The sequence below is a fragment of the Homalodisca vitripennis genome, chromosome 1, assembly GCF_021130785.1.
Source record: "Homalodisca vitripennis isolate AUS2020 chromosome 1, UT_GWSS_2.1, whole genome shotgun sequence".
Taxonomy (NCBI): domain Eukaryota; kingdom Metazoa; phylum Arthropoda; class Insecta; order Hemiptera; family Cicadellidae; genus Homalodisca; species Homalodisca vitripennis.
The window spans coordinates 45,494,370-45,638,548 of record NC_060207.1 but is presented as its reverse complement, the minus strand read 5'-3'; the positions used below and the strand labels follow the sequence as shown (position 1 = coordinate 45,638,548).

The 144,179-nt window shown below is 33.5% G+C and overlaps 3 protein-coding genes across 3 annotated transcripts; all 3 read left to right on the top strand.

Annotated features, from left to right (window-relative positions):
- Positions 1-45,249: 45,249 nt before the first annotated feature.
- LOC124361360 (cylicin-2-like) lies at positions 45,250-53,304 on the top strand. Its single transcript, XM_046815441.1, has 3 exons — positions 45,250-45,365; positions 52,050-53,034; positions 53,067-53,304. The coding sequence occupies exons 1-3, from the start codon at positions 45,360-45,362 to the stop codon at positions 53,276-53,278; spliced, it is 1,203 nt and encodes a 400-aa protein (XP_046671397.1). The 5' UTR covers positions 45,250-45,359; the 3' UTR covers positions 53,279-53,304.
- A 15,023-nt stretch (positions 53,305-68,327) lies between these two features.
- Positions 68,328-142,127, top strand: LOC124360104. The gene is made up of 7 exons (XM_046813462.1): positions 68,328-68,600; positions 106,333-106,460; positions 112,148-112,326; positions 112,457-112,593; positions 118,451-118,635; positions 119,531-119,702; positions 141,876-142,127. The coding sequence occupies exons 2-7, from the start codon at positions 106,336-106,338 to the stop codon at positions 142,125-142,127; spliced, it is 1,050 nt and encodes a 349-aa protein (XP_046669418.1). The 5' UTR covers positions 68,328-68,600; positions 106,333-106,335.
- Positions 91,315-92,398, top strand: LOC124360618 (kallikrein-7-like). The gene has a single exon (XM_046814385.1). It carries the CDS (start codon positions 91,364-91,366, stop codon positions 92,381-92,383), a length of 1,020 nt encoding a protein of 339 aa, XP_046670341.1. The 5' UTR covers positions 91,315-91,363; the 3' UTR covers positions 92,384-92,398.
- Positions 142,128-144,179: the final 2,052 nt, after the last annotated feature.

Sequence of the window (144,179 nt, the reverse complement as noted above, 5' to 3'; positions counted from 1 at the left end):
AAATTAAATCTAATATTTTAAAAGCTTTCATCCTTAAATCTTGAATCTAAAGATTTTTCCACGGCTACATGCAATGACCTCTTTACCTTTAAGTCTATTACGTACTGACAAGAAAAGCTTCCGTATTATAACTAGACCTACAATATCATGACATATGTTGTTGTCGTAACCTTTGGTATTCCTCCTTGCTTAAGTAATAAATTAAATTTCTTAAATGTAATCTTAAACTAGACATTCGGCAAGGAGTTTTGCAAGTACACTTTAAACGTCTTGTCGTTCTTCCTTAATATAGTGCGGTTATATGAGTGAGTTTGGCCTGACTGACATCTTGGCTGAACGGAATCTCCGAAACATAGAGATTCTCGTGTAGATTTCAAAAACTCAATGGATGTGAAACCCAAATGGGCGCATATGTTTAGTTATTGAGACACACATTTACACATTTTATGTCATAATATAAACTACCGTTTTTTTACCAAGAGCGTAGGTATAAATTTATATTTGTGCTTTTACGTATAAGTGTATGATATAGACTATGAGTCCTTCTGCAAATAACGTACTCATTTTAGTATAATAGTTTTATATTCCAAGTGGACGTATATTAGTTTTAATATATGAATGTGTTAATCTGGTCATTTGTTAATTAAATTGAAAATGTATGATAAATATTGTACAAGGTATAAGTACGCCACACCACGTGTCGCGCAACATGCTTCCCTAAGGAACAATGGAAAATCTACATATAATTTCACTATTTGCAGATAGAATAACAGACAATCAAATGGAAAATAAATTTTGTACATCCCCCCGAACATAAAAGAGAAATTATGTCAGCATACGTTTCGTGCAAAATCTACGGATGAAACCTTTCTGTAGATTTTTATCTTACCACATGATACATTCGCATTGCTGTTCATGAAATCAGTTTTTAAATAATAACATTCTAACACCGTAATTATAAAATTATGTTGAACGTGTTGAATAGTTAGGTTACTTGTGCTAATAAGTCATATGTTAAAATTTCTCACGAGAGTGCTGATTTATTCATTTTCCAATTTTTTTCGTAACCAACGTGGTTATCCATTAAACAGATGTAAAGATGCACAGCCAAATCTCAAGCGGTGACATGCACCATGATCTAACTCTGTGTTCCTCATCTAGATATCGGTTGCACGTCACGTTTACGAGGTACCGTGTGAACAGACAAATAGATATGCAGGCAGAAAGACAGAAATGTTATTTCTCCAGCCCCTCTAGAGATGCGAAATTGAACGCATATGTTGAAACACAATTGATGTTTATAATTGAAAATAGTATAAATCTGTAATAATTTATTTTATATTTGGATTTATTCTGCTAACGTACGATTAGTTTGGACTGTCTATGATTCTCTGTATTTTTAAAATTACCAATAAACTTATATTACTCATTAAACTTAACTTTAATATTATAAATGAGATGCTAAATTTGTTTAGTTCATTTTAGTTTCCCAAATGAGATGGTGAAGTTGTCTTCTAACTTAACGAGACAGTCAGAACAAGAAATTAACAGATGGCATTTACCAGTCGTGGCACACAGGCACTGAGAAGGGCTGTGACAGGAAGGGTAGGAGATGCTAATTAACCCTTGTCCTACGTCTCACTGTGAAGGTGGCTGTACTTACACAGTCTGTCACATGGAACCTGGCTTACAGGATAATAATTCAGTACTAAATTTAGACTCTCACTAGTGAAAATATCAAGAAATGTACTGTTAAGAGTAAAAAGTACAAACGAGCTGCTTCAAAGGATTTATTTGGATTGTTCAATGAACATAAAAATGCACTCTTTACAATATAATTACGTTTTAAATGAGGAATTTAATATTACAGTCCGAAATATTTCCAAAACATTTAGTTTCTTATACGTTTCTTCCCTCTTTGAACGATTTAACATTTTATTATGTATATTTGTAAATTAAAATTAAATAAATTGTATTAATACGTATGAATGCCATGTCTCTTTTCACTTTTCGTCATGAACCACTGTCAAAATCTTCTGGTTGTTCAAACATTACTAATTATCGGCTAAGTGATAGCAATCCTCTTCTGTGGTTTCTTTAGAAAGCTCAATTCCTATTCCTTCCCATGTCTTTTTGATAACGATTTGAGCATCAATGATGAATGTTGGCAGAGGAAATACACCCAAATTGTTTCCGAGACGCTAGACCTATAGAGGCTTTTCCTGAAGCCGAGAATCGCTAACTTGACTGAAACAAAATTTCTAAAAAATTAATATACTATCTTTGACTTTCTTACATATTTATTCAGAATTTACCTAGAGCAACATATTTGAAGTGATTTTAGGTGACCTCATGATGTAGTAAATAATACAAGGCGCAATAATATAATGAGTTTATTCTTTACATAAATTATTGAAAAGGACCTACCAGCAGACTACATTCGACTTACCACTATGAGAACAGCAGAGTACAAAAGGGCTTATATAATTTAAAAAAATTTTGAACTACGTTGTAATTTTTGGAGATAATCTTGAGAATTGTGATTTTTAATTCACCGAAATCCTTTTGGAAAGTGTACTAAAGGTTGGTCAGTTTTAAAAAAATCCTAAAACCAGCGAGGAAAGAGACACTCGGTTTGAATCTGAATACACATTTATTATTTACTTCATTGAACGGTATACCATTTCATTGCCTCCAAGGTAGCGCCAGTACGGAGTCTTAAGGAATTAAAGTGGGGAGTTTTCTGAATGTAAAATATAAAGTCTCACCCGACCTTGTCCACCTAATTTCCTAGCATCTGGAAAGTCATACTTTGCACACACGTAAAATGTATTCCGAAAAATATTTAAAACGCTCATGAAAAGAGTTCGGTCTGTAAAATGTTGCGTTTTAAATTGCTTGTTGGTTTAAGTGCAAAAAATAATTAAAACCTTTTTATTTTCCTCAGTTATAAGTTACCAAAACCAATGTACAAATTTACTAGATCATAATATTAATTTTATATCCTTAAATTTATGTTATTTGCAATTTTGAATTCTTAATATATTACCTATGACACTGATACAGTAAATTGCACATAATTAATCTACCATATCTTGTAATTAGTATCTTATTTGATTATTTTATTCAGCTGCGGACAGTATTTTTAATATAAGATAGATTCACTAACGTATTCGAGTCAGAATGCTTAATCTTTTTTTGTTGGATCCATCCGCACCTTGCCTGCTACATTATTTTCACATTGAAATAAGGTTTCATAAGAACTAGAAAGAGAAAAGAAGAAAACAAGTAAAAAGATGAGTAATTTTCTTGTAAAATAGATCAAGTCTGAACAATAAACTGGAAAGATGTCAAGGATCTGAGGGATCGACGAGACTGTATTCAATATCAAATAAACATTTAGTGGAGTAACAAGGAAACTTTACTAAACTTAAACTCTCAAATTTCAGAACACTTTTGTTGAGGTGCCAAGGCAGCACAAGGCTGGAGGAAGGAGTTAACGTTGGAGGTAGCTGCAACGATGAGCGCAAAAACCTACAACCGCTCAGTAACTAACTGTAATTCCGTCAGTCACATAGTAAATTCCTCACCACCCAATTCGACGGAATTGATTCCAGAGCTATTCAAATTCACTTCATACTAAAAGTTCCCTTCGGGAACGTCATAAGGGCGCGTCCGGAAATTAAATGTCAGAGAAGATGTTTCGTCTGAGAGCACACTCACGTGTTACCTTGTCTGATACAAACAGCTGATGTACAGCTTTACATTATCTGTGATACTGTAAATATTCAGTAGGTTATTAAATTAACTTAATAATACCTTATCAGCTAGATTATTTTACGATTTTCATTTCATTTTATATTATATAGTTTAGTTGCAGTACGAATATTTTGACAGTTCAAATTACACAATTCACATTATTATTTCTAAACATTTAAAAATATTTTGCCACAGTCAATGTGTTAAGGTGATATCTCTACGGTGATATCTAGAAATGCTAGAATTTAAGACAGCCTTAAAACGTATACATGAAATAATTGTGTGAATAAATTCTTATTACTTGAGCACTTAATTTAAAAAAGTTAATTTTAAAAATACTCATTTCATCGAACGAAGATGAAAAGTCAAGAAGATAATCAAGAAGAACAAGATCAATAAAATTAGGAAATTACTCATAGACATTAATTGCTAAGCTGAGAAAATAATGAATTTAATTTATCTTAATTTTCACCTTTCGACAATCGTCTTCGGAATCTGGTAAAGAAGATAATACAATAAATGACATCCACTTAACCCAGGACCAAAAACAAATTTCCAAATAATTTATCGTAGTTAGTTACAAATGAATAATTAGTTTATACACACTGTAATTGGAACAAATAGAGAATTAATATAGGCTATTGGAACATTTTCTACTGGAAATAATCGCAGATAATTCTTCAGCGGCTTACTCCTTTGGCTAGGTGTGGAGAGGTAACGCTCTCGTGCTTCACGTATGAACGTGGATAGATTCGAGTTACCGACTATGTGCATTAAACATACAATAAAATTATAATGTATACATCGTAAGTATTTGAGAACATATTCAGAAACATGATGTTAATATAGGAACTGTTTATTTTAATAAATCTGTCAATATAGTCCTTCTAATAGTAAAAATCCTCAAGGATATTCAGACTGACAAGAATCATCATAGGTAGCGTATGTTTTTATAGCAAATAATACAGTTATACTGACGTTAAATATAAAAATGACACTGTATGACCGGTGAGCGTGTAAAGCAAAGATAGGGACCAAGGTAGTTTACTACGGTAGGGAGCTTGGAGGAAATTAAATGTCAGCAGCAGACTCAAGTAACAACAGCTGTTCTGAGGAGATAACGGCCGGTAGCTTATCAGCGAGCTGCGAGGAAAGATTGTTACTCCGAGATGTTATCGGAAAACCTGAGTCGTGAAGATGACAGGCTTTGTCAGATTAATTACAAATACATTCTTTTCTTAGATTGATACATCACGTAACGTAACATTAAACGATTTCTATATTTGCATTCTCTCTAAAAACAGTACTCTATACTCGTAATTAATAGCGTATCACAGAGAGATATTAATGTGTTTTAACAACTGAATCACAATAATTATTACTTTTGCATTCAAATACCAATGTTAAGCATCATGACAAACAACCAACATTTTCTAACATAATTAACACACTCGAGTGTTACACTGTCAAAGCGAAGCTCTAAATTCCATAACATGTTAAGAATAAAATTGTGTATAAAATTTATGAAATTATAGAAAAAGAATTTGAAAAGTCCAGTTTCAACGTCTTCAAAAGTATTAAGCATAATTATGTGCTATAATTAAATAACCATCGAAAGGTTCGTTTCCAGGTTCGGTTATAGAGTTTTTTGCTCGCTGAATAGTCATCGGAGTCTATCCTGAAGTAATAAACAAGCAGATATTCAAATCATCTATCAAAAAAAAATAATAATAAACTGAATTACTCAGTTTAAAATAATTACCTGAGATTTAGCGAAACGTATCACTCGAGATAAGAGGCTGGCCGAAGTTCATTTCCTTCTGTATGTCTTTCCGCACTATATCTCAAAAACGAAATGATCTAACCTAACATTTTTCTTAAAGCTTCTTTTCTATATAAGCAACGCTGAATTCGATGATGGTATATGTCATTCCATGGGATTTGACTAAGTGTCAGCGAATATTTTTACATAGGGCTTATAGGTAACCATTATGAAAACAAGAAACCAGCAGAATAGATACATTTGTAAACATGTTTAATATAACATATCAGATTTAAACATTTTTAATTATAGGCTAGAGTAAAACTAAAAATTAATAAAGTGGAATGTCAATGTACAAAGTCGGTGACAAGATTATTTATTTTCAGCGCACTCTTTAGTTTTATTTGAACACTGACACAAAACCTGACTTAAGGGACAAAAATGTGAATGCGTCATAAAGCAGGATATTCGTAGAAATATTTCATCCATAGACTTTCAATTTTGCTCGAAACCTTATTTCTGCATAGACAAAATGTGTTATATAATTGTGTATGTCCAATCAAGGAATTTGTCCGCATTTTCTTCTGTATTATTTTTTTCAATTTCTTTTCTGTATTATTTTTGATCCATCTATTTGCCCACAAGTCATCTTGAGAATGAAATGGGTTATATCTCGTAGCGAAGCCTGGTACGAAACACGTTGTGTGGCTTACTCCCACATTGTAGAAGTACATTTTGTTATAAATAAAAAAATTAAGCAACATTTAACAATTAACATTTTTAATGGATATATTAAATAAAAAAACTCGGATATATTATATTTCAATAACGGGCTGATTCGGTAATTCGGGTTCCTCAGACGGAGACACACTCTGCTGTGCATGATGATTGAGCGCGCTACGTCACATGTCACTGTAATTATCAGCAGATGTAATCAGTCACTCTATCACCGGCTTGTTATCGTACACACAAACTGTACTGTATCATAATTAACGAACATATAACTACCTTCCCTCTGCTATGCTAATTATCGCTAACTCTGATCATCATTATCTTGTGCACGTTATTGTGTTACGATAACGATTTGGGGATCTCGTATTTTGTTTTTACGCCCTTTTGAAACATCACAAAAAAGTTTGTTCTTCTAAACTCATTTTTTAAACACATTAATACATTTAGGAACAGATGCTTTCTTCATATTGCATAGCAAATTTAAGCTGCCATTTCAAACAATAGGTGGAAAATAGGTACTTCAGTATAATTATCTTTTCCCAATGTATTCAGATTCAGTTACATTTTCTGTCATTGGCCTAGACAATAGGGTAATATGGTTATTTCAAAATCACTGAATCTAACGACAGGACGGACTCATTCAGTACACAAATTAGAACCCAAAATATTTCTGTTTGGAAGTCAAATTAGTATTTTTCACATTCAATCTCTCATGACATTATAAAATGAAACTTTACAACACTGTCAACAGTAAACAATATATAAAAACAAAATGTTGAATACTCATGTGTGATAAAAATACATGTATATGCCCACTCACGACCCTCGACTGCAACAGCGAGTGGTATGCTGTGCATGTTCCGCGAGGGGGGATCTCGCCCTGTAATTCTCTCGCCAAATTGATTTCTGGAGTTGTCAATTACAAACGGTGATGAAAGCTACTTTCCTGCCGACACGGGAGGGGACGTCCAGGAAACTAAAGCCAATAACTGAGCTTCCTTGAAAAACTGGAACCCTTGGATATTCAATTTGTTTCTTCCTGCTCAACCCTCGATGGAAAAGATGAAACTTAAGTGAGTTACGTAACAGAGTACAAAACAACTTCCGTTGAATATAGGTAAGAGATAATGTGACGGCGCTCTGTTATTTTGTTCTGTTTCATAGAAAATTGTTCATTGTTTTTCAGTAAGTTGGGGAATATCATTCAAAAGGGAAATTTAAAAATACGATTTCAGATATTTTCCAGACACCCTATATTAAACATGTTTACAATTATAAGTTCTACGTTTATTTTGATAATTCTGTAACAAAACATTTCCATAAGGAAGATATGGCACACCATTGGACTGTTTAACTGATTATTGTTAACGTAGATTTCTCAAGGTGGTTGGAAACTTGATTCTGTTTGAAGTTAATAACGTTTGAGCCGAGTTAATAATCTCAAGTTGTTTTCGGTAGAACACTGTTAAAATTTGCTTGAAGTGGCAAAATAGAGTTCGCAAACGGATTATGTAGGTTTCTGTGTAACACAGTGATCCATAGGGACTTTGCCTTTAGATTTTGGTTTTGAGACTATGTTTTCTTATTTTTTTTCTATGTTTTTTAAACGGGTGTCATGTGAACTTAACTCAGGATTACCTTTAATTTATCCTAGTATAATGATATCCTGTATATATATCGTGACCCAACTGAGCAATTTTTTAAGACCTTAATATGTCCTTGCGTTTCTTTACTTTGCGTTTATTTCCTAGATTTTTTCTGGGAAGTGGCGTTAACTGAACATTAGTTTTAAAAGAGGAACAAAACTAAGAAACTCATGATGAAATATGTGAACCAGTTGCCATGTTTTGAAAACTTGTGTTTACTTTATGTGCAGAAGCTTTCTATAAAAATTGGTAACGCGTTAATTTAATGGTATTAAACCTTAGTTCTTAGGTTTTTGGAGCTGTTTAATAAATAAAATTTACGTTTTCCAGTTCACACCATATCGTAACACTGCTTCCACAATTAAACCATTGGAATATTTCAGTTTCACTGTGGAGAGGCAACTGCAAGCAACATATAATACACATGTTTCGGTCAACATATCTATACATATAGTGGAACTATGTTACTATGTGTGTTTTATGAACTAGTCTTTAATAATGTATTAATAATTAGCAGCGCATGGGGCTATACATTATTACTAGTGTATGAGGTAACATTTCTAAGAATGTGTAAACTATGAGTATAAAGTGATTAGCATTGCAAGCTTATGAATAAAATATATTTCAAATATTATTAAAAACCATACAAAAAAGTATGGTAATCGACAACCATTATAAATATAGGAACCAGAATGAATGCAGACTAAATGACAACATGTTTTTATGCATGAAGCCCATTTAACCACTATTAAAATACAAAGCAGAGTTTCTTGGTACTTGTTGCAGACCTTTTATGCTGACCCTTTAGCGTTACAAATTGCCTAGTCCACTCCAAGGGGCATTCGACTCATGTCTGAAGTGAATGAGGCCAGTTCATGTTGCTGACATGTATAAAAACTCACAAAGGCAGAGGCCATTACTGCACAAAATTGAACGCTGCTCGGACAAACCCAAATTGATCGAACCAATTTGTCACAGTTTAATCAAACGTTCATTTGAATAGCGTTGTCGTCTATCCAATTTGAAGGAAAATAGCATTATCTCCCTTTTTGTACCAACGCGATAAATTAATGCATATTTGTACGCAACAGTTATTTTATCGAATTTTAATTACGGATTTATTCATAAGTAGATTTAAACTTACCAGTAATTTATATTATGATTCAAACTTAACGACACATAAGGTCTTAAAAAATATATTTTCTGTAAGGAGATATTCCTAAGATATTATTTTTTACCTTTTTTAATTAGTAGGAATTATAAAACTGTTGATCGACTTGTGCCATGATTTTCAATAAAAAGAAAACCGCTTTAATTAAAAACTGTAATTTTTAGATTAAAATTTATAGCTCCTAATGATGTGTAGAAAAAATAAAAGAATACATTTATTTTTTAGCCTTTACTTATGGGGGAAAATGTAAGAGCCTTTGATTGTACGCGTGTTGGAATGTTAGTACGTTACTCTATGCAACACAATGCTAACTATGAAGGATTAAGAAACTCGTTTCTCTGTTACACAATCCTTCCCGACTACACTTCTGTACCTGATAACGTAAGGGGGTAAGTTTCATACAAGGTACATAATCTTCAGTGTCCGCAGATGACTTAGGGATGCGTGTAGTTCGCCCGCAAATGAGAGAACGATTATTGATGAAGTGTCTCTTGGATATTCACAGTGTCCAGGTCCACCTTACAAATCTAGTGAATCGAGATACGAGAGGATGTGTTTGTTGTAGGATCATGATGGCCGAAAACATAACTAGACACGTTTTCACGGGCTTTCTTACTTTATTTGGAAAAGTATAAACGCTATATGCTATTATAGAAACCTAAAACTTTGTTTTAATTGGGCGATTACATTTGCTTAAATTCTTTAAAAAATAGTGTAGTACTATTTTTAATTGTATAGGATTAGTTTAGCTAAATACTACGCGAAAAAGATTAATTGTTAAAAATGCAGTGAATATAATTTTTATTGATAATACTGGTAGCCTTAATGTTGTCGTTTTCAACATTGACACAAATTGTTTGAATTCTACTCACTCAAAAACAGTTAGAGATGGACGTGTGACTTATATTGTAAAATACATTTATTTTTCAAAGGCGCTTATAACAGAGTATCATACGATGTATATTTATATTTTTAAGATGTAACGATATTAACTTTTTTAATTATTTGTTTTGTGGGAAAATGCTAATTTTGATAAGTATGTTCACTTGGAATTTCATTAAAAAAAGACATTAATTGCAGATTAAAAAATATACTGCCTTCACTTATTTGTTTTTCAACATTTAGTAGAATGCCGGGTTTTTAATAATATTCCAGTTATGATTTGGTTCGTCAATTTCAAAGAGATAAAGATTTTGGGAAAAAACGCAATTTTTGTGGCTAGTGATTTTTCATAATGTGCTGGTTTTCAATACGGAGTTAATATCTTTGCATTTATAGGTTTTGTCACTTGTTCAGATTTAAAAATTTCTGTAAGGCACGATTTGTTTCGTACAGATTAAATCCCTCAAAAATGTTCGTTCAGTTGATCATTAACACATAACGTTGTTCAGAGTCATGTACTCCTATAGCATATGCGTGTGACCTCTTCTGGAGGCTTAAATTGGATTTTTATCCAACCTCTCTCTTTGAGCAAGATTAGATGCGAAATCGGGCCGGACTGCTATCCACTTTAGCCTTAGGTAGGTTAATGGACATCCACTTAGCCTAAGCGGGTTTATCGAGGGACCAGGATGCTGCTGTAATCCTCTACAGTGCTGCGAATGTGAACGTCCAATTAACAACACTTACCACTGCGGTCAGTGAGGTCACTGTTTTTAAACTAAAAAAATTTAGTTAAAATAAGTCTAAACTATCAACAATTAAACAATGTTAGTTGTAATTCAAACCATGAATTGTTTTTATTACGTCCTTTTCTTTTATATAATGTAATTACTACTAACTTAGTCTATAAAAATATTCGTATAGCTTTACTTACGCACATATACGTCTAGAAATATCTATCTAGACCTTATCAATTTTAATATGGATTCAATATGGATACTATAAATATACCTAGATATACTCGAAGAATGAGGATACCGATAATGAGGTATTTACAGATACATATAATGGCATAATGAAGAATATAAGCATTTATCTAAGGTGAAATACATTCCAAACCATTTATATGAGTGTTAAAATCCCGGGCTTGTTTATAATATTATGTTGTTTCATACTACGTATTTAGGCATGTATTTATGTAAGTGCCATAATAATTATTAGTAATTTACTATTTAAAACAGATAAAAAATGCAATAACTTGTATACATCGAAACAATAATAGTACACTAAATAAAGGTATATTTTGATGACACGAATATTATTTGGTATTTATTAGGAAGGATCAGATCAGAAAATCAGAAATGTTGTCAAGCCAGAGGTTCCAGTTGATTTGGCACGGGAGCGTATTCAGGCTGCTGAAGCTTTGTGTTGCCGCTTTCACACACTCCACTAGATATCGCACTGCTGCTGCTCACGCCTTATGTGAACATAAGGGATCTCCTTTTATTGCTATCCCAGCATCACTCGCAGGGCTGTAACTCAAAACCACTTCAGTGTTTGCCGCGAGTTCCGTCCTCAAGTTGTTACTCAAGAATTTCATATACACTGCCTCATAGTCATTACAAAATATCCGTAATAGAGAACGCATTTCACTATCTATGCTACAAAATATAGAACGTATCACTAACTGTATACATACTACAATACAATTCATGCAAACGGTCTGTTTGCTAGGCCTGATTGTAATAAAACCTCAGTAAATCAACTGAAATTCTAAGAAATATATTTATTGACTATCTAATTTTCAATGATATCAAACGAGATACTCAATTTTGTGAGGAGAGGACGTTTCCCTTTTAGCGTTATTCTGTTCATCCTTATGGACCACTGGCTTGTGCGAGGATCTTATAAAACTATTATAAGGAGGAGACTCAATAAATTACAAGGTCCACGACATTAGTCAGGATTTCAACCTGCGCCATTAACGCCATGCATAGAGTAATTATTTTTCATATTATTTAGACATATATATTGAGCAATTTTTCTTTGGAATAGTTTCAAATTTCTGATCTTAAACTAGAAATGCTGAACCTATTGATCTAGTTTATTGTACTATATAATAATGTCTAAAGCTGATGTCTCTGTCAAATCTGTCTATCCAAAATAGTGGCAACTCATTCCTTTTAATTTGAGAAAAAAACTAGAGTAAGAAGTACTTGCCACAAACGTATATTTAAAAATACTAATGAAGCAATTTTACAATTTTTGTCAGCATATAGTTTTTGATCGAATTAGTGTAAGAATAATCGATTTTAGGTGTTTCTTATATGTCTTGTTATTGAAAATTAAATTTGAACTAATTACCTTTTTGCAGTGTTTTTCAGTAAACAAGTTTGTGGACGCTATGCATTTTATTCTAAATGTGCCGTGGTATTATATAAAGCGGAAGGAAATAAGCTTTGAGTACCAATTTACAGCTTTGAGATAAGTATTTCATTATTATATTTTTTGGTGGGGGGGGGGGGGGGTGGGGGGGGGGGGGGGTGGGGGGGGGGGGGGGTGGGGGGGGGGGGGGGTGGGGGGGGGGGGGGGTGGGGGGGGGGGGGGGTATGATTCGCAGGCTTACCCTTGTGATACAGACTTGAAACGTCATCCAGATAGAAGCAGTTTTGGATATTATAATTGTTTATAGGAATGCTTTTTCAGTACAATTATTATTATTCTGGTCGTCGGTCTCTAATTTTCAAAATAAGATATGTAAATTTATGATTTTAAACATGTATAAATATATTATTTATATAAATAACACAAAACTGGACAAATCTTTCGTGTATATAGACAATACGTTAATATTCGTAGAAGAATAACAATAATTTTTATATTGTTTGGTTCTAATAACTTTTGTGTTGGTTTTTGTAGGCTTTTCAAGGTAATATTACTTAATTTTTCATCTCTTTTCCTTTTCGAATGAACTGCTTCATATTTTAATGTGAATTCTTAGACATAAATTTTATATGTTAACAATACCACTTATTCAATATTGTGAACTTAAGTTAATTTGATTTATTGTAACAATTTCCAGTGTGACTTAATTCCAGCAAACCCATGGTCTTAAAACGTTGTTAAGGAAAGATTCAAACTTTTAAAACCCTATTACTGTTTTATGTTCGCTCGTGCTCCATTGTGCGAGACTCGGAGTGCAGATGAAGCATGTTATAGCTTGCCGTATAGCCTTTACCAAGTGTTAACTTTCAAAGTGGTACACTGTAACGTAACATTCTTCTGAACAAATATACAAGAAATCTTTTTGCAAAATAGTATCATCATAGTGTGACTTATCAGCACTTATTTAAACACTTTCCATTATTAACATTAATATACGCTATGGAATTTTACTTACCAAATGCGTTTTCAACACTAGACGTACATTTATTCCTTTCGACTCATTTGGTCACAACATTTTAAATAATATTCTACGAGACAATTAAACTTGCAGTCAATTAAACTGAAAAAATACTGTGAACTGAAAGGTTGATATAAACTTACATTACAGGTATCTATTTAATGTGTTTAAAAAATTGAAAATAATATGGTTGAAAATAAGCTTATGAATTTATTTCGTCGATAAAAATAACTGCATATCGCTCTAATACTAGTCCTTCATTTCAATTCTTCTGTTAAATATTCTTATCTTAATGACTAATTACGCAATACGTAATAGTAATAAAATGTGAGTGCAACTAAAACATTTAAAACGTAATTTGTACTTTTTTAAAATATAAAAAGTGAGGAAAAACTAACATATAACAATTATATAAGGAGAAGGTAAAGTATATCAGATTAAGGTGAAAAATAACAGCATCTAAAATACTATACATATTTGCATGTATAAATTTTAGAACGAGATCCAATTCAGTTATATTCCTCTCCTAACTTAATGACATCTCTTTTTGATATTTTCCTTTCAAAGAGTGGAGGAGGGGATTTATTTCGAGTATGAATATAAGAGGTGCTTAAAAAAATAATGCCCTGTGACGGTTATTTATTTATTATTATTATTATGTCCCCCAGAGCTGAACTTTCACAACGCGGCAGGAAAAATTAATTCTTTGTTTAAAGTTTGTTAATGACGATTGTTTGAAAGGATAACAGGATTTCGGAAATTTTCCATCGTTATAGGTTATAAAAGGTATACCTTTTTTGTCAAAAATGTCATGTTTGTCGTCTGTATGCACGATATCTCGAGAAAGAACTGACCTCTAGACTGGAAACCGCATGACTTGTATGGAGTTCATTTTTAAATGGGCATGATCGTGCAAGTCACTCCATGAAATGTAGTTGAGAGTTAGTGAACATGTTTTAATTGATTTTATTGATGCAAATTATGGCAACGAAAAAACGCAGAATAAATAAACATGTAAACAAACTGAGTATAACCATATGATATTTAACACTGACTTCAGCGAAACTTGGTGTAAGTAATTGGTAATACCGTATAAAAGCTTTTTTTCGGAGGGTTAATTGAATTTGTCAAGAATTTGCCACGAGAGATTCAGGCAAATCCATTATTTTACAATTGAGTAACAACAACATTTTATTTTGATATAGAGCAAAGCGAACTTTTGCTAAACATTAAACATTTGTGAATAGCGCGGGGTGGGTAACATTGTGTAGCAATTTAAATATGAAATGTTATTTGAATTTAATTCAATTGTAGTATAAATATAAGCTGTAGTATTAAAACTTATATTGAACAAGTTAGTCGGTTCAAGTGACCTACTCCTTCTTTATAGACTTGTAACCTAGTAAAACGCTGAAAGTTTTGTCCCAGGCAATATACGTGAAACGCTTGACAAGTCGCACATTCCCAGTTTACACACGTACTCATACGAACTTCCATTAACTTTCTCAGGCGAGATTTTTCAAAGAAACAACTTTCTGCTTATCGCGTGAGGTAGTTAAGCTTATTTGAGTATAACAATTTTACGAGTTTATCTTTTTATAGAGATAGAAACCTATATTTTAAACTGACAGTGTCAGTTATATTCGTAGATACTGTTGGAATCCCATTAATAAAGATTGTAACACATTGTCGTAAGAATGGATATTACTACAACAAGTGTAATACATGTGATTATTGTGACTATACTTTTCATTTCAGGTAATTAATTAAAATGGTTTAGTTTTATTTTATTGAAGAAATCGATCAAGTACTAAGAATGTAGGTTGATTATTATTAAAGTCACATATGATAACACAAATATTATGCCAAGGCGCACAGTGGAACCGCTAACCACGGAAGACACACAGCTAGCGGCGACAGACTCCCCTGACTCATCAATATCCCCACAGCACCCCGCGGCTTCCAATCTGCCATCTTACAGCCATCGGCTCTGAGGAAGGATTTCATTCTTCCTTACTCCTCGTATCGAGTACAGATTTATTCTCATTGTGTCGTAGATGATTGATATTTAACATTCTCTGAATTCGAGAGAAATTGATCTTCAAAATTAAATTTTATGTGTATGAAAATCAATAATTCATAGTTCTATAGACCGTAATCTATACTTCTATAATCTAATCACACGTGACTGACACACATATAGTACACCCTCCACCACGGTGTCAGAGTTTATGCAAACGTTAGCTGTTTATAGGAAAGAGCTTCGAAAACTATCACGTTTAATCCCCATATGGTATATAACATATTTTTATTATAGAATTTATAATCCCCAAAGAGTTAAAAATAAGTTAACGTACACATTTTCTAAAAATAAGAAATAGTTTTTACTTCTCAAAATGTTGACTGCTTCGTATGACGAGATGGTCTAGGGGGAGCTCCTAACTTAGTAGTTAATTATTTTGCTTTTCTGTCCAATGAAATCCAAAATCTTTTGTGCGATCGGTGGGTGACCTTGGCAAAGAGCCATATAACTGCTGCCAGTAGCACGATGCCTCCAATATCAAGCTGTGCCTAGCCATTCTTCCGGAGGGAAATCCGCACCCACTGGTATCCCCATACACCTAGACAACCAAAACCATACTGAGAACATTAAGCTCTTGAAAGAGAATTAGAAAAGAATCAAGCGTGAGAAATGATGTTTGAAAAGTTCTAGAGAGATTGAAAAAAAAGCTATTTAGAGCTTTTTACCATCACCTTTTTTTCTGGAAACACAGTTTGTCACCCCGAAAAGTGAAAATGAGAAGAAATCCTACTGGAAATACGTAATTACAGAGTAACATCCTGTAAATATTCAGGTAATCGTATAGATCGTTCATGCTATTTATAAATGTACAATTGCTACCTACCTTTAATTAGTTAAAGTTAAATTGTGTTCTTTTAAAACCTCAAACTTTTTACATATTAGTTTCTGATTATAATTTCTTAGTAATTATTAAAAGGTAAGCAAAAATTAGTAGTGTATATAATGTCAATTAAATTTAACAGTTTTTAATATTTCAGCCAATGGCAAAATGTAAGAATTTGTTTTTATATTTCATGGCTATGTTTTAGCCCTTCCTCAAGGCTACAGTCATAACTAAATACATTACTCTAAATCTTCGATGCCAAATTTTAAACACAGGTAATACCAGTGTGCTGCAAACGATATAAAAAAGCGTCTTTAAACTTATCAAAGTGGTTACAAATTTGATTCCAAATACACTATAACGTTTTACAAGTACATCATAAGATTAAAAAATATACCGAGAATATAGAACAAGGATGTACGGCAAGACAAAATTGAGACCTTATTGGCTCCCCTGAACATTTCACGAACTGAGAGGGAACTTGGCTTAACATCAACAATGGAGTTATTGAATCCGGAGAAAATTGAGTTAAGGAAGCCAGGCTGATGCAACAATGGGTTGATTACGGGGGAGCAATATGATTGGTCGAGCCTCTCATAGACTTACTTGACTACAGTTCGTTTTGACTTGCTTCTTAAATCGTGGGTTATGGAGTAGGAACTAAAACTCCTCAGGAAAGAATAAACATGTCAAAAATTAATGTTCCAAGAAGATTATATTGAATATTTTTATATGTGACGTAAACTCTATAATAAAATACTAGCAAAACAAGAAAAGCTCTTATATTTAACTTAATAAAATGTAATTTTATTCGAAAGTTAGTTTTCCATAGCCTTTTCTTCATAAGCTAAAAGCGTGTTTTATAATTTGTATAATGTTTTATATATTATATATTATATATATATATATATATATATATATATATATATATATATATATATATATATGTATATATAATTACAAACATAAAAGATATTTTAGATGTATTTATTATTGAAAGAGTACACATTTTTCAGCAGCTTTGCAAATACATTTCTAGAATTTCATCGCTTTATTGACAGAAGACGTATAGTTGTTAGATATATCCCATAAGCGTACATATTTTACCTCAAGAGTGTCCAGCATAAACTATATTTTATGGCGCACTGTAAAACCACATCATATTTAGAACCGCTGTGTTATAAATCAAGGTTGTTTCTATTATTTTTATCGTGTAAATGTTAACGGATAAATATTTAAACATTAAATTTTGAAAGAAAAAATATCTTTGTAATATATTTTGTTTTGATGACGAGTTTTCCGTAACGAATTTGGACAATACAAAAGACACCCACAACATACAGATATCAGACCTAATGTTTTCCCTATTGGTGAAAAAGCAAAACCACCCACAATTTAATGGTTGTTCTTTCTATTGTTATTTTCTTTTGTACTTTCCAGTTGAAACCTTTACAACGAGGGACAAATATATTCAAGAAATATGCACATTTTAATTTTATAAGGTTTAATGCCCTATTGTATATCATAAAAACGAGCAATATTTTGTAATTCTTTGGTCAAAATACAAATATTCTGGATTTCCCTTTATGAAATCTTGCATTATTACTGCTTTAGCTTTGCAATACCATGCGATTCTCCAGGCCACTTATATTGATAGTGATTGCCGAACTGGGGTAGCTAAACATTTAGTTACTCTATATATTATCTATATTTTACAGAAAAATGTAAAGAAAATTTCCCTGAGGTCCTTGAAATATTTCCAATAAGCCATCAATGCGATGTCTAATCCAGAGCCAATGCTCAGGAAGGGATGAAGTGTTCGTAAGGGAGCGTGAGTTGAATGACGAAGAGGGATTGTCCAAGGATTAGGAGCTAGGGGTGATTTTAATTACCCCACATTGTGATCCAGCTTCCCTCTGCAAGGGTGTTCACACCGTGGATTATACAAGAGTTTATCTTATTTGATCGTTAAAGTAATTCGGGGAGTACTGAACAGCAGCAGGTTTTAATGTATAAGCTGCGTAAATCAATCATAAGCAATATAAATTTAAAGATACAGCCATCGAAAAGTAAATGTTTTTCCGACAATAACAATTAATAAACTCCTGAAGTTGTCTGTTTACCTTATATAAAACAAGTAGTAACTGTTTATTATATTATCAATCCTTTGAAACAAAGCTTTTATATTTAAAATTAAAGTCATCCATTATAAGATTCGCCAATTCAAATTACATTTTCCTAAGTCGTTTATATTTATTAATTATATACGTATTTACAAGTTACATGACCTTGCTAGTCATTAATAAAATAAATCATACATTTTTTTAAAGAGGGCTAACATAATTGAAAAAGGAACTTTGTTGTGGGTTGATGACATGAGCTTCGAACTATAATTATTAATCTTACCATTTAATTTAATAATATTGTTTGACAATATTTATACATTCGTCTTAAAAACGCATACATAAATGAGTAATCATGGTTTCAGATAAGATTCGCCAAGATGGTGTATAAACCTTGACATATATTTCTTTTCATCGGCTTCTATTTCTACCATTGTTAACTGTTCACGCTAGGTTCCTAGATACATTTTCCATGTGAACATTGCCAAAGATGATGACACACAGCCTAAGTATTTTTATGCTACCTATTAATATCCACGTTGCAAGGACTTTATATTTAATTATTATAAGAACAAATAGTACATGAAATTCTTTAAGTTGCAAGTTTCATATTCAAGTAATTTTATCCAAGAGACTGAAAAATATTTAAAAAGTAATAAAAAGAGTTAGTTTATAATTGTGTTTATTATTGAGAGTGAATAATGTTTTTGAGTTTAATAGCATTTTCATCAGGATTGTACAAAATTATTTCTGAGTTATAGTTAATAGAATATGAACTATAACTCCTAGTGTTCAAAGAATATTATCCAACATAAAAGTTGGATTTACTCTGGAACTTCTAGATATACCCCCTTCCGAGAAAAAGCACTGGTTAGTGTTAAAGAACTAGAAGGGTCTTGGGTGCAAAGTTTCATGTAGTATAACAATAAACACTACAGTATAATATTTAATAAATACTACATTATTTATTAAAGTTAAATAAACGATAACCTAGTAACTTAAAGTGTTTGTTAATTGTACATATTGTAATATTTGTGGTGCATTTAGTTACTTTTTACAGCAAGGCGCCTATTAGACAGAACATTTATATTTTCATTAGAATGCTTTAGACAGTTCCATCATTCGTTTGAATAATTATTTTATCTCTGGAGGACTTGATTGGTTACAAAAATACTTAGAGATAAAATGAGAGAGTAAACACGAGGACATAAATACACATGCTGTAAGCAGGAAACAAGAAATGAGTTGGCAAAACCAATTTAAGTTAGACGATACGAGGGCCTGCGCGGACAATGATCACTGCTGAGACCCTACCTCCAAGCCTCGTGTACACAACTTTGCAGATAACAAAGGGAAAGAAACATATGAAAATATGGCAAACGACCTCTTTCTTATTACTTTACAAATTTAAATATGGAGTACAATGAAGTTCATGTAAAGTACTCTAAGTAGGGATTCGTACAATCAAAATAATTCAGTTCTCTCTACATTTTTTGAATGAAAAGTATATGTAGTGGAAGAATTATACCACTGGTTTGAGTCAGAAAAACTTTCGTGCAAATATTCCATAATTCAATACTATATTAATACAGATATTTTTGGGGTCCTTTACAAAATGTTTAAGAAACTAATACAATAGTGTTAAACTTGAGCTGTTAGACGGTTTAATGCATAGTAACTTATCCCTACATGGTATTAGAGACTCGTGGCTTGAATAATGATAGGGGATTGTGCTTGGATTATCTACTAAAGGAAGGGTGTTGTTAACGGTCGTGTGCACACGTGTCCTCTGATATACACTAATTTCATATACCTCTTGAAAACCTAAAAGTTCAATCATATTCTTTTGAAACACAACCTGTGTTCCACAAGTGTCACTGTGAGCTTTTGATTCAATGATAAAGAATGGAATATTGAAATCCTCATCTCTCTAAAGGACAAAACAAATCTTCACTAAAAACTTCAATCTTCCTACCAGATGATTTTGAAAAATACTCTATAGCTAAAACTAATTAGTAAAACAGTTTAGTCTAGTTTAATACATAATAATAAGTTTTTTGGCCTAATTTCTTTCCCTTTAAAAAAACTATGGTATTTAGTAATTTAAAAATTTTAGGCTAGGCCAACGTGTCCACGTTTGGCTTCGCTCAATAATTGTATCAGCTACCATTTCTAGTCCTCCACAGTTGATTTCATTCTTGAGACATCTTGCGGGCACAAAGACAGGCAGCTTATCATTCAGAAAATACATTTTTACGTCCACCCAAGACAAAATACACGTGTGCTGGCCAACTCGGTGACAGGCTTCAATATACCCAACCCCCCCCCCCCCTCAGGCCAAACCCCATTGACATACATCATCATCGACTCGGTGTTGACGATATAGAATTGAAACATCATATAAAATTTTCAAGGTCTTTCTTTAGATACCTTGCCTACTTATAGACGTACAGAGAGAAATTAATCTTTTTTCTCCCTCGTCAGTTAAAACTCATTTTAAAATCATTACTATATGCCCGTATGTGTGTGAATGGGAGCATTTGCATACATATAGTTTAAAAAAAAAAAAAAAGTATTTTTAAAGTTAATGGTATTTACAGAGCGCTTACTTTACCACAGGAGTCAACAACGTGTCTATACGCTAAAATTACGATGCCCAACTTTTTTATTCTGAAATTGTAATAGTTAATATAATATAATATTAGTAAAGGCATTTAATTTGTTCTAAAACAATTAAATGTCATGACTCATGAACAATTCTATATAAAATACTGTTGTACCCAAGGAAACTTCTTTGTAATCAAATTTATGATTTTTGAAACTCTTAGAAAAACTTGCGATAAAGTCCATATGTGATATGTTTATATTATACACGAATACTGTGTAAATTCGACCACGTTACTGTCAATAACTATGATATTTTACATTGGTGTTTTTTACTCATATTGTTTACTAAACTATCATGAACGTTTGTGAAACGTTCATGATAGTGTAGTAACAATCACACCAAAGTGATTTTTTAAATCGTAGAAAATAAAACTGTTATACTCATTCAATGAGGGCTAAAGCAGATGTTTTGTAGATTTAAAAGCCGAGAAATACGGAAGCCTACAGAACAAATGGCTCCCGGGTTGTGTAAATTGAAACATAGGTTTGGAATCACAGCCCATGCGCCCCACTTCGAGTGTGAAGGGGATTGTTGGCGTGAATACTCTACACATAACCAAAACGGTTTTGTATTTTTAAATGTAAATGAGCTTTATTCATCCTACTATAATATTGTAAATCCGAATATGCCTTTATTTGCTTGTTTTCTTTCACACATAAACTTACTCAACTAATTAAAATGAAATTTACATTAGTAAGGACTAGCAATTCTTGCCTCGCTCCCGGATGAATATGCTGTAGGCCTAATTCTTATTTCGTAAAATCCCTTCAGGTTGCGCCCCACTGGTCGTGAAAGTTGTGAAAACCCCCTACTTTGTCTCTAAAGTTTTTATTATTAATTAAAATGAGCTTGTCATGTGTAGTCGACTGTTCTGTGTAAATATTTTTTTCAATATGTTTACCTTTAATACTGAGGAAAATTTTCTAATAAGTAACCAAAATTTTTAATAACCATTTTAGAATTCAGCGAGATTAGGTAAGTACCTCAGCATTTTAGTCAACCTTAGAAAATGTCCTAACTCATAAGGTCTTAATTTGACTCCGAATACTCCATTTGAAGCAGCCGACAAGAAGTTATACTAGAAGAAATTTCACTGGACTGTTCTTTTGAAACTAATTACCAATTCCTAGCTCTGAATATTCAAAAAACTATTTTAAAACTTTTACTAATCAATTCATAAGACTGATTAAAACAAACTGGGTAGTTGTCTTTTGACAGATAGTAGGCCTTTCTCTTATCTGTGTTATATATTTTATACCTTGATCAGGACACAAAGCAAAATCAACTATAGAATACAAAAACATTCTAAGAACGAAGTAATTACATAGCCACAATTAAAAACTTGTTGAACGTATTTTATTGATCGAAGGCCAAAAAGGCAAAACTCAAATTGGCGTCAGAAATATATAACTCATTCGAACCAGTAGTAGTCATAAACGTGCAACGCCTCCTATACATTGCATGCAAAAGAGCGGGTATCTAGCAGTGCAGGTATAAGAGACAATGTTGTCTAACTTTTAAACTATAAAACAAAAAACTGTTATGAAACCTACCTGTTTTGTCCTTTTGAAAAATGTTGGCTTCTCAGGTGCTGTGTACATTGTAAGTATATAATATCTGGATCGAAAAAGAGGCAAAAAGCCAGCTTTGAATAAATATTACTAAGACCGTACCCTATTACCATACATTAAACACTTTTTAACATATTTTCTTGATCGTGGGAAAAAGGCAAATTTAAAAAAAATTGGCGCCGTGAAGTATTATCTACGAAACCAGAAGTGTACACAGGTACAAAACGTATAAAAAGTTTGCGTGGGAAGCCGCGGGTAACTACTAGTTTTACTAAATAACTACAACAAAATGTTAATACCACACCACAAAATAAAGACAAAATACGTTCGATTAGCTCGGCATAATCCTGTTATAACAACAGGCTAATTAATGTTAGCTCCTATCTAAATGTAAACTGTTTCACTAAAATAGGTGAAGAAAGCAAATTATATTTAATTTTCACAACAATTTTGATTACTTTAAACATCAAAAAAACATTGAATACTTTTTCCATAACGACTTTTTTAATAATGTAATTTACAGGTGTGATTTTTTTACATAAATAACAAATTATAGAGTGACTTCATATTAATCATAAGTTAGGTTTGTTTTAGGTTGGTTTTTAGATTTCAGTTTTAGGAAATCCCTGTTGCCTTCACAAATCTTCATCAAAAATAAATTTCAGACTAAGAAGTTAGGATTTTTGTCCCCCCCTACACGTATTGTAATAACAATCAGGCTTCCGCTGTTGTACGCATGCAACATTTTAATGTCTGGTAACTCTTTTCCATTAAACGCCTACATTACGTGCACTAACTAACACATGTAGTCATTTAAAATGTCATATGAAAATACATTTTTCAGGATGTTTACAAATGGGTTATTTATTCTGTTAATGTCCTTGAACTGCACATCATGGGTACCCGTAGGGACAAATGTAAATATGTTTCGGTTAACGCTCCAGCAAATCCTATAGAGTGAACATGCACTAATTATCTAACTCTAGGGGTGTTGCCTATATGGAAATGAAAAGGAAACTTCATACAAAATTTCAAGTCTATTTCCAGGTCAGATTGTTCTGAGATAATATGCGGACAAAAAACATAATTTTAAATGTTCCAGCCCCTGGAGTGATAGGATTCGCTAATTGCTACAGCCAATAAACTCTGTTACACAGGAGCATTAAAAGTATACAATTGTGTTTAGAGGAAAACAAACCTCCGCCGGGATTATTAGATGTGAACCGTGGTATACAATGAAATATAGCGCCCCGTATGTTTCAATTTTCCCACGTTCTCACGTAACTTACTAACATCCAACCAAACCTGTTCATTGGGATTGCTGGACCTGAAGAACGACTGTAATAAACTGGAATCACTTTTCATTACGGGGACTCTTAAATATATTGGGTAATGGCTATTCTCACATTATATGCATCTTAGACTATATTTCAGTGAATATTAAACTGTAAAAAAAAGGGTTGAAGAAAAAAAAGAAAAAAATAAAATAGTACATGTTAAGAATTCTTGTGGGCAGATAAGAAAATTTACGATATTTTATTCACACTGGAATACTTCTAAAGCATGACCTCATGTACAATATCACCTGATACAGTGACGTGAAATTATTTCTGTTGATTTCCAAGGTCGATTAATCTAAAATGTATGATATTTCAAAATGGTTAGACCGTTTATAAATTTTATTTATTCACATGCCATTGAGTGATATAATATATTGAAATTATCGCTATATGCAACCTTTGAATTGTATTAGTTACACAGGAGAATAAATTATTGGAAATCATTCATAACAAGGTGAGGTTTGATGCGTCACTTTTTAGTGTCCCAGGTCCTCGCGGGATTATCTCAGTGCCAGTCTGACTGGTTCCGATGTTGATGACGTCATAGGGGATTGTGCTTGGATTATCTACTAAAGGAAGGGGTTGTTAACGGTCGTGTGCACACGTGTCTCTGATATACACTAATTTCATATACCTCTTGAAAACTTAAAAGTTCAATCATATTCTTTTGAAACACAACCTGTTTCAAGCGTCACTGTGAGCTTTTGATTCAATGATAAAGAATGGAATATTGAAATCCTCATCTCTCTAAAGGACAAAACAAACTTCACTAAAAACTTCAATCTTCCTACCTGATTTTGAAAAATACTCTATAGCTAAAACTAATTAGTAAAACAGTTTAGTTTAGTTTAATACATAATAATAAGGTTTTTGGCCTAATTTCTTTCCCTTTAAAAAACGTATGGTATTTAGTATTTAAAATTTTAGGCTAGGCCACGTGTCACGTTTGGCTTCGCTCAATAATTGTCAGCTACATTTCTAGTCCACAGTTGATTTCATTCTTGAGACATCTTGCGGGCACAAAGACAGGCAGCTAATCGTTCAGAAAATACATTTTTACGTCCACCAAGACAAAAGACACGTGTGCTGGCCAACTCAGTGAGAGGCTTCAATAACACTCAGCCAAACCCCATGACATACATGTTCATCGACTCGGTGTTGACGATATAGAATTGAAACATCATATAAAATTTCAAGGTCTTTCTTTAGATACCTTGCCTACTTATAGACGTACAGAGAGAAATTAATCTTTTTTCTCCCTCGTCAGTTAAAACTCATTTAAAATCATTACTATTGCCCGTATGTGTGTGAATGGGAACATTTGGCATACATATAGTTTAAAAACTTACTTTACCACAGGATCAGCAAACGTGTCTATAGCTAAATTACGATGCAACTTTTTTATTCTGATGTAATAGTTAATATAATATAAATAAAGGTATTTAATTGTTCTAAAACAATTAAATGTCATGACTAGAACAATTCTATATAAAATATGTAGTACCCAAGGAACTTCTTTGTAATCAAATTTATGATTTGAACTCTTAGAAAACTTGCGATAAAGTCCATATTATGAGTTATATTATACACGAATACTGTGTGGCGACCACTTTACTGTAATAACTATGATATTTTACATTGGGTTTTTAACTCATATTGTTACTAAACTATCATGAACGTTTCACAAACGTTCATGATAGTGTAGTAACAATCAGCCAATGTGATAAATCGTAGAAACTGTAATACTCGTTCAATGAGGGCTAAAGCAGATGTTTGTAGATTTAAAGCCGAGAAATACGGAAGCCTACAGAACAAATGGGGTTGTGTAAATTGAAACATAGGTTGGAATCACAGCCCATACTTCGAGTGTGGAGGGGATTGTCGTGAATACTCTACACACAACGGTTTTATTTTTAAATGTTTTTTTATTCATCCTACTATAATATTGTAAATCCGAAAGTGCCTTTATTTGCTTGTTTTATTTTCACACATAAATTACTCAACTAATTAAAATGAAATTTACATGGACATTCTTGCAGCTCCCGGGATGAATATGCTGTAGGCCTATTCTTATTTCTAAACTCCCTTCAGGTTGCACCCCACTGGTCTTGAAAGTTGTGAAAACCCCCTCTTTGTCTCTAAAGTTTTGTAATATTAATTAAAATGAGCTTGTCATGTGTAGTCGACTGTTCTGTGTAAATATTATTTTCAATATGTTTACCTTTATACTGAGGACATTTTCTAATAAGTAACCATAATTTTTAACACCATTTTAGAATTCAGCAATTAGGTAAGTACTAGTCAACCTTAGAAAATGTCCTAACTCATAAGGTCTGAATTTGACTCCGAATACTCCGTTTGAAGCAGCCGACAAGAAGTATACTAGAAGAAATTTCACTGGACTGTTCTTTTGAACTAATTACCAATTCCAGCTCTGAATATTCAAAACTATTTTAAAACTTTTACTATCAATTCAAAGACTGATTAAAACATATCTTAGTTGTCTTTTGACAGAAGTAGGCTTCTCTTATCTGTGTTATATATTTTCTTGATCAGGATACAAAGCAAAATCAACTATAGAACAAAACATTCTAAGAACGAAGTAGATTACATAGCCACAATTAAAAACTTGTTGACGTATTTTATTGATCGAGCCAACAAAGCAAACTCAAAAATGTGCGTCAGAAATATACTCATATAACCCATTCGAACCAACAGTAGTCATAAACGTGCAACGTCTCCTACATTGCATGCAAAAGAGCGGGTAATGCTAGCAGTGCAGGTATAAGAGACAATGTTGTCTAACTTTTACTATACCACAAAAAACTGTTATGAAACCTACCTGTTGTCTTTTGAAGAAAGTTGGCTTCTCAGAGCTGTGTATGTATATATATTATATGGATCGGAAAAGAGGCAAAAAGCAGCTTCGAATAAAAATTACTAAGACCGTAGTTAATTAAAATTACCATAAATATACACTTTTTAACATATTTTCTTGATCGTGAGAAAAAGGCAAATTTAAAATTGCCACCTGAAGTATTATCTCGAACCAGAAATGTACACAGGTACAAAACCTATAAGATTGCGTGGGAAGCCGCGGGTAACTGCTAGTTTTACTAAATAACTACACAAAATGTGATACACACCACAAAATAAAAAAAATACGTTCGATTATCTCGGCAGTATCCTGTATTAATTAAGCTCCTATCTAAATGTAACTGTTTCACTAAAATAGGGTGAAAGAACGCAATTTTTTATTTTCACAACAATTTTGATTACTTTAATTACCATTGAATAACGTTTTTCCAAACGACCTTTTTTAATAATGCAATTTACATGTGTGTTTTCATAAACAAAATTATCTCATATTACAAGTTAGGTTTGTTCTAGGTGGTTTTAGGTTGGTTTTAGATTGTTTTAGGAAATCCTGTTTCCTTCACAAATCTTCCATCGTCAAAAATAAATTTCAGACTAAGAAGTAAGGTTTTGTCCCCAACATGTATTGTATAACAACAGGATTCGCTGTTGTAGCATGCAAAATTTAATGTCTGTAACACTTTCCATTACACTACAAGTCTATGACACATCATTTAAATGTCATATGAATACATTTTCAGTATGTTTACAAATGTATTTATTCTGTTACGTCCTTGCTGCCATCATGGTTACCCGTAAGACAAACGTAAATATATTCGGTAACCCTCAGCCAAATCTTATAAAGTGACATGCACTATTATCTAACTTGGTGTTGCCTATTATATGGAAATAAAGGGAACTTCATGCAAAATTTCAAGTCTATTGGTCAGATTGTTCTTGAGATAATATGCGGACAGACATAAATGTTCCAGCCCCTGGAGTGATAGGATTCGCTAATGCTCAGCCAATAAACTCTGTTAACGCATTAACAATATACAATTGTGTTTGAGGAACAAACACTTATTAGATGTGAACCGTGTATTAAATGAAATAGCGCCCCGTATGTTTCAATTACGTTCTCATGTAACAGATATTGGACATGGACTGAGGAGAACTGTAATAAACTGGAATCACTTTTCATTACGGCTCTTAAATATATTGGGTAATGGCTATTCTCACATTATATGCATCTTAGACTATATTTCAGTGAATATTAACTGTAAGGGTTGAAGAAAAAAATAAAATAGTACAGTTTTTACAACAGATTAGAAAAATTACGATATTTTATTCACACCTGGAATACTTCTAAAGCACGACCTCACTTACCATATCACCTAATACAGTACGTGGTTTTATTCCTTTGATTTCCAAGATCGATTAATCTAAATTAGATATTTCAAAATAGTTACACCGTTATAAATTTTATTTATTCACATGCATTGAGTGATATACAATGAAATATCGCTACATACAACCTTTGATTGTATTAGTTGCACAGGAGATAAATGATTCATACGGGCGAGGTGTGCTGAGGTCCGCGGGATTATCTCAGTTCTGAGGTCCGATGTTGATGACGTCACTTTTATTGTCCCAGTTCAAACACTTTCCACCTGACTAATTACTCTACAGATGCCAGTCCAACCAATCACTGTTCATTTTCATTATTGTGGTGAGAGAAGAATCACAGTTCCAACAAAGTTGGTCTTGGAGTTAGCATTATTCGGGTTAGAACACTCGCCCTAAGGGCTACGTATATGTATACCGTTGCGTTCTTTGTAATCTATAAGTCTCCGTAAAATCTCTTAATGATTGCTTTTGCTTCTTAATTGCATTTATTATTATAGTAGAATTTTAACATTTTAAAACATTCTTGTGCAAACATTTGTCAACCAATTAAATTTATATTCTTGTGTTTTATTCGCAAATTTAAGAATGAAATATTTACTTACTCTCCTTAAACGTGTATGCCATTTTAAATAGGTTGAACAATACAGTTTTGTTGTTTTTTATATATTAATGTTGTTGCGTTCTTTGTGTTAAGAAAATATCAGACAAAGAATTACTCGCATGTGAAATCATAGAAATATATAACAATGATTTGATTTGTTTTTATCGTGTAAATCATATAAATGATTGTATGTTATGTGTTATTTTCATGTAACGGAATCTTGAATTACGTTGTAGTTCTATATTTTATATACAAAGCTAGGTTTGTATATAAAGCTAGCTATTAAATTAGTATACAAAAAATATTTACCATTAAGTTTTTATTGGAGGGTTTATAATATGTTAAAAATTACATCTCTAGTAGTTAAAGAAGTTTACTAATAATAATGCTTTTTATTACAAGTAAACAATACATTGTGATCCTGCACGGAACACATCAAAACATTAATTTATCTATAATGTAAACAAGTGGAGATTTTTGTGACACCTAATAACAACTGTGTGACACGAATGACCACTGTGTGACCATGATGTGATTTATTTTATTTTATTATTTTAAAAGTGGCTAACTAGTCTACTGTGAAACGACAGACAAGTCGTGAGTTGGCGAAACCTATTTAAGTTGGCCCTCACACAACTCTCTCACAGCTGACAGTTCTCACCGGTGTTTCAACAACTGCTAACGAACTACTTCTATTCTGACAATTTCAATCATTATTTATGTCAATATACGCTATTTATGCCATATGTACATTTCGTTTGCTACACAATAACACACGAAACTGATACGTCTTCAAATAGGATTATACGAGGCTAAAAAGAATTTCGTTTGATTATTTTTATTTTGGTAGCATTGAATATGAAATGTATTGGGTTGTATACATTTTTTATAATCTCTACAGAGAAGTAGAATCTTTTCTCTCGGATGTCAATAAAGCGCTGTAATTGATTTATAGATTCGTTTACTGTATTTTAAAAAACCAGGGAATAAGGCTACCCCTACCATATGGCAGAATTCAAAAGCACCATTGTGTGTTCTGTGTGAGCGGTGCGGTGGCGTGGGCGGGGGAGAGGGCGGGGGAGATGAGTGGTTCAGCTGAGGGAGGGTGCCGGAGCGTGGACAAGGGAGTGCATCCTGATAGGGACAAGTGCATTGTGATATTAAAATGGCATCTATCAGTAGCTGTCACTGCACCCTGCCCAGTATATGCAAGGTTGAGCCCATGTGGATAAGCTTATCTCGTGAATTGTAAAAGTTTTTATGGTAAGAAAAAGTATAGTTTGTTTAACGTCGTGCTATTTTTACACTAGAATCCATAATATTATTAACACAACTCACAATAAATTTGAGATTGCGTTGAATCGTGATATGAGTTTCTAAAAAATACGAAAATATAAGAAAATGTTTTATCCGTAAATAAATATAGTGCATTTTTTTATCAACGAAACAAAGACTACTGTCGAACATATTTTGAAACTTGACGACGACAGAAGTATTCTTAGTTCAGCGTACGGTAATCAGTATCAGTATTTGTTGAGATTATAAAACGGAAACTTTGGCAAACACAACAATGATTTGTATGTAAGGGAAGTAGGATGTTGGAAATACTGTTTGCTTATTTTATTACTAGCACGTACCGAGCCTTCGTCCGCAATTGCTATAGAACATTCCGTGTGTTTGGTTGAATAGGAAATTTCAAAGTCGAAGTTCATAGCTTTCTAGTAAAATCGCAAAGTCAACGATAGGGACCTGTTTTTTCGGTTTTTTTAGTTAGTAATATATCATTTTCCTCAGGTACACATTTATACTTCTCAGTGTGATTCATGACTAGAGAACCAGAGGTTACGTAAAATTGCGAGTAATTTTTATTTTAGGGTTTTCACTTCTAGTTCTAATTAATTATATTACCAACGCAAAACTAGAGTTTGCTGTTTTATCCAGAGAAAAAGAAATATATCGACCCATATAGAATTTTTTAGATTACGATGGATTCGAAACAGTATAATTTTCTAAATTGCATGAATGTAGATATTGTTATTGAAAATTAAAAACTAACATAAAAATCAATAATACTAGCACATTTTAATACTTGACAGTGACAGCTGTCATCCGTATTTAAAGATGATACATGATACAGGAAAGTACATGTTCTTGTTTCCCAACCTATGTTCGTTATAGACAATAGACAATAGACAATGTACTTTATTTGCAACAATCATAGAGAATGGCATTAGCGTCAAAAATATAACATCACATTATAAGAACAAATATTAGTTGTGTCAATATTATTACATGTTTATGTCAAAAGTTCTCCAAGATAAAAATTCATTTATGGAATAGAATGGGTGTTTCAACAGCCAGGTCTTTAATGTTTTCTTTATGTTTTCTTGGGACTTGATGTCAGCAGGCAGGCAGTTGAACAACTTCGCTCCCATATAGGATGGCTTTTCTTCAAATTGAGCAGAATGGTGTTGGGGAAGAGCGAAGTCTGCAGCATAGCGAGTGTTGTGTGTTGGTGTACGTCACGGCCACGGGTGAAGTTATTCTCATGGGCATAAGTTATTACACTGAGTATATAGAGTGATACTACAGTTAGAATTGAGTGATCAACAAAAGCAGCTCTACAACTGTCTCTAGACTGCAACCCAGCTAGTGTTCGTATGCACTTCTTTTGTAAGATTAGGGTTCTTTGTATATTTGACGAACTAGATATACCCCAAACTAAAATACCATACCGAAGATGTGTTTCAAAAAGTGCATAATAAGCAGTTTTTGCCGTCTGCACATCACTAATTGTCTTTATTCTTCGGATTACATAAAGTCCAGAACTTAGCTTCCTGCAGAGACTGTCAACATGAGAGGTCCAATTAAGACTTGTGTCAATTATAACACCTAGATACTTGGCAGCTTCTACTCTATCTATGTTAGGTAAAGTTCCCGCTTCAACCTTTCGTCTTCCCATTATTAAATGTTGCGGTTTTGTTTCATTTAGTACCAGGCTGTTCTGATGGCAGTACTGAGTGGCTACATTCAGTGCTATGTACGTTGACACTTCAAGTGGCTCTGTTTCCTTGTTACTTAATAAAAGCACAGTATCATCCGCGTACATAATAGTGGTAGCAAATTCTTGCAGATACTTAGGCAGGTCATTTGTAAAAAGTACAAATAAAACAGGCCCCAATACAGAGCCTTGAGGTACGCCTCTCGAGTTTGTTAGCAGGCTAGATCTCACCGAACGAGTCATACCATTGTCCGAAATTATATAATATTATTTCCTCGATCCAGTCTAGGAAGTATACCAGTATTTATATATCTAATCAGTAGCTTATACTTTATCAGTAAGAAATGGATGCGATGTCCCCTCGATGATTTTCTGTCAAAAAATGTTATTTAGCGTCTCGTGTATTGCTTAGTGATTCCACTTACTATAATCACGGCCTAATTGTGCTCGCAACTTTTCCCAAATTGTAGTCACGGAGCGAATGATTGTAGAATCATGCTAATACTCTTCGTTTTTGTTCCTTAAGGTTGTATATATGCCGTCCTACAATAAGGAAACCAAATTCAATACCTTACATGTACACATTCACATTAGTTCATTCAGTTAAAATACAGAGTAAATTAAATTGGTTAGCTTTGTTGCCTTGGTGTTGAAATAAGAAGTGTTGTTACTTTTGTTATGATTTCACTCTTATGTAAACATTTTGAAAATATTAGTCAAATTAATCAAACATGTGATTGTGCTGTCATAGTACAATGTTTACAAATAGCAGTTGATTAGATTTAACAGGTTCAATTAATATTTCACAACTAAAGAGACCAAGATAGGATTTTTAATTTTTTAAATTTAGAGACCTGTGAAACTTAGCCCGAGGATTTTTAAAATACAGATAGGCCTATATTCATCCCAGGAACAGTAGGAATATCCATGTAAAATTTAAGTACGATCGGTTAAATAGTTTATGCGTGAAAGCAAAACAAACAAAAGCACTTGCGCATTTATAATATTATTAGGATGACAGGGAGAAAGTCTTTAAAGGCAAAGAAGTGAAAAACTATTTTTGATCACTCCACGAAGAAGTGTGCGATTCAAAGTGATTATTTTGAGAGACTAGAAAATCTTGCAACATTGATAACTGCTATTAATAACGATATGCCATTTGTACCGTCTACGTTTGAATCATATTCATAATAACGTTTTGCCCTTATGACATATTTTTTAATAAAATGACATGTGACCAAAGATGATTTTTTAAATGAAGTATTATATAACGAAAATAAATATTTTAGTGTACAAAACACGTTAGTTCGACCTGATATCCTTATCATCAGCTGGTTTTTTATTGGTCTGATTTCAAGATTGCCCTAATTAGAGTTTTTGATATTTCTACATGGGATGTTAAATACTATTTATCTTCTTAAGTAAAATTACGTATACCGTTGCATTGGTCTATATTTACCTTGTGTCTCTTTCTGTATAATTATTTTAATAACAAGAGCACGTGCAATAACAATGACGTGAAGTAAAAAGTTTTAAAACCTGATGAAACTCTTACAGTTGTTTACTTTACCTTTGCAACGGACATGTACATGTGCACTTTTGTACTTCACGTTTAAAAGGGGTAACACTAATTCACTTTGTTTAAAGATCTCTATAAAACACTGAACACATCGACTGAGAACGGCACTCATCAACAATTCATCGGTGCCAGAGCCTTTTACCAGAAGCGACCAGGTGTCACTCGAGTCACTCGCCTCTTCACACCTGCCAGCCACCATTCTTCCATTTGTCAAACACCTTTGGCGCGCACTATTTATTACATTAAAAGCTCAAGTACAATCAATGACTTTCCAATTAAGATATAAAAAATTGTACAATGATTATATACGATTCCACAAAAAAATAATGCTGTGAATACAAAATTGTAGGAAGCATGTCCTTAAAACGTGACGAGAATGCATAATGTTACGACTAATCAAAGGAACAAAATCGGGGATAAATAAAAATACTCCAAAGTCGTGGTTTATACTTCATGGTACTTATAGTCAAATTTGCATGTTTTCTATTAATAAAAACAAATGTTATTTAATCGAATCATAAATAGTCGTAAAATGTTATGTTTCCCCAGGAGAACTTCTAACTGGTTTACATCTGTCAGTAAGATCTTATCTGGATACAGTCATTGGGGCAACTCGGGTCTACAGCAGCAGCACGCTGCTAACCGCATGTGACGTCATACTGACTAAATAGTTCATTGACAGACCGAGGATTTGTGGAGAGCGGAGCTTCCGTAATGTTGAGGTTATAGCACTCCTCTCCACGCTATGAATGATAACATCAAATGTTACCTCAGTATTATGGTAAAGTAGATAGTCAGCACACTAATATTCTTATGTAATGCAATCTTCCTCTCTTGAGGTATTGTGATGATACCAATTTAATCATTCAGAACCTATTTAAGTGAGCGGAATATATCAATTTGTTGTTTTCTTAGTAAAGATATTATATTAAGATATTGTATACCACCCCAGGTATAAGAGATAGGAAGGGTAAGATAACAGCAAATGTTACCTCAGCATTATGGTAAAGTAGATAGTCAGCACACTAATATTCTTATGTAATGCAATCTTCCTCTCTTGAGGTATTGTGATGATACCAATTTAATCATTCAGAACCTATTTAAGTGAGCGGAATATATCAATTTGTTGTTTTCTTAGTAAATATATTATATTAAGATATTGTATACCACCCCAGGTATAAGAGATAGGAAGGGTAAGATAACAGCAAATGTTACCTCAGCATTATGGTAATGTAGACACGTCAGAGCACTAATACTCTTCTCTGATGGGATCTTTCTCCGCTGAATTGTTGCAATATTATCTATTTAAATAATTCAAATTTCATAAGGAAGTACGCAGATCGCAGTAAGTTGATAAAACGAATTTGTTTACGTTTTCTCATACTATAGCAGGCTTCACGATTAGATTATCTATTTTTACTTATACTGTATTTTAGATCTATGAGATGAAACTTTCCCACAAAACAATCAATTTCCATAGTAAATTGGAAAGAAAGTCTTGTGCTGTGTATACACATGGATGCGTATATGGATGTGCAAATATGTCATGTGGTGGATTATGCAACAAGCAGCTGGTCACGTGACTTGGGGTAGTAACAGGATTGTTCCCGAGCTAAAGCAGGTAGATGTATAACACATGCGGTGACTGCGTCGCACGATTGTGTATGTTCGTGTCGTCAGTCGTTCCTCAATACAGGAGTACATTCTGGTTTCACTTTGTTTGCTGCTAAACACCGAGGACATATTCAACCGGAAATAATGTGACGTTTTAGTGCTTTTATTGGTTTGGCTCACAAATGTATTGTCTATGACTTGCTGACTGTTTAGAAGGTGTTGAGTACTGTTATCGCTCGCGGATATGTAAGAGGAGATGGGCAGCGTACACGCTTCTCTCTCTGAGTACGACTACGATTACAAGTAAGTGCAAATTCTACTTTCAAGAAAGTTACATACAAAACTATCAATACTTATACCACTATATGGATTTTACAAATATAGGAAAAATTATCAGTACTTATATCACTATATGTAGTTTACAACTATATGAAAAATTGTCAATACTCCATATATACCAATATATGGAGTTTACAACTATATGAAACATTACCAATATTTATATTGTACCGTTAGTTAGTTCCATTTTATATAATGCAACATTTCATAACCTAGTTAGCCAGTACAACTTAATATTATTTTTTATCCAATGTTCCGGAACGAAATTATCGACGGACTAACTACCTAATTGGCACGCGTATGAATATTTTATTGTAACCCTTCGTAGCAGCCCAACTACGTGACCGATTTCACCTCGCGCGCTATGTCCGTAAGTAAAATTTATATTTTCGTATTATTAAATTAGCCCTTTGATGCCAAACATATAAAAATGAATGTAACGTAAAGTAAAGTTGTAAATAGTAAAGTAACTTACCCTTGAAGATCTTTTATTTGCTTGATTGAAATGGATACAAGTTGTGGCGTCGTCCTTCTGACGAGCACGTTGTCGTGATAAGTTTTTTGTCTCACGGCTTTAGGCGAGCTCACGTATTATTTGAGTAGATGGCTACCACTTTCATAACTTCTACTCCTCTTCTAGTAATTACCGACTAGAAATAACCCTTCTTAGACTACAGCTTCAATGTCTCGTGCCAAGACGCCGACGCCCGGGTTGTGAGTCTACATATTGCGAAGGGAAGTAAAATCTTAAAGTTTTATAAAGTAAAATATCGTAGGCATAATTCCATAGAACATTGGATATTTTAGGCCCACCTGTCAGATATAAATTTTTAGTTCTTGTACTCTAATTGGCAGCAACGTGGCAAGGCATACATTTAATTTGCCAACTAAAAGTGGTGCTTGTAAGTTTCATTAATTAAATTGAACTTATAAGTAAACTTTGCAATTCGAGTATTTATTACTACGACCTCAGAAGTCACCACTCCCATGTGTTATCGTCATTCGGTACAATATTACTACATAGAGTTTACAACTAAGTAACCAAAATGTAACCGAACAAAATGTACTTACCCAGCAGATCGCCGCGCCGACTGTAGTAAACTGATAATAAATGACCAGTTGATGTAATTACGAGTATCAATCATTATTACAAATAATATGAGCATCCATGTGAAAATGAGTCTAGTGTTAGATCACACTCACACTGCCAAGAGGTGACTCTTTGTTGGTTCTAAGCACCTTTGAATCGTTTCAATATAGGCCAGATAATTATTAATAATAATTAAAAATTAAGGCATTTTCAATTATCGACTTCTTCCAGTGTGTAAGGAAAAATTATGGCTTCATTACCATGAATTACTCTACTCTTAATAACGAATTTAGGTCACAGTAGGCGTATTATTTCTCACGATCATAAAAAGAAATTAAGGTTTTCTTAACTATAACAATGTAGTTTAAATATTAAAACAGGATAACCGTTATCCCTTGTACTTACCAGCCTTACTAGTCAAATGTCTGTAAGTACCCTAACAAATTTATTGGTGACTGTACATTTTAATTAAATACTGCGCTAGGCGTGTATAATTCAATTACCAAATGATTGAGATGGTTTATCGTTGAAATCAACTAGTTTACATTAAGAAACAGATTTTACTGATACAAATAATGACATAAAATACAATGACAATGACAACAATAATCTGTGATCCATGTATGATTGTTACAGTAATATTCGAAATATCAAAAATTCGTTTTAGAAGTAAATAATTTCATTTATAGAAATAAGAGGGTGATAGGAAATTGGATGAATAGTAAGATTGAAAGAGCATAATCTTCCTTAACATGTGGCTGCAAGACACGGGTAGAAATAAAAAGATATTTTAGAGAAAATAATTTTTTTATTTTCATTCAAGCAGCTGCTGACTGAGCTGTAATTTAGACATAGAGAGGAGTATTATACACTTCCACGTAGTTTATTTTCTTGTTTAGAGATAACATTTCTGGCATTATGCAGAACTACCAAAAAACTATAACTTTGTGGCATAGCTCCTCCTCATTCTTAAAAACCCATTCTCACACGTCGTACTCAAACAATTTAGATGGAACGTAAGCACGAACAATCCATGTTACCTAGTTACTTACCAGTGTAAACCTTCTTTACGAACACATATCTCCATTATTTGTCAGTAAAAGCCTCTTATACCACCTAACAGAGAATAACACAAAAGCCACAGAGAGAACGTAAGCACAAACGATCCAGGAAATTGATTCTTTAGAGTCTACCTAGTTACTTACTAGTGTAAACCTTCTTTACGAACACATATCTCCATTATTTGTCAGTAAAAACCTCTTATACCACCTAACAGAGAATAACACAAAAGCCACAGAGAGAACGTAAGCACAAACGATCCAGGAAATTAATTCTTTGGAGACTACCTAGTTACTTACTAGTGTAAACCTTCTTTACGAACACATATCTCCATTATTTGTCAGTAAAAACCTCTTATACCACCTAACAGAGAATAACACAAAAGCCACAGAGAGAACGAAAGCACAAACGATCCAGGAAATTAATTCTTTGGAGACTACCTAGTTACTTACTAGTGTAAACCTTCTTTACGAACACATATCTCCATTATTTGTCAGTAAGAACACATATCTCCATTATTTGTCAGTAAAAACATCTTATACCACCTAACAGAGAATAACACAAAAGCCACAGAGAGAACGAAAGCACAAACGATCCAGGAAATTAATTCTTTGGAGACTACCTAGTTACTTACTAGTGTAAACCTTCTTTACGAACACATATCTCCATTATTTGTCAGTAAAAACCTCTTATACCACCTAACAGAGAATAACACAAAAGCCACAGAGAGAACGTAAGCACAAACGATCCAGGAAATTAATTCTTTGGAGACTACCTAGTTACTTAATAGTGTAAACCTTCTTTACGAACACATATCTCCATTATTTGTCAGTAAGAACACATATCTCCATTATTTATCAGTAAAAACCTCTTATACCACCTAACAGAGAATAACACAAAAGCCACAGAGAGAACGAAAGCACAAACGATCCAGGAAATTAATTCTTTGGAGACTACCTAGTTACTTACTAATGTAAACCTTCTTTACGAACACATATCTCCATTATTTGTCAGTAAAAACCTCTTATACCACCTAACAGAGAATAACACAAAAGCCACAGAGAGAACGTAAGCACGAACGATCCAGGAAATTAATTCTTTAGAGACTACCTAGTTACTTACTAGTGTAAACATTCTTTACGAACACATATCTCTATTATTTGTCAGTAAAAACCCTCTTATACCACCTAACAGAAAATAACACAAAAGCCACAGAGAGAAACAAACTTTCCCATTACAAGACAAGACTGTATCGATTGGCGAGGGAAATTAGAATTCAGTTTGGGGCGCCAGATATGGAATATGAAACAGTAAAAAAGCTTCGCGGGGTCGAGGCGTGGCGCGGCGGCATTGTGCAGCTGTTATCTAACGGAATGGAAACGCTTGGAGAAATGTTGCCGTAAAGAACCGAGTTTCCAGTGTATCGAACACATTGTCTGCAGAATTGAAGTGACTCCGACCGTCACAAGAGTCTAATCACGTGACACGCTCGACTGCGCTGAGCACCTTATCGTGTCAAAGTTGATCGACCAATGAGAGTCAGTCCTTTATCTTCTTAGAATGCTTTCGCAATTTTAAAGAGTAATGTTATAAGATGTATTATTCATTTACAAAGCGTATCGCTAATATGCTAACATTTACTGAAACAACTTTCATTTTTTTAATATTGAAAGTAGTTTGGGTCATTGTATTTATTGACATTGTGATAAAGGGCACAGCCTGAGTATTTTAATTCAAACCGGTCCTCTTTTGAAGTCATATTGAATTTGAGTCCCTCTACTAGATGCATTCGAAATCTGAACATACAGAAATAATGTTGGATACACACACGAGTTGAAATATTAGCAACAATTAATGTTACCACTGATTCCAACTTCGCAATAGGGGATAGCCTAGATCAGTTCTGCACGGCAGTTTAGAGATTTTACGTTTTACTGAATGACATATAAGGCCAACAAGACCTTCTTGTCACTAGCGAAATGTAATACCTTCTTATGTCATAGATCAACATCTCAAATACACAAGTATTGCACGTTAAATTATTGTATACTCTGCACGTAACCATGTACAGTATTTAAAAAGAGATGGTAAGTAAAAGACCATTAGAGTTCACAATATGTGTTGGACAATCCATTAACCATTTATTATACTTTAGCTCCTTCTATTATGTTTTATTTTCGGAAGCTCTAATTACATTAATGATATAATCCATCACATATCAACTCTTCATACTAAGATGAAATTCATTTTTCTCTTATTAGCATTATTTTCATACTGGGGAGGTTTTTACTATTATTTATATTATAAATATTGTATTACTGATACGTACTTTCTCTTAACATCATTACAGACTTTTCATAATGCGATCCTTAGTGCAAACAATATAATGAACAATATTTTTGTAAAGTTGTTCTGATTTATTGAATACTAGTCTTCCGCGACTTCGCCCGGAATTTAATTTTGAAAAACGCGAACACCATAAGAATATTTTTTTAATGCTATATCAAACAATGCAGAGATAAGTAATAGTCACTGAAGGATATTCCAATGTCTTGATCCTTTTAAGAACTAAATTTAAAGATGGGCCCCTAAAGACTGATAGTGAAACTTATTTATATAAGTACGTCCGAAATTTCTCGAATTTCTCTACAATATTTCATGATATTTTATCATCCAACGATTTCAGTACCATTTGAGCTATTTTAGCCTAGTGTGAAAACACCCTAAGTATAAAGGGAGACTAAAGTCTTTAGCTTTTCACTTAACAGAGTTATTATGTAACAAATTGTGAATTTTCCTTTAGTTAATTAAAATCCTAATAAAAACAAACCAGACAAAAAAGCTATTGCACGTAACATGGCATTTATAAAGTGTAACTGACTTTGATAGATGAATAACAACAAACATTTATTATCACCTGGAAATAGGACGTTGAATGTGTATTTTTTTATTTATTACAACATGTGATTATGACACAACCTGTGAATATGTGTGTTTATTCTACAAATCATTCAAACAAAGAAAATACTCGTCATATATAGGTCAGTTGTAAATTAATTTTACAAAACTGTAACTTTTTCCAAAAACCGTGGGTTGTAAATAAAACTTTATTTTTAGTTGGATTACAATAATTTAGTTTTATATTTCCAAAAACATATGAAATATGAGAGTTAGTTAGTTCTGGCATTTATTAACATCCAAAACGTGTTTGAATTATTAAACTCTAATGTGTTTCAAACTTTAATGTATATAATAATCATATATCATACCATATTCTTAGGGAAAGTGATTTTGAAATGTCTAACGTAATGCACAGTTTTGAAGGTGAGTACTAGTACAATTGAAGGTAATACATGTATTTATTTCTGTCACGTAACGTAATATAACTCATTCCAGTAAATTATTACATATTGTTATTAAAACGAGTAGAGAGTTACCAACCCACACAGACAGGGGTTACATCGTTCTCTTTTATTAATATTTTTTAGAGATGAGCAGAGTATTCGGGCTTCTTACACGTGTCAGGTGAGACTCGAAGGGTTGTTGGTGTTCAGGGGTCTGTGCGGAGGAGTGGTTGGGGGAGGGTTGGGGGGTATGCGCTCTAAACCGACCAGGTGATGAACAGCCGGCTATAAATTCTGTTAAGCCCCACACATTTATTGCATCTTCATAATTCTCTTTCATAATCTAATATTTATGGACAAAAGGAATGTTTACTCTCGCGTCAAGATGTCGCCGAGAGAATACTCAGACGGTTGAAAAGAGGTTTGTCTGGAACATTATTTCTTTTTAACTTTAAGCCCTACCGCTGGATGATTAATCCTATTTACAGATAATCTCCTGATTTTATTTACCAACAAAAAATTTGGATAAGTGTTTGTAATAAACTATGATTTATCTAGCTGCTATATATTTACCACAGTGGCTAATTTTTAGACATGCTACAAGTAAATGTACCACCTCTAAACAGGTAAAACTGTTGAGACCAAACACAATTTTATTTAATGATGAAACTAAACTGTAATCGTTTGAACAGATTATCCCCTTAAATTACCAGATATAAGGCGATACTTGATGGGATCATTTAGTTTATTAAAATAAATCACAATTTATAGAGAGTGATGTAGAAATTCTAGGTATATGTCATAACATAGTAGACAAACAATGGAGACTTAGTCATATTTGTGAAAATATTATTTTCATAGAATATTATTTGTACATTATATTACTTTTTATGTATAAAGCCGCTATTTCTTTATCATTCTATTATACCTCTTCTGAGGCTACTTATGAGGCTCCTTGCATCTTTTTCTATGTATATTTTAAATTAGCCTTTGGTTTAATTTTTTTACAAATTCTAAAATTTTTGAAAAGTAGAATACATAGAATGTACAACTTCATATTTTACAATTACGAACGAAATTTCAATATAAGGAATTCCACTGAGGAATACGTTAATGCTTATTGTTTACGTGTTTCCGTTGATTAGAAACTAGAAGTGTCTAGAAGTAGTGAGTACAGGGACAGCACAGTAAAGTTTCACTCAGCAACTGTCGACCGGGGAGCAGTGAGCAGTCGCCGAGTCGGGCGGGGGCGATAACAGTCTCCGAGCGCGTTATGTGCTGGCGGCCAAACTTTGCCAATTTGTCCCTGGCGCCGGGATAAAGAGGACAATTTATAAACAGAGAGAAGTGACAATGTGTGGCGGGATAAGACGAGTAATGAACTCTCTTAACGAAGGCGATTGTCGCTACTCCACGGGACACTCGGAGAAAAACACGTCACAAAACCCGGGACTAATGCGGATGTGATGGAATTACACCGGTGATTGCGGTTATTCACTGTCGGCACAGCTCGCAGAGGGGAACTCTTCCCTACTTTTGTTACAATCATAATCATCTTTAGTATTCCATGTTTACAACATTTCATTGAAATGTCTACACATAGTAGTATATAGGGGGGCGCTGAGGGGGTTCAAACCACTCCCCCACGACATTTTGAAAAGCAAACATTTAAATTGCACTCTAGTTTTAAGTTTCTGGTTTAAGTCGCACTAATTTTAGTTTCGTAAACATTTATAAGGTCCTACATCACATCAATATCCCGGGTGAAGAGGGGGGGGGAGATTCCTGAGCCCCTATCTTTGGAGGGTACTGTGTGTACACCAACGCGTGATATTAAATAGCATTAAGAAAAACTAAAGCGCTAAAAATACACTGTTTCAATCAGATTTTTAAGTCAAGCCCCATAACAACTACAACCGTTGGTCCTTCAAGTTATATAAACATAATTGTTTTATTTATCTCTATATACTTCTGATTGGTCCATTTGTGTTAGACACTCCTAATAAATCAGGCAGTAATAACAGTACTATGTTATATTATTCATAATTTGAACATAACTACAGTACAGTAGAACATAGCACAGTATGGATTTCAATGTCATGTTAGTACTGAAGAGATCGTAAAGATAAATGTTATGAACTAGTTGTGTAAACTCGTATGAGAACGGTTTAGGATAAAAGTTGTTATGAATATTCGTAACTGGTTATTATGAAATATTTACTGGGTATTATGAAATGTTTAGTGGCTATTATGAAATGTTTAGTGGCTATTATGGAATGTTTAGTGGTTATTATGGAATGTTTAATGGTTATTATGGAATGTTTAGTGGTTATTATGGAATGTTTAATGGTTATTATGAAATGTTTAGTGGTTATTATGAGATAGTTATATATTAAAAATTAGTATGTACATGTTATACTACATATTAACAAGGAAGGAGTACGCCACACTACGTGCCACACTACGTGCCACATATCAGTCATCCCTAAGGTTGAAAGCAAAATTTAAAGTCTTTTTATCATTGCATATCACGATGTCTTGCAGGCAGATATACAGAGAGACATCATACTGGAAAAAGAGATGAGTATATTTACATACCCCGGACAGATAAAAGAGATATTGTGTCAGCCTAATGAGTGATATGCTTCATTGCCGCTCAGCCAAATCCCATGGTGGTCATGAACCTCCATAGATCTCATTATTTTCTATGTAGAAAAGAAGTTGCATGCAAAATATAAGTCTTCAGGTGAAAGGATGCGCTGAAATCAAATCTTGTGTTCAACTTTTAATATCATCTTCACACTCTGTTACTTATCTATTTACTGCATGAATATAAACTACATATGTTGGTAATATGTCACATCCATATAAGATCTCATATAATGGTACTCAGATTGATTAAAGTTTTATTTATTCTAAAATGTTCTCTTTGGCATCATAGACACCAATATGACCAATGTAAAATTGTTTGAAAACTCAGCCAAAATCCATGGAGTTACTTGCTTCATTATCAAACTCAATATTCCCTATATAGATATGAAGTTTCATGCACACTTTCTAGTCAATAGATCTGTTTGTTTTCGATATATCGATCTGACAAACAGAAAAATAGATAAATAGATACCAATAAATAAAATGTTTGCAGCCCTACGTGTGATATGCATAGCTAACGTTGAGCCAATTTATATATATATATATATATATATATATATATGTACGTAGATTATATTTATTTTTTTAAACTTAATATTTTATTCTACTCGTATATTAGTGTGGTTATTTGATATCGTTTCATGTCTTATAAACATTTATGTAACATGTTCTTCTCCTTTACTTCACTTGAACTAATGGAAACCATTTTACAAAATTGCATAGCAACATTAAATGAACCAATACATAATTAATGAAAAATAGTATATTTGTGAGCACAAATCGCATATATATATATATATATATATATATATATATATATATATATAAAATATTGCTTTATTTCACGTGCCACCTTTGCGATACGACTGCTGTTATGTGGAAAGCTGAGTTTCTTGAAAATGTAAAGTAAATTAGTAAATATTATCGGTTTTTCTTCTTAGAAAGTAAATGTATTATTAAAAGATGGTGTACAAAATGTGCAGTGTCTCCTTGAAATTACTTTTGCGTTATTGTCAAGTTTGTTTCAATTGTTGAAGTTTAGCATTTTATATAAATTTATGTACGTTTTCTAGCCTTCCCCTAAGGATAAGTGCATATTTGAAATATATTATTAGACATGACATTATTTAAACGTACATCACATTAATCCTCCTTTAATATACGATAATGTAAAACTAAACGTTAAATACATTACATTAAGCACACGCTCAAAGGGGAGTTTTTAATTTTGCGTTATGTCACTTCACAAAGTTATTTATTCGAATGATGTTGTAATATTAGTAAAACTTACACCTTGAATTTAACCAAAAACAAAAAATGGTGCTATCTTTGTTTTGAAAATGTTGTGAGATATCCTCAAGCGTGTTGTAAAAAAAATAAGCCATGCTAAAATGGTTCTATTATATAAGAAACAAAAAGCAACAAAATAATTTTACTCTATATTTTTTGAATTATAGAACGTCTAATTAAAACATAATTTAAAACTAATTTAAACATAGAACACGCAGACAAGGTAACTAGAGCATTTTTAGCTTATTAAATCTGAACTGCTTAATTTTACGAAGAAATTCATATTACGTCATAGGTAACATTAATGAAATGTTCCGCCCTCTGCCTTAAAAATCAATAAACCCCATGTATAGAACTAACAGATTTCAAAATTTCTTAGTTTTTACGGGAGCAAACCCACCTTCTTCCTAAATAATAAACTAAAGAAATTATAAAAATAAACATATCCGTTTCTATGGGGACCCATCATTGACAAGAACTAGTCATTACACTACAAGTTTCCACACCTTCATGTAAAATTTCAAGTATCGAGTAAATTCTAGTTGTACTGCTTCTACGCGTAAGATGCTTGTAAGTTCATATACTCTCATTATATGTATTAAGATTCAAAGCATTGTAGTGTTATTTTCAATATTTACGTTCCTAGCTGCTGAAATTCATAAGTTAAACGGTTAGTCTGTTGTAACCGTAGAAACGAAGGATTCAGATTATTATTATAATTCGTGAACAAAACGATCATATTTTATGCTCTATCATAGCTGAAAAATATAAAAATTAGCCAAAGAGCACAATTGAATTTTCTTATCCTCTGCATGAAAAGTACTTGACTAAACAACAAAATCTTATTTTAAATTATCCTTTATAACAAAAATTTTTAAAATCTTATAAATTTTTAATTCAAAAATTGGATTCCACACCATTCCTTCATCTAAAAAACTAAAATTAAGTTTTCGGTTACCTACTTACAAAGCTGCCTGAGTTGCACATCCCTGTGATGTTTTATTTTATATTATGTTTTTATTTTCCAGAAAAACCTTGATCCTATTAAAATTGAGTTTATGAGGATCATGATTTCACTAAGTCATATGATGTTTCAACTGCTTCATTCACCTCTAATTCTGTTCCAAACCAAATCATATCCTTTTTCAATAATATATTACCAATTATTTCCATCCGATGACACTTCTCAACTACCAAGTTTGTCGCAAAATTAACTTCATCCTTGAAATTAATGATGATTCTATAAACGATTTGATGTGTTTTAAAACAGTTCCAAAACCAAACCTAAACAAAATTTAACATTTTTATTCTCCTGCAATGACTCAAAACTTTATATCTTTCTTTTTAAATCAATTCCATGATTGTTATTTATTATTGCAGAAAGAAATAATGCAATCCCTCATGTCAAATTATTTATAATTTTCTTGTTTTTCCCAAAACGAAGTTTTGTGGGTGAGGAAACTTTTACAATCGAACGCATCAATTGCACTCTTTTGCTATGTCTCGAGGTAGACCTATAATATGAACGGTATGTAAAATATTCTTGTCTCTACTCGTTTACAGTTTATTTAATCAGTCTTATTAATGGACAACCCAGTACTCAAATATTCTAATAAGATAAAAAATTAAATATCATATCTAGGAAATGTCTTATTTTTTTATATTTAGAACATTAAACCCCCTCCTCGTCATGGCGGGTCAGTTAAATTTATTGTTTAATCAGTATATTTTGTTATGACAAGTTACAGGTATTAAAAATACAAAATAAATACCTTAATAATATATTCTAGTATTCCATATATTTATATCAAAGTTAAATAAGACTGAATTAATTTGAAAGTATATATCACAACACTTGTAAATCGCAAACTCGTCACTAACTTTACCTCCTTGCATGGTTAATAAAGTGAAAATGCAAGCGTTGAAAAATTGAAAACGGGTTATTATTATAAATGTACAAGTTTATATCTATATATGAATGAACTATTTGTCAATCGTTCATTAATATATAGAAATGTCTTTCATGAACTAAAAAATAGGTACTAGGATAATTGAGTTGAAATTTTAGTTAAAACACCGAAATTACACATTGTCTTTAAATTACATAAGGTTTCTTCGCTCACTTTTAAATGTTCCATTTAAATGCATGAAGGTACTGTAAAATGTGGAGAGAGGCTGGAACATTTGTTTACAGTTTAATTCTTAAGAATAAATTCTACGAAATTTGAAGTATAGGGTGCTTAGTAGTAAAGTTGACAATAGCACCCAAAGGCTATTGTTAGGCACAAGGTTTAAATACAGATACCAGTGACAAAGTTAGTAAATGTAATTGTGTATTGCGGACATTAATTAAACATTGACATAACTGACTTCTCTGGCATTGTAGGAGGTAACCCATATGTACGGGATTGCAACGCAAAGGGCACTAACGGCATGGTGTAAGGAACAACGAGCCTTTCCCTCCGAGATATATGTCCGAGGATACAGGCGAGCTCAGTAAGCGAGTCCCAATGAACAGAGAATGCAAAATAATGAACCGGACATAAATTTTAATTTTTACGAGATGAAGGAAATTGTCGTGAACGACGAACCCGTGTTACAGAAATACAACCTTCGCCCAGGGCTTCGAATTACACGGATGAATATTTCTCGCGGGGAACTCCCGTTATTTGTAATTTTGATGTCTTAAAACTTGCAGTCCCCGACATATAATGGAGGGTCCTAGAGCCTTATAATGGTTTGCTGGTGGAAAGTAAAACTTTCTGCTCCGGTGGGATATTTTTGGCACTATCCGACGCATCTATTGCCGGCGTTACCAGACTAAAATGTATTTAAGGACTGGCTGACTCACCCCGGCGAGAAAACACAGTAGTTAGCGGAATATAGAATACAGTGAATATAGCTACACGATAAGTCCACCGTAGGTGCGTTTTTATACGAGTATTAAACGTGTGAGACATATCATTGCAATCATGGACGTTTGGCTTTATTATTTATTAATAATGTAAAGATATCTCAATTAGTAATTTTAATAACTGTGTTATGACCACAAACCCATCTTGTATAATTATTCTAAGTACAAAAAAGTGTATTTAAGGCCTAAGTGCATTAAACAAATAGTATATTTGCTACAAACCAGGCTTGTAATGATATGTAATGATATGTCTCGTGGTGTATTACTGACAGTGTTTCAATAATTAATGTCGATAATTACAGAGTGAAACGTATTATCATAGTGCAACTGTGTTACAAGTATAGTTCGATTTCTCAGTCTATACAGTAGGACACGTACCAGTCTACTCTGTACTTGCTACTTCCATGATAGCACGTATAGTTTCTATTTAACCTCAGAACTTGGAATCCAAAAATATCTGTTGTATTGACATTTGTATTGTAACATATCTAAATCGAAATTCTACCTTTTTTGTTTTAGTTTTCTTTCCTTTACAGTTTTTCACTTTGTATTAACCTTCAAAAAATGGATTAAATATTACAGCATTCCAGCTTTGTGATGCTTTATAAATACAGTGGTGTGTGTAGTTGTATGAGAAGAATTTAGTCTGATTCATCATTTATAATGTGTTGAACAACTTTAATTCTTAAATATGGAGAATATACTAAGATATGATAATTCCACCTAATATAATATCTTATAAGCTGGGTTTTGCGTCTTCGTGAATCCTTTCTTAATAATTATGCTGATACACGAGTTCTCGAATAAGAACGCGGAATTGTATTTTAGAATCGATGTAGATTTCTATATTTTTCAAGTTGCAATAAACAATCAACATTCTATTTACATTAGGATTGGTGTGTGTATATATTGAGTCAGAAATATGGTAAAATATTTTGAGACGTGATAGTAGAGCTAAAAATAAGAAAAAAATGTTATATAAAGGTAGGTCCGGAAACGCTCCATTAGTGAGTAATGGCTGGCGAAAGTTTTCGCTTTGTTTTCAGTTCACCTGGTGAAATTAAGTGATTCTGAAATGTTTTATTCTTACTTTTAAACACAAATAAGGTGGATTTTATAAGGAAAATCACCTGAAAAATCAAATAAAAACCACTCTAGAGGTTGTAGTGTCAACAGTTCTTGAGAAAAAGTATGAAATTTGACAAAAATCTAATAACAAAAATACCGTCTTACATGTTTGATGTCCAATAACATTGTTACATGACCAATAAACAAATTGTTTTTCTTAATACAGATTGTAGAGAATTTAATTCTGAAAACAACCATAACAAGCAAAGTTAACTAAAATGTGTAAAAAAGTTATGAAATTGACCCCTCACGTATTACAGTTCTTCAATGGTATCTATTGGGGAAGAGTAAGCTAATGTTTTTAAATGTCCCAAAAGGTAAAAGTTCAAAGATTTAAGTCCGGTGATCTTGCTGGCCATGAAACTGCTCCACCTCGGCCTATCCATTGATTTGTGAAACTCTCATTTAGGTGTCCACGAACAGCCAGAGAGTAGGGCTCAGGTGCCCCGTGCATAAACCACATGTTTTGGCGCAAACGTAGAGGTACATCATCAAGCAGGTTAGGTAGCTCGTCTCTTAAAATGTTCAAGTGCACCACGCCATTAAGCCTGGGAGGAAGCACCGAATACGACTAAATGATCTGCTAAGATTCCAGCCCAAACATTTACTGAAAACTGATGTTGTGGCGATTTGATAGCATGAGGATTTCTTTCTGCCAAAGTGTGGTTGTTATGGAAGTTAATGATAGCTGTTCTTGTAAAGTGAGCCTCATCGGTAAACAAAATTGTATTTAAAAAGTTTGGATCAGCACATTTTCCCAGAAGCCATCAACAAAAAGCAACACGGGGAGCGTAGTCTTGTGGCAAAAGAGTTTGGACATGCTGGAAGTGGTATGGGTGTAACTGGTACTCGTGTAGTATTCTCCGAATACTAGATTGGCTGACATTGAACTGTAGGAACAATTTTCTAGTGCTCTTTTCAGGATAATCAGAAATTTCATTAAGAACAAACTCTTCTAATTCAAAAGTCCTACATGATCGAGCGATGCCTGCATTACTATGCTCCGAAGACTTCAATGAACCTGTTTCAGATAAGTGTTGATGAATAGTGGCATTGAAAAATCTTGCGTTTGGACACCTGCGGTTAGGAAAGTTTCTTAATACAGACGTCTTGCTGCAGTAACTATAACAGCGTCCCATACCATACATTAAATGCATGTCCTGCTAATTCAGAGTTTTAAATACACATGAATATTACCTTCCATTTTTAATAAATGAAACACACAACACAAAATCACTAATAAAATGGATGAAAATATAACTGCTTAAAATACTTAACACACACACAGTATCTTTACAGTTTGTTGTTTGGTTCAACAATGAGGTGACATAAGTCATCTAATAATAAATGCCCAGTTGATTATTTATTATTTAAAAATGTTTAAACAGCTGTTGATTAAAATGATTAATTATTACCAGATGTTACCAATCAGATACTCATTCCTTATAAAACAACAAAAGTTTGCTGTGTAGTGTAATACGTGAGGAGTCAATTTCATAAGTTTTTTACACATTTAGTTAACTTTGCTTATTATGGTTGTTTTCAGAATTAAATTCTCTACAATCTGTATTAAGAAATCAATTTGTTTATATTGGTTATTAAACAATGTTATTGGACATTAAACATTTAAGACGGTATTTTTATTATTAGATTTTTGTAAAATTTCATACTTTTTCTCAACAATTGTTGACAAAAAACTTTTAGAGTGGTTTTATTTGATTTTGCAGGTGATTTTCCTTATAAATCCACCTTATTTGAGTTAAAAATAAGAATAAAACATTTTAGAATTACTTAATTTCACCAGGTGAACTGAAAACAAAGCGAAAACTTTCGCTAGCAATTACTCACTAATGGAGCGTTTTCCGGACCAACCTTTATACCAACATTTTTTTCTTATTTTTAGCTCTACTATCACGTCTTAAAATATTTTACCATATTTCTGACTCACCCTGTGTGTATATATATATATATATATATAATATATATATATATATATATATATATATAAAAATTTGTGTAAGTAGCAATAGCCTAATTTAATTTCAATAAATATTGAATCGCAAAAAGTACCTGCTCCGCCGGGACTCGAACCCGGATCTCTCACTTGCCGGGTGAGTGTGCTACCATTACACCACAGAGTCCTCACTTTTTACGATTCAATTATTTTGTATTTGGCTGTTTCTTTCACATGTGTGTTTAAATAACGAAACTAACATATGATCGGAAGACCAAAATACCTGTCAAATGACTTCTGTTTACATTCATTAAATTTGTATAAGTGGCAATAGCCTAATTTAATTTAAATAAATATTGAATCGCAAAAAGTACTTGCTCCGCCGGGGCTCGAACCCGGATCTCTCACTTGCCGGGTGAATGTGCTACCATTACACTAATAACAAAGAATTCATTTCGTACTACATAGTTGCAGTTTATGAGTTTGGCACATTAAAATTGTTCGTCATTGAACGTAAACTTCAAAACCCACATAAATGTACATTAAACTAATTCTGAAATACCAACATTTTGGCTTCTGATAGATCCTGATCCCTGAGCTCTCAGCCTCTAGGATGTTATAACTTCTAACACCTTCATATCCCTGGAAGTATTCGAACTATAGGAACTCTGGGATCTCTCGACTTCTGACAGCTTCTTATCTTTGGGGGCCCAAAACCCTGAAAGATCTCTGCCTCTGTTATACAGGCCCTGTAGTTTCCTGCCTCTGAAAAGTCCCGGTTTACGAGTATAGTAACACTTGTCTTTTAAAAGTTCTATACACCCTCTTGAAGTTCATGTCTTCTTATAGGTCCTAAAACCTCGGCATTGTTTCTTACAGTTCCCGATTCTAGGATGCTCTCTATAATCCTACAGGACGTTGTCTATATTAGTTCTGTATAAACTGGACTTGACCTGAGGCTCCATGTCCTTGACTCTGAATCCAGAAATCCATTGGTTATTATTTATTCGTATTTGGTAATTTCGTGTTCGACTTAAATTAATCTAGTCATCAGGTGTTCATAATTTCATTTATGTGTACTCTATGTGTGACCTCAAGAAAATTATATGGAGATAAATATAGAAACTTAAAACCCGTATTATGTAGCGTTTATTTATTTGTAAACCGTACTGATAAATCAACAACAACTATATTGGAATTATATAATATCATGTAAACGCATATAACTAATAATGTTAATATTAATTTTTATAAACAGGCCACCATCCGGCTGGCAAGGAGAGTGAGACCTTCATCCCTCATTCTTTATGGCTCACGGCTTCCTCCTGCCAGTCCACCTTTAGCGTTGCCCAGCCTCCATCACCCAGCCTTATACAGCAACAGACCGAAAAAGTCTAAAACCCAAATTTGTACTGGCAGTACGTCCCAAAGAGAAAGGTCCAGAAGTAAGAGTTCAAGCAAGGGTAATGATGGAAAGAAAAAGGGTAAATTTTGCAGTAAAAAGGAAGGAAAGGTTGATAAGCAAAAGAGTAAAACTAAGATGTGTGAAGGAAACCAACAAAAGAAAGAGAAAGACGTTATAAAGAAAAATAAAAAAGAAAGCGATGAGACAACAAATGCATGTAAAGCACTTGATATCAAAGATTCAGATAAATCTGAAGGTTTTGAAAGTTCTGAAGAGGAATATGTCAAGGCCGCTGAAAAGGAATGTTCAGATGCAGAAATATCGGATCTCTCGGATAATGAGGAAACGCAAATCAAAGCCGCCAGTGAGATGTGTGACTGCGTGAAAGAAGCTATAGCGAAATCTACAGCGAGCAAAAAAGGAGGTGGAAGACCAGTTGAAAAGCCATGCTCCCGCAGCTCATTCAAAGAGAAAGGAGATAAAGTTAAGCCAAAGGTGAGTGAACATGTCAGATGTTGTAATGTCGAGAAGTCGAAGTTCGCTCCACGTGAGGAAGACCTCGAGAAAGAACAGCCATGCAAAAACTTTAAAAGAGATTCGGACAAAACTGGAAAAGGGAAAGATAAAGGAGGAAAAAGTGATAAGGAAAGCGGAAAGAGTGAACACGCTGATAAGAAAAATGATCCATGTGAGTGTATTAAGAAAGCATTAGAAAAGTGTAAAAAAACTAAAAAGTCGGAAGCTAAAGAAGTTGTAAAAGAAAAGGAGTCTAAAAAGGAAAAGCCAAAAAGTCTAGAACCTAAAAAAGAATCTACAAAAAAGACCGGTTCTAAAAAAGGTGACTTCTACGAAATCAGATTTTAAAAAAGGGTGATTCTGAAAAAACAGATACTAAAAAGGACAAGCCTAAGAAACCTGATGCAAAAGAAGATCAGTCTGAAAAGACAGATGCTAAAAAGAAAGATTCTAAAAAGAAGGATTCTAAAAAGGGAGGAAATTCAGGAAAGCCAGATCCGAAAAAATCAAAAGGTCCTAAGAGTAAAAAGGACTGCAAAAAGAAACCTGTTGTTAAATGTTTGTAAGTAAATACATTATCTTGTACCCATAATAGTATGATTATGTTATTTTTCCTGATACATTAACCTTCTTACAGAATAAAAAATATATAATATAAATATTAACTCTTATGAACAGTTTCGACGATTAATAACTGATTGACGGCAGTTCAATTCCTTGCTTAATCTTTTTCCTTTTAAACTAAATATCTGTCCATTCTATACAGCTTTTTCATAAGAGGTCAGTACATTTTTTCTTTTTCTGTTTGTTTTACCTTTTTCTTGTTTATGTTATAAACATAAAAATTTTTATAAACTACGAAATAATAATTGTATTTAAATAAGACTGCTAATAAATCCTTAATGTTTTTATTAAAATTGAGAAAAAACTCTACTTACACGGTTGAAGATGTACAATCAAACTTCCTTTAGGAATATTAAGAACAGAATATTGAATACTAGACTGAAAATATTCATCCCGCACCAAAAATCAGTCTTTTAATACAAAATTATTTTTTACTCTTATAATATAAAAAGTTTGTGTAAAACTGGACATCCAAATCTTTCATTGATATTTTATTGTTTGTGTCTTAATCCAGTATTTATACTTAACACATTTAGAGTTAAGTAAGGAAAGCGTAATACTCGTACAAAAAAGAATGTTGCTCTCAAGGGTTTATCTCAGAGCAATGTATAATTTGAAACTACTTTAATCAGACGAGGAGAAGGATACTAGCAAAGTTTATGTTCCTTATCCAAACCACGTATGTACATTAAATTTCATTTCTTATTTCAGTAGTGACACGGTTAGAAATTTCATAATGTTTTATTTTCATAATGCGTGGGTAGAAATTGTATTGAAAGAGATTTTATCAAACGTACACTGAGACTCCGTTTGACCAGGTATTTTTCAAATTAGATCGTTAATCAATCATTGAGCACATTCAAAAGTTAATGTAAATGTACGAATGTAAATGACATGTGTAATTGGTAAAACTAACGACTTAGAACAACTGGACCAAATTTACGAACTCTTGTTGTTCTTGTGTCTCCGGAGCGATATTTACAATCAGCTGTCGTCCCCAGTCTGTTGATAACGGACTGAACTTGGTCTTCAGATAAACACCTGACGCTCGTTGTGACGTTAACGGTTGCGGTCTCTGATCCCTGAAACTAGCAGCTAACTAGGACCCCGTTTAACTGAGGGATTAGGACGTCTTAGGTAAATATTATGAAACCCCTCGTAAACCTTATACTAAGCCTCACTTTATAGGTGGTTCCTAAATTAACTGACTTTTTATGTCTCTTCGTGGCTTAAGATACACTCTAAAAATAGTATTTAGAGTGATGACTTACAAAGCCAGCTGTGAAATATAAAATGACTATTTTAAAAGATTTGTAGAATAATAAAATATAGTAGTAGTTTATGTGCATTATGTTTGTATAAACCAGAATGAACCAGAATATGTAAAATGTAGTCCTAAAATAGTTTATTAATAAAAGAAAAGTCAAATATAAACCCTAATAAATGAAGGTGGGTGATAAAATCGGCGATAAAAAGTTTTATTAATGGTGCTATCGGTGTTCGGTTCAATAAAAAATAATTTATTGAATTCTGGTTACATCCATATATTATATAATATATTATATAATACACCGTGTCCCAAAAAAAACTGAACAACTTTATTAGATTGTAATTATTTTAATAACACACATATAAAAGAATTTTTTGATTTAAAGTAACACGCATAATCTTAAGTTATTTTGGGTACAACCTTTATTTGTGAACCTCAACATGGTTTCCATTGTTGGCAAAAAGATAGTCGATTCGGCTATCTAACTCTGCCCACACTCGATGACGCATTTCCTCATTAATTTTGGAAAAGGCCGTGATAATCCTTAGTCTCAATTCTTGAATGTTTAACACTTTAGACTTGAAAACCTGGTCTTTTACAAATCCCCAGACAAAAAAAATCACATGGTGTTATGTCTGGGGACCGTGGGGGCCAGGCTATGGAACCACCGCGCCCAATCCACCGACGAGGGAAAGTGTCATCAAGTGATTCTCTTACAAATAAGTTCCAGTGCGGAGGGGCACCATCTTGTTGAAAAAAAACGTTGGGCTGTAGGTCTTCTAGCTGTGGGTAAGCGTAGTTTTCTAGCATGTCTAGATAAATGTTACCATTAATTGTTTTTTCATTGAAGAAAAACGGGCCAATAAGTCTGTCATAGGAAATAGCACACCACACATTTAACTTGGGACTGTCTCGAACATGTTCCCGAACTTGATATGGTCTTTCTGTACCCCAAATACGCACGTTATGTTTATTCACTTTTCCACATACATGGAACGTGGCCTCATCAGAAAACACTACCTTCTTTAGAAAGTTCTCATCAGCAGTTAAACGATCAAGCACAGTAACTGCAAAGTGTTTACGTTTAAGTTTGTCATCTGGAGTAATTTGCTGCAAAATTTGCAGCTTATAAGGTTTCATTTTCAAATTTTTCTTTAAAATTCTTTGAACACTGGATTTTGATAAATTTAACTCACGTGCTGCAGTGCGAATAGATTTTTGAGGACTCCGTAGAAATGTTTGTTGCACGTTCTCAATAGCTTCATTTGGCAGTTTAGGCCTACCATTGTTTTTTGAATGTTTTATGCTGCCAGTTAACATGAACTTATCATACCAGGCTCGAATGCTGTTCCTTGATGGTGGATGGCGACCATAGCGTGTTCTAAACCTTCTTTGCACTACAATATCTGATTTGGTTTCAATGTACCACTCAACACACTGCGCTTTCTCCTGTGCATTCATAGTGACTGCTTTATTGTAGGTTATGTTTTGGGGTTAAGCAGTTTGAGCAAACAACAATGAAACAGCTGATCTTTACAACTAACATTAAAAAAAAACTTTATAAACTCTACCTTCATGTGGTCATGCTTATAATAATCTAAATTTAACTTTGCGGATTTTATTAGGCTTTAAAGTTGTTCAGTTTTTTTTGGGACACGGTTTTTTCTGAAGACAGGAAAAATATAACAACAATCCGCTGATCGTTCCACGAGGAGCTGTAAACATGTGAAACAGAATCTAAGGGTATCTTATACTCAGGTCTAAAGAATACTAATTGAAGATAAGGAGGAAACAGAATGTTTTCCGGACATTTGCCTTCGTTCAGTGATACAATACAATCAGTATACCTAAGAAATAACATTCTCTTGATTCGCTTGAACCTTAATACTTCGTTTCTTTCGAGCACATTTGATTGGACTGGAGCTTTGGTCTTGAAGTACAACAATAAAACCAATGTATCAAATTTTGTAATTTATCCTTCACTATCGAAGTTTCGGGAACAGTATTGCTAAATTGTATTCGTTCTGGGGATCTGCCTTCTTCGCTCTAGAACGTGTTCAGTATCAGCCTTAGTCAAGAGAATCATAGAGTATTCATCACAAATTTGGGTAGTACAGGAACAAATGGCCCATATCAGGAAAATCAGCTTTATTCGCAGATTCCATCCAAGGGTTTCGATCCTATGATTATTTGCTGTTGGTGTCGGGTAAAATAAAATAACGGTGTAAATGTCGTTAAAATATCCCTTCAATAAAAGTTCCCATAGATTTTGGAATATAATTTTTACTCTCAACTCTGTCTAATTAGATTGAATAACGATCACAATATTAATATTTTCAAAAATGAACTTAACGTCAATTTTATAGAAAATCAGTCAATTTTTTTATAAATACACCGATTCAAATCGAGTGACAGGCTTTACTTCGAGCACACAGTCATATACAGATGTCCCAGAGCTATCTACCAATATTTTCAGGTATTATTCCTGGACCAAAGGAAACCAAAACGTATTAACATTTTCTAAAACTCATTAATTAACCGAATAGTCGTCATTTAATTTACTCACTCAACAATTTTTAATTTAATAATGCCTAATTTTAATATGTTTAAATTTGGTATATACGTTTACAACCTGAAGGCTTTATTACAGAAATAAACTGCATATTTTGTGAAATACGTGAATCAATGTGAATGAAAGTAGCTAATTCTAGATCGATTTAACTATGTAATTAAGATATACACTACATAATTTATCGTAAATATCAAGCAACCGTAACCTTAGTCACCTGAACTGAAGAACTACTCGTGACATGAAAGTAATCAAAGTAAGCTAACCGAGTTATGGTAAGGAAGATTTGTGCAAACGAATTCAGAATTTCAAAGCAGCATGTTAGTAATCACGAACAAACTTCATTATCCGTAATTGTATTCGATTAATGACGTTGATAAAGGTTCGGAACTGGTTGTTATCGTTTTTATGTAAACAAAATCGCCCCCCCCCCCCTCAATGACATGTTTGTAATTAAAGAAAAAAAATGTTTGCTTATGAAAATAATTCTCTATATTGTAAAGCTTTTATTTATGTTCTCGCTGAGTGTATCTTTTAAGTCATTACTGACCACTTCGGTTTAGACTTTTTTTAAATAAACTAAATGTTGAATCACTCAGGTCATGTAGCTGAACTACGAAACTAGTCCAGGTAACTTTGGTTCGCTGGACCATACCGGTTACGTTGCTACATCAATTACTTGGTTAGCGTACTTCGACTACATTCATGAGTATCTTCAGTTCAGTTAACTTTGGTTGCGGTTGCTTGAAATTTACAATAAATTACATTGAAATTTACAATAAATAATACATAGTTTATATTTTAATTACATAATTAAATCGATCTACAGGTTCGCTGGACAATTCCGGTTGCGTTGCTAAATCAATTACTCGGTTAGCTTACTTTGATTACTTTCATGTCACGAGTGGTTCTTCACTTCAGGTGACTTCAGTAACGGTTGCTCGAAATTTACGATAAACTACGTAGTGTATATTTTAATTAGCCTACATAGTTACATCGATCTAGATTAGGCTAATTTTATTCACTTTGATAAATCACGTATTTTGGTAAAGATGCCATTTGTTTCCTTGCTACATTAATTACTTGGTTAGAATATTGTGAACAAGCTACTAAATCAAGTGAATTATGTTGCGTTGGCAAAATCAGGTATTTAAATTAAACTTCTATGGTTATGTAACCAAATTATTTACTTTGCTTATTAGGTTATGTTGCAGTTAAACACGTATTTTATAAAAACATGATTACTCTACTAAATCGCGCATTTTTAAAAATAACTCACGACTGTCTATGACCCACTACATGACTGTATTCTATTACTATATGCCAACGATAAAAACATAATATATTGTGAACGTGTAATTATTGTTTTTCACTCACAGAGAACACGACGATTTGGTTAACTTGCTAATATTAGAATTAATACATGACAGTTTGGCGGAAATGTAAATAAGGTGTAGTATAAATAAATGACGTTGTTGTGAATGGTGGCTATTTCCGCGACAGTTGGCAGCCCTGGATTCAATGAAAAATGGCCGGCTAAATTTGCTTATGTCTTGATATGTAGAATACTCACATCAATGGAAACGTTACTATACACCTTCAGTATTGTTCGGTAAACACGCAATAATACCATAAATTTCATGATTAGAATTTTGTTAATTATATTTCTAAAAGTATAGTTTCGGTTTTAAAATTACTTAGTATATTTTTCAATATACTTAAGGACAAATTTATTTCAAAAAAATTGTGTTAGAAAGTTGAATACTTATTATTCAATGAACCTATGTATGAATGATCATAACTATGGTTTAATAATGACCTCTGAATAATCTCGAGTATTATGACAGTCCGAATAGAATGTCCCACTTAGGAATAAAATATTTGTATTTTTTATACCGTACATAAAGTCAGTATCCGAAGAAAGGATTATTTCCTATTTAAAATATTTTGTTTATTGTAAGTATTGAATAAAAAAACTCCTCATGTACTAGACACTCAAATAAACACTGATAATTACTATTCTATTTTAGTGACTATAATCATTTATATACAGTTATTTAATATAAGTACGTACTTTACAGAATATCGCTAAAGTTATGTCGTAAAGCAACAAAATCAATTTGATAACTTTTTATACATCAACTTTATAAATTATACAAATTTTATAAATTCCTTCGAACTCTCCATAACGGTAATGCCATTTCCCCTTCTACAAATGGAATATTGTTTTCTAAACAACTCTATAACGCTAATTTTAAATTGTCTGTACACATACTAGAACTAAAAGTACTATCTATGAGGATCTCTGTAATTGAAGTTTCAATCGATTCGCTTCTGTAAATCGAAGTTTAAGATAAAGTAACTCAAATCTGTCGAGGTTCAATATATGCACTAGTACGCGAATGAATAATATTTTTCTTTCAAACTTCGCTCATGGGTAAGTGAACGACACTTGTTTCCAAAATATTCTACAATTCGAATTTTTATCTTGTTCCTTTACCAAGTTCTCAAATGGTTGAATCCCGTTTCATGTAACGTTAGTTTTGATCTAGTAAATACAACATTTATTAGATTGTTAGATTTGTAGCTTTACATTTTGCTACATAGTAAATGCTTCATCAATAATAGTTTGTACGAGTTTTATATATGTAGAGCTAAACATTATAATATTATAAAACAATTATTCAAAAAATACAAGTTGAACTTAAAACAACTACATAATTACATAATTGTTTACAGTTTAAAACTGAACAACGGAAAGAATAGGAACAGGTGCGAGCAGACGTCGGCGATCAGTGTTGAGCCGAACCAGTAATATGTTCGACCAGTAGATGACACGGACAAAATGGGTGCTTTACAGGCAATATGGCCCAGAAATAGCGCAGTCCGAGCTATGTCAGCTGGCAGCAGCCTCCGCTAAAAATACGGCCAGAGATGAAGTATCCTAGGAGCATCTCATAAACAGTGTCACTGCTCACGCCCCACTCTCGCTGCTGGTGGCGTAGACCTTCTTCCGCCATCTCGTAGTACGCTTACTGCCACCATCTCGTAGTACGCTTACTGCTCACGTCTCACTCTCGCTGCTGGTGGCGTAGACCTTCTTCCGCCATCTCGTAGTACGCTTACTGCCACCATCTCGTAGTAAACACTGTCACTGCTCACGCGCCACTCTCGCTGCTGGTGGCGTAGACCTTCTTCCGCCATCTCGTAGTACGCTTACTGCCACCATCTCGTAGTACGCTTACTGCTCACGTCTCACTCTCGCTGCTGGTGGCGTAGACCTTTTTCCGCCATCACGTAGTACCATCTCATAAACACTGTCACTGCTCACGCGCCACTCTCGCTGCTGGTGGCGTAGACCTTCTTCCGCCATCTCGTAGTACGCTTACTGCCACCATCTCGTAGTACGCTTACTGCTCACGTCTCACTCTCGCTGCTGGTGGCGTAGACCTTTTCCGCCATCACGTAGTACCATCTCATAAACACTGTCACTGCTCACGCGCCACTCTCGCTGCTGGTGGCGTAGACCTTCTTCCGCCATCTCGTAGTACCATCTCATAAACGGTGTCACTGCTCACGCACCACTCTCGCTGCTGGTGGCGTAGACCTTCTTCCGCCATCTCGTAGTACCATCTCATAAACGGTGTCACTGCTCACGCACCACTCTCGCTGCTGGTGGCGTAGACCTTCTTCCGCCATCTCGTAGTACCATCTCATAAACACTGTCACTGCTCACGCACCACTCTCGCTGCTGGTGGCGTAGACCTTCTTCCGCCATCTCGTAGTACCATCTCATAAACACTGTCACTGCTCACGCACCACTCTCGCTGCTGGTGGCGTAGACCTTTTCCGCCATCTCGTAGTACCATCTCATAAACACTGTCACTGCTCACGCACCACTCTCGCTGCTGGTGGCGTAGACCTTTTTCCGCCATCTCGTAGTACCATCTCATAAACACTGTCACTGCTCACGCACCACTCTCGCTGCTGGTGGCGTAGACCTTTTTCGCCATCTCGTAGTACCATCTCATAAACACTGTCACTGCTCACGCACCACTCTCGCTGCTGGTGGCGTAGACCTTTTTCCGCCATCTCGTAGTACCATCTCATAAACAGTGTCACTGCTCACGCGCCACTCTCGCTGCTGGTGGCGTGAACCTTTTTCCGCCATCTCCCAGTACCATCTCATAAACAGTGTCACTGCTCACGCCCCACTCTCGCTGCTGGTGGCGTGGACCTTCCTCCACCATCTCGTAGAACGCTTACTAGTCACGTTACCGCGCAAGAACCTTACATTGAGATAGTCCACTGAGAACTTTGTCTGGATCGTTCTTGGAATAAATGTATTTCATTGGTCAGTGTACTGTGCCTACGCCGGTTTTTTTCTCTATGAAAACAACCAAACACAATCTCTACTGTACTTCTGTGTACCTTCCGGAGTGACTCATTTCTGATGTGTTTTATCGGTTACCTTTAACCGATACCTCTTGGAACAGGGACTGTGTGTTGGGGTAAGTTGGCTCTATCTAAGCCATGTTTCCTTGGAAGAAAGGAAGGTTTCCCCCGTTACACCATTTAACGGCCAAAGCGGTGAGGGTATGTGTCTTGTTCACGTATTTGGTATGGTCTATGGTATTTGGTATGTGTTCTTTACAGAATTGGAATTTTACTCGCACTCCATGGCGTCTAATTTTACAGATTCACAAACCTCCGATCCTCATTTTGAAGACTTCTTGAGAAGAAACCCGTTTAGTGAGTTTATTTGAACTAGAATAATCAATTAATAGCATTTGATTCAGTCATTTTTTTAATTTCGAGAGGGTCACTTTAAACTAAACGTCAAAAAGTAGGATATAAACTCACCTTAATACTTTTTCGATTCTTCCAATTTTGTCCTATTTGCTAAAAAAATGCAAAATACTAAGTAGTACTAAATACTGCAACACTAGTGTAAGAAATATGTATTAACAATAATAAGTTGTCGTTAAATGAACAGATTTAAGATCGATAAGCATTTAAAATTTGTTTTCTTTGCCAAATTTTATGAAATGTTGGTACCACTGTTGCGGTTAGCCTTGGACCTCAGCTGCTACGGTTGGCACCGTGTACCACTGTCTGGGTGAATGTAAAGCCTTTGTTTATCTCTTGGTCAACACTTTAATACCTGCCAAGCCACATAAGTATGTCTTTAGGTTCGTATTAAGTCAACATAACGAGCACAACACATGTTTGAACTCTAATCCTTTATCCTTTGTGAATTGTGATATGGTTAACTATAATTACTATAATTAAAAACCTATTAACTATACTAATTCTTAAATAAAATCTGACCTAATTTATATAAAACGCAATATGAAGGTGTGCAATCAGTAGGAGCATAGTAAAATATGTAAAGTGGTAAACATTTTACTCCAGATAGGGGTTGCAGAAGGTGGTAGGAAGGAATATAACCACACTTCGGTCACTTAATCATTATTTAAGAAAACCCGTTTAAGAGTGTGTTACTTTTTAAATTTAATAAGAAAATTAAGTAAAATTATGTTGGTACTCTGACAAATGAATGGTTCATAATCAAAGAAATCATGTTATTTGTACTAAGTAAATATATTTTATTTGGCAGGTTTTGCATCTGCAAAAATATTTAAAAGTTGAAAAAAGTTAAATAATGTCACACTGTTATTACAGCTGATGCCCTAACTCAGTTGGATATTATAATACTAATTGACAAAGTGGTAAACATATCTCTTCTACACTTCATAGACATCGTACAAAGTGCCTTATTACTAAAATATAATATTTTATAGAATAATTGTTCTATAAAGTTTTCTTCAACTCGATATGTAATATTTATATACTTAAAATATCTCGTAAAAAATTAATACAATTTAAATATTTTTATTGTACTGACAATTTATTACAATTAAGTTAATAACAATGTTTGATTCTACAAAAATTAGGGTTTATTCATAGGCTACACTAAATTTTAAGGATACAACATTTATAGTTTTAATAATGATCAACGTGAAATTTGCTAATTATATTTTATCCATTTACAGACTTTAAATAAATTGATTTTGGCTTAAATTAATAAATCAATTAAAAAACCCCCGTCTAGGTATAATTTTTAGGAAGTGCTAAAACCAAATTAATTAAGAATATTAAAAATTTATACAGCCAATAACGGATACATTCTGGTTCCTTCATTAAAGATTACAAATTCAACCAAATTAAGTTATAGTAATAATCCAACATTATCATAAAACCGTCATAAAATCTTTTAGAAATCTTTCTTTAAAATGTGCTGTCGAGCAAAATTATTTGTTGCACTTGTATAAAATGTTCATAAACGCTGAGTAATAACTGTAATCATGTTATTTATGCGAGAGGTCCCTGTAAAATGCCGGACGCTGCTTGTTATGATGATTTGTCGTAGTTCAACACCAGAGAGCTGCCAAAAGTTCTTCACGGCGGCAGTGGTGGTGACAACGTCATGTCTAACCTCATTGGGTTCAGATTATAACCTATCACTATTATACTGTAATAAGTGTGTTTTGATAGTCTGTTAGTTGTTATTAATTTAACAATCTTGTCTTTATGCACTGTAGAAAACGTGTTTTCGTTGAGTATAAGCGAAGCGGATAATTTGAGAGGTTGGAAACATTTCATTTCTGTTTGTGTGTCATTTTGTATTTCCACACGATACCTCTTTATACCTATAAACTTGAAATTTTGCAGGAACCTTCATTTCTATATAGAAAACATCGAGTTTTATTACAATTGTCACTCCATGTGATTTGGCTAAGCGTTAGTGAATATTTTTACATTTTTCTTACGTCTATATATTATGTCTAATGAGTAAAGTACGGACTATACAAATTTGTATACAAACTGAGACAATTATCTAAAATTTTAAAATTTGACAGTAAAACATGCAGCCTAACTATCCGCAACATATGTTGAGAAAAATATTATGTGTAGAAGTTAAATTTTACATAAACCATCGTCTCTATATGTAGACAAGAATTAGTTCTATTATCGTGTACGACCAACCTTCGCTAATCTTCGTTAATTTAAAAATACAATCCTTCTACTTTGCTCAACATCTTAGCCTATCACACAACAGACTGGGAAATATTTCTTGTCTTCTGGAGGTTGTATAATTTGTTTTCTTTATGCGTGTATATTTGTCTGTCTGTACACAGGACGTTACTACAATAAAAAGAGCTGTAGACTTAAAAGTTACATGCAGTGAAGCCTGTTAAGCGAGACGTGCAGCTACCTTCTCGTTTATCTACTTGACAGTTTTAATTAGCAAGAATATTAGTCTTTTATGATTAATATTTTGTTTAATAAAAATAAATAGCATAATAATAGTTATAACGGCATGTAAAATTCAATTATACATTTTTTATCCCAGGCTAAGGAAAATGGACAAAGATTAGAATGTATAAGAACAACCTGTTTTAACAGCATGTATGTCTAATGATGCCAAGGAAAGATATCTTTTAATGATTAATGACTTAGGGAAACAACATTTTTAATGAAATGTTTTGTAATACATATTCCTTATTGAAATGAAATTTGTGTACTTAAAAAGTGTCATTATCTGACCTACATGTTAAATACATACCGTACTGTAAAAGAATGTATTTAACTTCTGCGACTTTTCTATGGTCCTAGTTTCAAGAGGCAACTCACTGATAATATGGATGCCTACAATTACACATGAAGTTTCTGAAAATCTTTATTAATTCCTATTCTGTTTCCTATTTTAAGGAAATGTATCTATAGGAACTAAGACCGAAAATAATTTTAGATAAAAATAATCAAACCTAAAAACTACTTCATTTTCTAAACATCGCAATTTTTAAAAAGGCTGACTTTTGTGAAGAGTTTGTATACATACTTTAGTGATCTTCATTAAATTTCCTACTAAATAGAATATCTATATGCACCACTTTAAAGTGAACTTATAAAATACCTTGTTCAGTTATCTCTCAAACTATAGACTAACTACTAATCCTTCCATTCTTATTATCCACTGTATTATCCAACTCTAGTGTTAACGAAGAGATACTTTTACTGCTGGTATTATTTGGTGCATGGGTTAAAGATAACTATTTTGCAGTAACTTTTCAGCTGTGGTTAACCTGCAAATACTGATATCGACTCAACACATTTTAAAAATATCTATCTACAATTTAATATTAGCAGTTTTGGAATATTGTGTATAACGATTGTTGTATTTTTAACTGGTAAGTTTGGCATTATTACCAGTAATGATTGTGAAACATCAAACGTGTCATATTGAAATTTAGTAATAAGTTCTATCATTGGTATAATTTGTGAAGTGTGATTGAGAATAGTTTTAGTTAAGACAAATCAATGCAATTTCCTCAGTCAAGTAGTTGTATGCTACATCCTTTTCTGACTGTATTACATTTTATGACCTAACAGAGTGTTCAGTGGTGTCTCACATATTTTAAGTTTTTTATTATGTAACAAAATATGTATGTAGGTTTGCACTATAGTCGTGGAGTTTTAATAATAACTCTTTACTGAGACCTTCCTCTCTCCAACCTCTGTTTTTAATATTTCTAAATTAAAGTTAATCGACAAATCAATCATAAATCCTTGATTAACATTTTCATAGAGAAAGACAATAGAGACATTTTTTACAAAACAGTAAATCACAGCACAAATATAGGGTAGAGCATGTGTACATCATTCATTTTTATAAAACAAAACAATAAAAGAAAAAAAAAACCACTGATGGAAATATGATGGAAGTTTTAATGTGTGTGTGTGTGTGTGTGTGTGTGTGTGTGTGTGTGTGGTGTGTGTGTGTGTGTGTGTGTGTGTGTGTGTGTGTGTGTGTGTGTGTGTGTGTGTACATATGAGCTCGTATAACAATGTAATATGTGCAAGATTTTTTGCAACGATAGCCCAAACACGTTCAGACTTGTTTTAACAATTTATGTTGAGTTCTAGGCTAAGTTCATAGGCCTTTTTAGTAAGACATTTCGTTACAACATTAAAAAGTTCAAGACTTTGTTATTAATGGCCACAGAGAAAATATGTTTTCTTCGACTCTAGCTGGAATCTTGTATTTCTAAAATAAAGCATATTTATATTTTAGTTGTGACTAAAATTAATTATTCTTTCTACTGAACCGGAAGGACTTCTTTTATTTATTATTGTCTTAAAATGTTATGTTTGCAACATGTTTGTAATCAAGCAAAGAAAAATGTTTTTGAGTTTTGTAATAAGTAACATGGACCAATAACTTAATATGACCAGCAGTGTTTTGTGTGACCCAGCCCTCCTACTGCCCAATACAGTCAGGCTACTATTTCACATCAGGAGGAGCAAAAAGTGGGTTATGATAAAATCGGAATCGTCGTGTAGGCCTATCAATCTCCGTATTACGGGTGGAGGCATGTGAGCAGTAGTGGTTTCTCCGACACGCCACTCCGAAATAAGGAGAAAAATATGTTTAATACATGAGGTAAGAAGAGAGGTTATGGAGAAGTGGTAACAGGCATATGAACTGAAAGAGGTAGGATGGTATAGTTAAATATTTTATAAAGTTGAAGATAGCATGAATCTGAATAATTTAAAATTACATCATTATCTTATTCAGCTACTTACTGGTCATGGAGCATTTGGCTCTTATCTGCTAAGGTTTGGATGACGAATATAAGTGCCTGTCTGATTTTGGATTGAAAGACGAATCACTAAATGGAATTCTCGAATGCGAATTATGCGAACAAGAGAGAAATCTGCTACATGAGACACATTTTGAGAAGAGCATAACACTGCCCTGGAATTAAATGAATCTTTGGAATCTGAGTTTTAGATCCTTGTTGGAGCAATTTTGGAAGATAAGGAAAGGTGAAAGCAAAACTATAATAGTAATTCGAGTGTTTACACAGTGTATGAAAATGCATTGTAATGAATGGCCAGTTACTGACATGTAAAAAGGACTTTTCTTTTAGTGGGTAAACCCATACCGAAACCTCTTGTGGTAGAGGGGAGTTCCACCCACCGAGGAGCTTCCTGAAGGTGCACAAAGAATTTTGTTTTTCCTCATTGGACAAGTTAACAAGTTAATAAAATAATAAGACTATTAAATAACAAAAATTAGAAAGCAAAAGCAAGAATAAACTTCAATGACAAGAAAGCAAGCTATTCGGTCATAAAATACATACAAAACAAAGCTAGCTTTGTAATAGATCATCAAAGGAATGAAATGAAAATTCAAAAAAGGAGAATAATACGACATACAGTCACAAAACCCAGTGGCCCATCACAGTGCAGCGCAAAGGGGGATATGATAACATCGCAATATCGCTGTGTAGCGAGCTCCGTGTTACAGGCGGAGGCATGTGAGCAGTAGTGTTTTGTCCGACACGCCCCTCGTATTGCCCAACGTAGACTGTCTACTATTTCACATCAGAGGGGTTACGATAGTGCAACAGAAAGGGGGTTATCATAACATCGCAATATCGCTGTGTAGCGAGCTCCGTGTTACAGGCGGAGGCATGTGAGCAGTAGTGTTTTGTCCGACACGCCCCTCTTATTGCCCAACGTAGACTGTCTACTATTTCACATCAGAGGGGGTTACGATAGTGCAACAGAAAGGGGGTTATCATAACATCGCAATATCGCTGTGTAGCGAGCTCCGTGTTACAGGCGGAGGCATGTGAGCAGTAGTGTTTTGTCCGACACGCCCCTCTTATTGCCCAACGTAGACTGTCTACTATTTCACATCAGAGGGGGTTACGATAGTGCAACAGAAAGGGGGTTATCATAACATCGGAATATCGCTGTGTAGCGAGCTCCGTGTTACAGGCGGAGGCATGTGAGCAGTAGTGTTTTGTCCGACACGCCCCTCGTATTGCCCAACGTAGTCTGTCTACTATTTCACATCAGAGGGGGTTACGATAGTGCAACAGAAAGGGGGTTATCATAACATCGGAATCGTCGTGTAGCGAGCTCCGTGTTACAGGCGAGGTATTCCAGTATATTTAGTAAAGTGTTTATGCCACGCTGGGATAAACAGCGCCGCCTGTTAGCAGGTGTATTTACAGCTGTCTCTAGCACAGCTGTTTGTTTATCAGTTGCTGATCCTCTGCCATTGTTGGTCCAACTCACCTGGGCTGCCGCGGCCACCGCCGGCGGGGTGACAGCCTAGCGCTGCCGCAGTCGCCGCTATTTCTGGCGGAGTCGCTGTTGCCGTCGCGGGTCGTGTCGGCCGGTCGTTGTCGCGGGTGACAGGAGCTCGGGGAGTGATGTGAGTAACGGATACGGAGGTCGGCATTGTTCTAGTGTAGTGTTCTATTGTCTGACCTGTGGTTTTACCGACTACTCATTGTGGAAATTGAATTTTGAACCATTCCTAAGTGGACTTCGCCTACTTTTGGTAATTCGAACATTATATACATTTAAACTTAATATTTTTATTAAAATCCATATTTTCTATTTATTTACCGCTTATTATCTCATTTTACTTAGGTCGAAGGACAATACTTAAAAACCTTATTTGCATCTCTAGTACACTAGGTTGCTACTTACGTTTCACTCATCTTGTAATTACACTATCAGGTTCATTGCATTTTATTAAGTTTTCAAATTATGAATTTAGAACAGTTATATACTCCATATAGTCTGTACAAGTGTTTAAAATAGCATTCATGAAACTGTTCTAGCTTGCAAAACTTTTATAAAGCGAAAAGTTATATCCTGCAATAAAAAATCATATGTTAAAATATACACAACTGTTTTATAAGCCAAAGTACAAAAAGTACAGTAAGCATACTGTATAACTATTGCTTTATCCTATTTTTAGTTCAGATGATATACTGTTTTAAACATGGAAAGGAAAGCAATAAAAACAAATATACATTTTGGATTGCATGGCACATTATTAAAAGTTTGAAATTTAATTTTGAAATGAGAATTGTGTACAGTAAATTAAGTTTGAAACCAATTTTTAGGCCTTATCGCAGTTTTCATACTTAATGTTCAACAAGTTGTGTGTTTATTGATAAAATTAATGTGCAAATAGTGTTTGTTTTTTAAATACAATTAACAGTTATAATTTACTGTTATCAAACTTACATTTATAAATATAAGATTTCTATGAAAAGAAACACCTTTTAACTTGAGATTCAGATATTATTATAATTATTTAAATTGTTAAATAAAAGATTTCTTTTCGAAAATAATATTATTTTCATTTAATATTGTCGTAAGTCAAAATAGAGTTTAATACATATTAGTATATAGCTTTTTTATGTAAACTATTTTATATTTCGATAAGTAAACTGCAAGTTCTTTGAGAAATATTTAAATTTCGTGAATAAATCCTGAAATTGGATTTATGTTGTATACTACAATTAGTGCAATAAATTAAGAAAACGTCAAGATGATACGTTTAAAAACTGTACGATGCAAAAATGTCTAGATACGTATGCGATTTTAAAAGGATCCTTGGTTTGCATACGAATTCTAGAAATAAAAACATATCTTTCCAACTTGCAAAAGAAAATTATTACAATTACTTTCTTAATTAGATATTTACGCATTCTTACTATTATTATTATTTTTGATCAGGGAATTAACACATTTTAAGAAAATTCACTCTGTAAAGAGTTTGTTTGACTATTAATTGGTAAATGAATATGTATGAAAATACTATACGGGCCCTAATCGTCCTCTTGGTTCTCATGAAAACAACTCAAAGAAAAGTACATTCACAAATTGGTACAGATTCTGGTTATTTAACTGGCAAAATAAACAACCGTACATTTTTTCTCCATTTTCCAATTGCATATAACTGCAGTGATATTTTATAAATTATAATTAAAATTTGATTATACATAGGTGATTTTATCGGTATAATAAAATCAATTGGTACAGTATTCATAACTATATTAGGATTTACTGAGTGAAGTATTTTGAAGTATAGTGTGAAGTGAAAATAGCCCATTAGCTATAGTTGGGGGGGGGGGAGGTTAACAAGTTCAAAAAAGTGAAAAGTTTACAGTCACAGGTCACAAGTCACAAGCTTATCACGTATTTAATTGTTCTTGAAGCAAGGCCATTAGGACATGATACTAATGGCATTAGTGGTAACTCCTCACAGAAAGCAACATAGAAAATTTGTCAACAAATCTCTGTAAAACTGTTATGGATTTGTTTTAATACAAAATTTCAACGGCTTTCATGTGCTGACAAACTTTTATTGGTTGTTTTGAGTTTTGATTAAATTAGTTACACAAGAGATAACTCAACCAATGCTATAAATTGAGGCACAAAAAATATTGATGGCTGGGACTGCTCTCTGTGGAATAAGGGGCTCAGTTAGTAAATATTTGAACGCTAACAATAAAAAACTGTGTGGTACAGTCATAGTTGGACATAGTTATACAAAATGGAACCATCCCACACTACCTCTAATCTGAGATAAATGAGGTCAAAGTTAACAGCTAGTTGTTATTCTATTTATTTTGTGAATAATATGATCTGTATTCTAAATAAAGGACTATATTTTTATTTAGATATTAGATACAATACAATTTACAAACTTCAATTAATTTTTAAAATATGGATTGAAATGTGGATTGGTTCCTTTTGGGTTTTCTGTTAATTAGAGACAAAATATGCCATGTTGTTTGGTTCCTTTTTGTATTTTAATTTAGTTATTTTTAGGAATAATCCAGACAACTTGGTTCTTTTTTTCAAAATTAGTTTTATTTGAAAGGAAATAAAATATTAATCCATTAATAAAAAATATGAATTTTAAAAATTATTTTATCACTTTTGCATAGTAATATAAGTATCAAAAATTAAAAATAACTACTTTAAAACTTCCAGGTAATATTATAAACACCCATAAACAATCTCACTCATCCGGTAAAATTTCAAAACCAGGTTCACCTCCAAAACCATCTATATCATCCTCGACTTGAGGTTCAGCAGTGAGTGAGTGATAAAATCCATGATGGTTCTTTGGGATGAGATGAAACATAGATTTTAAATCTTTTAACTTTGCCTCAGCGATGGGTTTTCCATTAGGCCACAAAGGTACAAGTTGTGTCATATCTATCGTCGACAGCTGACGCCCTCGCCTTCTTTTCGAAATGTTTAGTTCCTGATGGGGTCCATCAAACTTATTGCTAATAAATATAGCCAGAGGGTTTTCTTTCCTAATAAACTATTTTCTCTTGTGTTTAACCAACTGACGTCTCCTTTCTCAACATCCTTTTTTTCTGTTAGTAATACTTTTTTTCAATTTCTGAGCATGAGTTAAAGTCTTCCTTATTCATTCGACAACTGTTAGAGGATTTTTTCTTTTTGCAGTTTTCCATGATACGGAAGTAATTTCAGGACAGTACAAATATTGCTGTCTTTTTAAGACGTTTTCAATTTCTTTCAATTTTCCAAAATCATCGTCGTTTGGAAGAAAACTGTGACCAGGGATCAGATATCTCTGTGTTATTGTTTTCAATGTTGGATGATCCTGGAGGCCAGCTTTGAGCATCAACACTATCTTTATGTTCCGGTTTTGTCCCCCACAGGAGTCACTCCATAAAATCAAATGCTCTGTACCCACAGGTACCTTTCCCCGAATATGTTTTAACATACAGGAGCCAACCTCCTGTGAACCTCTACCTGCCTCACCTTCAACCCAAGTATAACAAATACCCTTTATCAGTCTTCCCTGAATGTATCCCGCAGTTGTTACACACACACAGCTGCCTTTTATAAAACACAATGTTGGTAGCTATGCGAGGAATTGCAGTGTTTTTTGAAGGTCAAATGTTAGGCATTCTAGATTTTCATTAGAAGAAGCAGATTTCATAATCTGTCTTTAGTCTTGTTTGTGCACTTTCTGCCATTTAGTAAGTGCTTGTCATGTTCTCCTTTGGCAACATTCTTCTCTTCTTCAATCATTTTCGGCACTTGTAATCTTGGCTGCGATCACACTTATTGCATGTGTCCTTTTATAAAGATTTAAATTTAAAATTGTAATTTTTGTAGAATATCTTTTTAAATGAGGATAAACTAACAATTTGATCTTCTGAACTATTGTTAAACATAAAGATCGTACATTTTGTTAATCGTCAATTCTGGAGGGTAAGAACAAAAATTTGGTTTCGCCTCTTCGGTAGTGTGAGGTGTATTTTAGGAATTTTTTTCTATACATTCCTTAATATCTTTTATTTTGCATTCTGGAATCGAGTTCCACCCGCCTTGTTTCCCTCGTTGATCAAGCAGTGTTTCAGATTTCATTTTAGATAAGGCTGTGTTGACTCTTTTTGATGATATATGTAATGTCTTGACAAACATCTCCCTGCAGACAACAGTTTTATTTAAACAATAAATACGGGGAAAATTTCTCGGCCTAGATTTTTATTCTTCTTTTACTATTGAGTAGGAACGTTTCTTTGGAACTTCTTTTACTTTCGCATTAATGTACATTGTTTTGGTCATTGTAGTTGCCAAGGTCTTTTAAATTTTTTTCGAACTCCTTGTGACGAATATCAACAGAAACATTCTCTTTGCATTTATAAGGAACTATTATAAGGAACCAAGATGCTTGGTCATCCTTATAAAAGACGTTTTATTAAATTTGCAAAACAGAACCAAGCCATATGGTTTCATGGATATAAATAGTACTGGCATTTTTCAATAAAGAACCAAGCCACTTGGTTTGCATAGGGAAATTATAAAACTCATTAGATAGAAGGAACCAAAACACTTGAATACCTTTTTGTAAAATATAGAATGGTGATAAATAAAAAGGTTGATTTTTCATTATGATTTTTTTACTATTAATACAGCTTCGGATGAGGCTTGGTTCTGTTTTTGCAAAAAATATAGACGTCTGAGCTGAATAGCATCGTAGTCCCTATCTCATAATGCTAAAAATTTGTGGGATGGATCCTTTTTGCATAACTACGTCCCAGTTTATTATTAATATTCGATTTAGAATATATTTACTTAAAAATGTTTTCACTGACTTTCATTGTGGTAAGTTTTATTCTGGAACTACAATTTCCGGGAATAAGTATAAATGTAAGTTAATATGACAGTTTACTTTTTGATGATCTAGTAACATACATTGATTTGAGTAATACTATTCGTTTTGACACATACTGTATTTTAAATGCTGGAAAAAAGTTTGAGAATTAGTGTTTACATGTTTGTTACATAACCACTAACTGTTATGTAACAAGTTAAATTAACGTTAATGTACTCTCCATTTTTAATTATCTCCTGATAATTTTCTTATTCTATAAATAATACAAAGGATCCATAAAGAATAGAACTTGTTAAAAAAAATCTTACAGTAGTTTAAAAACAATTAATTAATACGGGTCCAATAGACAAAAAGCTTTTGTAACATGAGACTCGATTTAACAAAGTTTAAACTAATAAGTAACTAATGAAATTTTGTGATAGTTAAAGCAATTGGTTGTTTGCAGAATAAACACTAATCAATATTCTTTTTAAGAAATGTACTGTTAAGAAGTAGTTAATTCAAGACTACAAATTATGTAATTTAATTGTTGCGTGTAAATAAAACAACATCTGATAAGTTTCATAACGTACCAAACCAAAATCACATGGGTCACTTGACCCAATTCGTATTTAAAATATTTACTCTACATTCAAGATGGCGGAATTAAAATGGTTGCCAAAATAAAAATTACCATTCTGAAAGTTACTTTTATTTTATGAACAAATTCTTAAAACAAACTGATATTTTCGCTATTAAGATCTTTTATATTACATATTTATGCCGACACTGTGTATTAAAGGTTGACTTACCGACTGTAAATTTAAATGTTGTGTTTTATCATGGTACATTTATGGTATTACACAAAAAGTATACAATCTCAATGATTGATAAGCCTACAAACATTAAGTCTGAAGATTTTGAGCAATATTTGCGAAGCTCATAGTCAAAATTAGTGATAACAATGTTGAAAACTTAACTAAAAACTGGATTTTAATAATATTATGTACATTATAATTGTTATTTCAAAAATAATATGAAGCATATCCATGAACAATAATATTAAGGCAATAATAATAAGTAATATTCGCTAATTGATTTTAAAATGTAGCAAACATATTTCAGTAATTGCAATATAGTAATTTTACAAATGATTAAGCCAACAATATTTCATAAAAAAAGTTCTGTGTTAGTTTCTGCCATTGTCATTATACTCAATTTAGGACATGTCTGAGGGAGTGATTTGACATAATAGGCCAGTACAAGATTTTTCATTGGAGAGAACAGTGATTTAAACTAGTTTTCTTTAACATTGTAATTGATATAATTATATTCAAACACCGGAATCACGATTTTGTGTTCGTGTTAATCAAAAGAGTTATAGTAATAAAATTATTAATTACTTATGGTGCAGTAAGTATACATTATTGAGTATTTGAAACTGGATTGTTGCTGTCCTCTATCTCTCGCATTCGACTGCAGACACTTCTGCAGGACCTGTAGACAACACATTTTAGCACCGCGTTGTTTTAATACTATCAGGGAAATGTTCAAAAGTTTAGGGCCTAACAGATTTTTATAAAATATCAAGTTTAATTATATGTGTTTTAAGCTGCAGTTTATTTTAGTGTTATATCTGTGATTGGAAGCAGTGAAGAAATACAGTTGTTTTATTAAAAATGCAATTATTAGTCAAGCAATATGCAAGGAAGTGTAATATGCCTTTTGTACCTCGCCAATAGTGTTCTGACTACAACAGAACAAATACTCTAATGAAGTTGTAAATTGTGATAAGCTTCCAAATATTGAAAATTAAAAATAAATTTAAATTAAAAATTCTTTAATTATGCAGCCAAAGTTATGGCCACATAGCCCTTTCTTACACTTAATCTGTGACATCAAGAAATTAATAAACTGAATATTTCTTTATATGAATAAAAAAATTAAACAAATATTGCTCTTAAATAGCATGGAGATATAACTAGTATAATATTTGAACATGTCAAGGAAAAATCATAAAATAATAAAAATAGGCTAATTAAAACATATTAAATAAAATGATAACTTTAATTTTTCACATTCATCTTTAATCTTACACTCATCCCTCTGCCAGGCCAGGGCGTGGCCCACAGCACCTTCGTCGGTTAACCGCTTAAGATAGTCTACATATCCTTCAGTCTCGCCACACACCGGGAAAGGCTGTCGATGGAAGTAAATGCTTGAGAAAGGACATTCCATAAACTGCAAGCTATGACATGGAATGACATGAAACACCGCAGTCCCGTGCTGGGCCATTCTCAAAACTTACGAGCCAGAACGAGTGCTTCTTAGACCTCCATGAGCGAGTATTCAGAAAAAAATGGAAAACCGCATTATAATACTGAATGAGCTAGTTGTAAAACTTCAATAGATCTTTGCTCTTTTAATTTAAAACTGTTTGCCTAAGATAAGGATCTTAGAATCACTCTTGAGTTGAAGGTTTGAGTTATGTTATAATCTAAAGAATAACTTAATAGCATAAGCGTTCCAAAACATACGATTTCGTTATCATACTTTTATAAGCCATTTATACCTTTTATAAGACAATAAAAGCAGGTCATGATGAATACATGATATTTTTTCACAATATATTCCAGATATTTAAAAATGAACAATAACATTAAGACAATATTCATAAGTAATATTCGCTAATTGATTTTAAAATGTAGCAAACATATTTCAGTAATTGCAGTATAGTAATTTTACAAATGATTAAGCCAACAATATTTCATAAAAAAAGTTCTGTGTTAGTATCTGCTATTGCCATTATACTCAATTTAGGACATGTCTGAAGGAGTGATTTGACATAATAGGCCAGTACAAGGTATTTCATTGGAGAGAACATTGATTTAAACTAGTTTTCTTTGACTTTGTAATTGATGTAAATATATTCAAACACCGGAATTATGATTTTGTGTTCGTGTTAATCACAAGAGTTATAGTAATAAAATTATTAATTACTTATGGTACAGTAAGTATACATTATTGAGTATTTGAAACTGGATTGTTGCTGTCCTCTATCTCTCGCACTCGACAGATCTCACTCTCTCAGACACTTCTGCAGGACCTGCAGACAACACATTTAGCACCGCTTTGTTTTAATACTATCAGGGAAATGTTCAGAAAATATCCGGATTAGACCCAGACTTGGAAATTTCAAATCCGCACTCAAACAACAGTATACTGCAGTATAATTGCATAATAAATATTTTAGTGGAAAACCTATTGTACTATGCCAGAACTCTGGTTCATTTTTAAAATCGTTAAGAAGCATTAAGGGTATCAAATCAGGAATTAAAGTGATTGGGCATTGTGGGTGTGTCAGTTATACAAATGTCTAGACCTGTACGACGTAGTGGCACATCGAGCAAGTCCGTAAAGTTATAAATAGAATGTGGATGGCGTTACCGTTTGTTGTCAATGGTTCTTTAATAGCGAGCGCTTGGTAGGGAAAACAAACCACACTTCCTGGTGCGTGATTCACAGTAACGCGTAAATGTCTGGAGTGACGCGGTCTGTACCCATTACTTGTGCTATTAGCCGGCAGAGCGCTCTAGTCGCGGACCGCCGGAATGGAGGCAGTGATTGATAACAGACAGGTGTACCAACTATTCTTGGTGTATACTAAACTGTCTATTAATATGTGTATTAAGTTAAACAGCCATTATGACATTGCTGCGTGGTGATGCAATATTTCTTCTCTCTGTTTACTTTGCCATTAATATAAACGGTTAGCAGGTTGAAAAAGTACACAAGTACTGTAGGTAGGGAAAGAAATGATTATACGAGCGATGTTACCCAGAACACAGACCTACTTAAATCTCTCGGAACGGATTATTTTATTCCACGCAACCTCTGCATTCCGAGTTGAATTTTATTCTTCCTGCGTTCATAATAAGGAGAGCCTTGAAAGCGATTCACATTAAAGTCGAGTTGCTAGGCCCATATTTACCAAGAACGTCATGCTATATAGACAAAAAAACCAAATAATGACAACATTGAAAGCTTCCTAATTCTAAACTGGTAAACTCATATTGCCTTAATTCCTTCAAAGGAGGGGGTGGCAATATTGTCGAAGAACTAGATTTCTTGTACCGTTACCAATATTTTTTTAATTAAACAAAAAAACTTTAAAATTACATGGATTATGATAAATATAAACCGAATTAAAATTGTCGTGATTGGCTCGGACGGGTCTTATAGCGGAAATAAGAGATATGTTTTATGAACTAAATTATGTTATGTTTTATGTATATTATATTGTACACGTACTATATAATATACATTATTATACTATCAGTCATTGTTATAGACCTAACTATGTGTATAAGTGTAAAATATAAGGCACATAAAGAAATTAAGGTTTTTATAGTATTTAATATAAAACATGTTTTTCACTATGCTTTTCTTATTTTGAATAATCACTAGACTTTCAGTCAGTCTTTCAATGTGAAGTGTGGAATGGTCAGCCCGCCTCTGTACAGCACTTTAATGTGTACCGACATTAGAGATAATGGAAGGGCTTGAGCAACATTAGTGCAGATGTTGGCCTCACTCACACAATAAACTGCTGTATGCCATTCAGTATCTCAACAATTACAATCCTTTCACAGAGTAGCGCTGTGTGAAGTGCGGAATGGTCAGCTCGCCTCTGTACAGCACTTTAATGTGTACCGACATTAGAGATAATGGAAGGGCTTGAGCAACATTAGTGCAGATGTTGGCCTCACTCACACAATAAACTGCTGTATGCCATTCAGTATCTCAACAATTACAATCCTTTCACAGAGTAGCGCTGTGTGAAGTGCGGAATGGTCAGCTCGCCTCTGTACAGCACAGTACTTTAATGTGTACCGACATTAGAGATAATGGAAGGGCTTGAGCAACATTAGTGCAGATGTTGGCCTCACTCACACAATAAACTGCTGTATGCCATTCAGTATCTCAACAATTACAATCCTTTCACAGAGTAGCGCTGTGTGAAGTGCGGAATGGTCAGCTCGCCTCTGTACAGCACAGCACTTTAATGTGTACCGACATTAGAGATAATGGAAGGGCTTGAGCGACATTAGTGCAGATGTTGGCTTCACTCACAAAATAAACTGCTGTATGCCATTCAGTATCTCAACAATTACAATCCTTTCACAGAGTAGCGCTGTGTGAAGTGCAGATTGGTCAGCTCGCCTCTGTACTGCACAGCACTCTTAATGTGCACCGACATTTATTTATTTATTTAACGGCATTGCCATTTTTACAGTGTTTACAAAGTGTGATGCACAACAATTCTATATGGTATTACAATACTGTTTACATGCCTAAAACAATATCAGATAATAAATAATAAATGCTCCAGTATCCATACATACATACATATATAACCAAATAATAATAATAATAGATAAGAATATATAGATAAATATAGATATATAAAATATATAAATAATAATATATAGATGGATATACCCGTAATATATAGATAATAAATAAATACAATATGTATATGTATATACTTACATACCTAACTAAACAACCAACAATAATCAATATTGAATAGATAATGCGCATAACAACAACTACTACTACTACTAGAACAATAACAAGAACAACAACAACAATAATAAATAGTAATAAATAACAATAAATTAAACTCCACAATGCAATACCTAAAAACATAAACATTTTAACCTAGACATAATAAACTAAACAACAAAATAATAAATGTACCCAAATTACAATCATAACAAGTAAATAGTGAAAATATTACATATCAATTGAAGAGGCTCTGGAGACAGTAGCGGAAGCTGGAAATGCTTGAGGGGTAGAAGAAGTCCAGATCTTCAGAAACTGAATTGCCATGCCTCTGTACTCTAATGATAGAGCTGTTCCTCATGTAATTGGTTCGTACAGATGTTGTGACGAAGAGGTTTTGCGATCTTGTGCCGCAGGTTGGTACTCTGAGAGAAATTCTCTGAAGAAGGTCAGGGCAATCGATGTCAGCCGTTACTAGACGCCAAAGAAACAGAATATCACTCATGATACGTCTAGTTTCGAGGGAGGGAAGCTTCATGAGGGCGGGAACATCATCCAGTGGGACTTCTTGGTACCGGTACCCAAGACGGGTCCCGATGAGGCGGAGAAAAACGACGCTGGACCGCCTCCAGAGCGTCCTTTAGGTAGACCTGGTGAGGTGACCATATGACTCCACAGTATTCGAGGTGGGGTCTTACAAGGGTACAATAAAGAATCCTTAATGAATGAGGGTTGGAGAGGGTTCTGGCAAGGCGATGGATAAGACCCAGATTTCGCAGAGCTCTAGAACAAGCCACACCAACATGGCGATCCCAAGTAAGAGACTGTGTAAATATGACCCGAAGGTCCTTAACTTCAGCTGTTCTTCTGAGAGTGGTGTCATTTACAGTGTACCCTCGTATTATGGGAGCTCTGCAACGGTGGAAAGTCAAATTTACACATTTGTCCACGTTCAAGGCCATCTTGTTCTTTATACACCAATCGGCGATGTAATTGATTTGGGTCTGAAGCAGGTCCTGGTCATCCACCGATGCAATCTTCTGATAAAGTTTCAGGTCATCAGCGAATAACAAACAACCACACTTTATAATAGAGGTGACGTCGTGAACAAAGATGTTAAATAATGCTGGACCAAGTAGGGAACCCTGGGGCACTCCGGACGTGGTAATAAAGGTCTTGGACAATGAACCATTATAGCGAACCTGGAGGATTCGTCCACACAAGTAACTGGACAACCACCGAAGCAAACCCCCACCAAAACCGCAAACCTCCAGTTTCCTTACAAGTAAGCAATGGTCAACGCGGTCAAAAGCTTTAGCGAAGTCAAGCTCAATGACATCCACCTGCTTGTGATCGTTGAAAGCGTCAATAATGTCGGATTGGAATACCATGAGGTTGGTAGCAGAGCATCTGCCCCGTCGGAATCCATGTTGGCGGGGGGTGATAATCTGGGAAACTGCAAAGTCAACTCTACTGAGAACTAGCCCCTCACATACTTTGGCAAGAACAGGCAAGATAGCAATAGGTCTGTAGTTTTTTATGTCGTCTGTGGGACCTTTTTTGTGGATAGGAACAATAAAGCTCTTCTTGAGTGCGTCAGGAAAGACTCCAGTGAATAATGATCTATTAAACATCTTGGTGAGTGGATAAGCAAGGAGGTTACAAATATGCTTAATGGCTCAGGAAGGTATGAAGTCAGGTCCACATCCCTTTGAATCGTCCAGACTAAGTAGAGCTTGCCGTACTTCAGGAACATTGAGTACTATTGATGATAATAAGGCAAAGGATGGAGGGGTGAACGGGGGATCATCAGCAACGTCATCATCATGGTTGAAAGCTGCAGAGAAGAAGTCAGCAAAGAGATCAGCTGCAGTTTGGTCTGAAGTTGACGTTATTCCGTCCAATCTAAGGGTTGTGGGAGTAGAGCCACTGCGATTGAGATTCTTTACATATGACAAAAAACTTTTGGATTATACAGGAGGACTTCTTGGATGTGATCTGCATACGCCGTGAAACAGTCCTTGGCTAGGGCCTTGCATTGAGCTCTTACTACGGCAAAACGCTGGTATGTTACTTCGCATCGCGTGGACTTATATTCCTTGTGGAGAGCTTTCTTCAGAAATATTAAGTTCTTTAGATCACGGGAAAACCAGGCTGGAAAGTTGGAAAACCCCCATTTCTTCAAGGGCGAGTGCTTGAGAACAGAATTACTGATGACATTAGAGATAATGGAAGGGCTTGAGCAACATTAGTGCAGATGTTGGCCTCACTCACACAATAAACTGCTGTATGCCATTCAGTATCTCAACAATTACAATCCTTTCACAGAGCAGCGCTGTGTGAAGTGCGGAATGGTCAGCTCGCCTCTGTACAGCACAGCACTTTAATGTGTACCGACATTAGAGATAATGGAAGGGCTTGAGCGACATTAGTGCAGATGTTGGCCTCACTCACACAATAAACTGCTGTATGCCATTCAGTATCTCAACAATTACAATCCTTTCACAGAGTAGCGCTGTGTGAAGTGCGGAATGGTCAGCTCGCCTCTGTACTGCACAGCACTTTAATGTGTACCGACATTAGAGATAATGGAAGGGCTTGAGCGACATTAGTGCAGATGTTAGCCTCACTCACAAAATAAACTGCTGTATGCCATTCAGTATCTCAACAATTACAATCCTTTCACAGAGTAGCGCTGTGTGAAGTGCGGAATGGTCAGCTCGCCTCTGTACAGCACAGCACTTTAATGTGTACCGACATTAGAGATAATGGATGGGCTTGAGCGACATTAGTGCAGATATTAAACCTCACTCAGACAATAAACTGCAATCCTTATAAACAAATAAATAGTATTCATCAGGAATAATTTCTTTGTTAAGGGATTTATTTTCACGGCCGCAAAATATTGTCTAACATATCTAGTTAATTTTTTAGTAGAAATAATTCAGTTTTGGTACTAGCGTTGTGTTAATCAACGAAGTGGCACAAAAATATTCTGTAGGAAGCTGTGCTATATACGTGCTATTGATGATTCTTTTTTTCTAACGATTACTTCAGCCACAACCAATAATTCAATAGTATCATATTTCAAGGTATGTAAGCCATATCACAGATCATGACATGCTTCGATAAGGTTGCAAGCAGAATTTCAAGTGTATATATTATTTTATTCTCAAAATCTTCTGAGGACAATTATAAAAATAAATGGACAAATGACATCTTTGCATACTCCTGGCAGACAACAATGAAATTACACCAGCATAAATTCCATGGTTGGAAATGCACCATAATAGTTACACGTTTATAATCTATAACTCCATTCCTATTCTTTTCCATGTAGACAGGAATTTTTATGCAAAATTTAAAGTCTGCAAATTAAATCTTTCTCATGATATCATGCCACATGATACATTCACATTTTTTTTATCTAAGGTGTGTTCCATAGAAGTTTGTAAATAATAACGGTCTACACACCAAGTCACCTAAAGATGATGTTGTAATCAGAGGTAGTTATACTACGAGTGCACGTGTTATAAATTACGTCACAGATTGATTTAAAAAAAATCTCATATTATTTTACTAAGTTTGATTACAAAAATATGTGTTTATGGTTGCCATCATAGTTATCTACAAAACCAATGTAAAAATATTCGCTAACACAAATTCCATATAGTGACATGCACTATCACCAAACTCGATGTTGCCTATGTAGATATGAAGCTCTCAAGCAAAAATTTTAATCTTTAACAGGTTTCGCTAAAACTTTATGCACAATTTTAAGTTTATATAACATTTAATTCTATTAGTTAGGCTATATGAGTTACTGTCACATGTTAAAATGCCATATTACTGTACTGAGTTTGTTTACAAATGTATTTATCCTGCGATTTTCTCCTAGCCATCTTGGTTATCCATAAGATCAATATGAAAATGTTCGCTAACGATCAGCCAAATTCCATACAGTGATATGCGCCATCATCGAACTCGAAGTTGCCTATATATAAAACATTATTTTAATGTTTTGCTTTGTTCTAAATTCGTACAGTTTTAATACATTGTCCTTAATGTAAATAACTTCATAAACTTTTAAACTACTGATAAGTTCCGACAAGACAACAAATAAAACCAAAGTTGTGCAATAAATACGAGGTTCGAGACAGCTGTTGCAGCCACCAGCTGGCACTAGGTATATAGAAGAATTTAAAAATAAAAGAAAAGTGCGTGTGTATGTCACTGAACTCCTCCTAAACGGCTAGACCGATTTTGACGAAATGTTTTGTGTGTGTTGAAGGGGATTCGAGAATGGTTTAGATTTTCAATTTGTTCCAATTTATATGGTTTATTTAATTAATTTTTATTTATAAATTGTTATTGATGTTGGAGTGTTTTATATTTGATCCGACAGGCTGCGCTAAGACACATAATACAAAGTGAACTGATACTTAACAGCTGTTAACACATTCAGCTGTAGTTCATCAAAGAGACAGAAACATTTGTTTACATTTAAATTTTAGAAAACATTAAATTATTGTACAGTTTTTGATCAGCAGTGAATGCAGATTTCAAAGACGAAGTTATAATCATCAACATTACAATATTACAACACAATCATATGTTTAATTAATTTAAGTAGCTTTTAAAAGTGTTGATATTTATAGCCTTGAAAGCATAGAGTAAGCATACACATATAAAAATTACAACACTTCTTACTTCAATATTTTCTGTAATCACTTTGGAGCACAGAGGTTATCCAGATATAAAAATTGGATGTTTTCGTAAAATATACTTTTAACTGAAATGTTTAGCAAATATTAAGTATGCAGCTTAATTAGTAGGCCTAGCGTAATGCAGGAATTAAAGATAATGTTACTATCTATACTTTGCTACAGATATAAAGACTTTTACAAAACCCAACTTAGATGTTTTTGTAAGAAGTACGCTTCTCAGACCTTTATAGGCTATATGTATATTTTCTTGCCAACAAACTCAACTGTGTCACCACAAATATCTTAGGCCGGATGTATATTACAATGGCTATAAGTATACACTTTTTTTAATATTTTCTTGATCGTGGCAGCATGGCAAACTCAACCATAGCGAAGAAAATATAATTATTTCTAATCAAAAGTACTCACCTACACGCAAAGTAAAATATAGAGCCATTAGCAACTTTGCTTGTCAATTGAAGCTGATAACAGTGGACACTAACATAATACAGTACATAACAAAATAAAAGCTTACTTACATTCCTAAACTGCACAGAATCCTACCATGCATTATATCATTAATTGCTATTGTCTTTAACTTAAGGATTCCTCCACACTAGCCTAAAATAGTTCAATTGTTACTGCAATCGTTGGAGCAATTCAATAACTATCATTGAATGTTGGAGAGAAATTAGAATCTTATAAAAACTGTTTTAACTCTACGACTTCAGTGTCCAAAGCACTGTTCTTTCAACTTAAATCTAAAATGAATCAGAAGATTGGAATAGCTTTGAGTGACTATCAATTATCTCAGGAGTGTTTAGAATGTGATAGAAAAATAATTCGTGAATGTAGTGTACTGTTTTCAACAAGGAATTTCGTGTGGAAACCGCTGGTAACTATTAGTAATTGTATAAGATTTGACTTTTCCTCTTTGCAACATCATTAATGTAAATCCCAATTGAGTAATATGTACTTTTAGAGAAGTAACGTAATATAGAGGTGTCACTGAGGCGCCGACTTAATAAGCCGGATGTCTAACGTGTGCCATTTAGAGGGCAAAAAATAAATATCCATGAATTTTCTATGATTGTATATTGTATATGATTGTGGTGACTCCGACTAAACTACACGAGCCAGTGCCGGGGAGACACGGGTTGGCCTGAGGCCCGGGGCTGAAAGATCGACCACACAGGTGTGCTTCTGGCCACGGCCATCCTGTTGAGTGTTCCGCAGCCGAACAATAGTGGCTCCTACTTCTATTTTCTCCTACAAATCGATTTCATTTTTCATACGTCTGTATTAATCAATTGCTATCGTAATCTAGTTACGTTTAGTTACAGATAGATGAAAGAAGGTGTTTTTACTTTTTTCAGTTATAAAGAAAAATATTACATAATTTTCTGTTGTCGTACTATTTACATTGGCATTGGTTAGGGGGATCAAGCATAGAAAGTTAGTTGAACGTAAAATGAAATTAGTTTATTCACGTAGAGTGAAACATTCACGTGAGTTTCATTCACGTATGATTATGAAAAAAAGCTAAATAGCTATTGGTGGTCAATAAAACAAAATGCAATTTTCCAAGTTAAATTGCCATATATTTTATTGTATCAAATTAATTTACCAATCTGATAGAATACTTACAACCCAATTTTAAAACCTAGTTCTTGTCAAGAATATTCTTTGACTTTAGAATAACGTGAGTTCGTTTCAGCCACTCTCATTACTGCATGGCGAACGGCAAAGGTTTGCACGGTCCACGCGGATAATTGACACTGGCGCGACGCGAAGTGATATCTAACCCACAAACTTTAACTGCATCGTTACTCGTGCTAATCGTTATTGTGAGTTATTTCTTTACTTCAGTTCTTTAAGTGATAGTGTTACGCTTTTTTACAAGTTATTGAGAGCTTATTTATCACAAATTAGTCAGAAAACTAAAATTGACACGTCCATAAATAAAGGCGTGTGATGTAAAATTCCACTAACAAGTGGAAGTACAAAATAGTCATAACTATAATAATAAATAATAATAATAATAAATTATTTATTGCGTAGAACATAAAAACAATGTTATAGCAATCGTCAAGTTTATAGCAATTAATTGTCAACTTTAGACCTAATGACACCATTTCTGCTTCGACATTTCCAGTGACTCCAATTTCAGCCCCATTATCTAGCCAAGAAAGTTATAAAATGCTGAATACATAAAAATCTCTTATCAAAATTGTATCTTCGATTGATATTTAGACACTCACACTCTTGCATTGAAAGGCCACACTGACAGTAAAGGGGTACTTGTAGGACCTTTTGCAGTTGAGGGCAAAATATATCTCTGAACTAAAAGCTACTAATGGCTACTAAGAAAGAGACCGTGGCTTCCTCACGAGAACCAAAATGAATAATAGAGATCCTAGCTTTTGAGGTGATGCGGAAACTAAGGAGTTAAATAAAACTTTGAACTGCCGTGTCCAGTGTTATGATTGGACTGATAGTATGATAGGGCACATGAGAGGACTCAGGATCGAATAAATGAACTGGAATCACGTGCAGCATTTTAATCATTCATTGAATGTAGCTGTTATTGGTGCTACTGAGGCTGTACCAGAATTCAACAATGAACTACAAAATTTCCATGACCTTCATTAAAAAAACTCAGCCAAAAGAAATGACTTTTATACTTCATTATAAAATAGAATAACAATCCTGGTCGAATAAAAACACGTATCTAAAACCTTCATTACTCACAAGATGGACAGTAAAATTAAAATCTTTACAAGCAGTCGATTTACTTAATGAATCTATCTTAAGTGTCTTTGAAGACCAAAACAGAAGATCTCAGATCTTTAAAGCGATTTGCTTGCTAATTTTTTAAAAATTATAGAACCCTTTCGCTTGGGAATCCAAGTCTTGATTTTTGGAACTTCCTTGGAAATAAGTGATATCAACATATTCCATGTCTTTGTCCAAGGTAATCGTGTGAAATCTCGTTTAACAGCATTTATGACAGATAAGAGGTTTCACGAACTTTAAAGCAAAATGAATAAACGAACAGTGGATATGGATATGTTTCCTGTAACCCTGTTCCTGTGCTAAAATAACCTTTTTGCCTTGAAAAACAATGTACTAAGGAGATTGTATCATCTTGCCATCTTGTTCACACATAAAGATGTTGCTAGAAGTGTAAATGATCAGCTAATCGCAATTTACTAGTAAAGTTGAAACTCGTACATTGGTTTTTGGGAACTACAAGAATAAAATATTTGTTTGTGGCTATATTTCTTACAGGTAACATGGTTGTGCTATTGATTCTTTTTTATATGTGGCTATAAACTGGTTTAATATTTCTCAATATATTTTAATTTGAAGAAATAAACTTAAATTCCAAACATTTTTAAAAAAACCCCTGTGTGTGAGGAAAATCATCCACGTTTCAAACTAATAAAACACGGAGTTTTGACAAAAAAACTTGTTTCAGAACATCAGGTTTAAACTTTCCCGGGGGAGGACCCTCCTAGTTTTTTCCTGACCCACAAGAAACATTTCGTTCCGCTGCCGCTGATTTGAAAGGTAACAGGTTCTCGATATTTGACTTTTTTATATGTTACAAAAATAGAAAATTATGTTTCTACAATTGGCACAAACACAAAAAATATGTTAGGTCCAAAAAATATGAAAATATAACGATAAGCAATACGAAAATTAAAAACAAACTAATGTATAGCAATTCACCGACTTACCAAATTCAAAGTTAACCTCAGAATTAGATGTACGACAAAAAAGCTCAAGCATTTAACTGAGACTTGTTTTTAGTTAGAAAAGGAACCAACCATGTTAATGCATGAAACAGGTGCGTTGAACATGTAATACGACAGGTATCAGAGAAGAAGAGAGACAGGAAATGTTTATATTTTTTAATGGGAAACTCTTTTGACGCACTGACTGCGTTGGACGCAGCTTACTTATATCCCCGCAGTCCTAAAGTCGGTACATATTATCAGTGTCACAGTGAAGGTGTTTTTTTATAGCATTCTTAAGAAGGTAATAGTCAAGAGATCATCATCTCTACAGGTCCATAGTTAAATCAGAATCATTAAATGGTTTTGAATTCAGACATAAATGTATACGTTAAATGACCAGTACTGTATTTATTTGTTAAATTAAAACTACTGATCCGATCTCTTACAAGTCTTTCTCAGCTCAACCATTCCAAAATGAACGGCATACGTACACTGATTTTGTACGAACATGTAAGTGAAGCTCCACATCAGATGTCCTTGGATAAGAAACAGCCGTTTTGAATCAGCTCAGTTTTAATTATCTAGATATTCACTTCAGGATATCTGAATTCTATTAATCAGAGTCTGAAATTATTAATACATTGACTGCGGTGGACACAACTTATTGCTATACCGGCTGTCCTAAAGTCGGTACATGACTAGTGTCGCAGTGTAAGTGTTAATGGAAAACATCTGTTTCAGACTATGGTACGTTTGCAGAGTCCACTTTTTTTGTTAATCTTATAGTTTAATCTGTTAGTGTCATCGGTTTAATATTAACCTTAATAATATTTACTGTTATTTACAGAACCATGTTATCATAAATGTAACTTACGATAAAGGTATATGAAAATTCAATCTTTTTATAATATTTTGATATTTATCACCGCGGTTTACACATTACTAATCTGAATACGCCACTGTTTTGTAGGAATAATCTTCTTGTAGTCCCTGAAAGTGAGAGCCAGTGAGTTAATTCTGGGAGTTTGCTGATACTCTCATATTTGTTGATTCGAACTGAGTCTTCAGACAAATTTGGATTTAGTGCAGTAGAGCATCAGCACAGAAGTTGATATTAAACCAATCAAATGAAACCCTTTTCTCTTTTAAAAACAAATTTAAATCACCGGTACACAGGTCTAAATTTACTTCGTAAAAATAAACGTCTCCCCGACAATCTGCTTCTATAATATGTTATATCAAGACATGGTGTTCCAATTTACATCGGGACCAAAATAGTCATTCTGTCACAATAGTAAAGTTTTCGTTCCTATTGGAAAAAACAATGAGTCCGGTTGTGTTACTGCGTTTACTGCTCACATAGGTTTTATTCATAGCTGTGAAGGATATACATTATAGTCTTAATTTTTCTTGGCTTTGGATAATTGGATTACGTTACGTGTAATATTTTCTAAAAATCGAATCCAACGAATGTTTGGTTGGATCTTTAATTTAATTTTAACTTGAAATTTTAACTAATATGATCAGTTAATGTTTATGTAATTACACTACGTTCACTGAAATAATATTGTGCACTTTTGGATTATATGGCACGGAAACGTGCCGAAGAAAGGAGTAGATATCAGGATGAGAACAAAAACAATTATTAACAATTAAAGTAAACTAGATGCTAATTTATAATTAACTAGATTAGATTGCTAGTGTTGATGTTAAAACCATTAGGGCTCAATTTCTGTCTCTAGAAAGCAGCATTTTCTAGTGAGTAAAAATAACCCTCTAAATATACTGGGCGTTCACTGACCTCCTCTGTCCATTCGTGTCATTTCAGTTATATTTATCTCATTCACAAATATCAAGATTCCTGGAAGTATAGTATTAATTATGTTCGTATATAATCTGGCTTGTCTGGGTCACTTTGGTTGTTATTCCTGTTTTGGGACCTCCCCGAGATCTCTCAACTAGAGATTGCGTTATTTATATTGTAAAACCGTTGTTAGCAATCAATATATGAAAACATGTGACCTTTAAACACCTGCAAGGCATAGCGTACTGTGAGGCCTTACTCACAAGAATGATTAAGTTATAGTTATATATTTTGCAAACACTAGTAAATATAAATATTACGGTACTTAGTTTAGTATATTTATTTCTTCTGTTTGGTTTAAATTCTGTGACTGTGGCCAAATGTGTTGCTATAGGATTTATCTTGTTTTTTTTCTGACGCAAGATATATTTTACCTCATAACTTTTTGAAATTTTTATACTTAATCAGTCATATGCCAGAATATCATTACCGGTTTGGCTTCTTCTCTAAAATATATCAACTGTTTGTACAATACCAGTTTTTATAAAAATACGTGCTTGATTCCTTTTCAAAAATCTATATTGAAAAACCATTAGTTGTTTCAAAGAAACAGCACTATGTACATTACTGTTCACACATATACTGAATATACATCAATACTCTTCAGCATGATGTTATAAATAACGCACAAAAGACACCTGTTGTTAAATTACTTAGGAATAATACTTAACACGATATCCACTTAATCAAAATGTGCCCAAATATCGTTTGGTCATAGAGATAAGCTCAGGCATGTGTATGTTGTGGAGGAGCGGCACGTATGTTATGGTAACAGCTGAGTGCTTGTTCTAGTGGGGTTCCACTTCACTTAAGATCTACTTGTACCTCGATTGAGGGAACTTTTGACTCAAATCGAGTATAGTGGTTGTACTCTACGTTTCTCTTGATAATCCTTGGTTATAATTAATTAATTAAGAAATATCCTCTTCTAAAAATGTGTCTTCCCTATCTTGTTCCAACAATTAAGTAACTACGACACGTGATCTAAAATTACATTGAATTTAATAAACAACCTTCCATGCTAGCCCTCAAAAAGGTGGAAATTTTTAAACTGATGTAATCATAAATACTCGTAGTTATGCTAATAGTATAAGTAGACTAGTAGTAGCAATATATTGGCCTGTAAAATTATGTTATACATAATTATGTTAGTCGTATAAGTTTAAGGAAATAAAGAATTTTCAAATCAGTTTTTATTATTAAATATACAGTTATGGGAATAGGAGGATATCTTTGTTTACTGTACCCACAGAAAATAATGAATAACATTATCATATATAAAATTTAAATAGAGTTCTACGAGAAATATAAAACTATATATAAATGCAATTGAAGCTAACAAATCAGTCACACGTAATTTATTGCTACTCAATTTATTTTACCAGTTTCAATGTTTTCGTAGAGACAGGAAAGACTACATGTAGTGAAACTTAAGACTTTGTTAGGCTTACTTTACACAGACGGTGTTTTGAAAGCGGGACAGTTGAGTTATTATGAAATGTGGGATAAAATCTCGGGAGTAATGCTTTACAAAAATGTCGTGCCACAGAATAGGTTATTGCTTCTGCTCAACTGTCTTTGTTTCAATGATTATGTCACACGAGATGAACATGATTGGTTTGCATGGTAAACAAATTACCAGCGACAGACCAACATCAACCTACGGTGAGTAAAAAGTCCTGAATCTATAGGCCAGGATGTGGTCCCTCGTCATTAGTTTGGGGATTTTACTACTGACGATTAATTTGTTTATATCAATACGTGTCGCAGATATACAGCAACTTAATATATCTTGACAATAGTGGAAAAAATAGAAAAAATAAAAAAACTATTTTCAAAATGGATTATTACAATCTACGATAAATTAAGTGCATTCTTGGAATTTGTTTTTGGCCATCCAATGCCCCTTGCAAACGGTCACCAATGCAAGAAGCAACCACGCTCGACGTTGCATAATCTGGTTATCTTGGTAAAAACCGTTGTACCCGCTACACTGCACCATTGGCATTGGCAAAGGAAATACCAAAGAATAAAGTCCAAAGACAGAAAGGCAAAAACATTCTGTATACAATTTTATTTAACAATTTGCACAGTATATAAAAATGACATGGTGCCAAATTCGGTTTAAACTATTAAACTGGGTTTTCAAACTTTTTATTTAAGTATATTAATATTTAAATGTTTTGATATTATACAGCTGATTTAGTATTTTGTAAATGTTTACAAATCCAAATTACGTGGTTTCAACGTGACCCTCAAAATCTATTGTTAGGTTAGATGGATTTACTAGCAAAATTGTGTCTATTATTAATTTGGTTTACAAATGCTAACTCTAAATCGACCTTAATACCCAGTGTCAACCAATCGTACAAGTTTAGCCAAAAGGCTCGTGAAGACGCGCTTATAGTTACAACACCCCGAGACAATCCGTACGCTGTGATGGTTGTGAAGACGAATACTTACGGTGGGATCATGATACAGGAAGGATTGTGCTCAGGCTCTCTGCTGACCCCTGACTGGGTTCTGACTGCCGCGCATTGCCTCTACAAGAATGACTTGAGTTGCGAGAGACATCACGCGTTCCTAATCTACGCTGGAGGTAATTCACTGGGGGAACTTACAGGAATGGCCTCGATGCCTGAAGGAGCCCAAACGTCTAATAGTTTCTCGGCTTTAACTCACCCAAAATACAAGAACCTTGAGACCTACTACGATATCGCTCTAATAAAGGTAAAGTTTCGTTTTAAATTATCAAGCGTCATTGGGACCATACCTATAGCGACTCAACCGTGGGTGGAAAAGGATTATGTTTCTTGCAAAACGACGGCGTTTGGGTTGGCTTACTCGGAAAAACTTACTCCAAATTTAGATTTTACGAGGAAAACTCAAAGGTCCCTGGTTTCAATGTGCAAGTGTCGCAGAACATTAAAAAAGTTAACCGGTACTTCTGACTGGTTATGCTCCATGCCCGAAGAAGACTATGGCATATGTTGGGGGGATTCTGGTGGGGGGTTGGTCTGTGACGGGAAAATAGTGGGGGTCAACACTCTTATAATGCATGTGAAAAATATTGACAAGTGCAAATTTGGAGCAGAGAAGCCTAAGTGTGGCTCCAAGAACACGATGAGCATGTTCACAGAAGTCTGCAACCATGCACGATGGATATATTCGCACGTCAGGACACTCAATAGAACCCACTTTTCTAAAGAGTGTTGGGAGTGGAGAAGCCATGCTAGTATGTCAGCACCACAAATGATTTTCATAATATATGTTGTCTCAATTCAGTGGATTTTATGAAATGCTATATTATTTTATTTGTGATGGGATTAATTAATTACGATTAAGTATATGTTTTGTTAAATGCGTAATTGAATTTTGAGTTTAGTTCAAGTTAACCTTCCTTTTATTGCAGCGTCTGATATCTGACGCTTTCTCAAACTTTACACCTGGAATCTGGAATCATTTTTGTATGAAAGGATCAAAAGAAAGTCGACGACGATGAAGCTCAAAACGAAACATTTATATCGTTTCGACATCAGAGACACCTATAAATAGTTGAAGTGGTAGTCTCGTTGTCTAATCAGGTACACACTTGAGTGCACTACGATGTGATAGACACGATATCTAAGCACGGTGGAGCAACCGAGTTTTCTACACATAACGTAGTTATGGTAGGAAGGGTTAATTAAATTAAATTTTGAATTTGAATTGATTTTTTTATTTATTCAATTGTGTACCTGATGAGACAATGAGACTACCATTTCACCTATTTATAGGTGTCTCTGATGTCGAAACGATGTAAATGTTTCGTTTTGAGCTTCATCGTCGTCAACTTTTTTTGGATCTCTTTAGACGAACATGGCTTCAGATTCCGAGTCGAGTCTGAGACAGCGTCAGATACCAGACGCTGCAATAAAAGGAAGGTGAACTAGAACTAAACACAAAATTCAATTGCATCAACCCTTCCTACCATAGCTACGTTATGTGTTCGCAATACGTAATAGTCGGAATTTTAATCATTAATTAACTTGAGGGTGATTTTATAATCATAAATAGTAAGAAACAATGCTTTATAGATTAGTTCATAGTAACGGAATTACTCTATTCGCAGTGCAGTGGAACTTTAAATATACGAAGGTTAAGGAATTAATAATTATAGACAAACACGTATTATAGAAAAAACTTGTTAAATTGATGTAAAATATGACTAGTTGTAAAATGAAATCTGCTTAAAACAATCCAAGTTAAGATATCTCCATGGGGTCAGTCATCAAAAATTGAAGCTCCTAGGTCTGGCCATCGGATCGTGGGGCAGAGAACAATGTTCCCGTAAAACAGATGATGTACATTTTCTATGATTTGTAGAATTTCTCTATATAGTTTTGTAAGTTATTATGAACTAGCCTACAGTATTCGTATGTATTCATGAACATCATGGTGGGTTGATTCCGGGAACAAACTTTAGAGATGTATTATTCATACACCAACAAATGTTTCGTATTTTGTATGAGTTCACCCTACGTAAAATGCATCAGGTCAGAAATATTGATAATATTGGCTGATAACTGTGATTGGATACGTTCCTACTATTTTGTTAGCACAACAACTCATTAACGTTAATTTTTCAATGTTAGCTGAATTCATCTAATAAATGTAATTATCAAATCCTGTATCTTCAGGAAACGGTAGGAACATAAAAATTTAGTTCTGATTCAACATCTGAATAGAGCGGAAATAAGGGAAGCCGTTCAATCAAAAGAAAATATAATGTCATATGTAAGCGGTTTACAGGAGGCCTGGGATTGCCACATAAAGCACCCTCCTGACTTGCGGAAAGTAAGGTGAAGGTTCTGACTCTAAACTGCCACTTTTTCTTTTCATGTGTTATTTTTAGAGGCAGATCTCTGCCATTACACTTTAATTGATTTTTTATTTCGTTTGTTTTTGAAACTAATAATAAAATTATGACACATCCACAATATTGTAGTAAGGGTTTTAGGATTACGTGTTTTATAAAATAAATAAAACTGTATAACTAATTATTATTATTGTGTAACAGTCTGTTGTTCCTTGTTTCTAGTAATCTATTAATTTCTGAACTGGTGTTCTATATACTAATAAATAATTTATATACTGATGAAACCATCCTAGAATTATAAAATAAATTAAATTTTAACCGTTTTGGATGTCTATTGGTTAAATGATAAATGCATTAGCAACTATTTAATCAAAAAATATTGAGATTTAAAGATTATTTGAACTAAAAATACTTTCGCCAAATGTTTATTTTTCAAAAATCTGTTGTTTATTTTATCAGACAACAAAATCTGATACGCACTCTTTACTTATAAAGCATTTAATATGTGGCACAAATGTAGTAAATGCGTCATTTTCTTAAACTTTGATAAAACTACAGGTGTATATACTACAACAAATTGTAAGTAACAATTGAAATGTTTTGTTACATTCTGTTTTGTTTAATTAAAAAACTACATTTTTGTATGTCTGCCTGTCTGTATATCTGTACGTCTGTAAGCACGATATCACAAGAAAAAACTTACCTATGGTCTTGGAATTTTCCATAATGCTCCTTCATGTTTATTTAGGAAACACCGAATACAATGATGGTTATTTAGCTGAGTGTTAGCAAACACTTTTACAATGGGCTTGTGGGTAACCTAGTTTAACACGAGGAAAGAGCAAAATTAAACTATTTGCAAACAAACGGAGTGCAATAGTATGAGGTTCAACATGTGATATATAAACGCATACAGTCTAGCTACTCCAACACATGCATCATATATTGATAAATTGGTGATTAGACGTTTATTATTTGAAGGCTACAATGGAACCTAACTAAATGAACGAGGCAAGATTTGATTCTATCACGAGGCAAGATACCTCTAGAGAGACTTCATCTGTGGACTTTAAATTTTGCATCAAACTTCGTTTATACGTAGACAAGAAAGAGCTATAATATTGTGGTGCGTCTCCAAGCATAAATTTGTCATTGAAGCCTATTACTCAACAGGCCGACTCACTCAAAATGTCTCTTTTGTCTGCCGGAGGATGTAAATATTACTTTTCTGTATCATTGTCTCAAGGATATCTCGGAAATAAAATCAGCTATAAATTTAAATGTAGCAATTGTCCATGCATCCTCAGCGAATCCTCTGTTACGCAACACGTGGTGTAGTGTACTCCTACCTTGTATGTGGAGACTTTACATAACCAATAAAATACTTGTATATATTTATCACTGTAGGAAATAACCAAATCCCTCAATGAAAAACTCAACACGATTCAGGATTAGTTCCTCAAGTGACATATGATGACGTGGAATGGACAAAATGGCGACACATTTTTGATTAAGAGAGCCCTTCCCTTGTTTCTCACAGCTCCCTCAATTTAAAAGTGGTATAAACAGTGAAGGTTCTACAGTAAAGGTTGGTGACGTAATCTCCTCTATAATTTCACCGTCTTGCTAGTAAAAACACACAATCACATCATTGGAGAAAAGAACACCTACAGCATGGAACGACGCTTTAATAATAGTCGTTCTGCGATGTCGTCCATTAGGGTGGGCTTTAGTCAATCCTTTACAGACTTGCCGAGACAAAGTCCCCTGTCCTCTGAGAAATCAGAATATATGTCTGGGAGACCGCCCTGCCCGCCTGCTGCTCGATACCGCCATTTCATTATCCTACAACTGCATTCACTTCTGAGTCACTACTGTATATGAATAGTACTTAGTGTCTACTTTCGCCAATAACACAACACAAACAACAGGATATTTTATAAATAGTTATACGTTGTATAATTATACTGTATATTGGGTTCCAAGCTCAAAATTGGGAATAATCCAAAAATCAACTATATTTTATTCTTTAAATACGCCAAAAATGTTGCATGAAAAGTTTTGTTTTCCTAACTTAATTATATTATTAAGTCAATAAAGGCTAAATTTATTGTATGCGTATTTTTAGCATTTCATGGAAGGAAAAATTCACCGTAATTTATGAAAATATAAATTTTAGGAAACAACGTATAATAAAATAATTAATACTTTTAAAAATAAATATTTTATAGCTATTTAATCAAGTATAAAATATACCGATGTGAATGAAAATAGGACCCGATATAATGTAACGTAAGCGTTATCACATGGACGGACTGCCCTTTTACTTTTAATAGTTTGTATTTGATATGTTTATTGTTTCTTATATTATGTTGTAAAATGGGTTTTATGTTTGATAAATAATTATATTCTAAAATCAATGGAGTTCTTTCTTAGACCAAGAGAGCCCTATGTACATGCGGACAAAATTCAGCTTAGGGTTGGTCAGGTCTGTCAAAAAAGATTTTAATTTTGAAAGGCTAATATCTTCGCTTCCATTGGGAAACCTGTAAATACCTAGAACGATTGTTATTTAGTTGTTCATGTTGATTTTGATTCCGACAGCTTTGAAATCTTTTTCCACTGTTTCCAAGATTGAAAAAATGGTGAACTTGAAGTTGTTTTTCAGAAAAATCGAGATTCCCCCTCCCTTTGGATAATTTTCTGCAATAAGAAGTGGCCAAAGGTCACTCAGTCTTCTGGCTCTTACCGCGTCGAAACATTGCTTACACAATTAACTTCTTTGAGTATCTCGGCTTCAGTAAGATTCGGTGTAACATTTACTGGCTGGAGATGGCTCTCCACAGCTTTTATCTTAGTTTTAAACATTTTCTGTTTTATATATATATATATATATATATATATATATATATATATATATATATATATTTTATTTAAAAATAATCTAAAATAAAGTTTATAGAGCAGGTTAACTTGACTTGAAAAGAAAATCGTTAAACAATTATACATTGTTTAAAAATCATTTTCGATTTAGATCAATGAACGTAAATTTTGCTTCTACTCTCATTAAAAATTAATATTTATTGAATTTCTTTACTGAAGGAAGCTAGAGAATTAGGACAAAGGATATAAAGATTCAATTGTTTATAAAATACGTGTGAAATTTTAAATCTTAAAAAAATACACATATGAGGAACTGACTGTGATTGAAAACTTCATTACTTAAGTACATTATTATAGACAATCAATTCATTTATAAACTACTTAGGTACAGTACAGGAAATGACCGTCCTAAGTATCACTTCTCAATTTTTTAAGGATTAAAAAACTGTAGAAAATGTCTTACATCAATTTTCCATAGAGTATGTGTAAAACTCTGATTTACGAGGTTTATGTGGGATCTCAATCATGGGTATACTGTCTTGTTAGCGAAGCCGTAGTCTCTCAAGTTTAACCAGATCTTTAGCGGATATGACCACCCGTCACAGTCTAGCCAGTCAAGGCTTCTGTGATGGGTGGAGTCAATAAAGAACGGTAGCAGATGTGTGGCAGAACTTACATTTACCATACGAAAAGACTGAATAGACGCCTAGGGAAATATTGTAAAGTGTTTCTTCCTTCAAAGTATTTTTTAAAATTCACAACTCACTTATAAATAAAACTGAATACGTCTTTCCACTTATAAATAGAAACCTTGTGCAGTTTTACCAGTCCCGAGTATAGTAGCCTAACTTTGGCCTAACTTGTTTGAATATTGCAAGCATACTGTTTACACCTGTTGCAGCAATTCTGTGAAGGAGCTCATGAAGTGCAAAAGACGCTAAACACCCCACCTGTCAGCCAATACAGATACAAATATTTACCGGCACAATCACGTGGTGAAATATACAGTACTGAGATCGCTATATCAAGTCTTTAATGCCGTGCCGCGAAGCGCCTCTGGCCTAGCGCCCATTGCGGCTCTCCACCCCAAATAGACATGGAAACATCACGATCTTGCTTGTTTAATGGCCCCAGCACATCCGTTTCCGCCTGCACTCCTTCCTGGTCTATTTTTAGGCTGAATTTTATCACCTCATGTGGGGAAAAGTCATGGAAAATGTGTCCGTTTTGCTTCTTTGCCAAATCACACCCCATGTGGGCGCCATTTTTTGTTCAGCAGGAAAACATTACAATATTTGGGCCTACAAGTACGTTATATGATTCTATTTAATATAACCACTTAGCAGTTAGCTGTGTTAGCAAACCCTATCGCTCAAGAGACAGGTAAAGGTCTCTAATATCTCCTTATACTGTCAGGATATCTCGAGAACAAAATGCATTCTAGACTTCAAACTGTGCATAGTTTTCAAACTTAATTTCTACATAGATAATATCAAAGTCGATGATGGTGCATGTCCAACCACGGGAATTTGGCCGTGCGTCACTCAGTAGGCTTCTCTTGTCGACAGGGGAAGTGTAAACATTTATTTTCTATGTGATTGTCTGTCTGTCCGCCTGTTCACATACCATCTCAAGATGGAAATGAGCTATGTGATGGCTTTAGAGAAACCTTACGCGAAATGTGTTGTCTGGTACTATTACCTCGTTGTACTCGGTCTAAAATTTAAAATTACTTAAAGAGCTAAATTTTTAAGCACTATGAGTAGCCAACAACTAATTAAAAAACCCTTCAATTTGTGTGAGTATTCATTACTCTATAATCTGAGATTATTGGATATTTTAAAATTCAAATTAAGAAACAAAATATTGCATTTCACCCACTTTAGACAAAAATTATTTTTCAAACACATTTATCTATCAGAAGCCTTTGTTTCTTTTTTATTTGTTTTTGGTTAATTTTAAAATCATTTTTACAAAATTTCAATCTTTGGACAGAAGCCACCCGAATTGTTGAGACCTTTTATAAAACAAGTCTTACTTTTGAATGGGAGGTTATGAAGACATAAATTAAGTAAGAAATGAAGAATTAAACGTACTGAAAAGTATAATAAAAACTCCTAAAATATGTATTATAGACATATTTGTAGCCTATGTATTGGTGGTAAATACATGTATACCGACTCATATGTTTTTTGGCTGATTGTAATCAATGTCCGCTGAGAGCAGGTAGGAAAAATGTAATTCTTTTCTTTTTCTCTTCTGCATGTTTCGACGATCGAGAGCGGTTTTATAGGCTTTAAATTTCGTTCAAATATCGTTTTTACATGAGACACCTATCATGTAAGAGACTGTGCCCGAAAGAAGCTTCATTTTTATGGCATATGTGTGTATCATGAAGTGTAGCTTTGGTTTTCCTAGTAAGATGTAAAAGGTAAAAAATGTTAATAACAAAAATATATTTTTATGAACTTTAATTAGTCTAAGAAACCTCCTATAAGAGTCATATGTTACTATCAGTAACCATATAATACTATCGGTAAACAAATACAGAGAGAAAAGCTCCGTTTGTAGGAAATTCCGAGAGATTGTTTTGCATTTTCATCGATCATGGTCACAGAACCCATTCAAAAATCACCATAATGGCAAATTTGATATCCATACATCTAATTTATGCATATATTATAAATTTACCTTTGTTTATAAATGTTCGGATTACGACTTCTTTGGGATTTTGTTATGATGGCCATGATCGGCTAAAATGGTTTAATCTCTCTGAAACTCCATGAGATAATTGCAATAGGAATATTTCTACAATATCTACCTGAATTCCAACTTAAACTGTTCAAATATATTCATCGCCAAATAATTGTCATAGTCGTAAGATATAGCCGTTGTAAAACATGGGAAAATATTCTTCCATATGAAAGCATTTCGAATGGATATTTAAATTTTGCTCCATATCAAGATACATCCATTTATATTTTAAACTTTCGTATTATCTCTTCTCTGTGTCTAAATGTCTCAAACTGGTAAAAAGTGTTCGATATAAATCGTGACGTTGAAAGAAGTATTTCTTGTTTCAGCAATAAAGCGTTAAGAGGAAAGTACTTAAAGACATATTACGTCTTGGAAATGGCGGAAACAATGAAACCGGAAACAAAACACAAAAGAGGAATGACACTGCTCTGCAGGGATAAGCCTACGTATAATACTGGCAGTCAATACCTGGAGAATTCTGGTCACGTGACTTTTTGTGTATACCATTATGCAGACAGTTCACGTTCTGTTCGTCTGAACCTTTCCCACTTCCTGTTACCAATATGGTAATGAAATTTATACTGTATACCCGATTGGTATTGGTAATTCAGTATTATTATATAGTTTGCTGTTTTGTTATATCCGTTTACAAATCTACATTTAATTTTGGGCCGTTAAAATATTTCAAAATATAAGGTGTTCTTGAACTCTCACCTAATATTTTAAGGAATTATCTCTGTCCAAATATAACCCAGATTTTTTTAATACAGACTTTTTTAGTGATCCAAATTGCCACAGCAAGGAGTAAAATATTACCAGCGTAAATTTTACCACTAGATCTTACTGTAAATTAAAGAAGGAATCGTTTAAATCAGGTATTATGCAGTTATAACACGTGATGATTGGTTTACCAAATACTAATTAGTTGTCAACAAAAAGTTGTAAAAATATAATAACACGATGTCGCAGCTAACATTAATTGAAGGCAATCAGATCATAGAGGTATAATACAAGAAAGGGCGTTACAAACTGTTAAATTCGATTTTATATTTTATCAACAAATACTAATTAGTTCGTTATCTTATATCCGGTTCTACACATACTGTAAAGTGTTGTTGGATTTGAAAGAAACAAAATAAAAATGTGTACTCTAGTAATCTTTTTGTATATCCTGTCAACTTTTTAGATATATTATTTTTAAAACTTCAAGAGCCTGTCATTTTTTTAAAGTAATTAACGGATTTACACAAAGCACATATACGTGGGTCTGTTAATGCACAACTTGTTCTGTTGGTGATTTAATTGCCATATTTGTGTTAGCTTAACATTGTATCTTGTAGGCTCCTGAACATGAGGATGGTTTTCAATTCTTAAAACATAACTTTTACAAAATTCTTTTAAATAACTATTCTTTTACAAATAACTTGACAACCCAGCATAGCATGTATCCTATTATCATTCAATCGATCCATAGCCAATACTAAATTTTTAACATAGATCAAACTTTGGGTTCAAAGAAATTTACAGACTTTTAAAGGCAAAACCTATTACCTAACCGGATACCAAGTTTGATCAATTTCTAATTATTAATATAGGCCGTAATTTGTTTGAATGTATTGATCGTTATTCCTAGTAATAAGGTCAATATTTACCTTTTAATTGAGTGTATTGGCAAAACAATGTTTATCACTCACAACTGCGGTTTCTACAATCATGCCTTACCACGTCGGGATGCCACCAATTTGTCATTCTATTGGTTTCATCAGAAATTACAAGAAACATACAGAGACATGTGGACAAATTAAAGAGAATAAAGACTTATGACATATCCTAATAGCACAGCATAAAGTTGGCTATTTTTCTCTAAACATATTTATTTTTATGACATTAATTTTATTTGAGATTTATATATTAGTAAGTAAATTAAATTTATCTGTATGACTTTATTTATTTTAACGACTGGGAGTTATATGGGGTATGAGCAAATTGTAATTAGATTACAGTACATACAAATATTTTACTATTATTATGTATTATACTTATTTTGTTATATAATTTAACTACGAGCATAATGTTCAGTTCTTTAAATTAATGTTAGTATATAGCATGTAGCGATATATTAGATTAAAGGGAATATTTAAGTATGTACAAGTGTCATGGAATTTCAGTGTAGAATTTTTTTATACAATGTAGTGATTTTTTGTCAAAACAATATCAAGGCTACCAATTTTTCCTTTGATATAGTGTATTAAATAATTTTCTCTACGGTACTGAATGGATGAACGTTGCCTTATTTACGACTAATGCATTTTCGACTGCTGGTACAACTATCCTCGGTTCGTGGGGTGGTGAGCTCTGCTGTTTTTTTTACTATAGTCGTGTCCAATCTCCGCTGTAGACCATTTTCTGTTCTGATATCCTACCAGTCGAAACGCGATCGTCGTAAATAAGGTAACGTTCATCCATCAATTTGCATTGAAAATATTAAATAGTGCAGTGCATGGAAACCAGTTGTATCTTCAAGTATACGAGCATATCTTATTATATAAAGAAATAAGGAGATATGTTATACCTGTTTGCTTATGACGAATTATTATAAAGCTATTGAAAATTGTAATTTTTAAACATTCCCTTATCCATAAATGTCACGTAAGACGAAAGTAAATTTACTTTTTTGAAGATATGTTTAGGCATATCAATGTATGATTCGGGTTTTTATAAACATACGGGTATACATTTATTGTTGAAGATTAGAGACAAAATTAATGTAAGATTGTTAGGATATAACCTAATTGAATGCTGTGATCGGAATGGTTGTTTGTATTGAATTCAATTTTCATCTTCATCTTGCCAGTGGTTTTCGCCTAAATTCACCTTATCTTACACAACAAAGCCAAATGCTAGTCGATTGCTTTGTAAAATTCAGACCGTGTTCCAGCTTGGCCGTAATTGTGATCATATGTCGGGGAAATGAGTCAGGGAAATGACAAACTTCACTTCGAACCTCAATGACACTTAAGTGCGACTGTGACACTTAACTGATCTTGGAGTAAATTGACAAAATAAATAATTAAATTTATTATTTATTAATACGGTATAAATAGCCATTTCCATCCTGATAATGTCGTTCCTTTATCCATTATTCACAAAACTGGAGGAAGGTATGATAAATTCTAGCAAATGGAAGCAACATGTTTTATATAAGTCAAGAACATAAAAAATGTGTCCTTTGTCCCAGCAATAACGAGTCAAGAGGCTTTTAGAGGAAAGTAGTCAAAGACATATTGCTTCTCTGAAGTGGCGGAAAACAATGAAAGTGGAAACAAAACAATAGAGACAAGAGAGGGATGTGACGCTTTGTGCAGGGGTGGAGGTAGAGGGGTTGCGGTGTGGTGACGTGCAATACAGGACAGTCGGTACCTGGGGTAGTCAGGTCACGTGGCCTCTGCTGTGTGTCCATCCTCATTAACTTGACGCTTCACACTTCCGATGAACTGAACCTTCTAATAACGGTTGATGCTTTCAGAGGTGCTGAGACTGAACCAAGTAAAACATGTTAAGTATGAATTCAAATAAAGAGGGTTTTAGTTTTACTATATAAATGTTATAATGTAAAAGCGTAAGAAAATTTGCATTTTTAAGCAGGCAACCACATTTTTTCCTGATTCGATAAAGGAATATCCTCTAAGAAATAAATTGATCGTCAACCGTGCTAGTATTGTAGTATTTAATTTTAAGATGTTAATTTAAACATTAGTAAGTATTATGAGTAGTTTTAAAATGATGAGACACCTCTCATTTAGTTAGCAAACAATATAATTGTTGATGCGCACATACTTAGCGTATAAAGTAAGGTTGATCTTTGTTTTATTTAACTTCACAGCGCTGGATCTCCATTTATTTATATCACAGTGCTGACTGGCAGTACTTCTGTATGGAGTGAAGTAAACAGTCATAACCCGCGACTATTCATGTTCGGCATTGTTAGCGGTTTAGACAATCAAAGCTATATATAGCCTGCTATACAATACGGCACGTACCCAGAACATTGCACTACCGGTGTTTTGGTTCTGCAGTTAAACTCTAGTTGGAAAATACGTTTAAGCATAACAGAAGGAGCGCATTTTACAGAATTTGGTGGTTGTAACGATTTGGAAACACTTTTTCGTTTTGTTTCACAATGTCTAGTTCGGTCAAACTTGAAACTATTTATTTTGGTCCGAAATATCTTCTTCCTGCCACTCCAGTACCTTATTCAGCGCATGGACACGATCAAGACGCTGAATTACTACCTTCCGATTTCAAGGGGGTGCTTATTCAGTGTGTTTAACACTAATGTTTCGGATATTTTCCATAATTGATATTACGAAAATAAAACACTGCGATTCGAGGATCAGTGTATTCCTAAGTAATGTTTTATTAATTATAAAAATATATTTTGTAACTTCTGAATTACCTAGGGCCATCATATCTCCGTATTTTGATTTCAGTTATTTAATTATGATTATTTTTTATGTGTGTATTTAAAATATCAATTCTTTATGGATAGATTCGTTATATAAATTTCTATATGGATAGTATAACTAATAAAACGAGTCAATTGGCACGATATTGTTTAGCCGCATATATGTTTTCAATATCGGAAACCATAAAAAAGTAACATTTGGTAGATATAAAAGTGATAAGAAGAGATCCGCAAGTGATATAACCAGTGGCATTAAAGAAAAACTTGTATGTCGTAATCAGAGCACTATTTGAGTAATTTATTAGCACTATTTATATCGTAGCTAAATAACATAAATAATATATTGATTTATATATTGTTGCTAGCTGTAAAATACTGAAATACATGAAAAGAAATGTATTTAAAAAACATAAATCTTATGTCAGTGCAATTTACTCGACTAAGCTAATGGATCATTTATCTGCGATTTAATATATAAAAATAAAAATTAAATGTTCGTTGGTACAAAAGGCTGATCTGGCTATTTTTGTTTTAGAATTCTCGCTAGAGTCCAAATTAATCTTTTTATGGAAAATATGTTTAGATCTCAGAGTTTCAAATGAAACTGGAAATGACAAGTATTTTGAGGGATAAAAGTGTACTGTAGACAGCAACGACAGTGCTTAGTGTATTAAGGATTAATACAAGTGTATTTAAACATTACTATAAAATTCAATTTAATGAACTAAACTGTTACGTAATGTACTCATAAGTCTTGGACGTTGTGGAAAGGAATATTTACAGTAATGGAAGGAATAAAAAAAGATAAAAGAAAAGCGAAAGCAGCGATCCTGTGACCATTGCAAATAGAATCGAAGGGGTGATAAATCAGGACATGGACACGGTCAAGGGGCTGAATAAGGACCCCCGCACGAGTGTTCAGGGATTGCTAAATCAAGCACATAGAAGAAAATCTTACATGTAAATACACTCCTCAGACAGACATCCAGCTAGAATTGGCAGCTGTTCATAAATGGCTTGTATATGTAATGATTAAACTAAAGCTTTAAAAATGCAAGAATTATTTGATTGTATTAGTAGACACAGGAATATTACCAACTACAACATAGTAATATGACCAAATCCCAGTCGAGCACATATTTAGTTGGTCTCTCTGTACTCACCTTCACCACTGTTTAGAACAAAGAGTTTCGGTTATTTCACGAGATGTTGCACGTAACATGTAACACAACAATAGCCAAGGTAGTTGTTTTTAACATTTACGAATGGGCCTAACGGATATCAAATTGTTCTTTTACTACATACGATGATTGCATCTGGCAATGTTTTGTTTCCTGTAACGAGAAGCTGAGAAAACTTCAATTGGACTTAAATCTAAAAGTCTTCTACGTGCCTTCCGTAGTGGACAGGGTGATTAAGATTATTGGTAACGTTAAGAGGAGACTGGTGTCATCTTCTGCCGAGATCTCTGTGTATAGCCACCAGGAGAAGGAATAGTTGACACTACTTGACGCATACCAACGTCGGAAGAATAGCCTCACTACAGAGCAACAGACCAGACTATAGCGGTTAAAGTGAGCACGGAAGGGCTTCAAATTTAAGGTTAATGAAGCCTTTAACCCATTCAACTGCTATCTTCCGCAGGAAAGTAGGTCTATCAACCAAGTTATCCTTTAAGGTCAATATAACATTTGCTGTTTGTTTATGCACCACCCCTGATTGAATAGTCCAGATGTGTAAGGAAGGCATCGTCGGATTTTGCCCTGGCAGTTGTAAACCAGCCCAAATGTTCATCATGGTAATCTGGGCGTGTTAGGCAATTAATAATCTGGGCACATCATATTTTAATTTGCATATGACTGCGATAACAGTTGGCAAAGTAAAACCTATGTGACACCTTTGTTCGGAAACCTCTTTATAGCCAAATAAAAAGTCATATATTTAATTATGGATGGTTGTTAAAACGCAATTTGTAATATTTGTCTTTTAATTTATGCTTGGTATGTGTTCATCAGATCGTTGGAATATTATACAGCGTGCAAAAATTCAGTTTTTGATTAATTTTAGTTGTACTTCAACAATCAAACATTTCAGTTCATACTGATACTGTTTATTGTTCATGGATCCGGATTTCAGATCAAGTAAGAATGAAATGTTGTCTTTCTTATGGTATGATCGTAACAAATGACTTGCGTTATTTGAGCACTATCGTACGCCCACTGTGTGAGGTAAGAGAAGTGTTCTGTGTGACTGTGTAGAGTGTAGTCTGTGGTGTGTTGGTAGTGGATGGAAACTCGCAGCCTGTGGGGTGAGTTCGACTGGCAGGACTACAGCTGGAGGTCTAGGCGCAGGAGAGACTGCTGCAGCTGCAGCTCGGAGTATCTTCGGTCCCGTTCTTACTTCACTACCACGTAAGGCTTCCACATACAACACACTAACACCAGGCCCACACTGTAAACACATACTCACTTTTCATTAAATTCTAAATATAACCATTCAAAAACGTATCTTTTAAATAGCTAACTAACTAATCTATTGAACATCTATACGATGATGCAATGTTTCCTAAACACGAAATAAATATAAAAATAATGTATTGTCACTCCACGGGGAATTACAGGCATTTAATCAAGGGATTCTTAACCAGGTGCAAATAAAAGTGGCTGAAGATAAAAATTTGAATTTTTACAATATGTTATAGCAAGGGATTGCCATGTTTTTTTTAATGATTCATGACCTAAGGAAATTACATTTTTAGTGAAATTTAATGTAAGAAAATCGTTTAAAGAAATTAAATATTTTATATTCTATGTTATATATTCTTATTCTCACCTTCAACCATTTTTTTTGCTCCAATTTTAAGATACCCCTGAAAAATGCAAGCAACAAAACACATAGCCTACATGGAATGATCCAAAATGTTTTTCTATTTTTTCTGCCATCAGGAATGGTATCTTAAAGTCTATGACAAAGGTTATGTGTCCCAACTGAAAAACCACCGCACCACCATATCGTTAAAGAAACGTGTAAAAACGGCTACAATGAAATATAATCAAATGGACTATACTATTTATATTCTAATAGTATCTTTTGGGATTTGATACTTTATTTCTTCTCAGATTACACTATGTATAAACCTTTACCGTGACGTAAAAATCCACATTGCAAGTAAACCTTATTCATGGAATCGATCGAGAACACAAATGTAGTTTATCATTTAACTTAAGAAATATACTAAACTTTCACACTCATATAGTTTCGAATAAAACCTTTGTGACACTTTGATCAATTCAGTTAATGTCCGTACTTCAATAAACTCTAACCTCAACTGCTTTAAACAATGTTGGCTACCTATGTTGTGCGTACTTCATTCCTCATAAAATTCCCTCCCAAGTTCTCAAAGAGTAATTCTATTACGCTAATAATCTTCTATGCTGTATATGTTTGTTTACTCCATGCTGTATGTGGTACATAGTTTAATGTAATACACAAACATAATCGTAATTTGTACTTTATAAGTTTACCTTTTAACATTATTTCCAACTCACACATTATGCAGATGTAAAAATCTCATACTGTACACATGGTAAAAATATCCAAGCACAAAATAAGCTACATAATTTTGTTTAATCAAAACTACACAAAAATTATACAGAACATTGTTTTTTCTTAGATATTTGTTTTTATCAGATCAAAACATCTGAAATATTTTAATTTTACGTTTCAAAATCATACATATTTCATTGATAAATGTTCGCAAAAAAAATAATGTTTTAAATTTTTAAACCTATTTCTAATAATCAATTTAAAAAAATGTAAGAAGCCAATATTTTAAATGGTTTTTGGTTTTAACCATTGGTCTCTTATATCATGAAAACTTATGACTAATTTCCTTATTACTGTATTTACTTTATTGCAACTTGCTTCCATATCATGAAATTGATACAATATTTAGCAAAATCACGCATTTGTGCTTAGATATTTATTCGTATGTTTCTCATTGAGATGGAAAATGTTTAAACGAATGAATATGGAAAATATTATTAATTTTTCTACAAAGTGTTTTAGAAAATTTGAATAAATGCCAAGTTTCTTACAACTACTACACAAAAAATTGTAAATGTTCAACTCACACAATTATCATTTAACTTAAGAAAAGTACTAAATGTAGTTTATAAAATAATATAAATATTTATATTATTTTCATTTATTTATTCAATGCAAAAATGGTAAGGTTACTTCATGAAAAAAAACACTAAACCAAGACAAGTTAACAAAGAATTTGTACAGCTAAGTTGAATGTAATACTTATTCACATTTCGTGAAATGTAGAACTAATTGGGCGAAAATGCCTATAAGGGTTCCTTAGGGAACACATTCATTAATCTCACTGAATAGATGTCAATGGTGAGTTTTCACTTTTAACAACCTGATTCCGCATAAATCAGTGTGAGAGTGGTGTTCTAGTGGTGCTAGCAGCGTGTAGACGATTCGCCCCACACTCACATGTATACTTGAAGACTCTGAAGATATGACTGGATGCTTTGGAATGTTGAAATGATAAAGAGTGTGTGAAGTAAAGTGTATATGAAAGAAACAACCGAATCATCAACTTAAATAATCATATAATCATTATTTACTAAAATAATTTACTAAAAAATTTAATTGTAAAATGTGTCTTAAAACTCATGTATAAAACATATCGTCGCATTGCAGTAAAACGTAATTCAATTATCTAACACAAGGAGACAAAATTTCAACCGAACTTGGGGTGGAGGGAAAATTATTTTACTGTTGTTTAACAATTCCCATGGTGGAGCTTGAAATTTACTTCCATACCAAAAGTTGCTTCCACTCTTGTAAACACACCGTTAAAGCCTTGCCGAGGGGAGGCGATATCCAGGGGTGAAGCTTTTTATATCACCCTAAACGTCACTTTGTTTCAGGGATTGTGGCATTGTGTTGTGATTAATTTTCAGTGCTGATTTGGAACTAAACAACATACACACTTTTGTGTGCAATAGTAGTTGTATAGCTTGTTTATGTGTCTTTTCATAAAATAATTCGTTGAAACTGACCATAACAGAAGTGAACTGTTACAAAAAATTTGATATAATAATTAAAACTCCACTTCCCCAAACAAATATTGAATATTGTAGTTCCTACTGAAAAACAATGCATAATGTTCACTTCACCGATAGTCAAAGTTCAGGATACTATTAGGTGGATAAGGAGCAACCATGTTATTGGTAAAGATAAAAACTGAAAACAGCGCAATCAGTTAGGTTCCAAGGGTTCAATCCAATTAGTTCTTAGGTTTAAAGGAGAGTTCATTTATATGAATCGGTAGTTTATTTTTCTCAATTTTGTTTATAAACTCTTATTACATTTGTGTTGTTATGTATTTTAACATTTTCTATGTTTTCACTGCATTTTAATTCCTAATTTTACAAGATTTGTTCATTCATTCAAAATTGCAATTTTAATGGATTCTTTGTGTATTATGTTATTAACTAACATAAATGCTTGTAAATGTTTAAATATTGCTTCACCTTTACTTATATGTAAGGTACATATTATGCATAACAACTTTTATATTGCAATAAATACTTATTTAATCATAATTTTAAGAAAATTGTTCGAAGGTGTATTCTTGTTAATTAAGTGTATCTTATTCAGTTAATAACATGGCTATAGCTTTTAAATACTATTATATAATAATTAAAATGAGTTGATTATATTTAAAATGTTTATGATCACTACTCGTATGAAATAAGAGTAAATATTATCTTTTTCTCCTTGATCTCGTAATTATTAAGCTAATGGCTTTCCTCCTTGCTTTATATTATATTAGACATTTTTTGGATTTTTCATCACTTTATTTCGACAATATAAAGGCTTTAATATTATTTGAATAAATTAAACTAGAACCAGACACATTCTCATCGAAATATTTTTTTTCGATATAGTTCAATACTCAACTACAGTAAATTAATAGATTGGTCTATATTAGAGAATTAATTGTGTTAGAGAATAACATATATTATGGTTATAGTATATAACAAATGTCTATAGTTAGCTATAATTTTTAAATGCTTAATATGTATAATGTACGGTTGATATATGTGTATAAGATGTACATACAATTAAAAAAGGTTATCTTTCCTAACAAGGAAAGGTAATTTAATTGTTTTGATGAAAAAAATAAAATGTGTATTTTTTGCGTAAGTGAAATAAATTTAAGATTATTTATTAATATCCCCATCTACCGCTCACTTTAAGAAATTGCAGGTACTTAAATATAAATATATAATATCTAGCAAAACGTAAGGACTTTTTTGTAAATTCTTTATATTTTTTCTAACAATAAAACATCTTCATAAAAAATACATGTGTATAAATATTAACAAAGTTTTAAAAAAATACAAGAGCAACAATCGAGTTTGATAAATTAATTACGAGTGAAAAAGATTTTTTTTATATTTAATATTTTACAAGGAACATTGTATTAACTAGAATAGTTTGGTATGTTAATTGTGTAGATTAACAAGTCAATTTGAAAAAAAAAATTAAAATTGTTGATTCTACTTTATGTAAACATTTAGTAACTAGCAGTTACTCGCAGCTTTACACGCGATTTCTTATTGAATCTGTTATTCAATACGTCCTGGGAATATTTTTTTTAAATTGCATAATAAATATTCTTGGAAATAAGTGAAGATCATTGGGAGTTGTTTAAAGAAGAATCTTTTGGAGTTGGAGTATAGTCTTTAAGATTGCAAATTAAATATAAAAATTATTTTTTACAACTATAATATTTGAATGAATAGCTCCAACAATTTAAATAACACTTGAACTATTTTAGAGCAGAGTTAAGAAACACGAAGTCCGCAGTAATCTTAGAGAGAGCACTTATGATGTAATATGATATATTACTATAGTAATTTTTGAATAGGAAGTAGACATGATTAAGGTATTTATTATTTCAATGTTCGTTGTTAAGAGGTTCAGGAGAACTGGCAGTGGTTCTTACTTCAGGATTAGCGCGTGAAGAAGCATTGGTGGTGTGAATCCTTTATACTTCACACGTCATGTTAGTTTTCTTCACGAATCAAACAATATTTACAATCACGATCTGAGAAGCCTAATGCACTTGAATATTGTCTACTTCCTTGTATTTTGACTGACTTCCTGTTTAAGTCTGTTGCCGTAACGCTAACGCTAGCCCTGTTCTCGGTGAAACTTTTGCGGTGAAAAAGTGTGTACTTCCCACCATCGTCATCTACTTCCGGTTTAAGGTATTTCCAGTACCTGTAGTGTGCAGCATTCATATACACTTGTGTTTCTAATTTATCTTTGTAGGAAATCGGGAAAGTGATAAACAAAATTTAGTTTGTTATTCTAGTGGTTTCAACCCTATTTCAGTCAGTTGATCTTCATGAAAAATCTTTACATTGACTCATGAGTCGTTAAACCGCGAGTAAATTACATCATTCAAGGACATCGGGAAGTTTAAAAACTTGAATGTAGTTTTCTAGGAGTTGTAACGCTTTTTAAACCCTTTACTTTATCTTTATAAAAATGCTTTAATTTTATTTTCAAGTCAGGATAAACGTGTGTATCAAATTTTATCTTTCTCTTCGTATATTTTGATGTCCTAAATATCGAGAAGCTTGAAGAGTAAAATATAGTGCTTTTAGGGATATCAATTCTAGTTCAACCTCTCTGCGTTGTCTTTTCAACTTCATGACAAGTTGTCTGTTGGGAGCATAAGACACGTGTGTGTTAAATTTCATCTTTTTAGGACTTCAAGAAGTTGAAAAACAAAATATTGTTCCTCTAGATGTTTGATATTTATGAAAATGTTTATCGATTTAGTCATAAGTCATAGGTGTGCAAAATTTAAACCTTCTGTGATATCGGGAAGTTGAAGAATTAATGACTCATCACTAATTCCACAACTAATGATTATAGCTCTTGGTTATAGAACACATGCTGGATTACATCCTCCGAGAAATCTCCCTTATCAAATAAAAAAAACTACCTACTATGATTATTCTTGTAACAAAACAATAAAAGATCTCGCGCTATGTTGCAGTGTGATTATCGACCGCAGCTCGATGGCGCCCGGGACGTCGTCCATGCTGCGGGCACGTCGGAGAGACGTGAACGTCAAGCCCAACCGAGTGTTGGACCGCAACTCTTCTCGTGGCATGATCTACGAGAACGAGGAGTTGCGACTGCGGACCATCAACATCAACGCAGAAGTCGAGAAAGGTTTGTCAGCTTGAGTCAGATACCAGTATCTAAATGTCCTAACGGATTCAATGAATATTCAAATATAGACTGTAGCATTTCTTTAATTGTATTCTTTAACATCTAATGGCTATAAAGCTTGTACTTCTAGGACACAGTGACATCAAAAAGCTTCGTTTGGAGAATGATCGGCTGCGGCGGGAGATCTGGAACCTGAGAGATGAGTATGACAGGTTGGAAGCACTCTATAAAGCTAAACAGTTGTCCATGGATACTGAGGAAGAGGAGGTAAGCAATTCTCTAAAACAAGTAGTTTTACATTTTTATATATAATACTTTGAGAAATGAAATAATTGTCTTTATGTGTCTCTGCATACAGCTTACTTTATCTTTTCTTTAGTTTATAAAATGTTTATTCCTTTGCTCTTAAAACCCTTAATGTGCTATTAAATGATATTTTTATATACTCTGTCATACCTAAACAAGTCTTTGTTACCTTACTCATACAAATGTATGGAGTTTATACTGCAGTTTGTACAATTAGTTATAGCTTCAAATGTAACGTACAAACAGTATAACAACTAGGCTTGTAGTCCGGAAAGAATCTTGTAAAAGCTGCTGTAAAGCTCAAAGCAAACCGTTTGGAAAAAAATAAAAGAAAGCTGAAAAGTTGATAAAAATTATAAATGTAAGGGCTCTCAAAAGAAAAGAAAAATTTGGTGCCGGTTTTCTCAACTACCCTATATGATATGGTCATCTATTTTGTAGGAATTTGCCATGGTTTACTTGTATTATACAGGATAAAAATTTTAAAATGTACTTTTTTAGTAAATATTATAAACATTTACAAATATTTAAAATGTTTGTATTTTAGAATATTTCATTAACAAAAATATTTTTGTAAAGAATTAAAAAAACACACAAAAATTAGAGATCTATTTTAATAATCTATATATATAAAAATGAATGTTTGTTTGTTTGTCCTTTATGGAATCGTGAACTATTGGACCGATCATGATGAAAATTTGTACGTATATGTATTTTTCCACGGAGAAGGTTTATAAGCTATGCCCATCCCTTTCCCGATTCAGGATTCCGCCCCACTGGTTACAGAAATACCCATAAGAAATGCATTGCAGCAAACATATGTTAACGTCTTTTCAAATTTTTAATCAGCTGTTCTTTGTAAACATATATTACACTTATAGTTTTAAAGCATAGAGTAAGCTTAAGAGAAACGACAAATTTTGTTTAAACTGTTTTTGCAATCACTGTTAAACATAGACTTTACTATCCAGATAATACAATTCAAATTTGACGTAAAAATTCACCTTTAACTGCAATATTTATTTAATATAAACCATGCTCATGCTTGATCAGAAGAGTAATGCAGATATCATAATTACTATCTTACGTTGGCTACAAATATAAAGAATGTTATAAAATCAACCTTAGTTGTTTTTTTTGACAGAAGTATGGTTCTCAAAACTCCGTGTGTACATATTCTCTCGATCGAGACAACAAAGCAAGCTCAATCGTGGCATCGGAGATATAACTAATCTATATATATAAAAATGAATGTTTGTGTGTTTGTCCTTTATGGAATCGTGAACTATTTGAACGATCATTATGAAAATTTGTATGTATATGTATTTTTCCACGGAGAAGGTTTATATGCTATGCCCATTGATGTAACTCGCCACCAAGTGACGCTGCAAAAGATAATAGTCTTTAAAGCGCCTGCACATTACTAACTGCAATTACCTGACAGTTATGTATATTAAATAACCAAATACTGTTTGAAGGCGCTAAGTTATGATGGGGAATTTCTCTTTAAGATAAATTTCTGGTTGAACTTAAAAGCTTGAGTGTTGGACTACTTCTTTATAATAAAGTAAAGGTACGTGTACAATAGCTATAAATATACGGACACTTTCTTGGTCGTGGCAACAAGACAAACTCTACATCGGTGTTGGAAATCTAATTGACTTGTACCAGAAGTGCACATACACGGGCAAAGCTTACGTAGAGCGTGCGAAGCAGCGGGAATCAGCTAGTTATACATAAAAGTAGCACCAAGCTAACATTTTCATGAGCAAAGATTTACAGTCTAAATCACATTGCTTTTACTATACATTATAACTTTTAGTAGTATGGTATTGTATAGGGTTGATCTGTTTCAATATTTGGTACTCTGGAGGTATCACGTATAACCAGTTAAAATTCGTTCGGAAAAACTAAAGAAATTATCGTAAAACACGAGTTTGCAAACATGGAACATGATGTCCAATATATTGTACTCATATAATTGATGAAGTTGATCTCATATTTCAAATATAAGAGGTATGATAATAAAGTCACTAATGTAAGTGGCAAGTTAATGGTGATGATCTAATATCATCCAGGATAGGATAAAACACGTTGACCCGATGTAACGGCCTAAACAAGGAACTGAGAGTAGAGATTTTTTCATAGGTATGTCTTTGTAAATCAAATCAAATCGTTTATTGCAGTTAACAATATACATTGCATAGCAAACGTCAATTTTCATATATAATTTTCATTCCTCCCACATTAAGGCCACATTCAAACTTACAATATTCAAACATTCACTCCCCATTCATGCCATGCCAAACTACGCCCACTTTCGGCGTTGGAGTCAGTTTCCTCATCGCGTGGTATCCCAGCTGAATGTCAGAAACTCATCAACACTGTAGAAAGCGTTTGACGCCAGGCACAGTTTGGTACGAGTTTTTAGCACCTTGGGCGTTGAGGCATTTTTAATTTTGTTTGGCAATCTGTTTACAAAATGAACACCTGCCTGCGAAGGTAAATGTTCATAAACCACCGTTCGGTGCATTCCCGAACGATAGTTATCTCTGCCTCTTGTCTCATATTCATGTATGTTTCGTCCTCTGGTTAAGGCACATTTAGACAAACAATATAAGGTTGTTTCAAAGATATAGAGACATGGAAGAGTCAACAGTTGCACATATAAATAAATGTGAAGAATTTGCTTGAATACAATTTATCAGAATAGGTTTTGCCATTTTCAAAATAGGTTTATTTTCTCTATGCAATTTCTCCTAGTATCTCTATTATGTATTTATTTTGATATTTTTCTGCTCGACTACGTTGGTGCAATTGCTCCATCGTAAAATATATTTTTTAATTTTAACATCAGAGTCACAGATGTTTTAGAACATTTACTGAAGTTAATACAACTTGCAGTTTTCTTTCTCTACAATGCATTATGGTCATTAAAAATCAGAATATTTGAAAATTAAGTAATCAGGAAAAAATAAACATGGCTAAAAATAAAATTTTTACGGCATAAGCTTTTTTTTCTTGAAAGGAGCTCACAGTCTCTGTGCTTTCTGGCTGAAAGTAATGTTCTACCTCTGGCATATTCTACCCTATTGAAATCAGCGGCTTCTTTAGCCTTATGTTCACTGACATCTGGCTTATGGCATACGAAAACTCCCAACATTTGAGAGCTCATATTGTGAGTGCTTCCTTCGAGAGCTTCTGACCTCTAGAAGTTTCTGTCGTGTTGGGTTTTCTAGCCTATGAAATGAAATGAAATGAAATGAAAAATGCCTTTATTTACAGAGGCGAAGTTAGGACTTAAAAGTCCTCTCTACCACTTAACCTCCTATCGCATCTGACTTGATAAATAGCTGCAATTATTGTCAAAGTACTAATTGTTATAGTCGGTAAATGAATTTTTTTAATGGGATCTCAGCTACTAGACAATAATTGAAAAACTAGCCATGTTTACCTCATACGATAAAAATCATTTTCACAGATATTATGGACACTTGAAAGTAAGGTTGTCAAACTTACAAATGCATTGATATCTATAAGCATTTATATTAATGTTTATTTGTCGTTGTTTCTTTCCCCTATGTAATCTCTTTTATGTATTAGACAGTACTCTACACATACACAGTTTGATTTAATAACAAAGTCCATAAATAATATAACACATTTTATGTTTATTCTGATTTTCAGAATATAAATTTCAGATTTATGTATAGAATTTAATATTTCTACTTCTTTTGGATAATAGATTTTATAATTCATCCACTCATTGGGAGAGCAGTTTTATTCAAAATATATGTACATTTGATAAACGCTAGTTTTTAGAACTAAAAGTGTTTTGTTTGTATAATCTCAAAGAATGGACATGTTAATTGTTATTAGTCACATTAGTGTTGTCATGAGTATTTAATGTTTTATTTGTTATATTATATTGTTGGATCCACTATCAATATTTTAGACTTCTGCTTTGTGTAATTATTTATGTTACAGCGTATTGTAGCACTGATTAAGACTTCATTCGATAAACACAAAACATATAAATAAATGGTGGGACATTAACTGGAGCGCCTTCAAAACTTGAGGTTCTCTATATCCGCAGTGCGTATCTGTACATAGGTTTGGCGTCAGCGCCTTTTAACAAACCTGCAGACAATAAACACAATGTAGGCTGAATAAAAAACCTATATAATAAAACAATACTTTTCATTAAACATTTATTTAAATATCTAATTATACTCCTTATTCATTACATTTAAATAGTGTATTAATAACAGATTTCTGTAGTATTATGAAGACAAGTTTAATTTTATATTATAATACAAATAGAGCCAATCAACGGAGTTTCAAAGGACTTGCAAGAATGTAAGTAATCAACAAACTGGCTCTAAATTTTTCCTGAATTAGTTAATTCCCTGACTTTAATTTCCGCTGTCTTTTAACCTCTTGATCCCAAACTTGTGGTTGAGATATATTTTAGCCCAATAGAAAGACTCGAAGACCTATCTATCAAGAGTTATCACACTGAAAGACAACTACACGATTTTAAGAAGGACCTGTCGAGCCCTTAATAAATCACAACAAGTAAACTGTTGTACTTAAAAATGAATCCCAAGTCTTTGGGTTTTGACAACAGTAATACTTAAAAGAAAAGAGTATAATGATGCCAGGAAATAAACCCTCTACAATAAATCTTGTGCAACTAATTAAATCCTTCCATAGATAAGTCACACACATTTCTAAGAAGAAAGTTGAAATTTAGTAGTTCACACGTAAGCTTATGAAGACAATATAGGTCTATATCTCGCCATAAATGTCTTGTGGTTGTCACCATATTTGCCAGAAATGTCAGATGCCCGCGTACAAAGCTGCTGAAAGCGATGTTCCGCCGCGTTTATTTGTTCCAGCCCAACTGACAGGTAGTTAATGGACCTGTCCACCCGGGGCGCTCTTATCGCCTCCCTCAATACAATTGTTCCTATCAGCTTCCATTTCACCCACCCCCGTGCTCTTGACAGCTCAAAGCATATTTTAACGTCTTCCCATCAACTGTCCTCTTATCACAGACAACCGTGTTTCCTTCACGCCGCATCGCCGTCGCGCTGCCGCGAGTTTACTTCCTGCCTCGTTCTGTCGCTTGATGTTGTTTACTTTACTATCACTGAGATATGTTTGCTCAAATTGAAAATGTTATTGATAACTATACTTGTATTGCATAGAAATGAGTAAGAGTAAGTATAGACGTAAAAAACATAGCTGTCATTATTGAATTACTTCCTTACATTTTTATCAACTTGATAAAGATGCCACCAGTGTGTCGCTGTTTCATATGCCAAATTGTTTCTATCCCTTAAGTTAACATTTTTTACTGTTGTCTTTTCAAGGATTAGTAGTACTTAACACGGAGGGCAAAAATAATGGCCTTTATTAATTAAGATATGATATGGTTTTAAGAATCACACATCGATTTGCAGATATTGATTTTTATTTATAATATTTTTTTGTAAATATTAAAGTTTTTCCTATAATGTTTTTGACATAACTACTCAGGTTTCATATTGAGGCAGTGGGGATTTCAGATTCCTCCAAATAAAATCGTAATTTTCTCTTAACTACTAAATTGAGCCTGAAACAACTTATTCCTTCAACATTTAAGTAAAGGAGGGATCTTTAAAATCTCGTGGTGTATTGCTGAAAATCTCCTAACACGTTTGTTACCTTACTGGTAAGACAAGCGTATAAATACGCTACAAATAAACAATTAAATAAAGATTGATTATGAATTTTGCTGACGAAATCATGTTCTTATTGTTAATGTACCTAGTTGGAGTCTGAGGATCAAGAGGCCGAAGGAGAGGGAGAGCCTCAACCAGAAGACCGGGACGAGACAGCTGAAGACAACATGGCTAACCAGAGGAAGGACGGTGATGTGCTAAGTGTGGTTGAGGAGGAGCCAGAAGATCTTTCAGACAATGGGGAGGACCATCGACAAAGGACCGTTAGTTTCAAGTAAGTTATGAGGCTGTCGTTATATGTTACAAAATTTTTAATACAACGTTTCAAGGATTGAAATCTGTTCTCTTCATCAGGTGGAAAAATACACAACCGAAAACTACCTGGAGTTAAAACAGAAGATAATGAAACCGGACATTGTCACTACACAGAATGCAAGTCATGAGCACGAGAATTCTGGAACATATAACGATAGCAAATATCCGAAATCCTGTTATCCTTTCAACCATTTAATCGTCAATAATAAACCTCAAACAAAGCTGTTATGAGAGTTAGATCTTGCGTGGATTTCGGAATTTGGCAAACATGTTTCTTTAATTTAATCTCAAAAATTGAAATCACTTCAAACAATAAAACTCAATACACAAAAATATTTATCTATTTAAAATATGTGTAACTAACCGATACAGCGGACTATTAGAGGACCCCAGAGAACGTAAAAAAGTCATACAAACCAATCCAAGTGAGTAACTTTATCATAAAATGTTTGACATTTTAGTTTATTTGTCATTTTCTAGTTTCTTTCATGGTTACCTGTAAGACTAATGTGAAATTCTTATAATTTTATATTTTACTTTTTACCTCAATATCGATTAGGGTACTTCCTCGAATCAAGGGAAAGTTATATCACAAGTTTCAAGTATCGAAGACCTTTCTATCAAGAATCATCGCACGGATGGAAAAAAGACGACGGACAGTCATTTTTAAAAAGGTTCCGTCCGGTCTTTTATCAATTAGATAGATGCCATACTATTAAAATATTTTAAAGTAAAGAAATTATATGAACATAATACGTTTAGTTAGTGAGTTTATTTAAATGATTGTGGATTGCGAGCGAATACGAGTGGCAAAAATTCAAACCAGAAATAAAATTGTAATTTGCACTACTTAGGGACGACAACCTGACAGTCCCGGGGAAGTCTCAACAGTCGGAGGATGTGGAGACACTCCCTTGCTGGCCTGACGACTCCTACATCCCGGGACCTCAGATTCCCGTGCCCCGCAACCCGTTCCCGGGACTGGAAACTCTCCTCAGGAACGTCACCGCCGAACAACAGGACCAGGTAATCTTAAACTATGAATAACGTTATTTTTTAAACTCATCCCATTTTCAAACTATGTTAGACTCAACTTACTTCCAAGATTCTCTTATCTCTTCGCATAGAAACAGAAGTGGTTTCTTGAAATAACATTCCTGACGTAAAGCAACTTGTTTTCCTGACCAATTTTAGTTCGTAGTCTATGAAGACAATAACGTATCTAAACGTAAAGTATTCAAATCCATGGATGTTGATTTCATTTATATGAATACTAGAACTTAACAGTACATAACACTGTTTTATTTGCATAGTATAGTAGTGGATGATGACATTAAATTAAATTTTCAATAAAAGATTTGTATTAAACAATCTACATATAAACACTACTTCCTACTAGAGGTAACACCCAGGCGGCCCCATGCAACAACGTTATCCTGCCCCTTATATACCTGCTAGAATATATTCTATCTCGGTATTCATGAACCTTATATCTTCTTTTGATCGTTACAGTTTAAACATTTTGTGAGTTATTTATATAAGAAGATTAATTTCATTACATTAAGTTTTGCAAGCAGTGCAATAAGTGTAACGCAGTATTATCAGTACATTTATTTTTAATAATATATCAGAAACGACTACTTTTTGAAGATTTGCCCTTTCTGAATTTTAATTTGTCCTTCTTGATACATTATACGCGACCTGAAAGACCTATAATAGAATTCAATGATTATAAAAAAAACCATTTATCTTGGGAATCCAATTTAATAAACTTTTGTGTTAGTTTGAAGTTTAAATTTGATTTACATGCTAGGGGATATTAGTGAATTCAAACATTAGATTACAGTTCATTGTTTGAAGTTTGTTATTAATGGTGGAAGGTATGAAATGATAACAGGATTTCGGACATTTGCCACCGTTATATGTTATATGCCATCTATGGCCAAATGTCCGAAATCCTGTAAATAGATTACAGATTAGAGGTAAATTAATCCAGCACTCTACTAAAATTTTAAATTGTATTTACCTAGAAATATAAGGATTATACATACTCTTTAATATATAAAACCAAAAACTAAAGCATTACGAAACATAACTTTTTTGTTCCACTTTTTCATTTTTTTTTAGTAAGTCTAGATGAATGCCAAGTCTAGACTTACTTAGTAACAAAGTCTTTTCTTTTACTAAACTTTAAACACATGATTTTATAAGACATATTTGCTATTAGTTTTATTACTCTCAATTCATGGGTATGCTCTGCTAATTCAACATTCGATAAATGATTTCTGAAAACTTTGCCTACTAATTCTCTACATGTTAAAAACCTAATTTTCATTATTGTTTTCGTTTAAATGAAAACATTTTACTATTTTTAATACATTAAATGAGGCCCTAACAAGTTCACCTTTTCAAATGTAATTGGTAAAATGCATAAAAGAACTTAAATTACTGTTATCAGTGACTAACATTTGAAGAAATTCTACACCATTGAAACTGTTTGTTATTTGAAATAAAACTATGTATATAATAAAGAATGTACAAATAATTTTGATCGTTTTTTAACATTTTTCTCATAGCTAATATTCCTTCGTCATAATTTTCTAACGTTTTATGTACATTATTCTATATCAGCAAAACCCGTTGTTGCATTTTGTATTATAGAATCCAAATTTAAACAATTTCTGCTTTCCGATGTTTGTACACTGTTCCTCAACATAAGATTTCTCAAGGCATGTTGAAAGTGTTTTAAAATTTGGGTTTTTATTTTGCCCTTCCCGAGATTGTATCCATGAAAACAACAGCTCCATTTGGTCTTGAAAAAAACTTATGTTAAAATGTATGTAAACTGTAGCTCGTCTAACAACATTTTGTGCGTCCTCTCCATATGAATCCTTATTGAGCGTATGTTTGTCATAAGCCAAGCCCCAGGGTATTTCTGGGGTGCAGTAGAATCTTAAAACCTCGATCTCTAATGATTTTAGTATTGGAAGCATTTTCCTAACGTCATTTCATTATCACTGGTTTTATTAATTTTTCTCTCTGCATAGTATTTAGTCGTTTAATATATTTAAACCCCACAATACCATCTGCTGGTTATTGAATACCTTTATCAGATAGTGCATTAGAGCCAATTTAAGCTTGAACAGTTACCTTGCTTCCTTTCAGTCTTCTGTTCGTACAGTAGAACGCTAAATAACTGTACAGCATTGTATTTAACCTCAAAATCAAGGATGGATGTAATCAAACCAACTCGTGCCAATGAGAGTGAATAGGGCGATCGCCCGTTTAAGGGTGTGGGTAAGTCACGGGAAGTAGACCGCGTTGACGCACTGCTCTATCTAGCACAAGCGTAAGGAATCCATATTGTTTATATCGATGTATGATACATAGCCTCCACACAACGCAGGTTTTCTACATTTTCATGAAATTTATGTACTAAAATAATGTTTACTTCAAAGAACTAATAGAAAAGTATATTCAAACTATACTAAATTTTGTGTTTAACTTAAATTAAATCATACCATTACTTTACTATCAATTAATTTCTCAGTACCTATTCTTATTTCGATAATTCCTCTGGGCTACGCCCCACTTGTACTTAAAGTAGCGAAAACATCCCATCTTGGTGTCTAAAGTTGTGTATTATTAATTAAATGAGCCTGTCAAATGTTACCAACAGTTCTGCATAAACATTTTTTATTGTTTACAATTTGTTTACATTTATAATATGTAAATTTTCTAATAAGTAGCCATAAATTTAATGCCGTTTTAGATTTCAGTGATTAGGTAAGTAAATTATTAATCTACTTTAAAAAATGTCGTAAAACCCAAGAAAATCGGAATTTAACTCCGAAGGCTCCCTTTGAAGCAGTTGACAGGTACTATGCTAGATGAAATGTCGCTGTGTTATTGTTTTGAACTAATGCACCATTCCAGCTGTAAATGTTCTAAAATATTAAAACATTTATATTAAAACTGTTACTATAAATTTAAACACTGATATAAAACTCATCTTCGTTCTCTTCTTTTAATAGAAGAAGGCTTCTTTGATCTGTGTTATATAATATTTTCTTGATCGGGAAATAAAACAAAATAAACTATGGAATAAAACATACTAAGAGTAAAGTAAATTACAATAGCCATAATTATATACTTTTTTACATATTTCCTTGATTGTGCAACAAAGAAAACTCAAAATCGACGTCATAAATATACTCCACTCGAACCAGCAGTAGTCATAAACGTGCAACGCCCACTAAATTGCGTACAAAGCGGCGAATAACTGCTAGCAGTGCAGATATAAGAAAATATAGTGTAACTTTTACTTTACATTTAAAAACTGTTATGAAACCTATCTTAGTTGTCTTTTGACAAAAGTAGGTTTCTCAGAGCCTTGTATGTATATATATATATATATATATATATATATATATATATATATATATATATATATATATATTCTTGATTGGGAGAGAGGCAAAATCAGCTTTGGAATGAAGACCGAAGTAAATGAAAATGATCATAAATATACCATCTTTTAACATAATTTCTTGATCGTGGGAAGAAGGCAAATTCAACATTGGCGTCGGAAATATAATTCACTCGATTCGGAAGTGCTCATACAGCTGCAAAATCTGTAATATTGCGTGCGAAGCCGCGGGTAACTGATAGTAATATTATAAATGTAAAAGTCCCTTTATTTGTTTGTTTTGCTTACACGCATAAACTATTCTTCCAATTGTACTGAAAATTTGCGTGGGCATTCTTAGGAACCCTGTGATAAATATAGGGCTGTTACTATTTTAAAATTCTCTCTGGGCTACGCCCTACTGGTCTCTACAATAACCAAAAAAACCCATCTTAGTCTCTAAAATTACAAAATATTAATTGAAAGATCCTGTTAATGTAATCAATTGTTTGTGTTATTATTTATTTTGTTATCGCATTCATATGTTCATTTAACAACATTTTTACAATAATATTTATGTTTCGTAATAGCCGTGAATGTTTATGTGCAAGAATTTATAGATACTCAAGACTGGATGCTTCCTTGACATTACGAAAAACAAGACTATAAATGATTACTGAAATGTTGCATAATCTTCATAAAGATCTCCTCCTTATACCGGGACTAGATGATTTTAACCGAACTGGATTTTTCAGGCCCATATGTATTTTTCTTTGTCGTGGCAAGATAAACTCAACTATAGCTCTGGAAATGTCTCAGAACAAAAGAAGATTGCAAGAGACGTAAGTAGACCCTTTTTGACAGGAGTAGTTTTGTGAGATGTACATATGTATATATTTTATTGGTCGGGACAATAAAGTAAACTCAAATTTTACCCCATGCATACATTCAACCGTTAACTAATAATAATAATAAGGACCTGAAGTAGGCGTTTTTTGGTTTGGCTGGAGTAGGCTTCTCAGTTTTGCGTGTGTACCTAATTATTCTATTTATTTAGAGAACGTGAGAAATTCTAATATGCCACTGAAAGTATCTTACGGGAAGTTAATGCTTTTTGACAGGAGTAGGTTTCTTAGGTCTTACAAATTCACACACCCATACGTATAAATATTTTGTAGATTGAGTAAATAAGGCAAGCACAACTATACATTAGGCAAGTGTAAATACATTAGACTAGTAGTGAATTTAAACTCCGGGAAATAGATACTTTTTGACCCAAGTACACTTCTCAGTCCTAAGTAGGTAAATATATTTCCTTCGTCGGGACAAAAGGAAAACTTAACTAATGCACTTGAAATATATTATACCGGAAGTAGATCACAAGAGATGGAAATAAGCGCTTTTTTACCGAGGAGTTTTTTTTTAGACCTATGTGTATATTTTATTTATGAGGGCAACGTGGCCAACTCAGTTGTGTCATCGGAAATATAATTAATTTGAACCAGAAATAATGTTATACACGCCAAACTTGATATAAGAGTTTACTTCTACTTTGTACTGTCACACGTGTGTGATAGTGTGATGAAAAATACGTGATTGCTTGCGAGTACTTTTATGTTCGGAGGAATTACTGTGTTCGGAAATCGTCGTAGACCCTTTGGGAAGTTACTTGGTTCTCAATCTCCTAGACATCCTACATAAAATGATAAAACAGATACTCATGTTGAAGTAAATTAAATTCTCTACAACACTCCTTTTTACATACTTTTGTGGAGTGAAGACCTGAGGAAATGGAGATAGAGTTGTGGAAAAAATACGTTGCCTAATGATGTTTTAAAAAACTACCAATCTACGAGACCAAAACTGTAAGAACAAGACAGCTTTTGTAGGACAAACCTCTACTGATATATAAGCGAAACCCCCAAAAAATTACTTTTGAAGCAACCCTCCCCCCCATCATCCCTCTTATGCCACCCCTAAGGTTGAGAACTTATAATATGTCATACTACCAGGTACTCCGTGGTTTTTCAGTTATTTTTCTCCTTCTAAAATCATTCATTGGCTGGGATATTTTGTGTCTTTTTAGGATTTATAAGCTAATTAAATGAGTTAATAGACAATAATTAAAATTAATTATACAAATAGAAAGGACCAAATCTTGTCACATGAAATATAATACGGTTAAGCTTTTTTATTTTCTTTTAATTATAGTTTATTACATTTTTATACAAGTTGATTTTAAAAGCTCGTTATAAACAAAGTTGAGCAAGAATAAAGTTCTTAGATGATGCCCAATCCAACAACACTTGTATTTATATTGTACATAGCTGGGATTACTTGCGTCTAAAATTCGACTCGTGGGGTTGGAAAAAGTTTACGTCTGTCTGAACGATTTCTCGAAAATGAACTGACCAATGAACTTGAAATTTAAACTTGGAATTCGGTTGAGCATCATTTATGGCTCTCAATAGGCTGTCGCACTTTCTCTTTTGCGTGCCGGAGAGGTATTTAAAAATTCGTTATGATTCTCCCCTCGTTCTTAGGACAACGAGGAAGAGATAATAAAAATAGCCATTTGTATACATAGTTAATTTCAAGAAACTTAATAAAGAGCCTTATTTGTAATATCTTTGAATGCCAACTCAGTGGTGATATTTAAAGCATAATTAGATAACTTACCTCAATTTGCAAACATTTCACAGAATATTACACACCTGTGGCGACTGAAAGTATTTGGGTCATACTCTTATATCTTTATTTTTGGAAAGCTTCATTTACAAAAAGTGAGAGATTCTGCTTTCTTAAATAAAATACGGTATATTTTGTTAAATATCTTTGGCCAAATAACAATATGATAATAAATACTCGTTTGACGAAACTTAATAATATTATCTAAGGTCCACGGTTCACACTTACCATTCATATTTACGGTTCACTCGAAACATTGTTTACATAATTAAATTCATGAAACAATTTGGACAATCTATAGAGTGTTGAACCAGAAACTTTAGATGTAAGTTACGATACCAGCTCATTCCAGTAAAAGTCTTTAAAACTGTCTGACTTCGATTCAATTTATATAAAATTATAAAAACTCCTTTTTACTAATTTTCTGTGAAATGAACACTTCAGCCACTGGAGACATAATTTTGGTAAAAAATGTGTTCTCTACGGGGTTTTTAAAAAATTACAAATTTCGTGAGCTTATGTCATTAACGGTAACAGAAACCATTGACACTGTAAGAGCAAAATATTTAGAAAGGTTTCTCAGCTTTAATTTTGTATACATGTAAATGTTCTGTAGGACCTACCAACTAAGATAAAGGTGGAAGGCTAAAAAAGGTACCTTTTGACCAACCCGTCTTTTCCCCTCAACTGTCATCCCAAGGGTTGAGGAGTTTTAGTATGTTATATTTCTAGGCACCCAAACAATGTCCATAGTTGGTATTTAGAATAGAATAGAATAGAATGGAATAGAATAGAATAGAAAACTCTCTTTATTGCAGGAATATACAAACTCAATTTCAAATGAAATTAAACACATGATTAAACCAGTTCATAAATAAACAATAATTGCTTACAACTAACAATAATTACTACTAAATTATTTACTACAAATATGTAAATTCCCGCAAAAGGTAGCCCTTACAGGCATGAAGCCCAATTGTAAGGGAACCCTATGCTAAGGTTTACCTCACCGGTAAAACGAAAATTAAATAAAATCCTTATATTAAATTGGAAATTTTGTTATGTATTTTTCATTAAATAGGTTAAATGGTAAGGTGGTACGCAGCACCAGGTGATGCATGGATCATTGAGGTGGATGTTGCTTAATGCAAAATATCAATTTCATAGGTCAGTTTTTGAGATTTCGTAGAGATAGAATTAAACTTTTCCTGTGCCGGGAGTGATATCAGTCAATAATCCTCTTAAGTTTATACCTTTTTGAATTTTCATACATTTATAAATAAACTTTGTTTTAGTACGGTACACTTTAAATGCTGTGATCTCAGTGTGCTAAATCCCAGTTCATATTTGTACTCAGTGCCTTCATAAATGATATCCACTATGTTTGCAGTACACATTTGTTATTTAAGTAGAGTGCAAGCTGAATACAGGCTCTTGCAAAATTCATATATTAATAACTTTTGAGTTGTGTACAGGAATATAGTGGAATTATACTTTTGTATTATTTACAGTTATGAATAATAATTATAGCCTAACATTCTTGTATTGAGCAGGTGTCTGTATACAGAGTTATTTCAAAAGCTTTTATATCAAAAATTAATTTTACTAAGCCGTTTTTCAAAGGCTTGAAGATTGCTACATCGCAAGGTTGCAGTATGTGGGTAGCATTTGGTAACAAACAGAAAATAAAAATCTGTTTATCAACACAGAAGTTAAAAAGCTCCAAATTGATGTGTGACTTATGGCCATCCAAAAACACCAAGACAGATAGCTGTACTTTAGAATCAACCAGCCATGGATACATTGAATTGGCCTTGTACTCATAAAAAGTACCACTGACCATCCAACCTGAATAACTCCTCCCTATAGAAAATGTGGGAGGGACAGAGTCACGTGGCATCCTTTTGAAAGGATACACAATCATAGGCTGAACTACCTTGCCTGCTGCAGAAAATGTGCATAAAACTGTTATGCACTCTTTTTCTGGCCCAGGAGATATTTCGTAGAAGTTTTTATAGCTCTTTGGCCCAAGAACTTTACCTGATTTTTGGGCAGGTACACATACGTGTTTCATCCAAATTAAAAATCCTGGTTGGATCTTTTGCATTGACATCTTTTAAGTAGTTCTTCAATTCAGAAAACCACTCTCTTATCTGTGGTTCCGTTACAGAGGCTCTTGCCTTTGATATAATTTCCGTACTTTTCTTTGCAATGTTGGGGTGTCTTTTCAAAAAAAGTTCTAGCCATTTCTTTCCTGGCCGGCCGTCACTAAATGGAGTTTCTCTACCCTCGTCTTTTACTATTTTCTGCACAGTGTCCATGACTTCGTCAGCATGCATTGGAAAACCAAGTTTGGCTTTAGCTAAAATCCAGTCTTCCAGCTTTCCTTCTTCTTCGACTGACAGAACTGAAGGAGGGCCCATTTTTCTTTGAATTGGTGCGTCAGAATGTAATTTTGAAATTAGTGTTCCTTTGGGATCACCATACAGTTTAGAAGCTTTGTTTGCAGAAATCCGTCCAGCCTTTACCTCTTGGATGGCCTAAGCTTTTTTTAGGGTTTCTAAGCTGAATTTAAACCTTACATACGGCCTTTTTGAGTTATTTTCCTCATTTCCAGAAGCGTTGTTGTTCTCTGCTTCAGCCATGACTCTGAAAAGAAAAGCTAAATTAAAATTGGAGTTAAGATATAATCAACTGAATTATTTTATTTTACTGTTGCCAGTAAATGACCGATTCTGATCCCTTAAATGACCACCAACTTTAACCCCCGGTCATTTACTGGAAGAAGATGACTAAGGCATATTCCAGCTGATTGGTAAAAGTCTGCTGCTATTGAACATTCTATAATAAACAGCTCACTTCAGAAAAAAAAAATAATAACTTGAATCCAGTGAATGACCGAAATGGTCATTCATTGGTTATTCCTAGGGATCCGATTTAGTAATATGACCACCTGTTTTCACGTAAAAGGTTTGAGGTTATCTTGGTGAAATCACTTTCAGACAAAAGTATAGGCTTTGAATAACAATATAAATAGCTACAAACATAACAAAACTTCTTAGTTGTCTACAATAAATGATGTCAACACTTACCTGACATACGGGATTCTTATTGCTGGTGTAGTGATTAGTGGAAGTCGAAGACACTGCTACTAACTATCAAATAAATCAACCACTGCTTTCCCTCCAAAATGTTATGGAACTGGATGCAGTCTAGAGAATGACCACAGATGTTTTTTAATATTAGTTGTGATTGGTCAGGATGCTCTGTTTTCTTAATATTATTTTTTTTATGAAAAACGGTCATTCACTGGGGGGTGGTCATTCACTGGTGCACTCACCCTATAACAAATTAATATTATTTTAAAAGTTACCGATAGAAAAGTAGTACAGATTATAAAAAAAGAACAACTTACATCGTTTATATTATGGATATTTATAGAAATAAATAAGAAATAGGCTATATCTCTAATATATTATTCTTGTTTGACTGTTTAATATTTTGCTCATTTAAATTTTATGATTCTCTGAAGCACTAAGCAAGAAATAAATCGATTTTTGGTTATTAATAGACTAAAAGTAAAGGAACTAAATAATTGACACATTCAAGAGTTTATGGGTTTTTTTTTAATCTAATGCTTTAAATATTATTCCATTTTCTCAAATAGCATTAATTTAAACTTAAAAACTAAACTCAAAATGCAAAATGACATATATAATTAAATCCAAGATAATTGTACTTATTCTTCTTGTAAATTTCTTGTAGTTTCTGAAAATAAGAAAACAAAGTTATAAGGTTAGAAATCTCAATTTCACTAGTAAAGGTCCCGTTACTTAAGTAAATTCAAAATTAAATTTACTCACAGTTAGAGTACGACTCTTTAAATATGCTCCTTTTGGTAGCCAATAGTAATTTAAAATAAATATCTCGTAATATTTATCATATGACACCCTGTATTCTTATCAGTCGTTTTAAATTGAACCTTTTTATAAACTACTCAGAATTACTACTTTAATTACCAATAATTCCTTGTAGAGTAATAACAAATGTTATATTCTTCCTGTATTCCGGAAAGATGTTTAAAAAAGCTGTGCTTATGAAATTTTTAATTGTACCTAAACTAAACGCTATTGCACCACATTAACCAGCAATGATTTCTGAATGTTTACACTACATCTATTGGCTGAGCGTTAGCGCCAACAAGCCAAGATTAGAACTTTCCATACATTAAAATAATAAATGCAAAATACATAACATGCAATATAAAGTTTCATAACAGTCTTAAGACAGAGCCAACAAGGAAATAGCGAAGTAGGTCACGTAAGTTGAGTTATGCCATTATACTTGGGTGCCGCTTAAGAAACCTCGCAAACTGAAGTGGAAACGAGCTATTCTGCAAGACTATAACCATAAACTTGCAGTATGTCTTGCTTTATGACGTGTGTTGTTGTTGCTATTCCGCAGTAGTTAAACACTTCAGCTGTGGTAACACTTGAAGCAAAGCAAGTCATAGAGGAGTTTATAATTGGCAGTGGTAGTTTTAAGTTTGAATGTGTAAGTTTGTACATTTTACACAAAAAAAACTCTCCATTGTATCTCCAATGAGCTTCCATACTTTAAAGGTGAAAAATGTATAGTCAAACATTTAGATTAACAAGTCCATACATCAAAAGTGTGTTCATTAAACTGTATATTGTAATACATCTTCAGTCTACAAAATTCTAAATAAATATTAACTTCAGTTAAAGTACAACGCATGTATTATATTAAACATACGAGTATAAGTTACGTTCTATATTAGTTCATTATAATTTTTAACCCGTTTTATATTTATTCTTGGAATTTACTTATTGGGCTTCCTCAAATATTTTTATTTATTTTTTTTTTTACCTCTACGCCATCCTTCGGTCATGTGTTACGATTTTAATTACAAGTTAGGATTATGCCACACCACGTGGTGCTTAACAGGCTTCGCGGAGATCGCATACAAAATTTAAAATCTATCTCTTGAAATTCATGCGGGCAAATAGACAGAAAAATCGTAGAGGGTAGATATGTTTAAATCCCACGGCAGACAACAGAGAAGTTTGTCAGCATGCTGAGGGATGATTTCAATGACGCTCAGCCAAATCTCATGGTATTACATGCACCTTCGTAGAATTAATTCTTTATTATGCAAAATGTAATGTTTACATATGAAAACTTCTCGAGATCCCTCCGGACATATTTTGAACTGGGCTAGAGGTAGTGCTGGTTGAAATCTTGTCTGTGACGGCAACACTTTTTATTGGTACCTTCGGCCTATAGCCTATGAGGACGGGCAAAATATGAAAATGAGACTAAATTATCACGAAATATTTTCATTCTTGTTAATTAAGTTTGATTTCATAGTAATTTTTGAATAATACAAGTCCCCAAAAATATGTTATTAGTGTAGGATGGTTAGGCCATATGCATAGATGTCATAAATTCTAATATGATTTCCTCAGTTATTATTTATTGTTTTTGTTTGTACAAATATTTTGCTAGCGCTCAGCCAAGTTCTATGGAGTGACAAGAATCATTATGAATTTAGTGTAGCCTAAATGTATCATACCTATGTATATGCCTATCATGTACAGGAGGATGGTGTGAAAACACATTTAATAGCTGTAAAATGCTCTTTGTTTGAAGGTTATTTTTGACGATGGAAGGATTGTGAAGGAAACAGGATTTTTCCGGACATTTGCCATCATTCGTAAAAATGCTGCCTTTTCATTCGTTCAGGTATAAAATTTGCCTTTATGTTTTGAGATGACCCAGGACTATTGAAATACCAAATTGTAAGAATTATTTTATAGGATAAGTTGTAATTTTTATTAATTTATTTAATTTAAGCAGTTTTTCGCTTTAATGGCATAGTAAATTATTAATAAATAAAAATATTCCATAAATATTTCTTTCATCTCGAAGTTCTGTTTCTTTACGGCTAACTTTAAGTTGTAGTTTTTGTTTTCATTTCGTGTTTCGTTCTAGCCTTATTTAGTATAACTTTGCTGTAGCAGTAAAGGTTTTTCTTAAGAATGTAGGATAAGGAAGAAATTTAAATTACTTACCATTACTAGTACATCATACAATATTAAGATATAGTTAGCAAAGAAGAAAAAAGTGGTGTACTAATAACCAAATTAAATACGTGTATTTTGTGAAATAACCATTAAAAAAATAGTATAGTCTCATACTATAATAACAAATGAATTTAAGTTATAACTTAAAATACTTCAGTTGATTTGTTTAGGACTTACAGATACAGTACTTATTTGATTTTATGACACTTAAGGTTTTATGCCAATTTAATAAAAAACTGACATTTAGCCAGCACATTGGGGCACATAAAAACATTAACCAAAGAATATTTTTTCTACACTAACCAAATACAACATTTTTGAGGTATTACATGTTCAAAGTTTAAACAATTCACAACCCTACTGTTGATAAATCCAGTTTTAAAACACTAAACATTTTCGTGGCGAACAAAATGTAAGAAACAATCTAATCGCGTGTCCAAGGTTTTCAGAATAAACATGTGATTATTTCGTGAATTAGGACGCCTTATTGAACTTTTTAAATAACTGAGTGATCTGCCAATACAATATCTCCGATTATGACTACGTGCTATCTTCCGTTGTTATCCTGTTGGGCTTCAAAGACAGAATCAATTAAAATTTCGCTAGTTTGGCAATTGACGGGTCAACAATGATACATCATGCTGGCAGTGCTCCGCACGATTTGACTTAGGGGGGGGGGAGGGATCAGTGCGAGGGGTGCGTCCAATTACCAATCCCGGGCTGGCCGACACGGTCACGATATGGATGAAGACAGATCGGCCGAGGGCTGTCGTTTCACTCAATCCTCCAGGAAGCGGCAGCTGCACAAGTTATTAAACTCACAATTTGTTAATGGTTTTAATAATCTCTTGTCCCGTTCCGCGGCTGCGCCCCGAACTGTCTGTTGTGGCGTTGACTGATTATCTTCATAACTCTGAAATATTACAATATTCCTGAATAATGGAAGATCGGAACGAGTTTTGTGTAGAGTTAGAAGGGTTTAACTCTCATTATTAGGGGGATTAGAATACGCTTGAACTGTGATACAACTTCCTGCCAGGAAATCGTCACGTAGGACGTAGCTCACAACAAACACGGCTTGTATAAATGAGTTGACACGCTTGTTACCGAGTTTATAACAAGTAACTGGAGGAACTGAGATACAACTTCCTGCCAGGAAATCGTCACGTTGGACGTAGCTCACAACAAATACGGCTTGTATAAATGAGTTGACACGCTTGTTACCGAGTTTATAACAAGTAACTGGAGGAACTGAGATACAACTTTCTGCCAGGAAATCGTCACGTAGGACGTAGCTCACAATAAATACGGCTTGTATAAATGAGTTGACACGCTTGTTACCGAGTTTATAACAAGTAACTGGAGACATCCGTGTGAAATCCTGCGGAAGTTGATCGCCGTTCTGACTTCAATGGGAGATAAATTGTACGATCTCACTTAAACACTCGGTGTGTCAGGTAGGTGTTTGTGTGAAAGGTGTAAATATAGAGTAGCTGTGTAACTCTTTGCCTCCATAAACCTGGTTTAACGGTTGTACTTTTACGTGGGCAATAAAACTCTATTACTGCGCCTTTCCCTGGACTCTTGAGATGGTTTGCAGACTTATCTCTTCAGTGGCAAAGTAACACTCGTATGTAACACGGAACCTTTTTCTTGCTTCAGTATTGCGATGGGAAAACGATTAGAATGGCCCTTCACTCAATGTTGTGTAAATTCATTAACTTCGGTCTGATAAATCCATAACATTTTCATTGAATTCTATGTAGTAGTTATTTTTTAAATCCGAACTATTTAGTTCCTTGCAATATACATATTTGAGATGGGCGTAGATAAAGGTAGTTTCAAAAGCTATAAAAAAGCTTTTGAAGTTGTAAGTTGAAAGGTCAAAAAAGGACAAATGTCTTCTCGTATATAGGCAAGTGTCCTCTTTTGGAATTACAGGCAGGCACAACCAACCCACAAAAATTCTTTTACTACTTGATCAATGAGCACTACGCCAAGGATGGGCTCCTGGCTTAAAACTTTCTTTTTTTTTCAAGAATGGTTCGTTACTGTTTAACAATAAAGATGCGTTGTTCTAGGCTTTAATAAATATCTCACCATGGTTGTGTTTTGGTGAGGTTTCAGAAATTGAGATTCTTTTTAAACAAAGTGATCCAGAGTATAAACTATATTATAGACCTTCTATTATGAAATTCCTAATCAATTATTAACGATATCTTGCTCTCACGTTCCTAGCTAATTAATTATTAGCGATATCTTGCTGTCATTTTCCGAACTAATAAATTGCCGATGTTTTATAATGGAACGGATCACCCATTTTTATATTTGAGAATATCTGAAGTGAATTTTATAAAATTATTATCCTGCCATCTACCTTTCTATGATAAATAACTTTCTTTAAGATAACTTCACAGTCATTCAAGTAGGATTGTAGTCATTTAACCTCTTTATTGTTGGTTTGTGAACCGATTCGCACGTCTCTGGATAATGTAACATTAAAGAGGAGCTATTCCTGGCGTAGTTTTGGCGATTATCCAGTTTTTTTCAGCTACCTTATTCAGGAGCTCAAATTTGGTAGTGTAAAAATTGGTCACAATTACTCAATGCTCAGTAAGTAATATTGTCACTTTATGCAGGACATTTAATACGGGCGATACTTGTGTATGATTTTGAGCTATCAATATTTAGACAATTTACTACTAATATCTACGTACAATATCTTTATCGCGTTTTTTTGTTGCAAAGCTGGAGAGCGATGCCGCTCAAAGTATGACAGGGTGGTGATCACAATACCGTGCAACAACAATAAAGAAAGTTTAAAAGTTATTAGCTGTAACAGAACTTCGTCTTCTAGCTACAGATCAGATTTTTATCTTCGTAGTTGTCTTCTTCCTGGTATTTTCTTACTAACTTTCAAAAAGAGAGTACGGGTATGTAATTTAGAAAGGATTTATTAAAATATTACAATGTTATTTATATTAATAGTGATTTGGTTATAAAGTCCTTCTGGATGCAAGTAGCTGGTTCTCTCAATGCTTGTTGTCCTGAAGAATCTTCGTTCCGGTCCGGTAATTGAAATAAGCACAATTATTTTGGGTTGGCTAAAGATTCATTTTAAAAGAGCTTTTAGTATCAAACATTTTCTTAAAGAATTAATTGTTGGTTCTAATCAACAACAATCTATGCTATATGTTTTTTCCGAAAAAACATAAGCTAATTGCATACAATTGTATAATACTTTTCTACTCTGCAAAATAAAGGACCAACATATATGTTTAGTAAGATTCAAATTAAAACTATAATATAATATAAAGTAACACTAACATACGTTTTTAGAATTGGAAAACATAATTAACCTGATAACTTTAGTGACTTGGCTCACTGAAAAAAACTATCTTCAATATACTAAGACCTTGAATAATTATAACTATGAATAATTATAATGACATGATAGGGAATTGCATAAATTGACTTATTCGTGAAAAGTTCAAAAAGATCCATTCATAAACTGTTGTGTGTATTAAATTCATGGCTATTAATAAACGAAATACCTTTTTAAAGTCTTAATGCAATTTTTTAGACCTTTATTAAATCTAAGGCGTGAAAGTTTTAATATTTAAAACGTCCACGAACCTCAGATCTTAAATTAATAAATTAATATAAATTGATTTTTTTTATAAGTCTTGAATCGGTCGTTAAATAACTCAATTGATTATAAAATCGTTGAAACCTTAAATTAGAGTGGTTTAAAACTTTTCTTAGATATAATATCATCAACTTTGCCTTGTTTCTAGGACAATAGACAATAGACCGAGCGACGTTGTGCCCGAATGACTCGTGTCTTAAACAACAAAGTTGCGACCCAATAAATTATAGCTGGCCGTGAAACTGAGAGAACCTTTGCCAAAACTATATTTTAGATTTCTGACTGTAATACAGCACTGGCGTGATGATTTGTTTTGTTCAAAAATATAAACATTTTTATAAATTTATTTTTTCCTCAACGTTACAAATCTTGCTTATTACATTTTGTCTTAGGCTTATTTCCAGACTGATCTTTAAATAGAAAAAACTGTACAGTAGTATAATTCTAGAACATAAAATAGTTTGGTTTTGAGAGAAAACAGTTACCTCTAAGGCAATGTCTATTTGAAGGACAGTAACTAAACTAAAATTTAGCAAAAGCAAAACAGTTCAGAATGTACTGAGGATTTTTAGCTATACAAGTAATAAAGAATAATAGCATTTTGTTTACAATAGAATTATAAACATTAGCTCCAATAAATATCTTTATGATAAATATAAATATTGATTTTTTTCAATAATTTTACTGTGGCCCCCTTTTAAATTCTTCAGGCCTATCTATTTTGTCTCGTATCAACATCCAGACGTGACAGCGACTTTACAGAATTACGAATCTATTAGAAATATAACGAAAAATCCATGCCTTTCTTATAACCCCACTTTAAGGGGAGGGATTCTCTCTACACCAGTGGAATTTTAAATTAGTCATACTAAACGTTTTCAGGGAAATCGCTTAGACCCATTTGATAAATGTTTGTTGATCTCCCTGATAATCGAACCTATGACCTCTCAGTTAGAGAACCGCAGCTTTACTCCTACTCTAGGGTAAATGTCACATATTCTTGATTTTGAATAAGTACACATATTTTTAACGCATTCAGTCAACATTCATTCCAAACGGAATAGTGTATAAAACGCATTTGGTTGTGACTGTGTAAAAACGAGTAGAAACGCTAACCAGTTTAGTTATAATAGGATTTGCTAAGCGCGCTGGGTGAAATACTCGTATTTAATTAAAGGCCCAAATACGCGGTAGGTTGATTGATTGTATATAGTATTTCATAACAGTTGTGAAAGCCCCGTAGCCTCAAAATGGAAGATAACATTTCAGAGACAATAAAGTCAGCTGGTTGAGAAGTTTACAAGTTATTGGCTGTAACAAAACTTTGTCGCCAGGGGGAAACTTTAAACTGCTCATGGTCACTGAACACATTACTGTGATTTGTACGGTTTCTCTCTTGTCAGATATTGGTGAATGGTGATGCAAGTTCCATGTTTCACTAATCACTTTGAACTTCTTGAATTGTAAAATGATACTGTTTAAAAAAACTTATACTCAAAGTACAAGTTAAAACAAATGTTGTGTATGATGGGCCATTAACTTTTAAGTCATTCAGAGTTTCTTCAAGATTAACTAATTTCCTTCATTTTAAAAGTATTCAAGGGTTTAATAACAATCACTCTTACAATATTAATTCATTTGAAGTCTAATGGTACACGTTCTGTTCTGTATTCACCTCACGCTGATTAACTTCCTGTATTAATGTGGCCGAAAGATCAAACAATTGACTAATAGTTACTGAAATATCACATAGAGGGCTTGAAAACGTTTTATGCCTATATCTGTCTACAGACTACGTCTAAATTCGATTGACCTTTAGGTATTAAATATTCTTGAAACTTATTTTACATAAGCAAGATCGAAATGGATGAAGATGCATGCCTTCAAGCATTTGGTTGAAAGTTAGCAAATACAATCACTTGAAAGACATATCGAGAACTTACAGCTAAAGATTTAAAGTTTATCATGTAACTTAACTTCTACATAGGCAAGATCGAGATCGATGATGATGCCTGTCCATGTGATGACCCTCGCCTGGCCGGGATACGGGTACAGCCTCCATATAGTGGACAGTAAACGGGGACAGCAGTCCTCCTGGAAACTTTTTGATAGTAGTTAGAACACTCTTTTCGGACAATGGAGTCAACTATACCAGAAAGCTGTCCCATGGCCACTAAACTTAGGGAAGCTTGTTACGCGATATGTAGTCCAGCGTACTCATTACTTGCATGGTATAATAATAATAATAATAATAATATATATATATATTAATCTCGTACATACTTTTATTAAATTAGTATAAATGGCATTAGCCTAATTACATTTTTCAATAAATATTGAATTATAAAAAGCACTTGTTCCGCCGGGACTCGAACCCGGATCTCTCACTTGCCGGGTGAGTGTGCTAATAATATAATGATTAATAATATATATATATATATATATATATATATATATATATATATATATATATATATATATAATACAATGTGTGTGTAAGGTATAATAATCACTATAACCAAACGTTACTATTTTTGCTTAATAGGTTCTAGTGGGGAGAAGTCTAGCATTGGGTCCATTCAACTTGTAAAAATATTTGAGACAGAGTTATAAATAAATCTTACATCACACTCTAAAGGCAAAATTTCAATATCAAAATTCAATCACTCATGCTACTATAACCTTTTACATCGGTACAGCTATTAATAATAACTTTATTCATGCTATTCGTTTTCTTTCTTATCCACTAATGCAAGATCTAATTACATAAAAATAAAATTTGTTATATTACTTAAATTTTTTTATTACTCTTAACTCCCTGTAAAAGTTATACCTGTATTTTAAATAGTATTTATCAACCTGTTTATACTGAATCTTCCTTTATTACAAAATTTCTTCAAGACATAATTTTACTTTGTATTTAGTTGTTGTACACCTAAGTTATTTAGTCCTAAATTTATTTTTCTTGTATGGTATGAGGTTGAATTCTACGAGAGGATTTGATAACCCTAAATCTGCCTCTGTAATACATGTAATACTGTAATACAATCTGCCTCTGAGTGTAATAATTTTCATTTTGTTCACTTGTATGCATATTACTAATATAAAGTATTTATTTACTTAGTTTTTACAGTAAGTATGTATGGCATTTAAGTTGAATGATCGTTATATAAATAGTATTTAAAGTAGATAAGTTAAAAAACAGAATTAAAAAGTACACTTACTATAATTTATTTACAAATCAAGACATTTACAAATCCAACTGATTTAACAACATTTATTATTATACCTTCTGTGACTGGACCGGAACATACAGAGATAGTCAATCAATGGATTGTTGCGTGTTTCCTAGTCGATCTGCTATCTCGCGGCCAAATCGGTAATCTCGAGTTCTCGGTGGTTAGAAACAGACCGTTTTAAAGTGGCACAATCGATTTTGGGTTGGGAAAATAAATCTTTTGCTAACTCAAGATAACTTCCCTGAATGCAGAGATGTTAAAAAATGTATATGGTCACTCCTCGTGAAATTACAGGTAGGTTAAAAAGTACTCCTTTTGTAATCAGGCCCAAATTTAAACGGCTAAAGTTAAAATGTGAAATTTTTACAGCACGTGCATGACTTCCGGGTGTAACATATTTACTATATTAATAAAAATGTAATTTCGTTATGAAACAAATATTTTTAAAACATTTAACTTTCTTGAATTACACTTAGTCAAATTAATTTTCTTAAGCCGTAAATAAATAAACTTAACAATGAAGTATATATACAACATAACTCCATCGAGTTTAGTTAACTTACTACTAAATGGAAATAATCATTTTTATATCCGTTTTGATATAGGTAAACATCAATTTATAGTCTATTTGTTTACTTTTTTTATATTATGTTTACTCATAGATAATGCTTTATTGTTAATAAAAAACTGTTTATCTGGGAGAACGAATCAAGCCATTCGTTTTATGAAACCCAAAAACTCTTTCTTCAAGCAAAGCCTTCTGCTGAATTTCGATATTCTCGTGCTGACTTATTTATATAGTAGACGATATACTGTAACTGTCTGAGTCATGCGTTCTTCAGATTGTTAACAACATTTCTTAACAACTAGAAAACTACTGCAAGAACGTTTCGTAATGAAACATTGATTTCCAGCCATGAAATAGTTTAAGCTAAGTAAGCTTAAGATATTATTCTAAACCCCCTCGCCTCAACATGTTATTCTAACGTAGGTTAGAACCTGAGTGCCAGTAACTCATAATCTCTATTACTTTCAAAGAAATAACCAACAACGGAACTAGAATGCCTGAGATTTTTCTAGGCATTTACAATCGTTTAATTTTATAAAAACTCTGTAACACCTTTTTACATCAGAGAGTATATTGCTGATTTTGATTTGCCAATGGGCAATGTCAAATGCTTGGAAAAAGCCCTACCACCAACACAAACATTCCACGTCAAAAATACTTTAACAAAGAAGTACGAGGATCCTTGTATAAGGAATTCTATATAGGTGACGTTGGTGAATATGATACAAGTGCAGGACGTTTGGGAATGAATGCATCAGTCATTGTCCACCGAGAAAGAAGACATTTCTAAACTTTACAGGTCTTGAGCTGATGTCTCGATGAAACTGAAATAATCGAGTATTTAGTGTCTGATGTCTACTTTGGAGCTAATATTTCACATGACAATACAAACTATTTAGATCCAAGAGCATTTATAGTTTTTAAAAATCTCAGGTATTAGTCGTCATATAGGTAAGATTGGTTTAAATTCTAGTTATGTTACTACGTTTAGGAAATATCCTAACCAATCTGATAAAAATAACATAAATAAACTAAAACGTTTTAGAAAAGTTCATTGAGAAACAATCGAGTTCAAACAAATTATTTTGAACTCGAAATCAGACACGTAAACAGTACATATATGAATATGCTTCACTGTTCTGATAGAAGACTGCAGGAGTGCAGGTGTCTTGCAGCTGAAGTCCAGTGTAGGGTGGGCTAAATATATTTAGTTGGTGGAAGATACAATGATCTAAATCCAGCGTCTCTCGAAACAGTGGCGTCCGTGGCGCTCAACGCGTTAGAAGTTGTGCCTTGACCTGCGGCTGGCGTGTTGAGCACCCTCCTCTCTACGTGTCGTACGGGTTGTGTTAGTGTCACCTGTTTATATCACTGGACTCATTCATGGTATGCCGTTCATATCGCGTTATACAGTATGTACTTCCTCATTCACACTCACTATCATACGAATGATTTTAACAAATATGTTGTAATCTATTACATTAACTATTCATGTTGTGTGTTTCTCAAGTAAAAATTAAAAAAAATATGGAATGTTAATTAGTATGAATTTTGTATTAATATTAATTGTATCCATTAGGGCAATTTGTATTAATTGGAATTTGTATTGTTTAAAGTCACGCTCATGTAGAACCAAGGTAAATTTTCATCATCTTTGTTTATTCCTGATTACTTTTGTGATCCTGTTGTATCTGAATAGTATCCACAAAATATAAACAATTAATTTTACTTAAACAGTACAGTGTTATACTCTACAAACGTACTCTGAAGTATAAAGCTCGTTATACTTTTTTACAATGCAGTCTACAAAATCAAATTTAGGTACATATTTTCATTTTGTGTCACAGAAGGGAAAATTTATAATAGTTTCACTTCGTATATTTTCTTGTGTTTTATTACGCTAGTTAATCTTTTTCTTATCGGTAATTTCGCCACTGCCAATATTGTTAACAAGAAAAGCACATTAATAACTTACCACACTTTAATCGATTCATCTCAAAAGAAATATTGTTCAACAACTATTTGGATATTTTTTCTGTCAATCTATAATAACCTTCATATCCAAGATTCCTAAATTCACTCATAACATGACAGAGAAACTGTAAGATTGGAAAAGTTAAAGCGTTATTCACCATTAGCCTACCTGTAACACGGACATAAAGGCGGGTGAAACTTTGTAACACAAAGGGTAGTTGATCAGAGAGGCTATAAAAGTCTCTAAGTTATTGGGTGCGCGGCTTCATGGGTCTCCTGGGCCCACTACGAGAACAGCTGAGTGTCTGATATCTGCCGGCCGTACTTCTTTACTTACCAGTACTTGATTTATAATCTGATTAAATTTGCCTTGAGCATTTTTACCGAAATTAATTGGTTCCTTAAACATATAATTATATATTAGTATTGTGTAAAATCTAATTACTTGACATGTATTAATGATTAGAACAGACTCAATAAAATGCCGGGATGAGGATACACGTGCCTGGAGGGGGAGTAGCGGAGTATGACCAGTATCAATGGGCGTGTTTAACATCTCCTGACAGGAATGTACACATCATATACCTGTGTATACAAACACAAGAGCCAACTCCCGCACTTTCGTCAGCTCAATCGTCTCTATCCTACACTTGCCTGGAGTGGGAGTAGCGGAGTATGACCAGTATCAATGGGCGTGTTTAACATCTCCTGACAGGAATGTACACATCATATACCTGTGTATACAAACACAAGAGCCAACTCCCGCACTTTCATCAGCTCAATCGTCTCTATCCTACACTTGCCTGGAGTGGGAGTAGCGGAGTATGACCAGTATCAATGGGCGTGTTTAACATCTCCTGACAGGAAAGTACACATCATATACCTGTGTATACAAACACAAGAGCCAACTCCCGCACTTTCATCAGCTCAATCGTCTCTATCCTACACTTGCCTGGAGCGGGAGTATCACCAGTATCTATGGGCGTGTTTAACATCTCCTCTGACAGGAATGTACACATCATATACCTGTGTATACAAACACAAGAGCCAACTCCCGCACTTTCATCAGCTCAATCGTCTCTATCCTACACTTGCCTGGAGCGGGAGTATCACCAGTATCTATGGGCGTGTTTAACATCTCCTCTGACAGGAATGTACACATCATATACCTGTGTATACAAACACAAGAGCCAACTCCCGCACTTTCATCAGCTCAATCGTCTCTATCCTACACTTGCCTGGAGCGGAGTATCACCAGTATCTATGGGCGTGTTTAACATCTCCTCTGACAGGAATGTACACATCATATACCTGTGTATACAAACACAAGAGCCAACTCCCGCACTTTCATCAGCTCATTCGTCTCTATCCTACACTTGCCTGGAGCGGAGTATCACCAGTATCTATGGGCGTGTTTAACATCTCCTCTGACAGGAATGTACACATCATATACCTGTGTATACAAACACAAGAGCCAACTCCCGCACTTTCATCAGCTCAATCGTCTCTATCCTACACTTGCCTGGAGCGGAGTATCACCAGTATCTATGGGCGTGTTTAACATCTCCTCTGACAGGAATGTACACATCATATACCTGTGTATACAAACACAAGAGCCAACTCCCGCACTTTCATCAGCTCATTCGTCTCTATCTTACACTTGCCTGGAGCGGAGTATCACCAGTATCTATGGGCGTGTTAAACATCTCCTTACAGGAATGTACACATCATATACCTGTGTATACAAAGACAAGAGCCAACTCCCGCACTTTCATCCGCTAAATCGTTTTTTATCCTACAGTTTACAATCTGAACAGCATTATCATCAAAGTAACTCTGACTCTTTGATCCGACTTGTATTTACTTTATGATGCACCCAGCTCTTGTAGATAGCTGACGAGATCGCAGCTGTGCTCCAGCAAGTCGGTCAGTCAGTAAGTAGGCCGGATACACAAATCTCCAGCCCACGCACATTTTAGCGCTAAAGTCTGTTAGTGACGGCTGTAGTCAGACATCGTAAATTTAGTTCTGTCCCTGTCACATGAAATTTTCTACATCATCATTACGGTCAGGCTGCACACTTTTCTTCCATAAGCTACTACCTGGCAAGAAGTACAAATTTTTTAACGTGAATTATATTTTAGTAAATTATATGCGATACACGTACTTGTATCTGGAAATCGTTTAAATCGTGTTCTTTTTTATATTCTTTAGGATTCTTTCTTCTCCTCAACACCGCAAATTGTGTATCATCTAATCATACAGAATTACAGGTTACCAAGTGAATATTACAATATTTTACGCCTAGCCTACATTAAGATGGTGCAGTCAGATTTCGATTGATTTTTCGGTGACAGCTCTTTAATAAATGTTCTCCGAAAGTATAAAGTGGTAATTTGGGCCATCTTGAAATCAGGCCTACTGCAAAGAGGTTGAATGTAAGGAATTTTAAATGTATAGTAAGTACATTGAAACAACCTAATTTACATGAAACATTATTCCAGTCATTTCATTAAAAACATATTGTTCCGTATTTATCCTATGTATAGACTGCAATTTTTTGTAATTTTATAGAATGTTTCTAAAACTGTTTTATGAATCATGAAGGATGAACAAACTTAGTAGACGATTTAAGTAATATAACGTATTTTATGACTCTGAAGAAGCACGGTAACAGAATTTTAATATATTGGTAACTAAAAATATATTCTGATTTTCAAGCGATCACTTGAGAGGCTGAACAAATTAAATTATGTCTGTATCTCTTATTTTAAAAATGAACATACCTGTTAACTTGAACAATTTGCATGAAGCTTCACTTTCAAATTGTATAGGTACCACTTAGGTCGCTAATTGTGCATGTCACATTA

Bases quoted from the DNA above. Each gene is read 5' to 3' on its own strand.
- LOC124361360 (XM_046815441.1), top strand. The intron at 53,035-53,066 runs GTGACTTCTACG...TTTTAAAAAAGG, and splicing joins AAAGACCGGTTCTAAAAAAG to GTGATTCTGAAAAAACAGAT.
- LOC124360618 (XM_046814385.1), top strand. From the start codon at position 91,364: ATGGATTTACTAGCAAAATTGTGTCTATTATTAATTTGGTTTACAAAT.
- LOC124360104 (XM_046813462.1), top strand. From the start codon at position 106,336: ATGGAAACTCGCAGCCTGTGGGGTGAGTTCGACTGGCAGGACTACAGC. The intron at 112,327-112,456 runs GTTTGTCAGCTT...TTGTACTTCTAG, and splicing joins CAACGCAGAAGTCGAGAAAG to GACACAGTGACATCAAAAAG. The intron at 112,594-118,450 runs GTAAGCAATTCT...TAATGTACCTAG, and splicing joins TGGATACTGAGGAAGAGGAG to TTGGAGTCTGAGGATCAAGA.